The sequence below is a fragment of the Moschus berezovskii genome, chromosome Y (assembly GCF_049115385.1).
Source record: "Moschus berezovskii isolate FMDL1 chromosome Y, NW_MosBer_1.0, whole genome shotgun sequence".
Taxonomy (NCBI): Eukaryota; Metazoa; Chordata; class Mammalia; order Artiodactyla; family Moschidae; genus Moschus; species Moschus berezovskii.
The window spans coordinates 9,974,428-10,118,606 of NC_142489.1; the positions used below are offsets into that span (position 1 = coordinate 9,974,428).

The following is a 144,179-nucleotide window of genomic DNA, read 5'->3' on the forward strand; positions in this document are numbered from 1 at the left end:
GCCTCTTGAAGAAAGTGAAAGAGGAGAATGAAAAAATTGGCCCGAAACTCAGCATTCAGAAAACTAAATCATGGTGTCTGGTCCCATCACGTCATGGCACATAGATGGGGAAACAATGGAAGCAGTGACAGACTATTTTATTAGGCTCCAAAACCTCTGCAGATGGTGATTGCAGCCATGAAATTCAAAGACGCTTGCTCCTTGGAAGGAAAGTTATGACCAACCTAGACAGCATATTAAAAAGCAGAGACATTACTTTACCAACAAAGGTCCGTCTAGTCAAGACTATGGTTTTCCCAGTAGTCATGTATGGATGTAAGAGTTGAACTATAAAGAAAGCTGAGCGCTGAAGGATTGATGCTTTTGAACTGTGGTGTTGGAGAAGACTCTTGAGAGTCCCTTGGACTGCAAGGAGATCCAACCAGTCCATCCTACAGGAAATCAGTCTTGAATATTCATTGAAAGGACTGATACTGAAGCTCCAATACTTTGACCACCCGATGCCAAGAGCTGACTCATTAGAAAACACCCTGATGCTGGGAAAGATTGAAGGTGGGGGGAGAAGGGGACGACAGAGCATGAGATGGTTGGATGGCATCACCGACTCAACGGACGTGAGTTTGAGTGAGCTCCGGGAGTTGGTGATGGACAGGAAGGCCTGGCGTGCTGCAGTCCATGGGGTCACAAAGAGTCAGACAGGACTGAGGACTGAACTGAAATATATTTGTGAGGTTTCACTCAGATCTGGCCTTACTTACCGAAGCTGAAATTGGCTCAGCATCAGCAAGTGCAAGCTCCTGCGGCTTGGCCAGAGTCTTTCTGACTCAACCCTGCTTGTCTTTGGTATTATTATTTCTCTTGATGTGTCCAGATGTTCTGGTCTCATCTTGTTTTTCCCCTGACCCTGAATGACAACCAGTCATTTCGCCAAGAAGCTCTGGCCTCTTGAAAGAGGCAAAGGTACATCAGAACCGAAATCTGGGTGCTCGGAAGGGCACCGTCGACAGTCAGTTGTTCTAAGAGTTTTCACACAGTTGCAAAGTCTGTATGAAACTTGAGTGTTCATACTGAGGTATCTGTGGCCATTCTCCTACTTCTTTGCCTCTTTCATGGTTGTTTGTTTACACCCAAGAGGCAAATGACTCATCTCTTTGGTTCAGGTGCCTTCAGATCAAAAGGAGCCGCACCCAAGTAAATCCTTCTGCACCTGAAGGTTCATAGGAGACGCACTTTTGTAACTTCACCCCACCCTTGACTCTGGAATGACATGACTCTGGTGTCTTGGAAGAGAACTGAGTATCTGGAAACCAGATATAGGATGCTGGTCCCAAAGATGGGCTTTGTTAGTAGCTCAGTCATAAAGGATCTATCTGCCAGTGTAAGACATGGAGGTTCGGTCGCTGGGTCGGGAAGACCCCCTGGAGAAATAAATGGCAACCCCGCTCCAGTATGCTTGCCTGGGAAATCCCATGGACAGAGGAGCCTCGAGGAGCTACAGTCCATGGGGTCGCAAAGTGTCAGACATACCTGAGTGACCGAGGGTGCACGCATCCGGAGGTGACTTCCCGTGAACCACAGCATGGATGCCAGCCCTCACGTGGCCTCTTGCCTCCTGAACCTGGGCTCCCTGTGACCTTACTTCACCCTTGAAATGCGGCCATTCCACGCCTCAGTCTCGGGGAGGGTGACAGATGTCATGTTTGTGACACTGTAAATCCCTGAGCCTCCCATGGAACAAATCCAGCTTCCATGCTGGAGAGAAAGCAGGAGGACTCTCAGGAGGAGGCCCCGAGACTCTGTATTGGGTTGGCCACAAAAGTTCACTTGGGTTTGTCCATAAGGTTACTAAGACATCTCAGTAACATGTCATCCGCACGTTGAGTCAACACCTAAGCTCTCAGTTCTGTATTTACTGGCTCCCTAGAAATAAAGGTGAGACCTTGTATTCTCCAAGGAGGATTTAAAATGTAAACCAGGCAAAGACACGGATGCTTGGATTCACAGAACCTTAGATTAGGTGAGCATTTGGTGAGATGTTAGATATATTTTCTGGGCTTCCTTGGTGGCTCAGCTGGTAAAGAATCTCCCTGCAGTGCAGGAGACCTGGGTTCAATCCCTGGGTTGGGAAGATCCCCTGGAGCAGGGAATGGTTACCCACTCCATTATTCTGGCCTGGAGAATTCCATGGAATTCTTTTTTTTTTTTTTTAAGATATTTTCTAGACTCAAATTGGCCATCGTTTGGAAACTTGCTGTTCCGTTTCCACTACTTGTACATCCAGCTGTGTGTGAATAGTTCCAGGAATGGAGAACTTCCAGGTCCTCAAAAGGCATCATCTCAGTACCTGAAAAATAAAACTGTATACTAAGATGTGAATATTGGCATTTGCGAAAGAGGGTCTTGCCCTCCGGATTCTTGTTCACTCAGATGGTAAAACATCTGCTTGCCAGTGCGGGAGATGTGGGTTCGATGCTCCAGTGTTCAGGCCAAAATACATCAGGCCATAAATTACACGAGCTTCTTGGAAGTTCATTTAAGTTATTTGAAATTCATGATGGTTGCAAGAGGTTCAGTATTAATGCAACACCCAGTAGAGAAATTTTTCTGAAATTAAGAGTTGGAGACCTCTCAAATTCAAGCAATAAAATGATCAATAACTTGGAAAAGAAATCCCTTTGTAGGGTAGTTCACATCAAGAAAATAGACTCTAAAAATGATTATGAGAAAAATCAAGGGGCTTACCTGCTGGCTCAGGGTTTCCCTGGTGGCTGAGTTTGGAATTAAGGATCTTTGCTGTCACAGACCGATTTGCCACACGTCGAAGCTACGAAAATAGCTGTTTGGTTTTCCAATAAAATTGGAGACATTTACAAATCAGACTGTGCTGTTCTAATGGTTTATGTAAAACTTCTGTAACTTACCCACTTTTAAATTCATTTCTTGGTCTTACTTCTTTCCTGTTATTTTAGTTTCTCGAGACAAGATGAAATTCAATCCCTTTAAAAGAAATTTATGTCTAGGCCACTGCACAAACCCAGAATTCTGAAATTACTTTCCTTCTTGGCTTCCTTGGAAGAATGTGTCAAGTTCATTCTTTAATGAGAGTCCAAAAGTCCAGTCAGTATACTTGTTTTGGACCATTTCTTAGAATCTCCTGGGCCTCCTCCCTTGTGGCTCAGCTGGTAAAGAATTTGCCTGCAATGTGGGAGATCTGGGTTCGATCCCTGGTTTGGGAAGATCCCCTCAGAGAAGGAAAAGGCTACCCACTCCAGTATTCTGGCCTGGAGAATTCCATGGACTGTATGGTCCATGGGGTTGCAAAGAGTCAGACACGACTGAGTGATGTTCACTTCAGTTCAGTTCAGTTCAGTTCAGTCGCTCAGTCGTGTCCGACTCTCTGCGACCCCATGAATCACAGCACGCCAGACCTCCCTGTCCATCACCAACTTTTTTAGAACCTCCTAATACTAGATGTGACGTGTAGATGCCATCTAGAGTGGGCACTGTGTAAGCTCGTGAGACTTAACGTTTATCCAAGGCCAGAAAGAGCGTCTATAATTATTCAAATAGGTCTGTGTTGATGATGACCACTGAAGTCACACTCCTGAGAAGCTGCGACTTTATCATCAAGCGTCGTCTGTGGCTGCATGGAATTGTATTAGATGTCGCTTCCTATGTGAGTTGTGGCCTTCACAGCCGGGACGCATATAAAAACAGTATTTGGAAGAGAACAAGGCTGCTTACCAGTGAGTTCAGTGTGCCCACGTGGAGTCTTTGCTTGGTTTGAACGTCCTGGAATTGATTCGCGTCCTTCGTTAATGTTGAGCACGGTGGCCCTGGCTTCTGACCACCCCTCTTACAGAGGGTTTGAATGTATGAACACAGGCAAGAAAGAGGTTTCAAGATAGCGAAGGGGGTGTTAAGAAGTTCATTCCGCGTGACTGAATCTCCATCCTTAATGCCCTACCCCGGTTTTTTGGCCATTGTCTGTTTGGGTTGAGTTAAGGTATGCACGTTCAGTAGATTTTCCATGTGGGTATTTAATTTCCGGCCCCCACATTGGAAACTTCCCAAGAATCCATCGATAGAAAAATGAATCATCTTTCCTCTTACACATGTATACAGACCTATGTAATTTATCCTGAGCTGAAATGGTCCACGTTCAATGTTTTTGATTATCTCACTTACTCTAAAACCGTTCTTCTGTTATACATTTTTCCATGCTGGTGAATTTGTTTCTTCTTTTATATTTTCTTCCTCAGATTTATAAAATTCAGAGAATGTTGCCACTGAAGGCAATTTAAGGATTGACTCCAAACCCACCCTTTTTCAGATAATGAAACCTATTCACAGAGGTTACACCAATAATTCCTCTGTGAGTTGTTGCTTATAGCGAAAAGACACTTCACACTTTCTCTGGAGTTTGTTAAATGGCAAAAAGGTACATTAATGGCATTACTATTTTTTTCTATTACAAGATTGCGGACTTAATGGGTCTCTGTTTTGTTAATCACATCTATATGGGTTTATTTGGAGATTTTCATTACATTCAAATTACACACAACTAAAACTAGTATTTTCAGTGTCAAAAGCTCACAGCCTCTCAAATAAAATGGTTTGATCCCTGCCAAAACAAAACTAAAAATAATCAGAATTCTCACATATTAAAATCACATTCTAATGATTTTTAAAGTCGGAAAAGACTGAGCAACTTCACTTTCACTTTTTGCTTTCACACATTAGAGAAGGAAATGGCAACCCACTCCAGTGTTCTTGCCTGGAGAATCCCAGGGATGGCGGAGCCTGGTGGGCTGCCATCTGTGGGGTCACACAGAGTCGGACATGACTGAAGTGACTTAGCAGCAGCAGCAGCAGCAAGCCCTTGGACTGCAAAGATATCCAACCAGTCCATTATAAGTCCTGGAAGGACTGATGCTAAAGCTGAAACTCCAATACTTTGACCACCTCATGTGACGAGTTGACTCATTGGAAAAGACTCTGATGCTGGGAGGGATTGGGGGCAGGAGAAGAAGGGGGCGACAGAGAATGAGATGGCTGGATGGCATCACTGACTGGATGGACATGAGTTTGAGTGAACTCCGGGAGTTGGTGATGGACAGGGAGGCCTGGCGTGCTGTGATTGATGGGGTCGCAAAGAATCGGACACGACTGAGCGACTGAACTGAACCGAAGCTATATTTCTAATATTAAAAATTATCATTCAATTCAGTTGTTCAGTCGTGTCCGACTCTTTGCAACCCCATGAATCACAGCACGCCAGGCCTCACTGTCCATCACCAACTCCCGGAACTTGCTCAAACTCATGTCCATCAGATCAGTGATGCCATCCAACCATCTCATCCTCTGTCGTACCCTTCTCCTCCCACTTTCAATCTTTCCCAGCATCAGGATCTTTTCCAGTGAGTCAGTTCTTCGTATCAGGTGGCCAAAGTATGGGAGCTTCACCATCAATCCTTTCAATGAATATTCAGGACTGATCTCCTTTAGGATGGACTGGTTGGATCTCCTTGCAGTCCGAGGGACTCTCAAGAGTCTTCTCCAACACCACAGTTCAAAAGCATCAATTCTTCGGTGTTCAGCTTTCTTTATAGTCCAATCTCACATCCATACGTGACCAGTGGAAAAACCCTAGCCTTGATTAGACGGACCTTTATCAGCAAAGTATTATCTGTGTCTTTTAATATGCTTTCTAGGTTTGTCATAGCTTTTCTTCCAAGAAGCAACCATCTTTTAATTTCATGGCTGCTGTCACCATCTGCAGTGATTTTGGAGCCCAGGAAAATAGTCTGTCACTGGTTCTATTGTTTCCCCATCTGTTTTCCATGACGTGATGGGACCAGAGGCCATGATCTTAGTTTTCTGAATGTTGAGCTTTAAGCCAACTTTTTCACTCTCCTCTTTCATTTTCATCAAGAGGGTTTTTAGTTCTTCTTCACTTTCTGCCATAAGGGTGGTGTCATCTGCGTATCTCAAGTTATTGATATTTCTCCCGGCAACCTCGATTCCAGCTTGTCCTTCATCCAGCCCAGCGTTTCTCATGATGTAGTCTGCATATAAGTTAAATAAGCAGGGTGACAATATACAACCTTGACGTACTCCTTACCTATTTGGAACCAGTCTGTTGTTCCATGTCCGGTTCTAACTTTTGCTTCTTAACCTGCATTCAGAGTTCTCAGGAAGCAGGTAAGGTGGTCTGGTATTAGAAATTGTAGTTTTCATAAAATGTTTTAATCTGCTTTTTTTTTTCATTTACTAGTTTATCAGTGTCATTTTCTATAACACCAAATGCATTTCAGAATTATAAGTTAACTCTTGTCTTTTGATCAATGTACCAAACTTTACTTGCTGTTCCCTTCTGTGGGTGCTTCACAGTTTTTACCGTTATGAATATTTCCGTGCACTCGACTTTTCGATTTGTTAACAGTTTCTTTTCGATGAAGGTTTAGGTGGGAGGTTACTGGGATTACCATTTCAAGAGCGTGAGTAAAACGTTGTGATACAGGACGTGAGAGTGGATACGTAAGGAAATGCCTCACACTTGGTCCCAAGCCCTCCCTCCAGTAGTATGGTTCTCAGCGTTTCACATAACCCGCCAAGGTGTCACTTTCTTCTTCAATATGAGTGATTGTAGACACTCATCTTGAGCACAACTGCTATTAGGGCAGCTTATCAATAAAACACTTTTATTATGTCCAGTGGCGTAATACGGCAAGGGCGTTGTTAATTCGTGAGTCTTGAAATGCTCCTTTCCTAAAGGGTTGCGGCGTTTTCCTTTCCTTTACTCCCCTGGTCCGTTCCTTTGTAAAACGTCTGGCTTATGTATTGAACCTCAGACTACACATTAACTTTGCTCTGATGTCATTGTGTCTAATTGTCTCTGATTTTATCCTTCTTAAATTAATCCTGTAGGTATCACATAAGGAAAGAAAAAAGTCATCCATAAGGAGAATGTCCGTCCTGTTGATGGATTGACACTGGATAATATTTCAGTGACTACTTTTCAGTCTTCAGAGGCCCATTAGAATCCCCAGGTAATAACATATCATTTCTCGAAACATAGGAAGTAAGCATATGATGTTGATCCTAAACATATTGCAATCTAGGAAGAAGAAAAGCATGGACATTTAAAACTCCATGGATACTGTAATCTCTCTCAGAAATCTGGGTTTAAATTCCTTCACCAGTGTCTTTGAAGAAAAAGCAAGTAATTAGAGGTGTGGCTTATGGAAAAGAAAAAGATACTAAGCTCAAGCTAAGAGCTGTTGTTCAGTTGCTTACTTGTGTCCGACTCTTTGTGACCCGGTGGACTGCAGCACGCTAGGCCTGCCTGTCCTTCACTATCTCCTGGAGCGTGCTCAGATTCTTGTCCATTGAGTCGGTGGTGCCATCCGACCATCTCATCCTCTGTCGTCCCCTTCTCCTCCTGCCACCAATCTTTCCTAGCATCAGGGTCTTTTCCAGTGAGTCAGTTCTTTGCATCAGGTGGCCAAACTATTGGAGCTTCAGCATCAGCCTTTCCAATGAATATTCAGGATTGGTTTCTTTTAGGATTGAAGAGACATCCATTCAAAAAATAAAAACCATATACATCAAGATATGGGAGAATGAATGTTGTATACATTTTTAGTTTCATTTTGATTTTCTGTTTTTTAGACCTTTACTTCTGCAGACTTTTCCCATTAACCAATTAACTACCGGCATAGTAATACCCCCAAATCAATGTTTAATAAGTATTCATTAAATTAAAAAAGAAACAGAATCTGAAGAGATATTTAGCAATTCTTACTCTGTATTTGGAAAAAGTTGGAGCAGCTGTGACAAGGAGGAGACATGGTGCTGTATCCATCCCCGGAATCTGAGATCCACTGTTTGCGATGGCCATTTCAAGAGCCACAGCTCAGCTTTGTGAAGGAGCCAGTTTCACTGATTCTCAGAGCAGTGGCTGAGGCTGACGTATCCACCTGTGGCTGTACACTGCTTAAACTCAGAGTCATCCTCCCTGGTGTTTGTTTCTTATTTTTAAGTTCCTATTTTCTTTAATAGCCAAATTACGAAAACTTTGAAGCCGCATTCCATAAGCTGCAAGAAAGCCATTCTTCCTTGGGATTTGCCTCCCGCAGAGCTGTTGCACTTTCCCCGGTTGTGTGCAGCAGTTCTGATCACATAGCCCGCAGTTGGAGTCTGGCAGGTCACTCGTGCTCTGTATGACCAGTCTCTCCCGAGCATCCCTGCACAACCAGCTTCTGTCCTCAGTTCAGTTCAGTCGCTCAGTCGTGTCGGTCTCTTTGCGACCCGGTGGTTTCTCTCCTCGCAGGGAGAGAAAATAGGAAACCTATTTTCCTTAATTCTCCAAGGCGCTAGGACAATGGTTTTAAAAAGGAGCAAAGTACACTGAAGATTCAGGAATGAAAGACCAGGAAGATAGAGGACCACGGCTAGAAGCAGGTACTGTTAGAACTCTCAGCGTTACCACGGCCAGCTCACGCCCACCGTGAGAAGATCTCCAGTCGTCTCCACGCTCTGGAGTACTGACCCTGAGGATCCCTGTGGTGGAAGGATGAGTGAGGATTGTGACCTGGTGTTTCTTTTCTTTTAGACGCTATTTTTTATTGAGAGTGTTAGGTTTACGTCAACGTCGAGAGGGCGGTGCAGAGGTTTCCCATGTATTTCCTGCCTTGATATGGATACATGACTTCTCCCATTATCGACACCATGGAATGGTGCTATTTTTTTTTTAATAAAAAATGGTGCATTTTTATAAAATCAAAGATGAACCCTCATTATGACACATCATAATCACTCAAAGTCTATTGTTTAACGTAGGGTTCACTTTTCAAGTTGTCCATTCAGTGGGCTTGGACAAATGTCTAATCACGTATCCATATTATAGAATCTCACAGGGTAGTTTCTGTGCCCTGATAATCCTCTGTGCTCTGCCTCTTCATCCATGGAAGATCACCCATGCCTTCTCCGCCTTTCAGTTCAGTTCAGTTGCTCAGTTGTGTCCGACTCTTGGCGACCCCATGGACTGCAGCACGCCAGGCCTCCCTGTCCATTACCAACTCCTGGAGCTTGCTTAAACTCATGTCCGTCGAGTCGGGGGTGCCATCCAACCATCTCACCCTCTGTCGTCCCCTTCTCCTCCCACCTTCAATCTTCCCCAGCATCAGGGTCTTTTCCAATGAGTCAGCTCTTCGCATCAGGTGGCCAAAGTATTTGTGTCTGTTAATACATAGATGAAGTTCTGTCATGTCTTTTATATACATGTAAATTTTCACAAAAGGTCTTGTTTATTGAACTGTATGGCCATAGTTATTTGTGCTTGCTGGGAGCAGTAGAAAAATGACTTTCCCATTAACCGCTACTTAAATCAGTGTCTTAAAAATATAATGACAAGCGTCGTAATTATTTTCCATTGTTCTTACTTGATAGATTTTTTCTGTGAGACTATAAGGCAATTCACACATTTAACTGGAGAATATATATACACACAGTATAGGGTTTCCCTGGTGGCTCAGATGATAAAGAATCTGCCTGCAGTGTGGGAGATGTGGGTTCGATTCCTGGGTCGGGAAGATCTGCTGGAGGAGGGCATGGCAACCCGCTCCAGTATTCTTGCCTGGAGAATCCCCATGGACAGAGGAGCCTGGTGGGCTACAGTCCATGGGTTTGCACAGAGTCAGACAGGACTGAGAGACTAAGCATAGCACATACACAGTATTACACATAGTTAGTGATTTTACTCTTAAAATAATTAAGTGTAACTTGTAACCCTTTTCATGGTCTAAACCGAGAATAGTTTGTATTTTAGCAAAAAAGTATATATTTAATGCACTGTATCCTTTTCATGGAGTCATTTTGTTTTACAAAATTACAGAAACTTTACTTGTCTGTAGTCAGCTAAAGCAGGAGGAGAAGGGGACGAGAGAATGACATGGCTGGGTGGCATCATCGACTCGATGGACATGAGTTTGAGTGAACTCCGGGAGTTGGTGATGGACAGGGAGGCCTGGCGTGCTGTGATTCATGGGGTCGCAAAGAGTCGGACACGACTGAGCGACTGAACTGAACTGAACTGAAAGCAGAAAATCAGGTCAGCAATCAAATGCATAATTACGTATCTTCCCCTTCTACCTAAATGTGTACAAAAGTCTTTATGACCTTAACTTCCAATGAGAAGACATACTCTGCCTCACGATGCTGAGAAAGTGCTCATTTTTTTTTTCCTTTTTAGCAGTCCCTTTTGGATGGATACACGTTAGTGTCATCTCTTTAAAGAGTTACGTGGAAATGGCAACTGCGTGCGCCGAAAGAGGATGCCACGGAAATCGCAGAGGAAGGTTTGTAACTTGAATATCATGAACAGTGTTGCTGAACCGTGTGTTCCCCACGCACTCCGGTCTGTCCTTGGTCAGTACCGCGGTCTCAGGCGTGGAAGCTGAATGCTGTTAAGATAGGCTAGTCAACTTCAGAAGAATCTCCTCCAGTGATCCTTAGATAAGAGAATGCGAACAGGGCACATTGCCACTCCGTCTGTCACTCACTCAAAAATGTTTAAGTACTGAAGAATAACTCTTTTTTTTTTTTTTTTGCTATACAGTAACTCCTTGCTGGTTCTCCATGTTAAATCCAGCAGTGTGCCCATGTCCATCCCAAACTCCCTAACTATCCCTTCCCCCATCCTTCCCCCTGGGAGCCATAAGCTTATTACACAGGATTGAGCAGAGCTCCCTGTGCTGTCCAGCAGGTCCTTGCTGGTTCTCCATGTGAAATCCAGCAGTGTGCCCATGTCCATCCCAAACTCCCTGACTATCCCTTCCCCCATCCTTCCCCCTGGGAACCATAAGCTTATTACAGAGGATTGAGCAGAGCTCCCTGTGCTGTCCAGCAGGTCCTTGCTTGTTCTCCATGTTAAACACAGCAGTGTGTCCATGTCCATCCCAGACTCCCTAAGAATCCCTTCCCCCAGCAACTGTTACTTCATTCTTTCAGTGTGTGAATCTGTTTGTGTTTTGTGCGTGCATTCATTTGTATCATTCCTTTTTAGATTCCACGTATAGGGAATGTCATCTGATATTTCTTCTCCTCTTTCTGACTGAGTACACTCAGTATGACAATCTCTAGGTCCATCCGTCTTGCGGCAAATGGCATTATCTCGCAGAGTAACTTTTCAGGCGGAGAAGGCAATGGCAAGCCACTCCAGTACTCTTGCCTGGAAAATCCCATGGATGGAGGAGCCTGGTAGGCTGCAGTCCGTGGGGTCGCTAAGGCTCGGACACGACTGAGCAACTTCACTTTCACTTTCACACGTTGGAGAAGGAAATGGCAACCCACTCCAGTGTTCTTGCCTGGAGAATCCCAGGGATGGGGGAGACTGGTGGGCTTCTGTCTATGGGGTCACACAGGGTCGGACACGACTGAAGTGACTTAACAACAACTTTTCAGGAATCCTTTCCAGTGTAGAGGATGCGGTGGAGAAAGTAGATACATCAGCTGGAAAGGCAGTGGCTCCTTTGATCTTTTCAGGTGATGCAGGGCACTCACTTTATTAGATTGCACCTGGACCCCTAGGATCAGGAGCTTATCAGATGTCTGAAAATACGGATAATTTGGAATTGTTCCAAAGATGACAAAGATGAGAGCAAGCTGGGGGAAATCACCCAATTAAATAAGCAACGCCTGCTGGAACTTCCACATGATTCAGCACTTAAGGTGAATTTACCATGGAGAAAAATGTTCCAAAGTTCAGAACATAATTAGATCTTTGGACAGGTATGGTAAAAAATAGAGGGAAAAAATAAAATTGGGGGGAAAATTAGAATGAGCTCTATTTTTACACAGTTCTGTATTTGGGCACGCTGCCATCCATGCCACGGAGTCGGACACGACTTAGTGACGGAACAGCAGCAACATATTTTGAAGTTTGTTGGCTTGGCCGTGAAGTTCATTTGGGTTTTTCCATAAGATGTTCCAAGACTCTATACTTTGTTGTGTGACCTTTTTGATTATATCTATTCAGAAGAAGGGCCAGTTGATTTGGAAAAGTGCTTTCGGAAAGCAATTCAGTTTCATGAATCTTTAAATGGAATGAAATATATATGTATCTTTTAGTACATAAATTCTTTTTTTAATATTTATTTGTCTTTGGGAGTGTTGCATCTTTATTGCTGTGTGGGCCTTTCTCTAGATACGGTGAGCAGGGGCTTCTCATCACAGGGGCTTCTCCTGTTGCTGAGCAGGGAGGGGCTCTAGGAAGCTCAGGCTTCAGTGGTTGTGGCCCCTGGGCCTTATAGCACAGGCTCAGTACTTTTGATGCTTGGACTTGGTGACTCCATGGTGTGTGGATTCTTGGTCAGGGATTGAACCTGCATTTGCCTACACTGGCCAGTGGATGCCTTACCACTGAGCCACCAGGGAAGCCTGGAATGAAAAGTATTTTAGAACCATTGCAACACAGTTTAACTTTAACAGCTTTAATTTGTATGCCTGATTTCAGCCTGGCTATTCTTAGGAAAATTAGGAAGCTTCTTGGAGCTGAAGCTCCAGTCCTTTGTCCACGTGATGTGAAGAGCCGACTCATCGGAAAAGACCCTGATGCTGGGAAAGATTGAAGGTGGGAGGAGAAGGGGACGACAGAGGAGGAGATGGTTGGGTGGCATCACCCACTCGATAGACATGAGTTCGAGCACGTTCCGGGAGTTGGTGACGGACAGGGAAGACTGGCATGCTGCAGTCCTTGGGGTCTCAGAGTTGGACACGACTGAGCGACTGAACTGAACAGATTCTTAGGAAAGTCCAGTCTTACAATTCATAAATAGGCCCAGTATCCCATTTCTATGATTATGAATCAATTTCAAGAGTAATTTTAGAGTCAGATTTAGTAATATTTGAGAAGTCTTGATACCCTAAAAAGCATCTTGTAAGATAAATAGGTAATATCTATTCTAGCGGAGAAGGCAATGGCAAGCCACTCCAGTACTCTTGCCTAGAAAATCCCATGGACGGAGGAGCCTGGTAGGCTGCAGTCCATGGGGTCACTAAGAGTCAGGCACGACTGAGTGACTTCACTTTTCACTTTCACACATTGGAGAAGGAAATGGCAACCCACTCCAGTGTTCTTGCCTGGAGAATCACTAGGGTGAGCCTAGTGGGCTGCCATCTATGGGGTCGCACAGAGTCAGATATGACTGAAGCGACTTAGCAGCAGCAGCAGTGAGAACATTTATGGAGCCTGTAGCATGTTAAAGACAAGAAATTATATGTTAGGGACAGCTGTCGGCAGAGAGGAAGAATGAGGCGTTAGTCACTGCTAGTGTTACAGGCGTGATAAAACATGGCCAGGAAATCTCCGTATTCATTGGACAAGACGTCGCACCACGTGTAGGGTCTCAATACCGTAGTCGTTTGAAGTCATTTTTCCTTTAGCATTATGATGTGCAACCACTAGAGTTGTTTGTACAAATGTTGTTGGTGGGGCACCACGCCTATTGATTCTCACCCGGTGCCGGGGAGCGGAGGGTTGTGGAAGATGGCTCTCCGCTTCCTGAGGCCCCCACAGTTGATGCGAATACTCACCCAGCGTGGAAACTCCTGCCTGGAGTCAGAAAGAGAACTGAGCTTGGATCCTTGTCTCTATGTCTCCGTCACTTCCAATGAGATGAGTAAGACCCGGCTTCAAATATATGAGGTTTTTTTTTCAACATATTTTATTTTTCAAATATTTAAAAAAGTAATGTCTATTTATTTATGGCTGTGCGTGTAAGCTTTCTCTCGTGGTCGTGAGTGGGTTTCGCATTGTGGCGGCTTCTCTCATTGTGGAACACGGGCTCCAGAGTGCAGGCTCGGTACTTGTGGCTCCCAGGCTCCAGAACACAGGCTCAGTAGCTTTTGTGCACGGGCTTAGTTGCTCTGCAGCACGTGGGATCCTCCTGGATCGGGGATGGAGCCCACGTGTCCTGCATTGGCCGGCAGATTCTTAACCACTGGACCACCAGAGAAGTCCCCAGCATAGTTTAGAAGCAGCGATAAATGAAGATATTCCCTGAGAAGTGGAACCCGCAGTCACGGTCTAAAAAGCAAAGTTTTAGGCCACCCCCAAGTTAAATGAACAAAATGGGGTTACAGTCTCACGAAAAGGCTTGGTATTCACTTCCAGCTAAGGATGCCAGCTGGGTGCTTCTTGTTCCTTGTGAAGTGGCCGGCATGTGATCTGGGGCTGTGATGATGGGAAATTTGGGTCATATTAAGAAACCATCCTACTGCTTCGTACCAAGCCAGGAACAAAGGAATACTCAGAAGTCAGAAACAGTTTAATCAAGTGTGTTAAAGCAAATGCTGAGGGGGACATCTCTCTATTGCCTTCCCCTCGTTTAAATGAATGCATGCAGGGATAATGAAATAAGCATGCATGTTGCTGGAGAGAGCTAGGAGATACAGTATCAGCTGAAGCTGACAGTGTGTCCAGAAATGATAGATGTATGTGGCACAGAGTCCCAGCAACCCCGGGGCCTTGTGGTGGTACTCCCTCAGGCTTAAGGAGGCACCTCATGCAAATTTATTTGTAAAGTGATCTATCAATCTGTAACTGTAAGTTTTATTGGTAATCTGCAAATTTTATTGATAGATGTATCTATAAGATTTTTTCATAGATGTGTCTATAAGATTTTTTGATAGATGTGTCTGTAAGTTCTATTGATAGATCTATCTGTAAGTTTTATTGCTATATCTATTAGTTTTATTGATAGATGTATCTGTAAGATTTTTTGACAGATGTATCTATAAGTTTTATAGATAGATGTATCTGTAATTTCTATTGACAGATGTATTTGTAAGATTTTTTTGATAGATGTATCTATAAGTTTTATTGATAGCTGTATCTAAGTTTTATTGATAGATGTATCTATAAGATTTTTTAACAGATGTATCTGTAAGTTTTATTGGTAGATGTATCTGTAAGTTCAGTTGATATAGATACATCTATAAGTTCTAATGATAGATGTATCTGTAAGTTTTATTTATAGATGTATCTGTAAGATTTTTTGATAGATGTATCTATAAGTTTTATTGATAGATGTATCTATAAGATTTTTTAAAGATGTATCTGTAAGTTTTATTGATAGATGTATCTATAGGTTTTATTGATAGATATATCTGTAAGTTCAGTTGATGTATCTGTAAGTTCTAATGATAGATGTATCTAAGTTTTATTGATGCATCTGTAACTTCTATTGATAGGTGTATCTATAAGTTCTATGCATAGATTTATCCATTAGTTTTATTGATGTATCTATCAGTTTTATTGATGTATCTATAAGTTCTATTGATAGATGTACCTGTAAGTTTTATTGATGTATCTATAGGTTTTATTGATAGATGTATCTGTACATTCTATTGATAGATGTATCTATAAGTTTTATTGATAATATATCTCTAAGTTTTATCAATGTATCTATAAGTTTCATTGATAGATGTATCTGTCTTATTGATAGATACATCTCTAAGTTTTATTGATAGATCTATCTGTAGGTTTTACTGATAGATGTATCTATAAATGTGTCCCCTATACAAATTTAACTATACATTTATTTATCCACCCATCCACTTATTCAGAAAGTATATTAGCTCATTCTCATAGTAGGATTAGTTCCCTATTGCTGCTTGAGCAAATAAATACACATTTAGTAACTTAACACAGCCCACAGTTATCATCTTTCAGGTCTGCAGGTCAGAAGTTTGCAGTGGGTCTCCTTGGGCTAAAATCCAGGTATCGGCGGGGGACGAGACAGCATTCTTTCCAGAGGCTCCAGGGGGAGGATCCAGTGCTTTGCCTTTTCTAGTTTCTACAGGACACTCCCATCGCTAAGCTCGCTGCCCCTGTCTCTACCTTTGAAGCACATCCTTTAATCTCTGCTTCTTACCTTGCATCACTTTCCCACCTCTGACCATCCTGCGTCCTTCTCATAAAGAGTCCTTGGGATTCCATTGGGCCCACCAGATAAGCCAGGATAATTTTCTGTCCGAGGATCCTTAATTTCTTCCCATCTTCAGAGTCGCTGCATGGTACTATCTGCACAGGTTTCTGAGATCAGACCATGGGCATCCCGGAAGAGGGGGAGTTACTGCGTCTACTACGGTATTCTGTAGACACTTGCTAATCAGTTTCTCTGTGACAACTGTAGTTTTTACTACTTAACTTTCGAACTTTAAATCACACTCCTTGGTTAATAAGCTACATGGACTGCACGTCCCAGCACTTGTGATTGATTTACTCGATGAGAGTCTGGAGTTAGAGGAGGCCATGACTTCTCTCTCATTCCTCTTACCTTGCACCTAAAACCACATTTACAGCTTTATATTTCTAAAAGTAAGATATTCCCTTCTGTTTTCTCTTTCTGAAAAGTGTACTAGTGTTTTTAGAAAAAAAGAAAATGAAGCACTTGATTGGACAACATTTACTTTTATTCTCTTATCTCAAATTGTATATTCCTGTTATCTTTTAGTTTTATATTCTAGGTGTTCCCCTATTTTGTCTTCCATTGTTCCAATGAACTATTCCCATCCTTCTGTTTTTAATCTTCAAGTATTCTTTCTGGCTTTTTAGTTATTTTCCTTTGTACATAAATTTAATCTTTGCCAATGGATGCAGAATGACTAGAATACTGTTGAGCGTCAAGTTGGTGTGTGTTTTGCATTCTCTTCGCTAAACCGCTTCTTTTGTTTTAATTTATTTATTTTAATTGGAGGCTAATTACAGTATTGTAGTGGTCACATTGGAGAAGGAAATGGCAACCCACTCCAGTGTTCTTGCCTGGAGAATCCCAGGGACGGGGGAGCCTGATGGGCTGCCATCTATGGGGTCACACAGAGTCGGACACGACTGAAGTGACTTAGCAGCAGCAGCAGCAGCAGCAGTGGTTTTGCCATACATTGAGCTAAACCACTTCTAAACCACTAAACCCCTTCTCTTTGTTCAAACCCCATTTGAGATCAGTGTTTAATTTACCAGGCGGTTGGTGTGAGTTCCTGTCACTGCAGTTCTGTGACGTTCTGCTTCCGTCCGTTTAGTGAAAGTGAGAGCTGTCCAGGCGTTCAGTACTGATGAGCAGGCTTTGTGACCTCCAAGGTTGTGTTGAATTGCTCAATGTCACAGAGCCCCCGAATGGTACAGCAAGAATATTACTTCCTCGGGGACATCAGGACTCACCCGGTAGCCTTTCCGCTTATAAAGAGAAGAGCCCTCGGGGTTTTCCTTGTTTGCTTTCGTGCAGGCACGTGGAAGGCAGGCTGAGAAACTGTGAACTTTCCCTTGCAGGCAGCTCTGTCACGCAGCTCCGTTTCCCCCTCCACTGGCCTGTTTTTGTTTTCCAGGTCTGATCATCGTCAGAGAATGAAACACACGTTGTGGAAGGTGGGTTGGACTGTTCAGTTTCTGACCTGAACAGGCCTTCCAGGATGAGATGGTTGGATGGCATCACCGACTCGACGGGCGTGAGTTTGAGCAAGCTCCGGGAGATGGTGATGGACGGGGAGGCCTGGCGTGCTGCGGTCCACGGGGTCGCAAAGAGTCGGACACGACTGAGCGACTGAACTGAACTGAGTCCTTCCAGAAACCTATTGGAATCAGTTGTTCGGTGTTTAAGCTCGTCCACTTTTCTTTCTAGTTATAGACTCCTTCCTGGTTTTTGCTTTTCTTTTTAAGTGGGCGTCTGGGAGTGACTGAAGACCTGTGATCCTTCTCCACCTACAGTGTGGAACAAAAACACACTGAGAGCGTATGTTTAAATAGTCACATTTACAGAGATTTATGTTTCCATGAACACATTTTCGGGTATGTACAGGGCAATTTGGTCATCCACAGCTGAGACACAGAGAATGCAATTTCCAGAATAACCCCTTATTTCACTGACTCTTTTTCCTTCTCTTGTAAATGAAGAGATTGGATAAACGGTCTGTGGTGTTCCTCTGTGCTAATATCCTGTATCCTTACCCTCTGCTATAATATAGGGAAACATTCAAGACACAAATAACATATGCCATTTTTGACATTTGCTTCGCAAACCAAAACGCTGAATTACTAATGACAGCCCATTCCTAAGAACTATTTACATATCATGTGACAGTTACACTAATCACTTAAAACGTGACGTTATATTCCTGGAATTAAGGTTCACAAATAAGAATATAGCCTTCCATCTGAAAGAAGAGAACGTAAGGTATTTTTGTATAGACTTTAAGAAAAATTCTTCGATTCAGTAAATATGAAAGCACATCTCCAACACCTCCTTATCAACAGGTTTATTTTAAATATCTGTTGCTTTCACTGTTTTCTGAACTGATGGAAATAGAAGGTTCAATCCTGCCTGGTGACTTGAGGGTTGCAGAACTATAGACTGTACCCTCTCCTTTCAAATATAAGCGAAGAAAGCGCCTCCCGAGTAAGGACTCTTAAACTTTGGGTTTCACATCCATTGTACTTTCATCAGATACATTTTATATGTGACCCCTGCTGCTGCTGCTGCTAAGTCACTTCAGTCGTGTCCGACTCTGTGCGACCCCATAGACGGCAGCCCAGCAGGCTCCGCCGTCCCTGGAATTCTCCAGGCAAGAACACTGGAGTGGGTTGCCATTTCCTTCTCCAATGCATGAAAGTGAAAAGGGAAAGTGAAGTTTCTCAGTCTTGTCCGACTCTTTGTGACCCCATGGACTGCAGCCTACCAGGTTCCTCCGTCCATGGGATTTTCCAGGCAAGAGTACTATAGTGGGGTGCCATCGCCTTCTCTATTCTTATCCCTACTGTGTGCCTAAATTAGATTGGAAATTACAGAGCAGAGGATGCCCGTGGCACTGAACTGCTCATTGTTGTAAGTTTGAGAAGACAGCAGACGAGCATCAGTTGGGCGTTTTGACATACAATTCATCACATCATGCCGGGAACTGCTCGTACAAGTAGGCATAATGTGTGAAATAAAAAGACAGAAATAATGTGTGAGGTACACGCAGTATAAAAATAAGACTTTTCATATTTCATTTCTTCTTACTCATGGGCAGTCATCATTCTTAGCATTTGTTTTGTTACACAACTTGATCCAGCTTTCTTTTTTTCCCGTTTCTCCTTTCTTCTGAAAAAGAATCAAGGAAAGAAGAGCAAGCACAGAAACAAAAGCACAGATCATCTCACACAGGGTGTCCTGGAAACTGGCAGCTTTTCAGCTTTACTCATACTGTGTCTGTATTTTGAAAAGACGCTCACATCCTTCGGTATTCTTTACGTCCGGCACAAATTCGCCCTCCTGGGGACTCCTCGTATCGTAAGGCGTTAAACCGAGGGCTTCAAGGAAGACAGTGATGAATCTGGGGCAGATTTTTGCCTTTCACCTGCAGGGGCTGCCAGATGTCTTAGATCAGGCAGCATAGACTGTCCAGGGCCATGTCCCTGGGCGGTGCAAACTCACGATAGAAGACACACTGAACGCCACATGAGAGGTCCTCATGTGGCACGTCGCGTCTGGACTGAGCCGTCGAGAATGGACAGCAGCTAGGCAGAAGGCGGGAGGAGAAGGGGACGACAGAGGATGAGATGGTCAGATGGCATCACTGAGCAAACTCCGGGAGTTGGTGATGGACAGGGAGGCTGTCTGCGTGTTGCAGGAACTGCGTGCTGCAGTCCACGGGGTCGCAAAGAGTCAGACACGACTGAGCTGAACTCAACTGAGGCGGGTGTACCAGCGCCCCGCTTGTGCCAGGGCACACGTTAGCACGTGCTGCAGAAACAGCACGTTTCTGGTGCTCTTGGATGGAGGCAGAACTTCACAAAACTGCAGTGACAGGAACTCACCAGTCCAAGGCGCCGGTTTGATTGGAGTCAACACTGTGTGATGTCACAAGAATTAATGACCAAGAAGATTGGAGATGGGTCCCGGAGAACTTGACTTCCAGCGGGAGAGTGTCATGCTTACCAAAGCAGGTAATGATGGTTCATTTTGTAAAGCTGATTTTATTTATTTCTTGGCTGTGCTGGGTCTTTGCTGCTGCACAGACTCTTCTCCAGTTGGAGAAGTTGTTCTCTGTTTATGGTTCGCAGGCTTCTCATCGCAGAGCACAGTCTCTAGGGCGCACGGACTTCAGTAGTAGCTTCATGTGGGCTCAGTGGTTGTTGATTCCTGGGCTGTAGTACTCAGGCTCAGTACTTGTGATACACGGACTTAGTTGTTCTGGGGATGTGGGCTCTTCCCAGACTGAGGATCGAACTTGTGTCTCCAGTGTTGGCAGGTGGATTCTTTACCACTGAGCCACCAGGGAAGCCCCCCGTGATGATTCCTTATTTTATTTTTTTAAAGCAGCAGCATGGGCGGGTCAGTCCCCGCTCTGTTTCGGGAGGATGGATCTGGCGGTGGACGGTCAGAGGGAGCTCAGACCAGAGGCTGGAGATGGAATGAGAGAAGGAGGAGGTGCCTGCCAAAACGTAGGTGAAAGTCACCCAGCTGAGAATCCAGGAAGGGTGAATTTAAGAGACGTGTGGATGGTACAAGCAGTGTGACTTGTACAGTGCAGGAGGAAGGAGACAGGATTAACCCCCAGATGGACCTTTGTTGCCCATTTGTATCGTATGAAAGTAAAAGTCCCTCAGTCGTGTCCAACTCTCTGCGACTCCCATGGACTATACAGTCCGTAGAATTCTCCAGGCCAGAATACAGGAATGGGGAAACCCTCCCTTCTCCAGGGCATCTTCCCAACCCAGGGATGGAACCCAGGTCTCCCACATTGCAGGCGGATTCTTGACCAGCTGAGCCACCAGGGAAGCCCAAGAATACTGGAGTGGGTAGCCTGTCCCTTCTCCAGTGGATCTTCCTGACCCAGGGATCGAATCCAGGTCTCCTGCATTGCAGGCAGATTCTTGAGCAGCTGAACCACCAGGGAAGCCCTTTATTGCGCACGGTCATCTCAAAATAGCCAGTCCCAAGCTTTTGGGGCATTTTATTTGGCGTTGCTCTGATTGAAGTATAGTCAACTTTACAATATTATATTAGTCTGACTTACTTCACTCAGTATGATGGTCAGTAAGTAGGTCCATCCGTGTTGCTGCAAGTGATATTATTTCCCTCTGTATACTGACTCTGTGATATTCCATTATATATATATTTATACACACACATGCACGCACACACACGCCCAATATCTTCCTAATGCATTCCCCTGTCAGCACACATTTACACTGTTTCCGTGTCTTGGCTATTGTAAACACTACCGCAGGGGACACAAGGGTGCATAAGCAATGCTAGAAATGAACTTATTTACAAAACAGAAACAGATTATCCGAACTTGCAGGCAGAAGAATGAGGGGAAGGGATAGATAGGGAGTCTGGGATGGACATGGACACACTGCTGTGTTTAACATGGGGAACCAACAAGGACCTGCTGGACAGCACAGGGGACTCTGCTCAACACTCTGTAATGACCTTACGGTTCCCAGGGGGAAGGATGGGGGAAGGGGTAGTTAGGGAGCTTGGGATGGACATGGACACACTGCTATATTTAGCATGGAGAGCCAGCAAGGACCTGCTGGACAGCACAGGGAGGTCTGCTCCATGTCATGTGGTAGCCTGGATGGGAGGGGAGTTTGGGGGAGAATGGATATATGTGCATGTATGGCTGAGTCCCCCTGAAACCATCACAACATTGTTTATCAGCTATACACCAGTGAAAAATAAAACAGTTTAAAAAATAGTATATTAGTTTCAAGTGTACGACAAGCTAATGCAATATTTTGATAGGTTTTACTCCTTATAAAGTTATTAAATATTGACTATATACCTTGTGTTGGCCACTGCATCCTTGTAGCTTATCTTATATCCAGAAGGGTCAGAAGTTCTCATGGAAGACATTGGTATTAGTTTTCTACGACTCTGTAACAACTGACCAAAGGTGTGGGGACTTCAGACACAATCTGTTTATTAGCTCACAGGTCTTGTAGGTCAATAACGCAGCAAGGCATTGCTGAATTCTTTGCTTAGGGTCTTGGAAGACCAAAGTCACACAGTGCCCTGCAGGGTAGGCTCCTGACTGCGGGCTCTGTGGAGAAGACCCCAGATCCAAACTCCCTCCCATGGCGGAGAAGCAGCTTCTTGCAGCTTGTCGGTGCAGGCCTTTGCTTTATTGCTGGATGTCGGGTGGTGGCCATACTCTATTCCTGGACATCTCTCGCCTGTCCCTGCACGTGGTCCCCTGTCTTCCAAGTCAGCAACAATGCACTGACACACTTTTTAAAAATTATTTTTAAATTGCAGGATGATTACTTTACAGTGCTGTATTGCTTTCTGCCATTCAGTTCAGTTCAGTCGGTCAGTCGTGTCCGACTCTTTGCTACCCCATGAACCACAGCATGCCAGGCCTCCCTGTCCATCACCAACTCCCGGACTTTACCCAAACCCATGTCCATTGAATCGGTGATGCCATCCAGCCATCTCGTTCTCTGTCTTCCCCTTCTCCTCCTGCCCTCAATCTTTGCCAGCCTCAGAGTCTTTTCCAGTGAGTCAGTTCTTTGCATGAGGTGGCCAAAGTATCGGAATTTCAGCTTCAGCATCAGTCCTTCCAGTGAACACCCAGGACTGATCTCCTTTAGGATGGACTGCTTGGATATCCTTGCCACCCAAGGGACTCTCAAGAGTCTTTCCCAACCCCACAGTTCAGAAGCATCCATTCTATAAATTATAAAGAAAGCTGAGCGCCGAAGAATTGATGCTTTCTGCCGTACAGCCGTGCAAGTCAGCCATTACTATATATGTGTGTGTGTGTGGTTATGTATAGGGCTGTTACTCATATCACAGCGGAAATTTTATAACATTCCGTGTATATATATATTATAAAACAGTCTATGTATATAACAATGTTATAATTTAACATATGTTAAAATATTATAGCATTATAATGTTATAATACACACACACACACACAGAGTTATCGCCTCCTTCTTGAACCTCCCTATCTTTCAGCCATCCCACCTCTCTTTGTCATCTCTGAGCACCAGGCTTAAGCTCCCTGTGCTAGACAGCGGCTTCCCACTAGCTGTCTGGGTGACTCATGGTCGTGTGCAAGTCAGTGCAACTCAGTTCACGCCACCCTCTCCTTCCCCGGTGTGTCCACACGTCTGTTCTCTACGCCTGCATCTCCAGTCTTGTCCTGCACCATCTTCCACGTATATGTCTTAAACGTGTCTTTCTGACTTACTCCATGTGTCGGGCTCTAGGTCCGTCCACCTCAGTTCAGCTGATTCACGTTGGTCCTTCATATGCCAGGGGTCTCTCTGACTTTCCCCGTCTGCTCAACCGCCAGCGAAAAAGCTCTGCTTGTGCGGCAGAACCGGCCAAGAGGATCAGAACCTCTAAGATAGTCTCCCCTTTAACTGACTCAGACGCGAGTGATTAGGTACCCCTGTTGGCATCGTCCACAAAGCCCCTTGCCTCAGGCAGGCAGTGACGTCTGCTGTCTGTGATTCTGGGGTGCAGGGCGGAGCGTCCTGGGGTCAGGGAGACTTCCATCTTGCCAGGGCATCTCTTACGGGATTGCTGTAATGCGGGGGTGGTCGCACGTCTCTGCCACTTTCTGCTGCTCGCCGTCTGTGTGCTTGGTCGCCTTTTACGCTATGATTCAAGAAGGCAAGGCAAGGCCAGCGCACAGGTGAGCAGATAAGGAAGTGAGCTGTGCTAAGGCACCAAAAGTGTTGTCTTAAAATAGCCCTGGCTTTGGAAAGGGTGGGGTTGAGCCCAGATGCTGTGAGCGTTGCAGAACCGGGCTTGTCACGGCGGGAACATACTCAGAAGCGAAGAAATCTGTCATCACTCAGCTCGTGCCAACAGAAGCTTCAGACCCCATCCGCAGCGGGTGTATGAATTGCGCGGCGGCAGTGTGGTAAAAATAGACGATTATTACACTTGTAGATTTAGAAACTAGCCAAATCTTACAATCTGAGAATTACAGTGCTTGTTTTATGGTGACAAGATTTTTTTTTAAAAGGACAGTCATTTGCAATCTATAACAGGTGCAAGTGGAAAATTGTGAGTTTTTTTGGGTACGTGTGGCTGTGATCATGTTCTGTCTCTTAGAGACATTAAAACCCTTAGATTGTGTGTTTCCCTCCATCTGTCTGCGTCTCTGCTGACAATGCTGTGGAATCATCGCCTCCCGCTGAAGCTTCATTTGGCCTTTGAATCTGTGGCTGCTCATGTTTAGAGAAACTGTGGACGTCAGTTCTAGGATGGGATTGTCCACTTGGCTCCACTGTTAGGGCAGCAAAGTGATGGCAGAGTCAGACGTAGACTTGATATTGAATGGAAGTCAAATTTCTAATGGGACATGTTCCTCCCCTTGAGTTTTTATCTTTTACTTTAATAATATAATACCGCATTGCTGTGGCAAGTCACGGTATGATGTTGGAGCCAGTCGCTATGAGGCAACTATCTTGCCAGGCAAGGGGGCTCCCCGGGGACGTTGAGACAGATCAGAGAGGACATACCCCTTCTGTATAATTTACCTTTGTTCCCTTTCTCTGTCTTTCTACGTGCACTGCTGTGTGTATTTTGAATTTTTTAAAGTTGTTTTGATTTTACGTTTAGATTTTCTTTGAGTTTAAACACTCAGCATCTTTGGTTTTCCTCTGTCATACATTTATATCAGATATCTTGGAGTTTTTCTTTTGATCCACAGGGCTACGTTTATTCTCCTCATTTTCATTCTTCAGTTCAGTTCAGTCGCTCAGTCGTGACTGACTCTTTGCCCCCCCATGGACTGCAGCACGCCAGGCCTCCCTGTCCATCACCAACTCCCAGAGTTCACTCAAGCTCATGTCCATCAAGTTGGCGATGCATCCAGCCATCTCATCCTCTGTCATCCCCTTCTCCTCCTGCCCTCAGTGTTTCCCAGCTTTGGGGTCTTTTCCAGTGAGTCAGCTCTTCACATCAGGTGGCCAAAGGATTGGAGTTTCAGCTTCAACATCAGTCCTTCTAAGGAACACTCAGGACTGATCTCCTTTAGGATGGAGGGCTTAGGTATTTCATAGCAAACTAGAGACTTTGTGACAACTGACTGTCGTAACTTCAACAGTAATGCAACTGTGCAACTCGCTTGTTTCAGATTGGCTCAAAATGTTTGAAAATTCCAGCTGTGATATTTATAACAGACCTCTACATTCATGGGGTCGCGGAGAGTCGGACACGACTGAGCGACTGAACTGAACTGAACTGATATATAACTGCAGAGCCATTGCAGTTTACTGGAAACTAGAAGTCTATAAAGGCTGATAGGCTGGAGAAGTCATACATAGTAACATGAAAGATACTTGAGAAGTGTGTTTTTCTTCATGGCAGCACAGATTTCAGAGATGTGTGTACAATGGAGTTGCTGCTGCTGCTAAGTCACTTCAGTCGTGTCCGACTCTGTGCGACCCCACAGACGGCAGCCCACCAGGCTCCCCCGTCCCTGGGATTCTCCAGGCAAGAACCCTGGAGTTAAGTGTTCTTAAAGTACGATGTAGCCTTGTGGTTCACCCTGTGTAATATGAGAGCGTGGCATACTCAACAGAAGTAGATCCCGTTTAAAATTTAGATCACGTTGCTTGTTACTTGTCCACATCTTGTTTTAGGCATTGGATATTTAATTAAATGAGCAAAGAAGCAAATGATTGAATTCTTGATGCTTTCTGCACAACCTCTGAGCAATTCATAGATGATTGCCCCAAAGTGACATTTGCTGGAGATTATGAACATAGTACTGCACAATTGTTTCGCAGTTGATAAGAGTCTGGATTTGAAATAACATTCCGACATTGAAGTCATCCCCAGGCCGAGTTCCACAATTTGCTCTTAGCCCCTAGGAAAATCACTTTGGAACACAGTCACCTTTCTCCTTGTGGGAATGGGAAAGATATGTGCAGACTTGACTTGCCCATGTTTCCTCCAACCCTGAAACCTCTAATCCGGCCGCCAGCTAGTAGCTGTCTTCATTTTCCAGAACCGGAGCACGGCTGAATTGTGAACCTGAGCAGGCCTGTTTTCATGCCCACAGCGGAGCTGGCTCAGAAGCTCGGGAATGTCCTGATGTTCCTGCTTGAGTGCCTGTGGTTGGTAGAAGGGGCAGGGGAGTGAGAGGGAAGAAGGGACATTCCAGCCTGCAGAACAGCTAGCGTGGAACGGCAGGTCAGTAGACAATGTTGCTTGAGAGACGATTTTACCCCAGAGGAAACTTAAATATCTCTCGAGACCTGGGTTTGATCCCTGGGTTGGGAAGATCCCCTGGAGAAGGGAACGGTTACCCACTCCAGTATTCTGGCCTAGAGAATTCCGTGGACTACTGTGCAGTCCATGGAGTGTCAAAGAGTTGGACACAACTGACAACTTTCAGACTTTTCAGACATGCCGCCGAACAGCAGAATCCCATGCACAATTCTGTCGCTTCAGGGACAATTATATTTTTGTTCAAATGGCATGAAATATATCTTGGTAGAGATGAGACCCCCATGATGCTTTTTACAGTGGCTTCAAAAGTGAACGTTTTAGTTACTCAGTGGTATCCGACTCTTTGCAATGACCCCATGGACTATAGCCCGCCAGGCTCCTCTGTCCATGGGATTTCCCAGGCGAGAAGACTGGAGTAGGTTGCCATTCCCTTCTCCAGGGGATCTTCCCCACCCAAGGATCAAACCTGGTCCTCCCGCCGCCTTGCGGGCAGGCTCGTTACCATCTGAGCCATCAGGGAAGCCCGTTGTGGCTGAAAGGAGCTCATAGGTGACCTCAGAGCAAAGAAAACCATTGGCATTTGTAAACCAAACGGTGTGGGGGAGTCTGGCCATTGCACTCCGAGTCAGCACCCCAGGAGACTGGTCAGAACCCGGGTCCTCCTGTGTCCTGAAAAGATGCCGGCTCCTGAGAGGTAAGCAGACACACAGATGGTGCGTACAACCAAACAGGCATCTCTGTAGACAGAAGATCATGACGTTAGAAATTCTCAGGCACGACGCCCCTCTCCCATCCACGACTCAGTCACAGCGAACAGTCTTACACAACATTCATGGCTTCAAAACCACCTTGACTCCCAGCAATTAAAGATGACTCACAAATGTATGTGTGTGTGTGTGTGTGTGATTTCTCAATTTGGTCCTAAACATTTGAAAGCCCCACTCAAAGAGTGTGAACCATTAGACATGGCCGATGCCTCATAAAAGATGCTTAAAGTACTCAAAATTATGGGCAGACCCTGTGAGACAGATAATGGTATCTCTCAGTCAACACCACGTTTGAAAGATACTTTATGAGCTGAGTGTTTAATAGTTTGCACCTCCAGTTATAGCACTGCTATTTAAAGAGTATTTTGGGATGTGCTGGATCTTTGTGACTGTATGGGCTTCAGGGTCTCCGCTCTAGTTGCAATGCCTGGGCTTCTCATTGCAGTGACTTTTCTTGTTGTGGAGGACGTGGTGTAGGGCTCGTGGGCTTCAGTAGTTGTATCTTATCAGTCATTGTGGAGCATGGGCTCACCTGCTCCACGGCATGTGGGATCTTCCCGGACCAGGGACTGAACCCATGTCTCCTTCATCGGCAGGAGGATTCTTTACCCCTGAGCCACCAGGGAAGCCCAGCGTCACTTTTTATGGGCTTCAAGTTTAAGCTGACGATACCTCAAGTAGGTGTTCATTCTCCTCTGCCTTCCTGAGTTGTTCACCGTGAATTCGAGCTCCCCTGGAGGACTCTGACGTGACAGTGCCTGCTTTGTGCTGTTATTATCGTTACTATTTGTCCATCTCATCTCTTTACCGTTTGGAAAGGAGATAAATCCCGGTACTTCTCAGATGGAGCAAGAACGTAGGCAGAGCTGAAAAAAATGTAACAGCAGGTTATCTGAGCAGAGCTGGTGTTTCAACATCACCATGTAGTTTGCGGTTCTTGTGGTGGGAAGGAAAATTGAGGGAGAAAAGCAAACTATTGGCTCAGGATTACGTAGTGAATCCAAATTGAAGGCTTCATCCAGTTACTGCCATCTTGGGGACCACGTGAGTGTGCCTCCTTTGGACCTTACAGTTTGGGTTTGAAGCCAGCTACAGCCAGGAGCTGGAAGAGTCCTGTGAATAAAGAACAAATAAAAGAGAGATGGCAGTTGGGGTGGGGTCAGGTAGTTAAAGCTCAGAAATCCATTTATCCATTGGGCATTTAAATTAGTAATGAGAACATCAGTGTTCTTTAAAAAAATATTTTTTTTACTGGAGTATGTGTGTGTGTGTGTGTGTGTGTGTGTAAGTCACTCAGTCGTTTCTGGCTCTTTAGGACCACGAACTGCAGCCCACCAGGCTCCTCTGTCCGTGGAATTTCCCCAGCAAGAAGACTGGAGTGGGTTGCCATTCCCTTCTCCATATAGTTGGTCTATAGTGTTGAGTTTCTGCTGCACAGTGAAGTGGATCAGCTATGTGTACAAACAGAGCTTTCTAGGGAGCTCAAATGGTAAAGAATCTGCCTGCACTGCGGGAGACCTGGGTCAGGAAGATCCCCTGGAGTAGGGCATGGCAACCCACTCCAGTATTCTTGCCTGGAGAATCCCATGGACAGAGGAGCCTGGCGGGCTGCAGTCCATGGGGTCGCAAAAAGTCAAACACGACCGAGCAACTAACACACACACATTCCCACTTTTTAAGATTTCTTTTGCTTTAAGTCACCGCAGAGTAGGACTTAAATGTTCTTTAATTTTTTGCCTTAATAAACAGATATTTTTCTTCACTGTGTAATATCAGATGCCACAATAGCAGTTGCAAAGCAAAGGAAGCAAAGCTATACCTTGTAGCATCTTTGAGAAGTAACATTGAGCCACATGTGTTAATGGTGCTGATGGGTGAACACATTTGGTTCCCAGACGGGACATAGTAGGTCCATAATGGATGATACACCCTGTCTGCTTGGGTACCTGCCTTGGTTGGGGAGCCCACCTCCTGGTTGCTGACAAGCTCCTGATGCCCATAGGTTGTTGGACTGTGAGCTTCGGCGCTTTCCTGGATGTTGGTTATGGGACGCCTGCAGTCCCTTGCCCTGTGGACCGCTCCAGCGTGGCAGCCTGCCCTGCAGAAGCCTGCAGCCCTGGAGCATGACACAGACAGCATCCGCTGGTGAGACAGACGTTCTGTGTGCTGTAGGCTCATCACGGAACTCAGCTCCTAGTACCATTGAGACATGTTGTTCTTCACAAGGTCCTCTTTGTGAAGCCCTAGAATATGACACCTTGATGAGCCTCTTGATGAAAGTGGAAGAGGAGAGTGAAGAAGTCCACTTAAAACTCAGCATTCAGAAAGCTAAGCTCATGGCATCCGATCCCATTACTTCAGGTCCATAGATGGGGAAACAATGAGTGAGAATCTTTATTTTGGGGGACTCCAGAATCACTGCAGGTGGAGACTGCCGCTGTGAAATTAAGACTCCTGCTCCTTGGAAGAAAAGCTGTGGCCAACCTCGACAGGATATTAAAAAGCAGAGACATTGCTTTGCCGACCAAGGTCCATCTAGTCAAGGCTATGGTTTTTCCCGTGGTCATGTATGGATGTGAGAGTTGGACTATAAAGAAGGCTGAGCACCGAAGAATTGATGCTTTTGAACTGTGGCGTTGGAGAAGACTCTTGAGAGTCCCTTGGACTGCAAGGAGATCCATCCAGTCCATCCTGAGGGAGATCAGTCCTGAATATTCATTGGAAGGACTGATGCTGAAAGTGAAGCTCCAAAATTTGGCCACCTGATAAGAAGAACTGACTCACTGGAAAAGACCCTGATGCTGGGAAAGGTTGAGGGCAGGAGGAGAAGGGGACGACAGAGAATGAGATGGCTGGATGGCATCACCGACTCAATGGACATGAATGAGCAAACTCCAGGAGATGGGGAAGGCCAGGCAAACCTGGCGTGCTGCTGTGCGTGGGGTTGCAAAGAGTCGGACACGACTTGGCGACAGAACAAACAACCACATCAACTTCCAATGTATTGTTTATGATTCTGATTTCTCATACTCTAGCTTAAAGTTAGTGTTTTGCTTGTTTTGTATTTTTTTTTTTTTTTACTTTTGTGTTTTTCCATCCATATCACTTTTACTTTTGACACTTAAATAACTGGTGACTTTGGAGAAGAGCCCATTTCTCGGGGGTGAGAGCCCGCAGGGAATAAAGAATGCAATCAGAGACAGGGAGGAGGATACACCAGCTGTGTCCACGAGGAGGCCTTTCTCTGCATGCCCTCCTTTCCCTGTGCCTTGCGCTTGGTAATTCCATCAGAATTCGATCATCTGAGAGAGTCTCGGTCGCAAGTTGCCTAGCCCTGTGGTTACCGCGTGGGCATCTGTGAACCTCCTTGCGGAGCAAGGCTGTCTGTCATTTCTTGGCCCTTGTGCCAGATTCCTGGGCCCTTGGCCGGCTCTCTGCAAACAGCTGTCAATCAAAGTAGGCTTGGACCATGGGAACCCAGAAATAAAACTCAGTCCGATTCACTGGAGACTCCCTGGAAACCTGTGGAAAAAAACCCTGAAAATCCTCACACAACCACAGGCTGAAGGGGTGGTCCTGCTCCACATTGTACAGAAGTTTATGGAAGACTCAGATTTATTTTTAATTGACAGTTCACCCTGTTTAACATTTGTATGCACCGATTAATCTTTAACCAAGAAAATGTTTCTTGATTTTTTTTTTTTTCAAGAAGGCACGTTATCGTATGCCTGAGAAACTCAAGCAGGCATAATGTAACAAAGAAAACAGGAAGTGGTACCAGCCGTCTTTGACTTGTGTACTTTGTAAATGAAACAGAATTCCTATCACTATTTAATATTGAATTAACCTATCATTTCCATATGGTGAAAATTACCCGACATTGGAATCATTCATGTTTAAATTTTTATCTTCATACCTTTATATATCTGTTTGACTTTCAGAGCCATGCAGGCACATGTTGCTGTTTTACTAATTAAAAAGGGATGGTCTGTCTTTTCAAATCTGTTGGGAAGAGCAAAGAAAAACTGTCATATTAAAAATCCTTCCCTGTATTTGTTCAGTCATACAGACTAGGATGAAATACTGCTTTAACTTTTCAAAGGAGAAAGAGACAGAACTGTTTCATGATTTCTGTCTGTCTGGAAAAGACAATCATACGTGAGATCATGGCATAGTATGAGTCGGTGGATAATTTAGACATTATACAAGGAAATCTTGAGCATACACAACAGACGTGCCACCAGCACCCACATTAGAATTGCCATCAGTTGCTTCTTACTGAGTAAAAACGATACATCAAGTGATCGAAATCAGTATGTCGTTAACATGTAATAAACTTGACTCACACATTTTACCAGCCTACCGAGAGTGGCTTCATTTTATGGAGCCTATGTAGAGATTTGTAGGATGGGAGTCACTTTATTTCTGTACATTTTATATTTGCAAGCTGAGCCACACAACCATCAAGTTATCTCCTGTTTTCAAAAAGCTAAGTGAACCAAAGAGATAAATGTGATAGAGTATAATTTAGAACTTAAATTGGCTCAATTACTTCAGAGGAAATTTAGGGCACCAGTCCTCAATTTTCTTTGTAGACACTAGATGTTGCTGTTTTTCAGTCACTTTAGTCGTGTCTGACTCTGCGACCTCATGGACTGTAGCCCACCAGGCTCCTCTGTCCATGGGATTCTCCAGGCGAGGATACAGGAGTGGGTTGCCATTTCCTTCTCCATGGGATCTTCCCAAATGTGGGATCAAACCTGGGTCTCCTGCACTGCAGGTGGATTCTTTAGTGTGTGAGCCACAAGGGAAGCCCAGATTTTATTGATGCAGTTAACTGCTAAAAAATTAGAGGAGCTAACAGGGATGGACAGCTAACATAGTGAGATATGAGAGCAGAGTCTGGCCAGTGTGTGTGTGTTTCCAGCGTCGGCACCTGTTCTGTCTGGTATGGTAGCCGCCTGGAAGTAGGTTTGTATTATTTAGGATAAAACTTAAAAAATTCGTTCCTCAATTGCACTAGCCGCATTTGAAAATGTCATTCCCATCTGGGAAAGTACAGCTGCTGAACAGGTCCAGCACTAAAGGGATTTCTGGCACACAAACCCTGGGTTTCCTCAACTCAGATCCCCAGTGTGTTTGCAGCTAAGTGTTAAAAGGAGCATTCCCTTTCTGCCCCTCAAGTCAGCCTCCTCCACCCAGAGTCCTTTTTCTTTTTCTCTAGACTTTTGAACTGTGGTGTTGGAGAAGACTCTTGAGAGTCCCTTGGACTGCAAGGAGATCCAACCAGTCCATTCTAAAGGAGATCAGTCCTGGGTGTTCATTGGAGGGACTGATGCTAAAGCTGAAACTGCAGTACTTTGGCCACCTCATGCGACGAGTTGACTCACTGGAAAAGACTCTGATGCTGGGAAAGGTTGGGGGCGGGAGGAGAAGGGGACGACGGAGAATGAGATGGCTGGATGGCATCACCGACTCTGTGGACATGAGTTTGAGTGTACTCCGGGAGTTGGTGATGGACAGGGAGGCCTGGCGTGCTGTGATTCATGGGGTCACGGAGAGTCGGACATGACTGAGTGACTGAACTGCACTGAACTGAACTGAACTAAGACTCAGGAACGTGAACTGGTCTGAGTGATATCTGTCGACATGTGCCCATACCAGCGGGGTAGATGATCTGTTTCCTGGCGTTCAGAGGTGTGTTGAGATCCTCCCAGGGGCAGGGAGGCTGAAAATGACAGTGTCGACCTCGTCCAGTGCCTGGTGATTCCATGCTCAATTTCAGGACATGTGAAGTGTTCTTTCCACGGTTTTGCAACGCGATTTACATAACAAGTATTCACATTTTGCCCTGTGATTTCAGAGGTTTAGAAGGAGGAAAGAGAGGCATGGATAAACAAATCTTGCTAGTTCCCAGAGGACACTGTGTCTGCAGTTCCTTTGCTTGTTGGTTTTTAACTCATTTATTCAGTTAGGTTTCCTTGGCTTACCTCACTCTGAAACAATTAGCGGTTAACTTACAGAAACGGTCACAGGCTAGGGAAAATAGATACAATCCGAGTAAAGGAAAGTTAAGTTTAGGATAATAAACCCAAGCTTGAGCTGTGCTACATGTGTGCTACGTTGCTTCATTTGCATCTGACTCTCTGCGACCCTGGACTGTATAGCCCGCCAGGCTCCTGTGTCCATGGGTATTCTCCAGGCAAGAATACTGGAGTGGGTTGCCATGCCATCCTCCAAGGGATCTTCCTGACCCAGGGATCGAACCCACGTCTCCTGTGCCTCCTGAATTGCAGGTGGTCTCTTTTACTGCTGAGCCACTGGGAAAGTGAAAGAAAGTGAAGTTGCTCAGCCCTGTCCAACTCTTTGTGACCCCGTGGACTGTGGCCTACCAGGCTCCTCCATCGCTGGGATTTCCCAGGCAGGAGTACTGGAGTGGGTTGCCATTTCCTTCTCCAGGGGATCTTCCCAAGCCAGGGATCAAACCTGGATCTCCTGCATTGTAAGCAGACGCTTTACTGTCTGAACCACTGGGAAGCCTGAGCTAAAAGCTTGTTATCACAGAAACCACATTGTAGAATCCTGTTACTAAAGGCTGAAACCCGGGATGACCTCACCCCCTCCCCCAAAGTATGGAGAACTTGCATAACCTTCAAGCAATTTTCCATGAATATGAAGATCGATCCAACTGGTTTTGGTGAAACTCTGGCCACAGCAAGCGTGATGTTTTCAGTGCTAAGAAAATAGCTTGGCATCTTTTGTGTTATTAATTAAAGGCCCATCTGTATGACTTAACCTGGACACTGAGAGCCACATTGGCATGTTCTTAAGGAACTGAAATTTTGTCAACATAGAACATGATTTGTTTATCTTTTAAATCTTATTTTATATTGGGGTATAGCTGATTAATAATGTTGTGATAGATTCAGGTGAACAGCAGAGGCACTTAGTCAAATATGAACATGTATCCCTTCTCCCCCAAACTCCCCTCACATCCAGGCTGCCACGTGACACAGGGCAGAGCTCCCTGTGCTGTCCAGCAGGTCCTTGCTGGTTCTCCATGTTACATACAGCAGTGTGTCCATGTCCATTGCAGACTCCCTGACTCTCCCTACCCCCGTCCTTCTCCCTGAGAACTATAAGGTTGTTACAGAGGATTGAGCAGAGTTCCCTGTGCTGGACAGCAGGTCCTTGCTGGTTCTCCATGTCAAATACAGCAGTGTGTCCATGTCCATCCCAAACTCCCTGACTATCCCTTCCCCCATCCTTCCCCCTGGGAACCATAAGCTTATTACAGAGGATTGAGCAGAGTTCTCTGTGCTGTCCAGCAGGTCCTTGCTGGTTCTCCATGTTAAATGCAGCAGTGTGTCCTTGTCCATCGCAGACTCCCTGACTCTCCCTACCCCCGTCCTTCTCCCTGAGAACTATAAGGTTGTTACAGAGGATTGAGCAGAGTTCCCTGTGCTGTCCAGCATGTCCTTGCTGGTTCTCCATGTTAAATACAGCAGTGTGTCCATGTCCATCCCAAACTCCCTGACTGTCCCTTCTCCCATTCTTCTACCCCGGCAGCCATATGTTCAGTCTCTGAAGTCTGTGAGTCTGTTTCTGAAGACAGAACTTTAAATACATTCCTCCTTCACTGGCAGTCCAGCATGGAATCTGAACGGCCACCCTCAGATGGTGTTTACATGGGTGTGCTTAGCCGCTCAGTCGTGTCCTACTCTTTGCGACCCCGTGCACTGTAGCCCGCCAGGCTCCTCTGTCCATGCGGATTCTCTAGGCAAGAATATGAGACTGGCTTACCATGCCCTTCTCTAGGGGATCTTCTCAACCCAGGAATCGAACTGGGGCCTCCTAAATCGCAAGAGGACTTTTTACCAGCTGAGCCACCAGGCAAGCCCATGTTCCTGTGGGAGAAAATGTCATTTGTAATTGAATAATTTATAATTTGTCTCCCAGTTACCCAAAGGCATGTTATAAATCAATGTATAGTTTCCCCCAAAGACATACAGGTACATATGGAAACGTTTGCTGTGTTCCTGTGTTTAAGAAGTGTTGGAACTTTTCTGATGTTCTAGAGGGGAAGACTATGTGCTTACAATGAAGGGAACCCAATTTCGATCCTTGGTCATGGAACTAGATCCCATATGCCCCACGTACAGCCAAAAAAAAAAAAAAGCAGTAACATAATGTAGAATAGCACAATAAATAAACATTAAAAAATACACGTAATTAACGGACCTTGCTGTCCCTAAGAAGATTCTGAAACAGCTGAAATTGAAGGTGCCTTTCACGGCCATGGATCAATAATGTCAGCCACCCACCTGGGCTTGTCATGTGCCCTTGACCTTGTTAACACAGTGTCATAACTAACCTACCCAACCAGCAGCAGAAGGAAGTTAGCCCTGCTACTGTTACTCCAACTCAGTGTGTAACTTACCTCTTAGGGCAATTTACATACCAGTCAGGGCTGTCTCTTACAAACAAAGCAGTCGCTTTGATAATTTGGGTCAAATTTTATTTTCCAGTAACTCAATAATTACCTTCTTTGTTGTAAGTGGACTTCCCTTGTGGCTCAGCTGGTAAAGAATCTGCCTGCAATGCGGGAGACCTGGGTTCGATCACTGGGTTGGGAAGATCCCCTGGAGAAGGGAAAGGCTTACCCACTCCAGTATTCTGGCCTGGAGAATTCCATGGACTGTATAGTCCATGAAGTCGCAAAGAGTCGGACACGACTGAGCGACTTGCAGTTCACTTCACTTCACTGTTGTAAGTAGGCAGCGAAGCGTAGATGCTAAACTCTTGAACTGATAGATTGTAGACAACTTGCACAAAATCCTCCACTTTGTTTCTAGAGATCCTGAAGGCTAGTGCAGGAGAAGACTGCCCTGGGAGGGAATTAAGAACAGAAACTCATTTGCTGTTTTGCAAAGTCTAAAGTGACCAAATGGTGCTAGTGGTAAAGAACCTGCCTGCCAATGCAGGAGATGCAAGAGACTAGGATTCGATCCCTGGGTTGGGTAGATCCCGTGGAGGATGAAATGGCAACCCGCTCCAGTGTTCTTGCCTGGAGAATCCCATGGACAGAGGAGCCTGGCGGGCTGCAGTCCATGGGGTCGCAGAGAGTCAGACACAGCTCAAGTGCCTTAGCATGAAAAGTGACAAGAGGCCCAATAAATTAAATTTGTGTCAAGATACGACTTTTTCTTTCTCACAAGATTATTTCTGAGTTCAAATTGCAAAACCACATGATTAGAAATTTGAAGCACATCGCATTTCTAACCACGTAAGAATTCCTTAAGAAATAGAAGTGTTGCTTTCCATATAGGCATTGGCAGATTGGCCGGTAAATTTAATAAAAAGCCATTCATCATTTTAACATTCAGGAATGCTGCTTTAAAGGGCATCCAAGATAAAACTCCTGACTCAGAGGCACGCCGTATATTGGAATTATAAAATGTCACTTCTAGGATCAAGAATCTGAATTGTAAGTGAATGTGATTTTTCAAGCGAAAGGGATATTTTCCAACGAACTGTGCTATTTTAAAATGAAATTGTGGTTGAATCCAATTAAAGTGAAAGTACGAAAATGTAAGTGTTACTTGCTCAGTTGTGTCCAACTCTTTGTGACCTTATGGACTGTAGCCCACCAGGCTCCTCTGTCCCTGGGATTCTCCAGGCAAGAATCCTGGAGGGGTTTGCCATTTCCTCCTCCAGGGGATCTTCCTGACCGAGGAATCGAACCCAGGTCTCCTGCATTGCAGGCAGATTTTTTACCATCTGAGCCACTTGGGAAGCCCTTAATCCAACTACAGTATCCTTTTTTCTACTTAGGTAGAAATACATGGGTTTGAAGGCAGATTCTCCAGTTTTTGGACTAGTTTATTCATGGGTGTTGGAAATCTAGTTGACCTTTGTCTCTTGAAAAAATAAACTCATGTAATGTTTTGAAGACACTAAGCCAAAGCAGGAACTTTATAAATGTAATTACATAGCCATAAATTTTTTTTAAAAAATAGTGAAAATTAAAACAAGTTTTCCTAGCCTGTAAAGTACAGTGTGTGAGTTAATCATAAACAGTTTTATGTGTATAAATAACCCATTTTATCTTGCAGAATAAACAGCTCTCAGTACAGTTCTGGTCAGAATATTTTCATAGGCTCTCTAATTTATTTAGTTTTATATGAGCTCTTTCAGTATGGATCGTGCCAGATCACAATCATCATATGAGCTGAAATAATCTTCATTTCCATGTTGTTCCACATAGAGAGCTGGTGTTTATTTCTGCTTTGACACTGATTGCTTCATGTCTTGGGGAAAATAACGTTTGGCCTTAGTTTTGTCTGGAAAGTGAGCTCTTTGAGCTAAAAGATGTCTAAAAGTGCTTTGATTCTTAAAAACTCTGTAATTCTAAATGTTATATGGAAATCAGTGTTTAAAACAATTGCTATTAAGACTTAATAAAATCAACAATAATCTCCCCATTTATTGAGTTAACGAGTACACCAAAGTAACCCTTTCAGAGAGCAGCAAAAATAAATGTGCCCAGAAAGAAGTGGATAATAAAGTTGTTATTGCTGTTATAGACTTCCACAGGCAGTGATATTTTGGCTGAAGAAAGGGCATTTGCTGTTCAGTCTCTAAGCCATGTCTGACCCTCTGTGACCCCATGACTGCAGCACGCCAGGCTTCCCTGTCCATCGCCAACTCCTGGAGCTTGCTCAGACTCATGGCCATTGACTCAGAGATGCCATCCAACCATCTCTTCCTCTGTCGTCCATTTCTCCTCCTGCCCTCAACTGTTTCCCAGCATCAGGGTCTTTTCAAATGAGTCAGCTCTTTGCATCAGGTGGCCAAAGTACTGGAGCTTCAGCTTCAGTCTTTCCAATGAACCTTCAGGACTGATTTCCTTTAGGATGGACTGGTTGGATCTCCTTGCAGTCCAAGGGACTCTCAACTGTCTTCTCCAGCACCACAGTTCAAAAGTATCCATTCTTCGGCACTTTAGCCTTCTTTATTTTTTTTTTCCTTTCTTTTTTTTTTTTTATTGGAAGCTAATTATTTTACAATATTATATTGGTTGGTTTTGCCATACATTGACATGAATCCGCCTCGGGTGTACATGAGTTCCCCCTCCTGAACACCCCTCCCACCTCCCTCCTCCCTTTATCCTCCCCCTGGGTCATCCCCGTGCACCAGCCCCGAGCATCCTGTAACATGCATCGACCCTGAACTAGTGATTCGTTTCACGTATGACAACATACATGTTTCAATGCCATTCTCCCAAATCATCCCACCCTCACCCTCTCCCACAGAGTCCCAAAGACTGTTCTATACATCTGTGTCTCTTTTGCTGTCTCGTATACAGGGTTATCATTTGCATCTTTCTAAATTCCATATTGCATTGGTGGTTTTCTTTCTGGCTTACTTCACTCTGTATAATAGGCTCCAGTTTCATCCACCTCATTAGAACTGATTCAAATGCATTCTTTTTGATGGCTGAAAAATACTCCATTGTGTATATGTACCAAAGCTTTCTTATCCATTCGTCTGCAGATGGACATCTAGGTTGCTTCCATGTCCTGGCTATTATAAACAGTGCTGCGATGAACACTGGGGTACATGTGTCTCTTTCAATTCTGGTTTCCTCGGTGTGTACGCCCAGGAGTGCGATTGCTGGATCATATGGCAGTTCTATTTCCAGTTTTCTGAGGAATCTCCACACTGTTCTCCATAGTGGCTGTACTAGTTTGCATTCCCACCAACAGTGTAAGAGGGTTCCTTTCTCTCCACATCCTCTCCAGCATTTATTGCTTGTAGACTTTTGGATAGCAGCCATTCTGACTGGTGTGAAATGGTATCTCATTGTGGTTTTGATTTGCATTTCTCTGATTATGAGGGATGTTGAGCATTTTTTCATGTGTTTGTTAGCCATCTTTCTGTCTTCTTTGGAGAAATGTCTGTTTAGTTCTCTGGCCCATTTTTTGATTGGGTCACTTATTTTTTGGAATTGAGCTGCAGGAGCTGCTTGTATATTTTGGAGATTAATTCTTTGTCAGTTGTTTCATTTGCTATTATTTTCTCCCATTCTGAAGGCTGTCTTTTCACCTTGCTTAAAGTTTCCTTTGCTGTTCAGAAGCTTTTGATTTTAGTTAGGTCCCATTTGTTTATTTTTGCTTTTATTTCCAATATTCTGGGAGACCCACCTCTTAGCCTTCTTTAGAAAGGAGAGGTGGCTTCCAAGTTAGGGAGATTCACTTTTTTTAAAATGTTTATTTATATCGAAACTATTGGTAGATGCTTTCATAACTAGTTCTGGAGTTTTATAATTTAATTTATTTTTTTATTATTGGCGGCGTGCAAGCTTTCTCTAGTTATGGAGCGCGGGGACTGCTCCCCAGCTGCAGTGCACAGGCTTCTCCTTGCGGGGACTTCTCTTGTTGTGAGGTACAGGCTCTAGACAAGCGAGCTTCAGTAGTTGGGGTGCACAGGCTCAGTTACCCTGCGTCACGTAAAATCTTCCCAGACTGTGGATCGAACGTGGCATGCCCTTGCACTGCAAGGCAGATTCTCAACCACTGGACCAACCAGGGAAGCTGGAGATTGACTCTCCGTTGGTTTTGTGGAAGAGACAGCAAACTGGGAGCCGCATGGTGAGCAGCTTTGGATGTGGAGTTTCAGCTTCAGTCCACCTTGGTCCCTTGATGGGGACCATGTCGTGGTTAGCATGAGGCGATGAGAACCAGAGAGGCCTGTGCTTCAGGAATAGATGTAGTAGACCTGCTGAGATCGAATTGGGGCAGAGAAGGACGGAGCTGACTGCCTGGAGATACTGAACGTGAGCAGATCCTGTCCCCGGGAAGAAAGCCCAGGCTTCCTCTTGTTTCACTCTTCCCGTGACCCCACCCTCATTTGCTGCCATGATTTCTTCCCCCCCCACACCCCCCCAATTCTTCCTCTGGCTCTGCCATCTCAATTTTGTTTTCAGGATATACTTCCTTGCAAAGTTCTATAAAGAATGCTTTCACCAGAGTGGCATTCTCAGCTATATTTTTACTCTTAAGATTGTGGAAAATATTCCACGTTTGTTTGTTTGTTTTTCCTCCAGTAGTAAAAATGTCCTCCCAAGTCTCCATCATCCCCAGGAGCACATACACACTAACTGAATACCCCCACTTTTCTAACTCTGTCATTCCAAAGTTCTCTAACGCGCTCATCCTTGTACCCTAGACACTGCTGGACTAGGTCTACCAAGTCAAGTGAAGTGCAAGCCGCACAGTCGTGTCCAACTCTTTGTGACCCCATGGACTATACGGTCCATGGAATTCTCCAGGCCAGAATACTGGAGTGGGTAGCCTTTCCCTGCTCCAGGGGATGTTCCCGACCCAGGGATCAAACCCAGGTCTCCTGCATTGGAGGTGGATTCTTTACCAACTGAGCCACCAGGGAAACCCAGGTCTACCAAGGTTCCCTTGAATTGAAGAATCTCAAAATCCAGCTCAGTTACTTCCCACATGTCTATACCCATTTCCACATGCCTTTCCTCAGTTAAAAGCTCCATCTACATACTGAGTAATGCCCCGAATCTTGCCTTCTGTCCTTCCATTTAATATTTAATGAATTGAAGCATAATCACATTACAAGTCCTCACGATTCCACCTCTTATTCTCTAAGCCATCTCTTCATTCCTGCAGACACCGCTTTTTAAATGATTGCGACCGACTCCAAATGGCACCTTCCTGTCTCTTTAATCTACCTGCACACCAAATCATGCTCCGGTCAGCCGCTGGCTTGAATAGCACAAAGAAATTGATCACATAAAACCCTTCCTTCAGTTCTTTCAGTGGCTCCTTGTTGACATCGAGATGAATTCTAACTTCTTCAGCACAGTCGGAAAAGTCCTTTCATACCTCTGTCCCTGCCAATCTCTAAACTTCCAGCTGGGTCACACTGCACGTTAGCCAGGTGTTCTGGTCATTCGGAATGGCTGGTGTTTCCCCCCCTCCCTGTACTTGTCTACACCAGCTCTCAAGTCCACACTGAAATCTGACCTTCCCTGGATAGCGTTGTTAGGCAGGCAGACATCCACACGCGCACAGTATCGCCCTGCAGACACGTCCATCAGGCATTTGTACTGTTTATGGCTGTATGTCTCCTTGCCTTTCCCACCTCCACTTGCTTGCCTGCTAGAGCCTGCCCTAATATGGTGCGCCTTCTCGGCTCTCAGTGAGCACTTGTGGATGAACACACACAAATAAGAGCTTGTCCAGCAGAATGGCGTAGATGCGAAGCAGGGCGAGAACTCTAGACTGACTGACACCTGGCTGGCTGCAAGGCAAGGGAGAAAAGTCACAGCGGTGGCCATTCTCGTCTCTTTGGGGGCTAGAGTTGTTTGCTGTTCAGTCACCAGTAGAGTCTTGCTCTTTGAGACCCCATGGACTGCAGCACACCAGGCCTCCCTGTCGGTCACCGCCTCCTGAAGTTTGCCCAAGTTCATGTCCATTGCATTGGTGATGCCATCCAGCCATCTCATCCTCTGTCGTCCCCTTCTCCTCCTACCTTCAGTCTTTCCCAGCATCAGAGTCTTTTCCAGTGAGCCGGCTCTTTGTATTAGGTGGCCAAAGTGTTGGAGCTTGAGCCTCAGCATCAGTCCTTCCAATGAGTATTCAGGGTTGATTTCCTTGAGGACTGACAGGTTTGATCTCCTTGCTGTCCAAGACGCTTTCAGGAGCTTTGACCAGCACCACAGTTCAAAGGCATCAATTCTCTGGTGCTCAGCCTTCTGTTGGATCCAGCTCTCACATCCGTACAGGACCTCTGGGAAGACCATAGCCTTGACTTCAGGGACCTTCGTCTGCAGAGTAACGTCTCTGCTTTTCAGCACAATTCCTTGAGGTCTTCATTGATGCTCATAATCAAGGCATGCACCAGCAAGAATAGTACCTTTGGACATTTGAACCTGTAAATTCTCGCGCCAATAAAAATACATCTCAGTCATCTGGCACATCCACGTGGACGTGGACATGCCCAGGAGGCGGTCAGAAAGACAAACCTGAAAGGAAAACACGAGACTTAAAAGAGGAAGGTACTGTTGGGCTGGAGATGGTGCTGCGTGATGCCGCCAGGAGTTCCGAGTGAAAAGATGAGGACGGATTATGAACGCTGAATACATGTCAGCGCCGAAGGGTGTGTGGACTGGCAGCAGGGGAGAGAGGACCCAGCTGGACAGCTTTGGAAAGTGCAGTCTCAGAGAGAGACAGAAAGTTGGGAAAACTGGAGAACAGCAGAAGTCAGCAAGTGTAGTCTGTGGCTTTAAATGCTGCAAAATTGATCAGGTTAAAATCAGTTAAAAAATAAAAAAAAACCCCAAGATTATCTAGTGAAGCAAACTCTAAATACAGTTTCAGTTCTATTCTAGAGGCAGAATCTGTATTGTAAGGAGCTAGAAGTATTGCAAACGGCTTCCCCGGTGCCTCAGAGGGAAAGAATCCGCCTGCAATGCAGGAGACGCGAGTTCGATCCCTGGAAGAGCCCCTGGAAAGGGAAATGACAGCCCACTCTGGTATTCTGGCCTGGAGAATCCCATGGACAGAGGAGCCTGGTGGGCTACAGTCTGTAGGGTCACAAAAGAGTCGGCCACGACTGAGCAACTAAACAGCAATATCAACAAAATATTGGAGAGGGAGAAGATGAGGAATTATTGATGTTAGAGTACCATCTCACATTATTTTTCCCTTGATAGAAGAGCAAGTGTACCAGTTTAGGGGAAAATGGAATTGAGGGGGGTTCTCTGAATGTCGAAAAATTGAGCGTGTCTTCAACTTTGGAGGGAAGTGAGCCGCAGAAGAGCAGAAACTGCAGACAAAGGAGGGAAGTCAGGTTGTCAGTGGGGCAAAATCCCGGAGAAGATTGAAGGACCGGTGGAGGATGGACGAGGACGTTTGGTATTGATGTGGAGGAGGGCGGTGGGTTCAGCTCAGATGTGAAGGAAGGGGTCGCAATACAGGGGGCAGTGAAGATGGAAGGGGTCATAGCAGCTGACCCTGCGCTCGATGACAATTGCAGGATTAAAGCACAGATTTCAAAGTGCAAAAAATCTGTGTCTTTTGAGAGAAGATCCTGTGTGAAAAAGCATAGTCGCATGGTCACACAGAGTCGGACACGACTGAAGTGACTTAGCAGCAGCAGCAGCAGCAGCAGCAGGCATGAAAGTCAATCCAGAAGGAAACCAACCTTGAATATTGGTGGGAAGGACCGATGCTGAAGCTGAAGCTCCAATCCTTTGGCCGCCTGATGCGAAGAACTGACTCACTGGAAAAGACCCTGATGCTGGGAAAGATTGACGGCAGGAGGAGAAGGGGATGGCAGAGGATGAGATGGGTGGATGGCATCGTCGACTCGATGGATGTGAGTCTGAGCAAGCTCCGGGAGTTGGTGATGGACAGGGAGGCCTGGCGTGCTGCAGTCCACGGGGTCGCAAATAGCTGGACATGACTTAGTGACTGAACAGCAACAGGCATAAAAATGGAGTCAATTTTGTAGGCAAAGCTGAACACCGATGATTGCTATTATGTATTCATTTATTCAGTGATATAAACATTCAGTTCAGTTCATTCACTCAGTCGTGTCCGACTCTCCGCGACCCCATGAAGCACAGCACGCCAGGCCTCCCTGTCCATCATCAACTCCCGGAGTTCACTCAAACTCATGTCCATCCAGCCGGTGATGCCATCCAGCCATCTCATTCTCTGTCGTCCCCGTCTCCTCCCACCCCCAATCCCTCCCAGCATCAGAGTCTTTTCCAGTGAGTCAACTCGTTGCATGAGGTGGCCAGAGTATTGGAGTTTCAGCTTTAACATCAGTCCTTCCAATGAACACCCAGGATTGATCTCCCTTAGAATGGACTGGTTGGATGTCCTTGCAGTCCAAGGGACTCTCAAGAGTCTTCTCCAACACCACAGTTCAAAAGCATCAATTCTTCGGCGATCAGCTTTCTTCACGTTCCAACTCTCACATCCATACATGACCACGGGAAAAACCATAGCCCATTGATGCCATGAAATAAAACATAAAACAAGAAATACTCAGTTTAGTAATACAAAGAAATGCTGGTAAATATTAGATGATTTAAGAGCACGTTATTAATATATCCCACTTGATTTGACAAGAGCAAGCAAGAATAGTGGGGAAATTGACACAATATCTGTGATAAAGAGATGTTCAAACACTTGCTTTTTTTTTTTTTTTTTTGAGAAAGCAGCTCTAGGTAAAGTGACTTTGCTTTCATGTAAAAAGTGTGTTATGTTCTTAGGCATTCTGTGAATTGACAGAAGCGTATTTTGATCCAATATCACTCATTTAAAAGCATAACCACAAGTTAGGACAGTAATGAGATTCATTTCCTCACGAGAAAGGAAAGTGATAATGTCCTACGCCATCTACACCTAATATGGAAAAGGCAGTTAATAACAACACAGCCTACTGCACTGTCAGAAAAGGGCTTGTACGTGCTGGCCTTCTGAAAAGGAATGCATCCAAGTGTTGAGTTTACAGTGTGAAAAGCACAGTTTGACAGCATTTTAACACAAGGCAGTGAAACATGTTTCTCTGAGAGATCATAGGACAATACATAGGGGCCTTACTGCTATTGAGCAAGAAACTACCTGTTTCTTCTGAAAAAAAAAAAAATCTTTAAAACACCTTGGGTAATTTTATTCATCTAAAATATTCCCTCTATAGTAGCGTTCGTCCCTTAGTCGTGTCCAGCTCTTTGCGACCTCGTGAAATGTAGCCCACCAGGCTCCTCTGTCCATGGGGTCCAGGCAAGAATACTGGAGTGGGTTGCCATGCCCTCTTCCAGGGGATCTTCCCAACCCAGGGATTGAACCTGGGTCTCCTGCATTGCAGGTGGATTCTTTACCGATCTGAACTATTAACTGCATTTCCAAAAGTATCTTTGTGGAATTATGGTACAGATCGAAAACCTTAGACCTGTTTGTGGTTTCGCTCATAAGCAGAGATACGCAGTTTACTTTTCCAAATTATCAAGTCAGAGAATCCTAAAAATTTAGAAATCCCCACTGAATATGTTATTAGGCCGTATCTGCATTTTATAGATTTAGAAACTGAGGCTTGTCAAAGTGAAGGGCTTGATGTGGTAATTCAGCAAACTAGATGAAAAGACGCCGCTTCCCACGATTCTGTCTCTAGTTTTGAATTATGTTTGCTGACTGGTGTTTATTGTATCACTTGCGTCAAGCATGGAAGTGCATTCATTCAGTCTTTTTTATAATAATTCTATTTATTTGTGTTTGTTTTTTGCTCTGCCGGGTCTTCGCTCGTACACGGTCTCTTCTCTGGTTGCAGAGAGGAGGGAATACTCTCACGTTGCCGTGTGCAGGCGTCTCATTGCAGTGGCTTCTCTTGTTGCATAGCGTGAATTTGAGGGTACACAGGCATCAGTAGTTGTGGTGTGTGGGCTTAGTTTCTCCATGTGGAACCTTCCAGACCAGGGATTGAACCTGTGTCACCTGCCTTGGCAGGTGGGCTCTTTACCGACTGACCCACCAGGGAAGGAATTCACTGAATTCACTGAGGCATTGTTTTTATATTTCCTTCCGTTTAGGCATGATTTTAGGTTCACACTGTATCATGCGAGTTGGTGATGGACAGGGGGGCCTGGCGTACTGCGGTTTGTGGGGTCGCAAAGAGTCGGACATGACTGAGCAACTGAACTGAACTGTATCATGAATTGGTAGAAATACATGTCAGCGTTACCTTGAATATTTCAAATCAGGGGGATATGATTCCCTTATTAACAACTGCCTCATTAAATTTTGTAGAAAGAGTCACTGAAACTTCTAAGAACCTAACATGGGCCTTTTAATCCCATGCTTTCAAGTATGCGGTTAAATAGTATGTCTCAGTTTCACGTATCAGAAGACCGAGTCTCAAAGAAGGTGATTTATTGACCAAAGTTTCTAGCCAAGAAAAGATGAAACTAAGATGAAAAATCAAGACTGTCAGATTTCATAGCCAGTCTTCTTTCTGCTGTGCTCTTGAGATGATTAAATTTTAGCTATCCTGAAAGATGAAAGTGTATGAGATTAGAACCGTTCAGACGCCAAGAAACTGAAGGTAGTCATTAACTCCAGGCTTTATGAAGATAAACATGCAGGGTAAGTCCCATTAAAAAAGCTACTGAAATTATCGGGAAAGCACCGTGAATGATCAAGCAGGCAAGAAAAAGAGGAGAAAAAGGCAGAAAGAAGTTGCAAACAATAGTATGGTTTCAGACGTCTACATACAGTAGGGAAGAAGAAAGAAAGTGAAAGTGCAAGTCACTCAGTCGTGTCCGACTCTCTGCGACCCCATGGACTATACAGTCCATGGAATTCTCCAGGCCAGAATCCTGGAGTGAGCAGCCTTTCCCTTCTCCAGGGGAATCTTCCCAACCCAGGGATCGAACCCAGGTCTCCCACATTGCAGGCGGATTCTTTACCTGCTGATCCACCAGGGAAGCCCCATTTAAGAAGAAAGCTGTGATCAATAAAAAAGACTGCTATTTTCACAAGGTGTCCCTGTTTTATTTCATGGGAGAGTTTGACAGGTCTTAATTTTGCCTAAAAAAAAGAAACATGCAGCAGAAAACTGAATTCCAGCGATTTGAAGATCAAAGAAGCTACCTGTTCCTGTGAATTGTTTGATGTCATTAGATATTGTCAAGTATTGGAAAGCTAGTAATTGAGTTTTTTTATTTTTATTTTTTTTATTTATTTTTTTTCTTGTTTTAATTTTATTTATTTATTTATTTTTTTGCATTACAATAGTTTAATATGAACAATCAGAACTAATTAACAGTATAACAATATTTTACAACTGAAATAATTAAAATAAACTATAAAATTACTACATAAAACAGGTCTGATCTAGCTTATTTACTTTCTATAATCTCTTCAGTGCTGCAAAACCATTTATTTCTTTTTTTTTTTTCATGTTTTAATAAACACTTTGTCTTTTTGTATTGCTTTTTTTTTCATCACAATAATAGAAATATAACATCATATATCACTGTAAAACACATTTCCACATAAATGCTGATAAGCACAAAATATTTTTCATCATTTACATTTTAACTGTAATAATATATGGCAGAATTAAAGCTGCATCCATCATGTGTCTAACTCACCTTGCTGTAATGAATTTTTAAATGTAATGGTTTCTGTCGCAAAGTAAAATCGTACATAATGACTAGTGACACAGTACGCTGGTGGATGGGTGGATTTGGAAAATGGAAATGCAACTTCATTTTTAATTAGATTTATAAACTTCACCACCTCCACCTCCAGCCAGCTTCCCAACCCTCCCTCCCACCACCATTATTTATTTATTTATTTATTTTTTTTAAATGAGGCTTTTAATTAATGTTTGACAGAGCTGAAAAAAAAAAAGGCAGTGTTATTATGATGAAAATGAGCCTGATATGAAATTAGATGACTCAGGTTTTATTTTATTTTTTTACAGTTTTTATACTTTTCACTTTCTCTCTGTAATTATCCAAAAGTCTTCGGGAATGCTGCATTCTACAAACTTATATATTCTGAGAAACAGATTTTCACTAAAGTCTTGGCATGTGTGCAATATTGCTAGTAACAAAAATAAGAGATATGTGTGGTGATAAAATGAAGGTGCTGAAATTAAAATTGTTCATAAACAATTGCTTTCTGATATCTGCTGCTGCTGCTGCTAAGTCGCTTCAGATGTGTCCGACTCTATGCGGCCCCATAGACGGCAGCCCACCAGGCTCCCCCCATCCCTTGGATTCTCCAGGCAAGAACACTGGAGTGGGTTGCCATTTCCTTCTCTAATGCATGAAAGTGAAAACTGAAAGTGAAGTGGCTCAGTCGGGTCCGACTCTTAGCGACCCCATGGACTGCAGCCTACCAGGCTCCTCTGCCCATGGGGTTTTCCAAGCAAGAGTACTCAGTGGGGTGCCATTGCCTTCCCCTTCTGATATCTAGGGTTATGTAATAACTTTTGTGTGAGTTCCATTTATAGAAGACTAAAAATTTGACACATTTCAGAGGGGTACACAGTATTTTCCTTTTCAGGTTATGCTATAAATGCATCTGTCAAAGAGCAAAGAGTCGCCGTATCCATTTGGACTTTGATAGTTAAAACCCCTGCTGAAATCAGTCCTTTATAAGTCACTCCAGTTAAGTACAAATTCAGTTAAATCCATAAAGTACCTCCAGGAGAAGATGAAACTTTTCCTTTTGACTTTTACCTCTATGTATAGTTTCATTATTTAATCTCTTCAGTCAGCCCCTCAATGAGATTTGGTCCTAATAGAATGGCTACAGTTCACACCAGTACCTTTGAATGTTTATATTTCGTGAAGTATGAATTTTAGAATTAGAAACTAGTCATGGGTTCAGACATTTAATTTTTAGTTTTTACTGAAGTATAGTTGATGTACAATATTGCTAGTTTCAGGTATACAGTGGAATTATTCAGCTGTGTATATATATGCATATATCTTGACAGTGCCTGGGACTACACGGAGATCCAATCAGTCCATCTTAGAGGAAATCAGTCCTGAATATTCATTGGAAGGACTGATGTTGAAGCTGAAAACTCCAATACTTTGGTCACCTGATGCAGAGAGTTGACTCATTGGTAAAGACTCTGATGCTGGGAAGGATTGGGGGCGGGAGGAGACGGGGACGACAGAGAATGAGATGGCTGGATGGCATCACCCACTCGATGGACATGAGTTTGAGTAAGCTCCAGGAGTTGGCTATGGACAGGGAGGCCTGGCGTGCTGCGTTCCATGCGGTCGCAAAGAGTTGGACACGACTGAGCGAATGAACTGAACTGAACTGAACTAAGTACATACAGTTATATGTGAATATATATGTATATATACAGTTATATGTGTGTGCGTATATACATATATCCATCTTTTTCAGCTTCTTTTCCCATACAGATTATTATCAAATATTGAGTATACAGTTCTCTGTGCTATACTGTAGGTCCTCGTGGGTCATCTACCTTAAATATAGCAGTGGGTGTATCCGTTAATCCCAAACAACTACTTTATCCACTCCCCCTTCCCCCTTTGGTTACCAGACGTGTGTTTACTGAGTCTGTGAGTCTCTTTCTGTTTTGTAAATAAGCTCATTTATATCACCTTTTTTTTTAGATTCCACATAAAAGGGATATATGATATTTATCCCTGACTTCAATTAGCTTTATGATCTGTAGCTCCATCCGTGTTGTTGCAAATGGCATTATTTCATTCTTTTTTTAATGACTGAGTAATATTCCACTGTCTATACGTACCAGATCTGTATCCATTCATCTGCTGATGGACACTTAGGTTGTTTCCATGTCTATCGCTTGTGAGTAGCGCTGCAGTGAACATTGGGGTGCACGTATCTTTTGGAATTACGGTTTTCTCTGGATATATGCCCAGGAGTGGAATTGGGGGAACATAGGCCAGTTCTGGTTTTGAGTTTGTTAAGGCATCTCTGTGCTGTTCTCCATAATGACGGCATCAATTTACACGCCTGCCAACAGTGTGAGACGGTTCTGTTTTCTCCTTACCCTCTCCAGCATTTATTATTTGCAGACTTTTGTAGTTTTGATTTGCATTTCTCAAATAATTAGCAGTGTTGAACATCTTCCCATTTGCCTTTTGGTCATTTCTATGTCTTGTTTAGAGGAATGTCTAATTTGGTCTTCTGCCCATTTTTTGGATTGGGTTGTTTTGAGCTGTATGGGCTATTTGTGTATTTTAGAGTTTAATCTCTTTTTGGTTGCATCATTTGTAAACATTTTCTCCCATTCTGTGGGTTACTTCCCAAAAGACACTGTTGTGATTCGTGTCAAAGAGTCTCCTGCCTGTAAGAATTTAATAGTGTCTGATCTTACACTTCCTCAGTGATCAATGCAAAGAAATAGAGGAAAACAACAGAATAGGAAAAACAAGAGACCTCTTCAAGAAAATTAGAGATTCCAAGGGAACATTTCATGCAAAGATGGGCTCGATAAAGGACAGAAATGGTATGGACCTAACAGAAGCAGAAGATATTAAGAAGAGGTGGCAAGAATACACAGAAGAACTGTACAAAAAAGATCTTCATGACCAAGATAGTCACAATAACGTGATCACTGACCTAGAGCCAGACATCTTGGAATGTGAAGTCAAGTGGGCCTTAGAAAGCATCACTACAAACAAAGCTAGTGGAGATGATGGAATTCCAGTTGAGCTATTTCAAGTCTTGAAAGATGATGCTGTGAAGGTGCTGCACTCAATATGCCAGCAGATTTGGAAAACTCAGCAGTGGCTACAGGACTGGAAGAGGTCAGTTTTCATTCCAATCCCAAAGAAAGGCAATGCCAAAGAATGTTCAAACTACCGCACAATTGCACTCATCTCACATGCTAGTAAAGTCTGCTCAAAATTCTCCAAGCCAGGCTTCAGCAGTATGTAAACCGTGAACTCCCAGATGTTCAAGCAGGTTTTAGAAAGGGCAGAGGCACCAGAGATCAAATTGCCAACATCCGCTGGATCATGGAGAAAGCAAGAGAGTTTCAGAAAAACATGTATTTCTGCTTCATTGACTATGCCAAACCCTTTGACTGTGTCGATCACAATAAACTGTGGAACATTCTGAAAGAGATGGGAATCCCAGACCACCTGACCTGCCTCTTGAGAAACCTGTATGCAGGTCAGGAAGCAACTGTTAGAACTGGACATGGAACAACAGACTGGTTCCAAATAGGAAAAGGTGTACGTCAAGGTTGTATATTGTCAGCTTGCTTATTTAACTTATTTGCAGAGTACATCATGAGGAACGCTGGGCTGGAAGAAGCACAAGCTGGAATCAAGATCGCTGGGAGAAATATCAATAACCTCAGATATGCAGATGACACTACCCTTATGGCAGAAAGTGAGGAGGAACTCAAGAGCCTCTTGATGAAAGTGAAAGAGGAGAATGAAAAGGTTGGCTTGAAGCTCAACATTCAGAAAACAAAGATCATGGCATCTGGTCCCATCACTTCATGGGAAATAGATGGAAAAACAGTGGAAACAGTGTCAGACTTTATTTTTTGGGGCTCCAAAATCACTGCAGATGCTGATTGCAGCCATGAAATTAAAAGATGCTTACTCCTTGGAAGAAAAGTTATGACCAACCTTGATAGTATATTAAAAAACAGAGACATTACTTTGCCAACCAAGGTCCGTCTAGTCAAGGCAATGGTTTTTCCCGTGGTCATGTATGGATGTGAGAGTTGGACTGTGAAGAAAGCTGATCGCCGAAGAATCGATGCTTTTGAACTGTGGTGTTGGAGAAGACTCTTGAGAGTCTCTTATACTGCAAGGAGATCCAACCAGTCCATTCTAAAGGAGATCAATCCTGGGTGTTCATTGGAGGGACTGATGCTAAAGCTGAAACTGCAATACTTTGGCCACCTCATGCGACGAGTTGACTCACTGGAAAAGACTCTGATGCTGGGAAAGGTTGGGGGTGGGAGGAGAAGGGGACGACGGAGAATGAGATGGCTGGATGGCATCACTGACTCTGTGGACATGAGTTTGAGTGAACTCCGGGAGTTGGTGATGGACAGGGAGGCCTGGCGTGCTGTGATTCATGGGGTCGCGGAGAGTCGGACACGACTGAGCGATTGAACTGAACTGAACTGAACTCATCTTACACTTGGTCTTTAATACGTTTTTAGTTTACTTATGTGTGGTGTTAGAGAATGGTCCAATTTCTTTACATGTAGCTGTCCAGTTTTCCCAGCACCACTTAATGAAGAGATTCTCTTTTCTCCGTATTATCCTCTTGCCTTTTCTGTTGTAATTGAATAGTTGTGTGAGTTTCTTTCTGGGCCCTCTATTCTGTTTCATTGATCTCTGTGTGTGTTTTGTGTCAGTACCAAACTATTTTGATTACTATAGCTTTGAAGCATATTCTGAAGTCAGGGACCTTGATTGCTCCAGCTCCAGGCTTCTTTGTCAAGATTATTTTGGCTGTTTGGAGTCTTTTGTGTTTCCATGCAAAATTTTAAATTATTTGGTCTAGTTCTATGCAAAATGCCCTTGGTATTTTGATGCATTGAGCAAAGCAGAGTCATACAGAAAGAGAAAGATGTGTTGTGAAGTTCCGTGAGAGGTGTCTTCTTGCTGGAAGGGCAGGCATGCTTGCTGTATCATGGCTCTGTTGGAGAAGAGAGAAAACTGTTGTTCTCAGTGTTCAGTTCAGTCGCTCAGTCATGTCTGACTCTTTGCGACCCCGTGGAATGCAGCTCGCCAGGCCTCCCTGTCTATCACGAACTCCCAGAACTTGCTCAAACTCATGTCCATCGAGTACCATCCAACCATCCCATCCTCTGTCACCCCCTTTTCCTCCTGCCTTCAATCTTTCCCAGCATCAGGGTCTTTTCCAGTGAGTCAGTTCTTCACATCAGGTGGCCAGCGGATTGGAGCTTCAGTTTCAGCTTTAGTGCTTCCAATGATTATTTAGGACTGGTTTCCTTTAGGATGAACTGGTTGGATCTCCTTGCAGTCCAAGGGACTCTCAAGAGTGTTCTCCAGCACCACAGTTCCAAAGCATCAATTCTTTAGCGCTCATCTTTCTTTACAGTCAACTCTCACAGCCATACATTACTTCTCACTGTTACAAGAATTCTAACTGAATGGAGAGATTAGAAGCTGTCTTCCCATGAAGGTCATGGGAATGAGTCGGCAAGCTCTGAGGCTGACTATCCTTCCTGGGTCTAGGATCCTGCCAGTAGCCCACTCCCACCTTTAGACGGCAGGTGCCTGCCAGGATCTGGGTCCTATTTGTCTGGCAGAGAAAGTATACCTGTGACACTGGACTGTGTGTGCTTTCTCTCACTCTTGCCCAGCACACATCCCCGTTTCAAAACATGGAAAGCCTCTTCCGGGAAGGAAAGGCATTCCTAATGTGGATAGGTCCTTAACCCGCCCCGTTCCTAATCTCTGTCAGGGGAGTAAGAATTAGAATCAGTAAGAAGGTTTGCCCTCTCCAGACCTACCCTTTGGATGCCATGAATACCAAGCGCTAATCAGTCCGGTGTCTACAGGCAAGGTTTCCGGAATGCCATCTAGCTACGTGATGACTAGGAGAAAAAAAAGTCATGTGAGAATTTACACACACAGTTGAGTGTTTGCCTTCCAAGTGGTCCCTTGAAAGCCTACACCTGTATTCCAAAAGTGTTATTGTGATGCTAGACAGTGTTGAAACCTTTTCTGTTTTTTTTTTTAAATCGCTGTCAGAACCCAGCTCATGAGTCCTGTGAAGGGAGGTAACTGAGAAGCGTTGGAAAAAAATAGGTCCCAGATGCTGTTGAAATACTTTGATGATAGAATACCTCAGATGAAGTAAATATTATTATTTCCTATTTTCTACAAATGAGGAAATGGGTCCTGGGACTTGAAATTGTCAAGAACATCAAACCGAAATATCTCACAGCTTTGCCTTTTCTCAAGGTAATATCAAATAAAATCACTTTTCTTCATTGACCTGTGTGTCTCAATGCCCAATTAGGTTTTATTTTTTTGTTGTTGTTAATTTTGTTGACGTGTAGTTGATTTACAAGGCTGTGTTGGTTTTCAGTGTACGGCAGAGTGACTCGGTTATGAATCTGTGTATTCTTTTTCATCTTCTTTTCCGTCTTGGCTTATCACAGCACATTGAATCTACTTCTTTGTGCTGTACAATGGGACCTTCTTGTTTATGTTGTCCCTATATAGCAGTTGGCCTCTGCTAACCCCAAAGTCCCATTGCTTCCCCACTTTGATCGCCACCTTGGCAACCGTAAGTCTGTTCTCTGTATCCGTGAGTCTGGTTTTGTTTCGAAGGTACGTTGATTGGTACTGCATTTTAGACTCCACTTACAAGTGACATCATATGGTATTTGTCTTTTTCTTTCTGACTTCCTTTGCTTAGTACAATCATCCCTAGGTGCATCCATGTTCCTGCCAGTGGCAACGTTTCATTCATTTTGAATGCCCAATTAACTATAGCTCTTCTATAGTTCCAAGCTTGCCTCAAAAGATTATGACTTTCACAGATGTGATAATTAAAAAGCCTGTGCCAGATACATTTCAGTAATATGTAGCATCATCAGATAAGGTGGATTCAGAAATTAATTGCACACACTAATAATGACAAATCAGTGAGGATAAAGTCAGGAAACTCTTCTGGATGATTCCAGTGGGAATATTTATTCTCGAAGTGTTCCCTGTTCAGTCGTGTCCGACTCTTTTGTGAACCCATGGACTGTAGCCCATCAGGCTCCTCTGTCCATGGGATTTCCCAGGCAAGAACACTGGAGTGTGTTGCCATTCCCTTCTCCAGGAGGGTCTTCCCAACTCAGGGATTGAACCTAGGTCTCCCGCATGGCAAAGAGATTCTTTAGCAGCTGAGCCACCAGGGAAGCCCTGTTTATTCTTTGTTATCTGAAAATATCCTCCATTGCGTTTTATGTCTTACTATTCTAAAGAAATCACTGTGCAGTTTTATGGGAGGTTCAGGTGGCTGGATTTTACAATGACCGGGAAATGCAGTTGTCCTTTTTGGATCGTCTCCTTCTGTTTTGGTGGAAAGCGTCTTTTCGAAGGAACTTTCTGGTTATTCAAAGGCCTCCTGGCCTGTGGCACGATCTTGACTTGGCACGGACGCTAACCAAGGCAAGGACAGTGCCCTGGGCTCTCAGGTGGCTGGGCAAAGTTGGTCATGATTGAGTCTTCTGGGATCGCAGCGTTGTAGGAAGGAGCTCTTGCTGGGGCCCTGAGATTTCCTCTTTCAGAAGCTGGTACCATCTTTAATGCCGCAATTAGCTTGGCTTTGCCTGTGCTGGGAGAAGCGACCTAGTTAGTAATAACGATAAATGGTGATGTTATGTAATAAAAATGACACCCACCGTGTGATGTGATGGTGGCCAGTTGCCATAGAAACCCAAATGTGCCCTGAGTACTAGGTGTCCCTTCTCTGAACGTGGGCTTCCACCAGCGTTTTACTAAGGCCGTTTCTGGCTCTCTCTTCAATTAGTGTCTTTGACATTCAAAGACGTTGAGGGCAGCTTTCAGGCTGGTCTCTCAGATCCTCACTGATCAAGCTGGAAGTTTTCCTGGATCTCGGGCAGTGCAGTTGGAGTTTTCCCCACACATTCAGTTTAGTTCGGTCGCTCAGTCGTGTCCGACTCTTTGTGACCCCGTGGACCTGTAGCACGCCAGGCCTCCCTGTCCATCACCAGCTCCCAGAGTTCACTCAGACTCACGTCCATTGAGTCACTGATACCATCCAACCATCTCATCCTCTGTCGTCCCCTTCTCCTCCTGCCCTCAATCTTCCCCAGCATCAGGGTCTTGTCCAGTCAGTCAGCTCTCTGCATCAGGTGGCCAAAGATTGGAGTTTCAGCTTCAGCATCAGTCCTTCCAATTCAGGACTGATCTCCTTTAGGATGGACTGGTTGGATCTCCTTGCAGTACAAGGGACCCTTAAGCATCTCCTGCAACACCACAGTTCAAAAGTATCAGTTCTCCAGTGCTCAGCCTTCTTTATCGTCCAACTCTCACATTCATACATGACTACTGGAAAAACCATAGCCTTGACTAGACGGACCTTTGTCAGCAAATTGATGTCTCTGCTTTTTAATCTGCTGTCTAGATTGTTCATAACTTTTCTTCCAAGGAGCAAGCGTCTTTTAATTTCATGGCTGCAGTCACCATGTGCAGTGATTTTGGAGCCCAAGAAAAGAAAGTCAGCCACTCTTTCCCCATCTATTTACTATGAAGTGATGGGACCAGATGCTATGGTATTAGTTTTCTGAATGTAGAGCTTTAAGCCAGCCTTTTCACTCTCCTCTTTGGGTAAGGGCATTTGGCCGATACATTCTACTGAGGAGAAAATCAGTGATAGAGTAGAAGGCAGTGTGGTTGGGGAAATGGGTGGTGGTTTCACCTGCGGAGTGCTGTCCTCCACGCACTCCATCTGCCTGGGTCCTCTGGCCTCTGTGTGAACGTGCGTCCGCTTTCCCCATCTTGTGTGTCTGGTTAATGGGTCACTCTCACCCATCAGCCCTCCTCCGTGGGACACAGGTTCAGACCCAAGACACAGAAATCCATCTCCTTGGTGCCCTGAAAACATAGCTGCCTCCCTGTCTTGTCCCAGATCCCCTCAAGAAATGGACACTTGCTGTGTTTCAAAAGACATTCCCATTCATAGATTTAAAACAGCTTTTTAAACTCCCAAGGGACTCAAGGGAGAAAGAATCCCAGAAAACTAGAAAATAAGATACACTGCCATAAAAATTCTTTTCAAATAATGAGGATTATTTATTTAAATTTCCTGTTTTTTTTTTTTTCTGGAAAAAGGGCAGTTCATTTTAAAAATAATTTAAAAGACATTCAGTGGTTCTGTGATGTGAAGGGGTTGGAAAAAGTTGGTTTCCAAATTATGTAATTCTGTAGTCATTGAGTTGAAGGTTTAGAAATAGTAACGGAATATGGAATAATGTTTTTCTTTTTTTCCCTCGTGAAATATTTGTTCTGGAAATCTTTACTTTCATACATTTTTTTCCCCTAATTTTGTTGTCTTCTGAAGAAGTTTTAATGCCAGCAAATAACATTCAAACCCTTCACATGATGCCAAAAATAGTAAAATCGGAACTTTCATTCTTGATGACTGAGTGGGAAAAATGAGTAACATAAAGAATAAAAAGATTTTCAGTTTACTTAAAAGGACACCATATGGAATGATGTATTCAATCTAATTTTGTGTTAGCTTTCTTCATTAAATTCTAAATTTGCACTGCTTTAGAGACATGATTATTTAATGTTCCATTTTAAGTTGTACATTGTTAATTTCAGAGACATGCCGTTATATCAAAACCATAATATGCTGTTTTCGCTCTTATTACTAATGATATTTCCTAAGAGATACTCAGAAGATATGGAAGCTCTTTGTTTTACATACTTTTGGATAATACATGAAAGATTAGGTTTTGCAGCTCTTCCAGGGAGGTCAAGGAAAAGTAATGAACTTGCAAAAATAAGTTTTATTTTTGACTCTGTGTCTGTCAGGACATTTGTTCACACCTTTTAGATTATCCCAGCTGTTGCTGTCTTCCTTTCATGAGACAAGATATTCTAAAGTTCTTCAGATGAGAGAAGATAAGTTACTTCCGATCTAAGGGAAGTAAAATTGACCCCTAGTTTCTGGCTTTGAAAATTAATGCGATAGTCCTCTAAAATGGCAACATGCTGAGTTTTTTATGAAGTAACCTCACAGGCACAAAATTCTGTAATTTTATTGTGGACAATTTGCATATTAATGTACTCTAAAGTGGTTCGTATTCAACCTTTAGGAATGCTAGATATTTCAAAGCAAATCATCAATCTGATTTTTGCACAATGTTCCAGTTTATCGCATACTGTAATACCACTTCAAATACATACCCGACTAAGGGGGAATCTTATTAATTTGACCTGCTTTCTTTGCTTTCCAAAGAAAAGAAAACCATGCACTTAGTGATAATCTGGTTACTTAAGTGGGAAGTATGTGGCTACTGTGTAGTGTGCAGTTTTACACGGCAAGGCCAAGCATTATATGTCTTGTACTTGTTTTTTCATGTTTGTATACGTGTGAGTGTGTGTCTAATTATCACCTTTGATGTTATGGCTCGGGCCTGTGCTTTATTTCCACACGAAACCTGCACATGAATGCTTCGAGCAGCCTTATTCACAACCGCCTTAATTTAGAAGCAGCAGTGATGGCCTTCATGGTTGTATTCAGTCCCCAAGTCGTGTCTGAATCTTTGTGACCCCATGGACCACAGCACACCGGGCTTCCCTGTCCTTCGCTGTCTCCCGGAGTCTGCTCAAACTCATGTCCAATGAGTCGGTGATGCCATCCATCCATCTTAACCTCTGTCGCCCCTTCTCCTCCTGCCCTCAGTCTTTCCCAGCATCAGGGTCTTTTCCAATGAATTCGCTCTTTGCATTAGGTGGCCAAAGTATTGGAGCTTCGGCTTCAACATCAGTCCTTCCAGTGACTATTCAGGGTTGGTTTCATTGAGGATTGACTCATTTGATCTCCTTGCAGTCCAGGGGACTCTCAAGACTCTTCTCCAGGACTGCATTTTGAAAGGATCGGTTCTTCAGCGCTCAGCCTTCTTTATGGTCGAACTTTCACATCCATACATGACTCCTGGGAAAACCATAGTTTTGACTAGACGGACCCTTGTCGGCCAAGCGATGTCTCAGCCTTTTAATACACTGTTGTCTTGTTTGTAACAGCTTTCCTTCAGTAGGACATAGATAAACTGTGGCCCATCCATACAGTGGAATATTTTTCAGTGCTAAAAAGAAATGAGCTGTGAAACCACTAAGAGACATGAAAGAATGTTAGTATGCTTATTACTGGGTGAAAGAAGACTAACTGATAAGTCTGTGTTGGTTTATTCCTCCTATGACATTCTAGAAAAGGCTGATGCACAGAGACGACACAAAGATCAGTGGTGGCCAGGGCCTGGGGGTGAAGTTCAGTGTGTGTGTGTGGGAGCAGTGCAGGCACTCTGCATGATGCTAGGAGATGGACACATGTTGTCATGAGTTTGTCCCGACTTCACAGAGCATACAGCACCAAGGGTGGACCTCGGAGATCCAACCAGTCCATCCTCGAGGAAATCAGTCCTGAATATTCATTGGAAGGTCCCATGCTAAAGCTGAAACTCCAATCCTTTGGCCACCTGATGCGAAGAACTGACTCACGTGAAAAGACCCTGATGCTGGGAAAGGTTGGGGGCGGGAGGAGAAGGGGACGACAGAGGATGAGATGGCTGGATGGCATCACTGACTCGATGGACATGAGTTTGAGTAAGCTCCGGGAGTTGGTGAAGGACAGGGAGGCCTGGCATGCTGCAGTCCGTGGGGTCCCAAAGAGTCAGACACGACTGAGTGACTGAACTGAACTGAAGGCTGAACCCATCGTAAGCTGTGGACTTTGAGTGATAGTGATGTCTTAGTGGAGGTTCATCAGTGATAACAAATACACTTTGGTGGTGGACGCTGGTCGTCAGGGACGCATGAGTCAAGACATGGTATGTATGGGAAATCCCTATACTTGCTGCTCAATTTTTCTATGAATCTAAAACTACTCTAAAAATTATTTTTAAAATATATGTGTGTGTGTTTACTCACAGCAGGGCATTCTGTCCACTGTACAAATGGAGATAAAATGAGGCTTCTGCACGTGTGCCTGCTCAGTCACTCGGCTGTTTCTCTTTGGTGACCCTGTGGAGTGTAGCCTGCCAGGCCCCTCTGTCCATGTGTCCTAGTAGATGATAATCATTTGTGTGTGCATTCACCCAACCATCCATTTACCCAACCATCCATCCACCCACCCATCCATCCACCCATCCATCCACCCATCCACCCATCCATCCACCCACCCACCCACCCATCCAGCTAGCCAGCCACACACACATCCAGCCAGCCAGCCAGCCAGCCAGCCACCCACCCACCCATCCAGCCAGCCAGCCACCCACCCGCCCATCCATCCACCCACCCATCCATCCATCCACTCACCCATCCATCCATCCATCCATCCACCCACCTACCCATCCATCCACCCACCTACCCATCCATCCACTCACCCATCCATCCATCCATCTATCCATGCATCCAACCATCTATCCACCCACCGACCCACCCATCCAGCTAGCCAGCCACACACACATCCAGCCAGCCAGTCAGCCACCCACCCACCCACCCACCCATCCAGACAGCCAGTCACCCACCCACACACCCACCCACCTACCCATCCATCCACCCATCCATCCATCCACCTACCCACCCATCCACCCACCCATCCACCCACCCATCCATCCACCCACACACCCATCCACCCACCCACCCATCCATCCACCCACACACCAATCCATCCACCCACCCATCCATCCACCCATCCATCCACCCACACACCAATCCATCCACCCACCCAGCCATCCACCCACCCACCCATCCACCCACCCACCCATCCATCCATCCACCCACCCAGCCATCCATCCACCCAGCCACCCACCCACCCATCCATCCACCCATCCACCCACCCACCCACCCATCCATCCACCCAGCCATCCATCCACCCAGCCACCCACCCATCCATCCATCCACCCATCCACCCACCCACCCACCCATCCATCCACCCAGCCATCCATCCACCCAGCCACCCACCCATCCATCCATCCACCCATCCACCCACCCATCCACCCACACATCCATCCATCCACCCACGCATCTATCCATTCCCCCATTCATCCATCCACCTGGCAAAACCTAACTTGTACAGTACACTTTTCTACCTTTGACAAACATACAGAAATGAGTATAGGGTGCTGCTTGCCTTTAAAAACTGCCTGTTTCATAATTATCTTTGAGTAGTGAAATGAACAGTTGAGCACTGTGCTAATTTTGATGATGTAGCACATTTTCCACCGTGGGATTTTGCAAATCAGTGCCTGTGGCCAGTCAGTTGTTCTGTAAGTGAATACTGAAACACTCTCATCAGTAAGCGTTCAGGTAACAAGAGACATGTCTTTGATCAGTAAATTGTTGATACTTAATAATCTGACTTCATCTTGCCCAGTGCAGAATGGCTTGCCTGCAATACACAACCAGTGGAAGAGAACTCAGATGCTCTACAACCGTGGGACAGAAAGAGGGTTTTGTAATTTCATTTGGGTGATAGCTCATGACACATTTTGGGGTTATACTTGTAGCTTTTTTCTTGTGTATCTTAGTTGCTGGCATTAGTCATTTTAATTAGAAGTACCCAATTGCCAAACCACGCTTCGTATGCATGCTGAATGCAAAGTATTCTTCATTATAACTCTTAACGTTAAACAGTGTGTTTTATTTAAACTTATTTGTTGATCTCATTCTCTGAAAGCAAAGACTGCCCTATATTAAAAGTCTCCATTTTCCCTCTTTTACGGTTTTCCATTTTCGTTCCATACAGCTCTCTCAGTGAATTTTAGTTGACTCAACTGTGCATAACCAATTAGCCACAACTCCATGTAACTCTGGAATTAGCTCCTTGCTTGGAGTAAAATTGATTATTTTCATGCACCCTATTCATTCCTTCAGTTAAATCCATCCTGAGATTGATACACAATTTGAGCCATGAAAGGAAGCAGTATCTTTAATATTTGATGTCACTTGTGTTAGATTGTAAAGTTTTCCTGTTGGCTCAGCGGTAAAAAATCTGCCTGCTGATGCAGGAGACCTCGGTGTGATCCCTGGGTTGGGAAGATTTCCTGGAGAAGGAAATGGCAACCCACTCCAGTGTTATTGCCTGGAGAATCCCATGAGCAGAGGAGCATGGCAGGCTACAGTCCGTTGGCTTGCAAAGAGTCACACATAACTCAGCAACTGAGCATGCAGGCAAGTATTAGATTGAAGTGACAGACCCTTTGTAGAGATGGGTTCAGTTTCCTTGTGGGACGGTTATGGGTGAGTTAGGCTGGTAACTCGGGATTACTGCCAACATGCAACAACGGTTTCTTGCCATTTCTTAGAGCTAGAACGAATACTGAATAACTGATGTGAGTTTCAAGAAACCTGGCCCCTAGGTTTGCTCACAGTTCTGTACATGTGATAGATTTGTTTCCAAACGCGGTCATCACATCTTTGCAGGTACCAGAGTGATCATTTACTTTGACTGCTCGTTTTACAAATGGGAAGGATTACGATCTCAGAAAGTTTTTAAAAAGATAACATGGGTGTTTCCTTGGGTGGTCCAGCGGCTAAGACTTGCACTCCCAATGCAGGGGGACTAGTCTGAACTTAGATCTCACATGCTACAACTCAAGAGTTTTTGGAAGCCACAACGAGGACCCAGCTTGTTTATTTTTGGCTGTACTGTGTCTTCCTTGCTGTGTGGGCTTCTCTCCTGTCATGGCTAGTGGAGGCTACACTCTAGTTATGGGATTCAGTCTTGGCACTGCAAAGACGTCTCCTGTTGCAGCTCATGGACTTTCGAGCACTGGCTCAGTTGTTGTGGCAGGTTTTCCCGGATCAGGGATGCAACCTGTGTCTCCTGCATCGGCAGACGAATCCTTCACTGCTGATCCACCAGAAAGCCTAATACAAAAATGTGTAAGAAATACTAACAGGAGATAACATTGAGAAGGAAATAATTGTGAATAAGGCGAGGGAAAGGGACTGGTACGCTGACATGTGCTCTGCTTAGTCGCTCAGTCGTGTCCGACTCTTTGCGACCACATGGACTATAGTCCGCCCGGCTCCTCTGTCCATGGAATTCTCCAGACAAGAATACATGGAGTGGGTTGCCATGCCCTCTTCCAAGGGATCTTCCCGACCCAGGGATTGAACCCGCATCTCCCACATTGCAGGTGGATTCTTTACCAGCTGAGCCATCAGGGAAGCCCAAGAATACTGCAGTGGATAGCCTATCCCTTCTCCAGGGGAACTTCCAGACCCAGGAATCGAACCAGGGTTTTCCTGCATTGCAGGTGGATTCTTTACCAGCTGAGCTACCTAGGAAGACTCTGGTAGGGTGATATGGTTCTGTGTGATGCTTTAATGGTGGATACATGCCGCCATGTTTGCCAAATCCTGTAGAACATACAGCATTGAGAGTGAACCCTTGGAGGAGGGCATGGCAACTCACTCCAGCATTCTTGCCTGGACAATCCCCATGGCCAGAGGAGCCTGGCAGGGCTACAGTCCACGGGGTGGCAAAGAGTCACACACGACTGAGCAGCCAAAACAGAAACACTGGTTAGTGGGCATGGGATGGGAGGACTGTGGTGGAAGCTGTTGATAAAGAGGGAGCCTGTGAGCATGTGGGTGCCGGCGGCATGTGGGACCTCTGTGCTTGGTGCTCAGTTCTGCGGGGACCCGAAACCAGTCTATTAGAAGAGGGAAGTCATTCTGTGATGACTCAACCTTCGCTGCCGTTCGCTTCCGAAACAAAGTGAAGTCACTCAGTTGTGTCCCAGCTCTCTGCGACCCCATGGATTGCAGCCCGCCAGGCTCCTCTGTCCATGGGATTCTCCAGGCAGGAATACTGGAGTGGGTGGCCATTTCCTTCTCCAGGGGAATCTTCCTGACCCAGGGATCGAACGTGGACTCAGTTCCTTTGGGTCCTTTAAAGCAAAGTTGAACGGGCTAGTCACTGTGTGATGATTCGTGAGCTTCGTAACTTCCCTGGGTCTTCATTTCGCTGTCCGTACAGTGGGAACCTACCTTGAAGAGTATGTCGTGTAAATAGGAGATAATGTGCATAAAGTCATGTTGAGTGCACATGGAAGACATTGTTGAATATGTGCTATCAGAAGCCCCCCCTTTTGGATTAAATATTTGTTCTGAAGTACATGTTGCTAACTTGCCTGTCGATATCATAATTTACAAAATGATATCTAACATTTTATTCTAATGCATATGGAGGTTTTCAAATAACCAGACTTGGTTTTTTAATCATGAGGCTGCAATATATTTAATTTTTAGTATTCAGTATCTCTTACCGCTCAATACAGAATGAAAGGTGTTACACTAAATCCCTTACCTTCATTATGTTAGGGGCATGTATCTGTGTGTGGGTGTGTGGTTAATCAAGAGCTGTGTGTCCAACTTCCTCTTTAATATTAGTGATCACGGCATGTTGACACACTAATCATACCTTGTACACTGAAGAATCTACCTGCCAGTACAAGAAACACAGGAGAGCTGGGGAAGATCCCTGGGTGGGGAAGATCCCCTGGACGAGGGCATGGCTACCCACTCCAGTATTCTTGCCTGGAGAATCCCATGGACAGAGGAGCCTGGTGGGCTGCAGTCTGTGTGGCTGCAGACACGATTAAGCAACTGAACAGCAAAAACACTACTTAAGTGGGAGTGGGATGAGAGGACTGTGATGTGGTACCCAGCTTGAGCTGGAGTACTTTGACATGTGTTACTTCCATTCCCTGGATCCTTTCTTCCGGGAGAGGGGTCCTTGGGAACGCTTGAGCGCACTCTGCCTTCGTTACAAAGTGTCACGGTCAAATGATCTCCAGTTTACTGTGCCTGGAGCTCGCCTCTCAACCCACGAAATGGCATCATCTCAGAAACGGACAGTTGAGTGGGAGGCACGCAATCACCTGATGAACATTCTGTAAAGAATTATGAGCAGAAATCAGCATTTTGTACACACCTCTTTCACTGGAATATCATAGAGGAAGGGGAGAATGAAAAGATTAGGGGAAGAAAAACTCGCGAGCCAAGGGTTGAGGTTGCTGCCCCTCTGCAGAGAAGAGAATAGCAGTGCCATGCTTTTTAGCAATTGAAGGAGAGTTGATAGGCAGTGTTGTGGTAGTTTCAGGTGTAAAGCAAGGGGATTCACATCTCTGAAAAGAATCTGAAAAACGATATATATATATATATATATTTGAAAGTATGTATATATATATATATATATATATATATATTTCAGATTCTTTTCAGAATCCGAGAAAGGAGATATATGTATATATATGCATGTATATTCAGATACTTTTCAATTGCAGGTTATTACAAGATACCAAGTAGGTTCCCTGTGCTGTACTGTAGGTCCCCATGGGTTATGTGTTTTGTATATAACAGTTTGTATCTGCTAATCCCAACCTCCTATTTAGTCCCTGCCCCTACCCCTTTCCCCTTCGGGGACCGTAATTTAGCGCTCTGTGCCTGAGGGTCTATTTCTGTCTGTAAATAAGCTCATTTGTGTAGTTTTTAAAAAGATTCTGCCCACAGGTGATACCATCAGGTATTTGCCTCTCTGCTGCTGCTGCTAAGTCGCGTCAGTCGTGTCCGACTCTGTGCGACCCCATAGACAGAAGCCCACCAGGCTCCCCCGTCCCTGGGATTCTCCAGGCAAGAACACTGGAGTGGGTTGCCATTTCCTTCTCCAGTGCGTGAAATTGAAGGCGCCCAGTCGTGTCCAACTCTTCGCGACCCCGTGGACTGCAGCCTACCAGGCTCCTCCATCCATGGGAGTTTCCAGGCAAGAGTCCTGGAGTGGGGTGCCATTGCCTTCTCCCATTTGCCTCTCTAGCTCTGACTTATTATTACCTCACTTACTGTGATAATCTCTAGGTTCATCTGTGTTTATATAAATGGTGCTATTTCTTTGTTTGTTTATGACTAATGGGTGGCATCACCGACTCGATCGAGGTGAGTTTGAGGGAAGTCCGGGAGTTGGTGATGGACAGGGAGGCCTGGCGTGCTGCGATTCATGGGGTCGCAAAGAGTCGGGCACGACTGAGCGACTGAACTGAACTGAATGTCTTATTGTGTGTGTGTGTGTCTGTATGTGTGTCCGTGGGTGTGTATATACATCTTCTTTATCCATTTGTCGACGGACATTTATGTTGCTTCCACGTCTTGGCTGATGTAAATAATGCTGCAGTGAGCATCGGGGTGCCTGAAACAATGCCAACGAGACCGTCAGTGTTCGCTGTTATCGTGCATGGAGAGTTGACAGGTAGTGCCAGACTTTGGTGCTAACAACGATATTGAGGAATGCGTGCTATTCTGCTTCCTGTCATGCCTCTGAAATCTTATTCCTTTGTACCTTTCAGTACTCGGAACACTCTGTCACACTGCCAGAATAATATAATAAACAAAGTCTCGGGAGTTTTTAAAGGATAATGACATCTTAGGCACTGGTGCTGCAGGATACTTGACTATAAGAGATTTGGGTACCAGTTAAAAAAGAAAAAAGAAAACCCCACTAGATCGTGTAAGTTGGCTCTGTGTGTGCAGGTGGGTGGTGTCGTGTAGAACTCTTTGGCCTGGTCCCTAAACATGGAAACACTTTTGTCCCCGAAAGGAGAGCGTGAGGGAACTCGGTCCACTGAGGCCCTTGGACCCTACTCTGCCGGGGCAGACAACCACGCACAGAGAAGTCAAAGCAGCTGCCAAGACCTGTTGATGGATTGCGTGATCCAGAAAACCATCATCTCGGCATTATTCTAACAAATGTTTATTACAAAGAGAAAAAAGCAATAGTTCTGTGGGTTCCTGAAATAATTTTCAATAATATTAAAAAAAAAAAAACTTAAAGAGACCTCTGAAACTAATTTCTATGTGTCTTTGCTACAAGGCGGAACTGTTTAACGGGACAAATGCAGAGCCTCAATTTCTTAAAGATTTACAGGCAGGAGCTTCCAACCGCAACATTGTTAGTTTTATTTTTGAATTTCAGTGAAGAAGAGATGCTCAAATGTTATGACAGTACCTATAAATATACAAGATTATTTTTTATGTCATGCCTGTCTTTCTAAAATCCAGATGAAATAGTTCCATTACTGCCTGTCTTATTAATTTTATCTCTCCTGCACATTTTTCTTGCTCTCTTGACTAATTCATAGTATGTGGCATCTTGTGAAGACAGACCATAATAGATAGTTCGGCCATGGGCACACTGATGTATTTAACATGGAGAACCAGCAAGGACCTGCTGTCCAGCACAGGGAGCTCTGCTCAATGTCGTGTGGCAGCCTGGATGGGAGGGGAGTTTGGGGGAGAATGCATACGTGTGTATGTATCGCTGAGTCCCTTTTCTCTGCACCTGAAACTATCACAACACTATTAGTTGGCTATGAAAGTGAAAGTCACTCCGTCGTATCCGACTCTTTTCAACCCCATGGACTGTACAGTCCATGGAATTCTCCAGGCCAGAATACTGGAGTGGGGAGCCTTTCCGTTCTCCAGGGGATCCTCTTGACCTAGTATTCAAACCCAGGTCTCCTGCATTGCAGGCAGATTGTTTACCAGCTGAGCTACCAGGGAAGCCCAAGAATACTGGAGTTGGTAGACTACCTTTTCCCCAGCGGATCTTCCCGACCCAGGAATTGAACTAGGGTCTCCTGCATTGCAGGTGGATTCTTTATCAGCTGAGCTACCAGGTTGGCTATACTCTAATATAAAATAAAAAGTAAAAAAACAAAGAATGTCTAATAATAACTTATAACCTTTAGAAAAATATTAGAAATCTATTTTCTGGACATACACAAAGCTGTGTAATCCTCCTGCTTTTTGATGGAGTCTAAAATAAAGATTGTGTATTCATATTCCTCTTTGAATACTGACTTTGAAAAATAGACCAATGATTTTTTCTTTTTGCTTCTTTCTACTCTCTTAAAGAAATGATGTAATAAAAATGTCACAGGGGTCAGAAAATGCCATAGCTTATCATTGATGAGATCAGCGCATTTAGGATCCAGCCCAATTATACTATAGACATTTCTGTTGATCTTACTACTTATAAAAGGATGTTTTTCCCCTTTGTTTTCTGACCGCTGGCAGACATGGCTTAGGAATACGGGCATGGAAGAATTCTTCCAGGAGTGCCCCTGACCTCTGCCTGTCCAAGTGGAGTGGAGAGTCTCTTTCTTTAAGCCTTGACTGCAACTCAAGCATTCACAGAGCACTTGGTCTTTAATAAAGCCTGGTCACTTAAAGAGGACTCCAGCACTACTCTCAACACGGAACATGCCTCTCAGAAACCAGCCACTCTGCATGTCTGCGACTTCTGTCTCTGATCCTTACTGTCTTAACGGCCACACAAGAACCAGCCTTCCTTCCCCAGAAGCCCCGCAGCTGCCTAGGGAAGCCGTTCCTTGTGGGGCTGGCTCACTCTCCCTGGCAGCATCACCCCTAATGCATCCACACAGCTTGTCCCCTGTTCCTTCTCAAACTCACGCTCTCTAGGACCCCAGGGGAGACCTCTGAGGGGGCGTGTTAATCCAGACGGGAAGGAGGTTAGCACCCCTGGGACAGCAATGGATCCTGGAACAGCATGGGTGTGAAATGCACAGGCCCACTCATCTGTGGATTTTTTTTTTTTCTCAAAACACTCCGGTGCTACGGAATGGCCGGTTGGTTGAAAGCAGAGATGCAGGATGTCAGAGACAGGCAGGAACCGTGGATGCAGAGGTCGACTAAACTCGCGTGCAGTGTCTCCACTGCTTAGAGGTTCAGCGTCCGAAACTCCTCTGCTGTGTAGGGCCCACTGTAGATGCTCCTCCTGACGGTGAAATGCCCACAAACCTGGGTATACGGACCTCAGTCGATAGGGGAGGATGAGCCCCTTTTATCCACAGCTCTTTGCCTTCTTTACCCAGATTCCCGAGATCACCACCTACGTAAGCCAGCTGCACAAAAGGTCTTGTTTGAGGTGTCCTTTTAGGGGTAACCCAGGACAAAGGAGTGGGCAGCCCACTCCAGGATTCTTGCCTGGAGAATTCACACGGACAGAACACCTGCCGGGCTGCAGTCCACAGTTCATGGGGTCGCAAAGAGTCAGACACGACCGAGCGACTAATACACACACACACACACACACACACACACACACAAAGACTGTTTCTTTTCCTTCTTCCCTCTCTCCTTCCTTCCTTTTTTCTTCTCTCCCCTCTCTGTGTGTTTCTCTGTCTAGTCCATTATGTAATCTATTATTTGATCTAGTGTATCATCTACCATCAAGCATAAAGAGATACGGTGACTTCTAAAGAGTCACTTTCAAGGAATGTTTGTGTTTTGATGGCAACTTTGTCTGAATCTGGCTTCCCTGGTTCCTCAGTGGTTAAATATATATATATATCTGCCTACAGTGTAGGAGACTTGCGTTGGATCCCCAGGTAGGGAAGATCCCCTGGAGAAAGGAATGGCAGCCCAGTCCAGTATTCTCGCCTGGAGAATCCCACGGACACAGGAGCCTGGCAGGCCACAGTTGATGAGGTTGCAAAGAGTCGGACATGACTGAGCGACTTTGACACTTATCAGAATCAGTAACCGCAAATGATCTTCTATTCAATGATTCTTCTTTTGCTTACTACAGTTTATTGCAGACTTAAATGTTGCAGATTGAATGTGTACCCCCAGATTCTTTGTGAATCAGGAGGAGGGTCCTCATCAGAACGTGACTAGGCTGGTACTCTGAGAAGTAAACCCTTATTGTTTACAAGCTGCGCATTGCATGAGACTGTGTTCTAGCAGCCTGAGCTGTGACCCCAGAGTTCTCTGACTTTGAAGAAAGATGACACGGTGGTCATAACAGGAAAATCTGAGTAACTTCAGGAACAGACAGTAAATGACAGAGGCCACTTAAAATATGCCCGATTAGAGATATTCCATGCGCTTGCTGTTGAAAGAAATGACGCAAGTCAAGTAGGATGATTTAAAGTGTAAGCTTGGGCTTCCCTGGTGGTCCGGTGGATAAGAATCTGCCTGCCAATGCAGGGGCCACGTGTTTCCATCCCTGGTCCTGGAAGATTCCACATGCCAAGGGGCACATAAGCCCAGGAGCCACAACTCCTGAATCTCACGCACTCGAGAACCTGGGCTCAGCAATAAGAGAAGCCACCTGCTTGAGAAGCCCACACGCCACATCTAATAGCCCCCGCTCGCCACAGTTAGAGAAGCCCCATCCAGCAACAGAGACCCAGGCACGGCCCAGAAGAAAGAAATCAACTGAAATAAAAAAGTACCCTCTGTACCTCACCTCACTTGGAAATCTGATCACCAGCCTGAGTGAGGTACGAACAAACTCTTCCCCATCTCCTTAATCAAAAACCCAATGCTGCATTGTTTTCGCAACAATAGTGTGTTGTGACTTGCCTCGCTGCTGCCTTTTCCAGTCTTCCATCTTTGTGAGATAACTTTTTTCCTTGATTCTTCTTCCGATGACGAGCTGCCTGTTACATTTCGTGTAAACGTGGCCCCTCAGCCAAGGCCAGCTCCAGTTAGGTCATCCTTGGCATCTTCCTCTGTCGAGTGTTATGTCCCCAAGCTCATCAGAGAACAGCGTCCAGTTCCGTAGGATAAGCACGTGTTCCTGGCTTCGTGCTGGCCTGAGCCTTGTCACTTCCACTTAAGGGTGATTCAACAGGCAGATCTGGTACATGACATCACTGAGCAGAAGTCATGTCCAAACACTGGCCAGCAAGCCTCCTGGGAAAGAGATGGATGGAAAAGAGATTTTAGATTTGGAAATGGTTCCGCTGCACAAGCTATTGCATCAAACCACTTATTCAACCTACACCTGAGAGTCTTTGAAAGAGATTCACTCGAGTGGGCCTCGGAAGGTTGTAATCAGCTGTGGGCCGCGGTGTGTCACACTCTCTCTCAATTGGTGTGGACAGACACTAAGCAGAAGGAACACCAGAGACTGGTACAGTTTAAACATAAGTGAGTTGACGTGTTTGTGTGATTCACTGGATAATATGATATTACAGATGATTTCCAAATCCTGACTTTTAAACTCTCTCCATATGTGTGGGCAGTTACGTTCGTCCAGTATTTCAAGTAACCCTTCACTGACTCTTCTCGTAAAGCAGAACGTCACTCTGTGAAGTAAATTATCCATCTCTCTCTCTATCAATAAACTTTGGTTTTGTTCCCCTGTATTTAATTTTCTCGAGGAAGAGCCACTTCACAAATTAGCTTGATTTTATTAAGCTCGAAATTACTTCCCATGCTGGAAGGATCACAGCTTTCGTTTTTCTGCATATGGCAAAGAGGCGAAAATCTTTACTTGTGTGAAGAACTGCAATTTGAAAGATGATTACATTGATGCTGTTAGGTCGGTCATCCGGGTAATGCAGCTTGCAGATCCTACCGCGCAAGCCCTCGCTGTGGGCCCGCTGTCATGCGTCCAGCTGGAACAGATGCACGTGGATTTGCTTACATTTGCACACGATGTTATCTGTGAAAGTATACTTGGTGATTGGCGATGATCTCATAAATGCTCAGGACCTTTCCGCACAGGGTATAATACTCTCGTTGGAATTAGATGCATGGAGATACTGCCAAACAGCACGGGTTTACAGGCCCTGTCTGCTAGTCACCAATATGGTGTGCAGAACTCATATGCTTGGTTTATTCAGACCCAAAGAGGGGAAGACGCCTGAACTGGCCAGCTGGCACAAATTATACTTGGAGCAGCATTTCTCTGCCGCTCATCCAAACAAAATAGGCTCACAGCTCATTCGTTCATTGTTTTATTGTGTCCATCAAGATCTACTCTAGTAACGGAATCACTGGAGAACACCCTTCGTGACTGTCTTGAGATTTGTACGTTGCTGAATTTTTCATTCTGTCATGTTCCGAATCTCTTTAGGACTCTGCCTGAAGTTGTTCTCTTGAGTTTGATACTTCACTGTTCTTGTTTAGGATTTAAATCCTGTATAGTTTCATTGGACTGTGAAGAAAGCTGATCGCCGAAGAACGATGCTTTTGAACTGTGGTGTTGGAGAAGACTCTTGAGAGTCCCTTATACTGCAAGGAGATCCAACCAGTCCATTCTAAAGGAGATCAATCCTGGGTGTTCATTGGAGGGACTGATGCTGAAGCTGAGACTGCGATACTTTGGCCACCTCATGCGACAAGTTGACTCACTGGAAAAGACTCTGATGCTGGGAAGGGTTAGGGGCGGGAGGAGAAGGGGATGACGGAGAATGAGATGGCTGGATGGCATCACCGACTCTGTGGACATGAGTTTGAGTGAACTCCGGGAGTTGGTGATGGACAGGGAGGCCTGGCATGCTGTGATTCATGGGGTCGCGGAGAGTCGGACACGACTGAGCGACTGAACTGAACTGAACTGATAGTTTCATTGGTGGGGGGGTCACAGCTTCTCTAAGACTTTTGGCACTGATTTCAAACAGCGTAAAATCAGTTGGTTTCCAAAAACAGGCATTTGTTATTGTTGTTCGGTCCCTAAGTCGTGTCCTACTCTTCGTGACCCTATGGACCGCAGCACGCCAGGCTCCTCTGTCCTTCACCATCTCCTGGAGTTTGCTCAGATTCGTGTCCTTAGAGTTTATGGTGCTATCTGACCATCTCTTCCTCTGTCGTCCCCTTCTCCCCCTGCCTTCAATCTTCCCCAGCATCAGGGTATTTTCCAGTGAGTCAGCTCTTCGCATCAGGTGGCCAAAGGATTGGAGTTTCAGCTTCAACATCAGTGCTTCCAGTGAACACTCAGGACTGATCTCCTTTAGGATAGACTGGTTGGATCTCCTTGCAGTCCAAGGGACTCTCAAGAGTCTTTTCCAACATCTCAGTTCAAAAGCATCCATTCTTTGGCACTCAGCCTTCCTTATGGGCTTAGATTCTTGCCTGGAGAATCCCATGGACAGAGGAGCCCGGCGGGCTGCAGTCCGTAGGGTTGCAGAGAGTCGGATACGACTGAGTGACTGAGTCACGTCTGTTGGCGTTGTGTGAGTCTTGAGAATCAGGAAAGCCTGCTGTGTGGTTTCGCTTCTCCACCAGCCCTGTTCCTATCTCGTCTCCCCTTTCCTACTATATCTCATATCAGTTTCACCCACAGAATCCCAAGTACTAGATGGAAATACCATCCACCAAAAGGCTCCTGGGATGTGCTAATCAGGTTATTTCCTGTCTGTGGAATCCCGTTCCTGTTCTTTTCTTGGCGAGATCCTACGAAACACTGACGCCCAATCCCCTGACCCTGTCTAGGAGCTTCTGAGCCAAGTCACTCTCCTCTCTGATTTCCCAGAACATCTCATTCATTGACACGTCAGTGTTTCTGTTCCTCCTTATTAACAGCTGTTCACGGCAGGGCCAGAATTTCAGTCGACGTACACCTTGGGGTCTATACCTGCAGTTCTGTTGTTGTTCAGTTGCTTAGTCGTGTCAGACTCTTGTGACCCCATGGACTGTAGCCCGCCAGACTCCTCTGTCGGTGGGATTTCCCAGGCAAGAATCCTGGAGCGGGTTGATGTTTTCTCCTTCATGGAATCGTCCCGTCCCAGGGGTTGAACCCGCGTCTCCTGTATTGGCCGGCAGGTTCTTTACCGCTGAGCCACCAGGCTGCATTTCCACGGGTTTTGTGTCAAAATCGGCTGAACAATATGGTTGATTGGATGTTCCAGCTGCAAACCATACAAACTAGAAGAGAAGAGACATTGCTACGGGGTTGACCTCTCACGTGAAGTTTGCCTGCCATGAAATAAGGCCCAAATAGATCATAATCACATGTTAGAGTTGTTATACTTTAATTTCAAGTAACCCCGTATATTGCACTGTTATGCAGTTGAATGGTAATGAAATACAAAAAAGGTACATGCTTTATTATAGCTTCAGTTTTTTTAAAATACAAATATATATAAAGTTATAACTATACCCAATGTCAGGCCTCTTGCATGAGTTACAGGTCTTATCAACAACAGGCCAGTGCCGTGATCCGAGGGACCCACAGAACAGTCTCCACAAAGAATACATTTTTCCTGTGTAATGGGATCCCACCAACAGCTTTGATGCTTTCCGAGTACATACCTGGCTTCTTATAAAATTCACCCAGCCATCGTGACCTTATTAAACACAGAGTCAGAAGCTGAACGCGTGGGGTGCCACTCAGGATTTTTGGGCGAAAGAATTTTTTGTTTGTTTTTCAAAAAACTCTGGACTTAGTTGATAAACTGGCATATTACAGGAAAGCTTAAAGCAGAGAACTGTGAGAGCAGAGATGCTGGGGTTGGATTGGAAGGTCCCCTCCATCGTGAGCACGCAGGGTACCAGACAGGCGGATGGCGGTCCTTGTGGGTGGCAGCCAGCATAGCATGGCAACTCACCCGCACTCTTTTGGGTGGTCGTGGAGATGGCTCTCTGCAACCCTATGCCCACTTTGTATACAGCATGGAAAATCACCACCTGCAGACCTGCCTCTTGATTTTACCTGCAGCAGAGAGAGACTAAGGGAGTTGTCTAAGGCAGGCATTCCCAGAAAATTTTGTTTTCTGGGAGGGGGGAAGAAAATAAAATCTCACTATGTTGTGTATACAGCACAGAATAATACAGAAAATAAACAGATACAAGGATATTCGTGGTATTAGAATTTCATTTTTTTTTAAACTCTGTAACTATCCCTTCCCCCATTCTTTCCCCCTGGGAACCATAAGGTTATTACAGAGGATTGAACAGAGTTCCCTGTGCTGAACAGCAAGTCCTTGTTGATTCTCCATGTTAAATACTGCAGTGTGTCCATGTCCATCCCAAACTCCCTGACTATCCCTTCCCCCATCCTTCCCCCTGGTGACCATCAGGTTATTACAGAGGATTGAGCAGAGTTCCCTGTGCTGGACAGCAGGTCCTTGCTGGTTCTCCATGTTAAACACAGCAGTGTGTCCATGTCCATCCCAAACTCCCTGACTATTCCTTCCCCCATCCTTCCCCCTGGTGACCATCAGGTTATTACAGAGGATTGAGCAGAGTTCCCTGTGCTGTCCAGCGGGTCCTTGCTGGTTCTCCATGTTAAACACAGCAGTGTGTCCATGTCCATCCCAGACTCCCTGACTATCCCTGCTGCTGTTTCCCCAGTGTCAGTTCATTCTCTATGTCTATGAGTCTGTTTCATGAGTAAGTTCACTTATGTCATTTCTTTTCCGATTGCTCAGATAGCAGATGTCATATGATATTTCCCCTTCTCTGTCTAAACCACTTCAATCAGTATGACAATCTCCAGCTCCATCCATGTTGCTGCAGATGGCATCCTTTCCTTCTTTTTGATGGCTCAGTAATATTCCTTTGTGTGTATGCATACCACATGTTCTTTATCCATTCCTCTGTCAATGAGCATTTAGGTTACATCCATGTCCTGGCTGTTGTGAATAGTTCTGCAGTGAACATTGGGGTGTGTGTATGTTTTGAATCATGTTTCCACCCCCCTACCCCCCGGATGTATGCCCAGGAGTGGGATTGGAAGGCTATCGTCAATCATGGGGTGTTGATTAGGAAGAAAAGAAAGTTTCAGAAATCTCCTTGGAGGGTCACACTGGAAAAAAAACCTTTTCTCTGCTGGATGATATATAGCGGGGTGGGGCAAGACTTGATGGCACAGAAGGGGAGGTACAGGGAGACGGCCACCTGCTGGGAGCGATTGGACGGATGGGGAAACCAGGGAGAAGGCAGTGTGCGTGCTGGTCTCCTGGTATGAGCATGGAGCCAGTGGAGCGCGCAGTTCTGAACTAAGCTGGACAAAGATACTCGGGGTTTCTCCCGTTGCTGCCATGTGGAACCTCTCAAGGACCTTTTCCCAACCCTTGAAGACGTCTTGACCATGTTGCAAACTTCCCACACGTTTGCAGTTATGGAAACAAGTCCTCATTTTTGTGATGAAGTCTCGGTTGTCCCATATGGAAAGGTCCCGCCTGCTTTCGTGCTTGGGTGCATCCCTGAGTGTCTCTTGTTCCTGCAGCCGGTGGCCGCAGGGGAAGCAGAGCGAAGGGTGGGGGATTTCCCTCTTCTCTCTGCTTATCTTTTCCCACTCAGCCTTTTGCAGGTGGGGAACAGGGAAGAGAAAAAGGATTTTATTTATTTATTCAGTGCTTTTCATGTGGACACAGACATGTAACTGCATTAAATAAAGTATTAGCTATGAGGGGAGAAAACGTCACCATTTCAATATATAAAATTCTTTGTTCGCTCTTTTTTAATGATTTAGGCTGACTGACCTCACTATGAATTTTCAAGTCCGGTTTTTAGGAATGTTCATTTTGTTACCTGGCAGCGTTTCAGCCCATGGTTGGGGGGGGTGGCTATAGATTCTACATTACTGTAATAAAAGTGTTCAACTAGAGCCCAGCCAAGTAAACTTCTTTTAAAAATTATTTGGTCTGACACACGCATGCACGCTAAGTCGCTTCAGTCGTGTCCGACTCTCTGCGACCCCGTGGACTGTTACGCACCAGGCTCCTTTGTCCACGGGATTCTCTAGGCATCTTGCCATTTCCTTCTCTGACACATAGGGTGTGTCTTCCTCTGGGAACATAAAAATGTTCTCTGTTGTGTTGTGCAAAGGAAGTTAGGGCCCCATTCTGAACTAGCCCACCCTGCTCTACTGGGTGTGCGGAAGGTCGGGTTTGGAGTCTCCGGTCTTGGAACTCCGGTTCCATACGCTGTCCCTTCCAGCCAGCCCTTCCTTCCGAGCCCGGCTCCTCTCAGCCAGAGTCTGAGGTCTCTTCTGAGCCCTCTGCCCCAGCAGTACCCGATGTAACCCTCCCTTGTGTTACACAAAACTTGCCCTGACAACAACCTGCCCTCGCCAAGTCACCACTTACCTGCCGTTTGCCAAGCAGCCTTTAAGCTTCTTCACAGAGGGTGTTTGTATTTACTCCCAGCTTCTTTCAAAAAGCCACTGCGTTCCCAGGTTGGCAGCAGTACCTCTGAGAGGCCCCGGGTGGGCGCCTCCGCTCACTGACGGAGGACAGCTGAGCGCTGTTGTAGGCATGCAGTCAGGGAGGGGACTGGACATGGCCCCCCTGGGGGTGCTCACATCCCACCGCAGACTGGAGCTCTTCCTTTGTGGGAGCACTTGCTCCCAGAGGCACCGTTTGGGTCATCTTGTGGCTCAGCTGGTTAAGAATCCGCCTGCAACGCGGGAGACCTGGGTTCGATCTCTGGGTTGGGAAGATCCCCTGGAGCAGGGAACGGCTACCCACTCCAGTATTCTGGCCTGGAGAATTCCATGGACTGTAAAGTCCATGGGGTCGCAGAGAGTCAGACACAACTGAGTGACTTGCACTTTCACTCAGAAATAACGTACCATCAGGATCGGTAAACATTCAATTTTCTGATAACTTTTGGGAAAGAAAACGTTTTTAAAATTGTATCCCAAGCACAGGTTAAGATATAATGGAAAATCAACTTGGATTACCTACTATTTAATTTCATGAGCCTATGAGTCTTATGTTTGACACTAAATTCTAAGGTCCAGTTTAAACAGAATAAAGGTGACACTGTTGTTGGAAGAGGGAAAAGGGCAAAGTAGAGATAACTAAAGAACCATTGGAGAAGGGATAGGCTAACCACGCTAGTATTCTTGGGCTTCCCTGGTGGCTCAGCTGGTAAAGAAACTGCCTGCAATGCAGGAGTCCTGGGTTTGATCCCTGGATTGGGAAGATCCCCTGTAGAAGGGAAAGGCTACCCACTCCAGTATTGTGGCCTGGAGAATTCCATGGACTGTACAGTCCATGGGGTTGCAAAAAGTCAGACACGACCGAGCAACTTTCACTTTTCTCCTTTACCCCTTGAATGTTTTATTTCTTAACCTGACTCTAATAATTGCTTTTGTTGATTGCATAGGGTTTCGGTTTTCTTCTGTGCAGAAGCTTTTTTTTTTTTTTTAGTAGCCTGAAAGACTCTGGAAAAAATAATGGGTTGCACTTGGTCCATTGCTCAGATCTCCTCATTGCTGTAGAATAGAAGAGACTTGCTGTCAAGATTGTAGCTTTTTAAAATAAAGCGAGGCTTCCGCTGTAGATTCAGTTCTCACAGGGTGAAGCTGTGTTGTGGTTCTTTTAGATTGGAGATCTCTTTCTCTGCCGTGGAGACAGCTCGTTATCTAGGAGACAGAACAGCCTTTGGTTCCGATGGACTGTGGAAAACTGGTGTAGAATCCTTGGACACCGTGTGAGTAACTCCTCCACCGCGTCATCCATCCCACCGTCAAGGTGGAGAAATCACTCTCTCACACCTTCTCTTCACCTCTTGGCTGCAATGCAGCTGACACCAGCTAAAGTGTCCCGTAAGCTTGATCGAGTTGACACCTTCCTGGGGAGTCAGTCCATGAATCAGCAGGATGGTTTTCAGAGTTGCAGGAGCATAGGCCTTTCCCCGGCAGCTCAGCTGGTAAAGAATCCGCCTGCAGTCCAGGAGACCTGGGTTCGATTCCTGGGTCGGGAAGATCTGCTGGAGAAGGGATAGGCTACCCACTCCAGTCTTCTTGGCCTTCCCTAGTGGCTCAGATGGTAAAGAATCCGCCTGCAATACAGGAAACCTGGATTCGATCCCCTGGTTGGGAAGATCCCCATGGAGAAGGGAAAGGCTCCCCATTCTGGTATTCTGGCCTGGAGAATTCCGTGGACTGTGTAGTCCATGGGGCCGCCAAGAGTCGGACACAACTGAGACACTTTCAGCCCTTTACCAGTGAGACCCGAATCCACACAGGGAGCCTGTGAATCTCACTGGGAGAGGGGCTGGGGTAATAAGATGACGCATGTATGCTCTTTCTTTCTTCTCAGTGAGTTGTTCCATAGCAAACTCTGTTTTGTATTTCTGCAAGTAAAGACAACCTGCAAAAAACAAAAACCTGTTGATTTTGAGGAGGTAGAAATAAATTGTTACAGACGGAAAAAAGTAAAAAAGAGACATTTTCTTTAGAGAAAAAGACATTTTGCTTCCAAATAAAAAAGTGATTCTCTTTTTTCTAATGAAAAAGAAAAAAATAATGTCGACACAACAACCAAACTGCCACTCTTCACCTCACTGACCCTCGAGGAACACCTCCCAGGGCTGTGATGTGGTGGACACGGGGTGGAGACTTGTCTCTGATTACAGCAGGAGGAAGGGCTTAGCGGACCCACAGCATTCTACTCAAGAGTCCTCAGTAGTCACATCCGGTTCCTCTAAGATCATGATGTGGGAGAGGCCACGCTCAGACAGACCCGATTGGTCACCTGGTTGACAGAATAGACTGACTACAGCTTGAACGCGTTCTTAAATGCACCTGTTGAATTACACAGGTGCTGCCTGAAATTGTTCTCTTTAGCACCCTGCCAAGCTTGCCTGTTGATGGGATATAGGGGTTATCTAAGTTTCACTGAAGTGTTTCTTTCTTTAATGAGGTGTGTGTGTGTGTGTGTTTACCGTTACTCGATTTTTTAATCTCTCTGATGTTATGGCAGAGGCTATTGCCTCTGTTGAATGGCATCCCCAACTCGATGGACATGAGTTTGACGTTGGATGGCATCCCCAACTCGATGGACGTGAGGGTGAGCAAGGTCCGGGAGTTGGTGGTGGACAGTGGAAAGCTGGCGGTGCTGCAGTCCGCGGGGTCGCAAAGAGCCGGACACGACTGAGCGAGTGAACCGAACTGATTGCCTCTGTATCGCCAATCGTCCCCATTGGCAGATTGTCTGCTGATTAGCGGGTCATCTTCCAGGGGCACTGATCAAAGAGGTATAAATCTCCATTTGAAGGGACAAAATAGCTCTTCAGGGACTCTACATCAGAGACTAAGAAAACAAGAGATACAAAGTAAAAAACAAAAGAACGAGATGTAAACTATTGCGAGGCTTTGTCATTTTCCTGTTTTGCAGATATATCTGGCTCCGACAGGGTCTTCCTCCCCCCAACTCTCTGGAAAATCTCATATTCCAGGCACTTCCTCTTCGGACAAGGGTGTCTTGTGTCTTCCAGTCCAGTTGGAGAGCCTGGCAGGCAAACAGCACAGGCCATTCAGTCCCGGAGCGGCTTTACATATGCACGGCCGAAGCCAAGGCCGAAACGTGTTCATCATCCCAGATGTGCTGGTTCACAGGCAGCCTGGCGAGTTCAGACACGGCGATCAGGTCCATGAAAGGTAGGATGTGGACACGTGTTTCCCATCAGTACGTCCGCCCCTGCTCACACCAATACCTCTCTGTTGCTGTCCCATCATCCCGATGGATATTTCCTAGGATGATCTGTATTTCATCCAGCTGGAACTCGCCCCGCCGGCCAGCGGTGGCGTCACCTGCCCGGGTGGTCCCGCTGGGTTTCAGCTGGGTCCGGGGCCACTGCCAAGCTCAAAACAGACCCTCTTCGCCAACTCCCAGGCTCCCCAGGCGGCCTCCCAGACTGGCACACCTCCCCCACCCCACTCCTCCAATTGCAAAAGAAACTCTAGAACTCTGCTGTGATGGCTGGCCAGAGATTTTTCCATAGCCGTTATGCCCTGAGCGATGGCCTGTCTTCACAAGAGTTCTTTGAGACTGTAGTTAAACGTGCCCGAGAGATGCCCGTTTCAGTGGCCACGTAGATCAAGGCCACGCAGATGACGCTGATTTGAGGTGTATCGTGGGGACTGGAAACAACGTGGAGTAGAAAAGGGTGGGTGCTGAGGCTGAGTGAGTTTGGAATAACAGGTGGATTCCGATCTCTGCATTGGGGAGGATCCCCTGGAGAACGGATAGGCTACCCACGCCAGTATTCTTGGGCTTCCAGTAGTTCTTTAGTTATCTCTACTTTGGCCTTTTCCCTTGTTCCAACAACAGTGTCACCTTTATTCTCTTTACATCGCACCTTAGAATTTAGTGTCAAACATAAGACTCATAGGCTCATGAAATTAAATCGTAGGTTATCCAAGTTGATTTTCCATTATATCTTAACCTGTGCTTGGAATGCAATTTCAGATATGTTTTCTTTCCCAAAAGTTATTAGAAAATAGAATGCTTACCAATCCTGATGGTATGTTATTTATTAGTGAAAGTGTTAGTTGCTCTGTCGTGTCCAACTCTTTGGGACCCCATGGACTGTACGGTCCATAGAATTCTCCAGGCCAGAATACTGGAGTGGGTAGCTGTTCCCATCTTAAGGGGATCTTCCCAGCCCAGGAATTGGACCTGGGTCTCCCACATTGCAGGTGGATTCTTTACCAGCTGAGCCACCAGGCTGCTGCTGCTGCTGCTAAGTCACTTCAGTCGTGTCCGACTCTGTGTGACCCCATAGACGGAAGCCCACCAGGCTCCCCCGTCCCTGGGATTTTCCAGGCAAGAACATTGGAGTGGGTTGCCATTTCCTTCTCCAATGTGTGAAAGTAAAAAGTGAAAGTGAAGTCCCTCAGTCGTGTCCGACCCTTAGCGACCCCATGGACTACAGCCTACCAGGCTCCTCCATCCATGGGATTTTCTAGGCAATAGTACTGGAGTGGCTTGCCATTGCCTTCTCCAGAGCCACCAGGGAAGCCCATAAATCCTCACTGAGAAATCCTCAGCTAAACTTTGGTGACTATTGTATAGAACCTATGTAGCTGATCCACACAGAAGCACACCGACTCATGATGTCATCTGCTATGTTCACGTTTCCGTGTTGGGAGAGGTACAGATACAGTGGTTTTGCTTTCGGTTGAATTATCTGCATAAGGGGTGAAAAATCACTGCCGTGTGGCAACACCTCCGGTGCTTAGGCCTAGGTGTACTTCTGCCTTTTTTATTTTTTCTTAACATTTATTTATTTTGCTATACCAGGTCTTATTTGCAGCCCATGGGGTCTTCAGTCTTCACTATGGCATGCAAATTCTTAGTTCGGCATGTAGGGTCTAGTTCCCCAACTGGGAATGGAACCTGGCCCAACTGCATTGGGAGCACGGAGTCTCAGCCACTGGACCACTAGGGACATCCTTCGTTCTGCCCATGTTGATTCCTATCAACAGAACCAAAAGAACAAGACCGCAATTCCTAGCCAACATCTGAGTTTTTCATGGCACCAAAATCCACATGCTATACCTGCTCTGCAAGGCTTCGTACGGTTTCCGGTAAAGACTCAGGGAGGCAGTACATCAGGCCTCGTGACCTGTAGGGTCCTGATTTCAACCGCTCAGCTCTGCTGGGCTAGCACGTAAGCATTCAGAGATCTGTGACATGTAAGCAGATGTGGGTGCCTGTGTTCCAATAAAACTTTATTTATAACACTAGGTGGGGTTCCATGTATCCTTAATGGATAACCCCATGGGTATCCATTCCCTACATGATACCATAATTTTTCTCCAACGAAATGCACATTTTTGTCCCCTTTGGATCTGTCCATAAATTCCATCTTTGCATCATGCTGGTATGGTGGAGATTGGGTCTTACCCCCCGACCCCCAGTGATATTCCATATAAATCCCCAAATATGAAACTACCTTTAAAACTTTCTGCTGTCAGCATCCTTCATGGAAAGGTTAGTCTTTTTTTCTTAATTAGTTTTTAATTGGAGGATAATGGCTTTACAATGTTTTGTTGGTTTCTGCGCTACGACAAGCTGAATCAGCTGTCTTATGTCAGAAATGTATCATCCTGTTCCAAATTGCCTCCTAAATAGACTGTGTTGTGGTTTTATTCTGGGGAGGGGAGGCCTCCAGGCATGGTTCTGGGAGAGATCAGAGAACTGGAGAGCTCCTGAAAATATGTGTTTATTGCAAACGCAGGGTGAGCTAGTTAGTCATGTCCAGGATTCAGAACAGAAAGAGGCTACTGTTGGAGCAAAGATTCTGACAGGAAAAGATGAAAGAGGTTTTGTGTCTGTAGCAACTGAGAGAGAAGCCATCAGTCTTGTCTGCAGCTATCATGATGGAAAGAGTGAGGCATGCAGCTCCTTTTGATGTGAATAAACACAATTTGTAGATTTCCATAATTGAGGGAGGTGTTCGGATTGGCCCATTTTCTACTCATAGGTGGTGCATGTTGAGATTCAAGCTTCTGCAGCACGGTAAACCTCCTCCTCCTCCAGAATGACAAGAAGTGGCCAACCAGGCTCAGTGGGAAGCATGTCTGTCTGTGTATCAGTGTTGAGTCTCCTCCAAGAACAGGAGAATGTTCTTCTGCTCGATGATGCTGGAGACACCTATGATTAAACATAAAGAGACCTAATTCTGCATTTCAGATTTAGGTTTGAAATCAGAAAGTCCAGGAAGAACTAGTCCCATTACCGTTTCTGTCCAACAGTGGAATGTCTTACTGGGTTCCTAATTTTTCCTTCAGTTGATCTCTCCTGTTGCTGCTGCTAAGTCACTTCAGTCGTGTCCGAGACTCTGTGACCCCATAGACGGAAGCCCACCAGGCTCCCCCGTCCCTGGGATTCTCCAGGCAAGAACACTGGAGTGGGTTGCCATTTCCTTCTCCAATGTGTGAAAGTGAAAAGTGAAAGTAAAGTTGCTCAGTCATGTCTGACCCTTAGCGACCCCACGGACTGCAGCCTACCAGGCTCCTCCATCCATGGGATTTTCTAGGCAAGAGTACTGGAGTGGCTTGCCATTGCCTTCTCCGTGATCTCTCCTAATTGGTATCAAATAACGCTGTTATTTCTTTCAGTTTGTTCATTTAGTGTAAAGCCACTGCTGGGAACCAAGTGTTCTCTGAGGCAGCGGTAGGGAACCTTTTTGACATCAAGGTCAAAAAGGTTTTGTTGAAGACAGTTTTTTCACAGGCTGGGGAGAATAAGATGGTTTTGGTGTGATTCAAGCACGTTACATTTATTGTACCCTTTACTTGTATTATCATTACATCAGTTCCACCTCAGATCATCAGGCATTAGATCTCGGAGACTGGGGACCCGTGCTCTATGGCATACAAACACCTGTTCATTAAATTCAGTTAGGCTACAGTGACTCTTGCTGCTGTTGTTGAGTCACTAAGTCGTGTCCAACTCCTTGCGACCCCATGGACTGCAGCACACGAGGCTACTCTGTCCTTCACTATCTCCTGGAGTTTGTTCAAACTCATGTCCATTGAGTCAGTGATGTTGTCCAGCCATCTTCTGTCCCCCACCTCTCCTCCTGCCTTCAATCTTTCCCAGCATCAGGGTCTTTTCCATTGAGTCAACTCTTCGCATCTGGTGGCAAAAGATCGGAGCTTCAGCATGAATTCTTCCACTGAACATTGATTGTTGATTTCCTTTAGGATTGACTGGTTTGATCTCCTTGCCATCCAAGGGACTCTCAAGAGTCATCTCCAACACCATAGTTCAAAAGCATCATTTCTTTGGCACTCAGCCTTCTTTAGGAGAAGGCAACAGCTACCCACTCCATTATTCTTGCCTGGAATATCCCATGGATGGAGGAGCCTGGTAGGCTACAGTCCATGGGGTTGCAAAGAGTCGGACACTTTGCTTTCACTTTTCACTTTCATTCATTGGAGAAGGAAATGGCAACCCACTCCAGTATTCATTCCTGGAGAATCCCAGGGACAGAGGAGCCTGGTGGGCTGCCATCTATGGGGTCGCACAGAGTCAGACAGGACTGACATGACTTAGCAGCAGCAGCCGTCTTTATGATCCAGCTGTGAACAGTGACACTGGTGATGACTATTTTGTGAGTACTTGTTAAGTGCTGAGTGGTGCTTTGACGATATCTGCGAATGATCTCATTAAACTTCTCTGTATAAATATGGGATGGGTGCTCTGGTAACTGTTGTACAAATGATGCTGGCAAATTGCTCGTTCAGTTCAGTTCAGTTCAGTCGCCCATTCGTGTCCGACTCTTTGTGGCCCCACGGACTGCAACACCCCAGGCCTCCCTGTCCATCTCCAACTCCCGGAGTTTGCTCAAACTCACCTCCATCGAGTGGGTGGTGCCATCCAACCATCTCATCCTTTGTCTTCCTCTTCTTCTCCCGCCTTCGATCTTTCCCAGCATCGGGGTCTTTTCCAAGGACTCAGTTCTTTGCATCAGGTGGCCAAAGTATTGGAGTTTGAGCTTCAGCATCAGTCCTTCCCATGAATATTCAGGACTGATCTCCTTTAGGATGGACGGGTTGGATCTGCAGGCAGCCTCATGGTTGTGGCTTCAGAAAGAAAGCGGCTCACCCCTCTTTTGGTGAGCAGATGACAGGGGGAAAGTTGGAGTTACTGCTTCAGCCCCAGAATCGGTGGTAATTTCTTCCTCAGCAGGAGACCTCGTAGACGTAACTTCATGGGTAGAAATTAAAAGCAGTTGGTGGTGAAAATAGGAACACGTAATGGGATCTGTGTCAATGTGACTTAAACATGTAACACACATAAAAGTACAAATTTCATAAAGACGGATGAACAAATAGCACACGTGAAACATCCCACAGGGTACGAACAAGAAGAGAAAGAGAACTGGGGTGAGCAGTAGTGAGGAAAGGGGACCCGTGACGAAGAACAGAGGATATTCACATGGGCCACTGGTGATGAGCCCCCATGGTCTGCCCAGTGTGGAATATAGTTTACTCAGCCTTCCCCAACAGGGCTTCCCTGATGGCTCAAGTGGTAAAGAATCTGCCTGCAGTACAGCAGACTTCGGGTTGATTCCTGGGTCGGGAAGATCCCCTGGAGAAGGGATAGGCTACCCATGCCAGTATTCTTGAGCTTCCCTGGTGGCTCAGCTGGTAAAGAATCCACCTGCGATGCTGGAGACCTGGGTTCCATCTCTGGGTTGCAAAGATTCCCTGGAGAAGGGAAAGTCTACCCACTCCTGGATTCTAGCCTGGAGAATTCCATGGACTATTCAGTCCATGGGGTTGCAAAGAGTTGGACTATTCAGTCCATGGGGTTGCAAAGAGTTGGACACGACTGAGCAACTTTCATTTCCCCAACAGAGATTCAAAAGGGGAAAAGGGGCTGTATTTTAAAACATCAGTTCAGTTCAGTTCAGTTCAGAGGCTCAGTCATGTCTGACTCTGTGACTCCATGAATTGCAGCACGCCAGGCCTCCCTGTCCATCACCAACTCCCGGAGTTCACTCAAACTCATGCCCATCGAGTCGGTGATGCCATCCAGCCATCTTATTCTCTGTCGTCCCCTTCTCCTCCCGCCCCCAATCCCTGCCAGCATCAGAGTCTTTTCCAGTGAGTCAACTCGTCGCATGAGGTGGCCAAAGGACTGGAGTTTCAGCGTCAGCATCAGTCCCTCCAGTCAATCTTCAGGACTGGTTTCCTTTAGGGTGGACTGGTTGGATCTCCTTGCAGTCCAAGGGACTCTCAAGAGTCTTCTCAAACACCACAGTTCGAAAGTATCCATTCTTCAACGATCAGCTTTCTTTATATTCCAATTCTCACATCCATTCATGAATACTGGAAAAACCACAGCTTTGACTAGATGGACTTTTGTTGGCAAAGTAATGTCTCTGCTTTTTAATACGCTGTTTAGGTCGTCATCCAGTAATAGTTCCGAGGCCACAGAGACGCTCTAGGGTGGCCAGGAGTCAGACAGCTGTGGCTTTATCTGGCCATGCCTCTGGCTGCTGGGGACACCGGGGAACTTCATAAGCTCCTCTCAGCCCCATTTCCCTCATCTCGGACACGGGGCTGTAAAGGAGAATTCACTTAGTGTTTTACTCACTGTGGTTGGCCGCTTGCCTGGCACATGGGAGCAATCAAAGTTTTCTTCACTCATTAATAATGACGCTCCATTCCTTGCCATGAAATCTCGTTATCATCCGCTTCTCAGCGCATTTCAACTGTTTCCTCATTCTTTTGGAATCGTACCTGGTTTTTCTCTTTTTCTTACCACTACTTCCCTCTTTCTTACTACCGTGTGACTTGTGTACGTGTCCAGAATGATGATCAGAGCAAGCAGAGAGGTGGAAATGTCAAAGAAAAAGCGTGGAGAAAAGATGACGCTAGTGTCCTAAAACCCCGCAGAAAGCTAAGCCTGGTGAATAAAAACAGACCCACCGTATGCCTTGCTGTGCAGTACTGTGAAATTTCTGAGCACCGAGTGTAAACAGTACATAGCTTTAATCCTAGTCATGCATGGATTTGTATTTACACTGAAATTTACATGAAAGGCCTAGATCAGTGCTTATAGGGCTTTCATAGTCACTGGTGGACATGCCCACGGTGGTGAAAGATCTGTGTCACCCAACGCACACTTGCCCAGCTGGATCGGGCAGCACCCACTCTGCCTTCTTATTTCAGCTCCTAGTCTGTGAACACGAGCCCGCACTTATGCTGTACTTGTTGCCCTGTTTGGCATCCTGAAGTGAAGTGAAGTGAAAGTCACTCAGTCGTGTCCAACTCTTTGCGACCCCATGGACTATACAGTCCCTGGAATTCTCCAGGCCAGAATACTGGAGTGGGCAGCCTTTCCCTTCTCCAGGGGATCTTCCCAACCCAGGGAGCCAACCCAGGTCTCCCGCATTGCAGGTGGATTCTTTCCCAGCTGAGCCACCAGGGAAGCCCAAGAACACTGGATTGGATAGCCTATCCCTTCTCCAGCAGACCTTCCCGACTCTGGAATGGAACCTGGGTCTCCTGCGCTGCAGGCGGATTCTTTACCAACTGAGCTATCAGGGAAGCCCTTCGACATCCTAGTAGTTTATTTCAGTGATGTTGCTGTTTACAGGGGCCCCAAGTGAGGTGTTACAATGCTTGTGAATAACACTTATTCACACAAGTTAATAGTCTCTGTCTGAAGATAACACATCAAGAAAAATTGCTATGCACACATGCTTAGAGTTAGTAAGATAGAATCATCGGTTAATTGAAATATTGATTTTTCAGTATTGTTTATTTCTTGAAATGACATGCATAATGGTAGGTGTAGGGAAAGTGGATGGTTTTTTTTTTTTTTTTTAATCATGAGCAGGCTTATTTTACTAAGTGATTTTTTTTTAAAAGACACATCCCTGTTCCTGGTACAGCGACTGTGTTAAACACCATTAATTTCTTCAGTTTGTCAAAAATGGTGTGTAAACAAATAATTTTGTTCTGGGTTTAACCAAGTTAAAGGTTTGCTTCGCTGGACTTATGAGGCTCTTCGAAACAGTAATTATCTTTTGTGTGTGCGATCCATATCATCATACCTGCAATCGTTTGAAGGAATTAAAAGATTTATCAAAATGTACACTTTGTATCTAATGCGTGACTTGCCATGTCAGTTTTGCGGTTCTCATACTTCCATTCGTCTCAGAAGCGTAGCGTGTTTTACTCCCTGAGTGTTGAATGATGCTCTCTTCTCGTAGCTCCTCGGTGCATGTACAACTCAATAAGTGCTATAGACTCTCAGAGATGTGTTTGCTTTCAGCAGCTCCCCTGGTGGCTGAGATGCTAAAGAATCTGCCTGCAGTGAAGGAGACCTGGGTTCCATCCCTGGGTCGGGAAGATCCCCTGGAGAAGGAAATGGCAACCCACTGCAGGATTCTTGCCTGGAGAATCCCATGGACAGAGGAGCCGATGGGTTGCAGTTCAAGGGGTGTCAAAGAGTCAGACACAACTAAGTGACTAACACTTTCTGTTTCTTGTCATGCTTCCAGTAAGTTAAAAAGTCCAGTTAGAACATGCCTGTGAAAGCGATGCTGTCCAACTCCCAAGCTCTGCGCCCTGCTGGTACCTCTGGGCTCACAGAGAATTCTCTTTTGAGACCTGTTTTTTTTCTCATTTATTTTCTGAAAATATTTATTTATGTATGTATGTATTTGGGTGTACTGGCTCTTAGCTGTGGTATGCATGATCTTCAATCTTGGTTATGAAATGCAAGATCTTTCATTGTGGCTGGACCACCAGCAAAGTCTCTCTAATTTTTAAACGACGCATTAGCTAGAAATAATCTGAAATTATTAACGTGTGTGTTGATTGGGCTTCCCTGGTGGCTCAGACGGTAAAGAATCTGGAACACCCAGGTTCAATCTCTGGGTTGAAAAACTCCCCTGAAGAAGGGATAGAAAAATATATTTCATGCGAGAAAGTATGTCCTTTCGATTACATATTTAAAGAAACCTTAAAAAAAGTACCTCAATTCTTTAATTCTTTGTTCCAGATCCCAAGGGTGATCAAAGGTCTGTAGGTGGAAAAAATGTTATTTTTGACAAAAGATGAGAAGGAAAAACTGCTTTTATTTGAGACATCTTTAGGTTTTGTATGGTAATTGTTACCCTTGCTATCCATGGCCCTCCTTTTTCTGACCTAACAGTTGGTCCTGCTTTCTGACTTCTGTGTCAGCGAAATTCTGATACACTTGTAAGTGCCCCTCACCCCCAATACACACACGAGGGCCACTTGATAATTACTTTGGAGAAGAAAACCATTGTATCTGAAGCCCTATGTCATTCTTTACACACTAGGGTATCATTCCAGCGAATACGTGTTAATGATTTCTGAGGGTCTCATTTGCTCCCATTTCTGACCTTGGAAACATGTCCACTGACTTCTTGGCTTGACCTCTTGTTATCTGTGACTTAGCAGAGAAGAAAATAGATGATTTCCCCCCCACAAGATGTCCGTATTCCGTAACTGCACACTGGCGACATGAAAGTGGTTGAATTTTAACCGCAACCTCAGATTAAATGCCCACAAGCCTTGGGAATGGCCCATGCCTATCTCCTAAACTGGCCGTGTTCAGATTCCTTTCCGGTATGCGTTGTTACAGGATGTTGAATATAGTTCTCTGGGTATACAGTCCGACCTGGTTGTTTATCAAGAGGATGGCTTTTTAAGCTTGAGACTGCCAGTGAGACAAGGTCCACTTGTGAGTGATGTCTGTGGCCCTCCCCCCCAAAACAGGAAGGAGATGGTAGTGTTGGACTTGCCTCGTCTCTGATGGGTCATCAAGGAGATGCTGCTGTTGCTCTGGGGACAGTATCACCAGATGGGCATCCCTTGGGTGACCACTGCCCCCGTGGGTGGTAGGTGAAGGGCCGGAAAGGACCGTGGTCAGCAGGTTTGCACAATCTCCATCAACTCCTCCTGGCAGTCTGCTTACTGCCGCTGAGAACAGACTTGTCCATGTCTTCCCCAAGACCCATGACTCTGCAGCCACTGACATCTGAAGTCTGCACCAACATAAGTTCAGATAGTAAGGTCTGGACAGTTCTCTCCATTGGCAGCTGGCTATCTTTCCTCTTCACAGATGATAATGGTCTCCTGTGGACTGGTGAGCTAATTCACGCAGGACCGCTTGGTAAAGGGGGGAAAAAAATGTGTCACTTGGGCAACTTATTTCCCTATACTATAAGTTATTAAAACATTTTTAAAAGTCACATCTACTGATTTCAGTCATTTTCATAATGTCTTTCAGAAAGGTAAAGCAGTATGAAGCATTGCAGGCAGATTCTTTACCAGCTGAGCCACAAGGGAAACCCATTCCACTTCAAAGATCATATGAAATGTTTTTAACCAATAAACCAGAAGAGTATCTGAAGTATTCAAATTTTCTTTAGCCATTAAGATAAAATTCACTGGAAACGTTTTCCAGGAAAATGAAAGATTGTAACAAGAGGTGAGCTTGTACATTTAGGTCTGATTCTCTGTTGAGAAAATACGACCCCTAAGGTTCATTTCTATTCTGTTTTCCTTTTACCAGACTCTGGGTGAAAAATACAATGGGTTCAACAAAGCTCAGCGTAATGCTAAATGAATTTCGTGTTTTGGGAATCTTAGTCTGAAAGAGGAATTTAAGCGGAACCATTTGAGGGTAAAACACTTCAACTCTGATAAAGCAAAAGCAATTGATGAACCATCGTGATAGAAGAGATAGTTTGAAATTCCGTCAAAGTCAATGAATTTCTGTATAGAAATTCTCACATAGCACGTTTCCAGTGCTCCGGGGGTAAAAAGCCAGCATCCTTGCTAGAAAAAGCAATGATGTCCGTCTACACAGAGCCATCAGAACCTCCGGGGGGTGGGCGGGAAACACTTAAAAAGTGTTTTCCCGCTTAAACATGAAGCTTATTCTTAAAAACTTGGAGGTATTTCCTAGAAATGATTTCTCTCTCAAACTTTTGTGAAGTATTACCAAGATCAAAAGCCGATGTGACTCCTTCTCTCTTCTTTACATAAGAGAAGAGGTTCATTATTGTTAAAGCTGTATTTAAAAAAAAAAATAATAGAGTATAGGGAACAGAAGAGAAGTGTTAATTATAGGAGCTTTTTCAACTGTTATTTTTATTTTTTTTTTTACAATCTTATGAGTAATAATTTCTATATCTTTTTGGTTAGTAGAAGGGCACATAATGTTGCTTTTTCTTTCTCTTTTTTTACTAAAATGTCTCAGAACCTCCTTCCTTCCTCTGTTTTTTACCATGATCAAAACTCTATCAAAATTTTTTAAACAGCTAAAACTAAAAGATGAAAGGAAACACAGAAAAAAATAGCAAATGGCTCTTTCACAGCAATACATATAAATGAGTCCTCACCACAAGAATCATAATTTGTAACTGTGTGCTGATTAATATGAACTAGACGTATGGTGGTGGTCCTTTTTGCCATATGTACAAAGAGCACATCATGTGGTGCACCTGAAATGAATATAATGTCATATTTCAACCAAAATTAAATATAAATGAGATAAAATTAAATATAAACGAGCCCACCCACTGTGAACACAGCTTTCATTATTTTCTTTCCGTAAATGTGAACAAGCACTAGGTCTCTCTGTCCACGTCCACATGAAAAGATCTGAGGCTGTTGTTTTGTACAGACACGTAGGATTTCACTGTGCAGCTTATTAGAGTTCACTCAGCAAGTCCTGTTTAATGGAACTTATTTCCAGTCATTAAAAATAAAAGGTTATCACACTTAAAGACACACACACACAACTTATAGTGAGCAAAAACTGCAGCCACCATCATATTCCATCACAAACAATAAGATGGGAACTCAATGACAAAAAAATTATAGAAAGTAAAAAAAAAAAAAAAACAGTCACTCTGAAAATTTTAAGTAAAATATACTACAATGTGTGTCTTAACTGTTGAGTGAAAGAAAAAAATAAAAACTCAAAATACAGAATTTCTCTAGAATAAATTAGTTGTAGCTAGCTGCAACATGCCCAGAAGAAATTAAATGATTTTTAATAAACAAGGAATAGAAAATAAAACAAGTGAAGAATATTCAACTAAAGTTGTTAGAAAAAGTAACTAAAAATAAAACTAATGCATTCCCTCAGATTTGCTCTGAAAGCACCAAGTGTGAATTAAAAATTTTAAAAATATAAAACTAATAATGAAAAGAACGAAACTGAAGTTGAACATTAGAAAACAGACAAACAATAAAACATAAATCCACTGACTCTTGATGAAAACTAGTAAAATCAAGTCAGTAGATGATGAAATTTAAAAGTTGATGATACCACAAATCCAAAACTTGAAATGAAATTTTATGGTTGGACTTACAATGATCCACACCAGTATTCTTGGGCTTCCCTGGTAAAGAATACGCCTTCAATGCAGGCGACCTGGGTTCGATCCCTGGGTCGGAAGATCCCCTGGAGAAGGGAAAGGCAACCCACTCCAGTATTCTGGTCTGGAGAGTTCCACGGACTGTATAGTCCATGGGGTCGCAAAGAGGCAGACACAACTGAGCGACTTTGACTTTCACTTACAATTGAAAAAGCATGAAGCTGCAATATTCAAGGAAGCTTTTCTTAGACGTTAAGAACCCTGGAACACCATGGCTGGCCAGCCTTTAACGGGAAAGAAAATTAATGTAATGAGGGAGAAAGTGGTTTATAGAAGGTCTCACTGTCAGCCTCTCCTCTTGCCTCTATCCAGCCCAGCCCGCCCATTGTGAATACAACTTTCATTACTTTCTTTCTGTAAATGTCAACAAGCACTAGGCCTCTATGTCCACGTCCACATGAAAAGATCTGAAGCTGTTTTGTACAGACACATAGGATTTCACTGTGTAGCTTATTAGAGTTTGCTCAGCAAGTCCTGTTTAATGGAACTTATTTCCAGTCATTTGCCAATTCCAGATGTGGCTTGGATTGTAGCCATTGGATGGAATCTGACAAATCAGACACTGATGAGAGCTAGTTTGAAAAGTAACATCTGTTTTCCAGTGTCTCTAGTTAGGTGTGAGGAACTTCTCAGGTGGGGCTAGGGGTAAAGAAACCGCCTGCCAATGCAGAAGGCAGAAGAGACGAGGGTTCGATCACTGGGTCAGGAAGATCCCCTGGAGGAGGGCGTGGCAACCCTCTCCAGTATTCTTGCCTGGAGAATCCCATAGACAGAGGAGCCTGGTGGAATATAGCCCATGGGGTCGCAAAGAGTCGGACGCAACTGAAGCAACTTAGCATGCAAGCACACAGGTTAGGTGTGGGAGAGCTGTATTGTCTATCAGCAGCTTTGGATTTTAAACCCCGTGTCTGAACTTTTTTCTTCTGTTCATGAGTGCGAGCGCTCACTTCCAACTTTTCAGCATGTGTCATTTCTAACCCCGAAACCGCAGAAATAGTCGTCGAATATAAACACAAATAAAGCTACGCTGACCCATCAGTGTTTGACAGGGCGTTTGTTATTAATAAATGCCTTTGATGATTTTTAAATCCTTGCCAGCTGTTTAGAAATAATTGAGGCTGTGAAGCCTGGAACACTGTTTCCAGTTTCCAAGCAAACTGAATCTTAAGTGCTGGCGTGTAAATTTCTCCCACTGTTATTTTTAGACGCCAATATCCTGAAGCAAATTAACACATGTAGAACCATGTTAATCCACTTTAGAAACAGGAAATGTCTATAGTCCACACTTTCCATTGAAGTCTTGAGTTTCTGATTTGAACTCAGGTACGTCTTTGAATTTCTTGCGATCTGGGGCCAGATGAAGCAGCCTTAGACGTATTTAATTCCAGGGGTTTCCCGCTGACTACACCAGTGTGGGTGTGTCTGTCCTCTGCAGTTGATGTCATTCTGGTCAAGCCAGTTCCATCATGACCAGTGTATGCCCTTATCCCATATGGGTTATTGGTTATTCAGTATTTGAAGCCACTTCAACTGTTAGAACTCGTGTTTTCTGCCTGTGTTCTCATGTAAACCTTCCAAACTGGCCCAGGGACGCCCTGAGTCCAGAATAAATACCGATCTGGCAGTTCACGTTCCCGCGGGAACTGAGACAGAAAAGCGTTTTGCAAACTCAGTGACTCATCAGAGAGGTCAGCTTTCTTACACAGCGATGTCCATTTAGACCAAATGGAGAACGTTTACCATCCCACACGTGTCACTGAGTGGCTCCCATAAAACTGACTTGTGAGATACAAATCCGTTCATACCCGTTGTTAAGCCCAGACGGTTAACATCATTGGAATTAGGAAAGTCAGACTGTGACAAAGAAAGCTTTCCAGCTTGAGTATTATTCAAAACAAATGGTGCAGGTCACCGGGAAGCTTGCTCAGGGACTGTTTTTCCCTCTGCCAACCCCCTGGAAGAGCCAGATTCCCCCTGCACCCCCAACACAAGCAAGCTTTAGCTGACATTTATACTCACTCTGCCATCACGAATCTTCTTCTCAAAAGTAAGGATCCGATTTAAATGATGGATATCCTGATTCTTTTGTCATAGCCTCTAAATGTTTGTCGGCAATAAGTGCAGAAAGTCTACTCCACTTCAAAAGCTTTTCAGATATCCAAACTGGGTAGTGTGCCATCTCACCATTATATGTCAGCTCTGGAAACATCCCAGGAGCAGAGGAAATGTGCACCCCAGATAGAATCTTTAATTCTCCACTGTCTCTGTAATTTTGGGAGAAGTCCCGAAAGTTAAAGAAAAGCAGAAACAGCAATGTGTCATGGATCAATACGTGTATAATACTGCATGTCTCCGTGATCGGGAATTACTGATTCGTCCTGTCAGTCACCGCCTTCTAGTGTTTGTGGGTCCTACATAGCACGAAGTGGATGAGGCCAGACACACGTGGTGATGTTCAGGGCCGAGCCCTCCCCTTCGCCAGGTGATTGAGTTCAGGCTGGCGGTCAGACCCTGTGAGCCTTGAGTTCCTCAAGGGCACAGGAGAGACGTGTGCGGTTTGAAAATCAACATCACGCATCAAGCCTTGAACAAAGTTCAGACGCCACCCACATGCTTTCTGTTTAGACTCAGCTCTCTTGACTGCCCTAAAAATACATCATTATTTCTATTCTTGGTTCAGTTCAGTTCAGTCGCTCAGTCGTGTCCAACTCTCCGCGACCCCATGAATCACAGCACGCCAGGCCTCCCTGTCCATCACCAACTCCAGGAGTTCACCCAAACTCATGTCCACAGAGTCGATGATGCCATCCAGCCATCTCATTCTCGGTCGTCCCCTTCTCCTCCCGCCCCCAACCCTTCCCAGCATCAGAGTCTATTCCAGTGAGTCAACTCGTCGCATGAGGTGGCCAAAGTATTTCAGTTTCAGCTTTAGCATCAGTCCTTCCAATGAACACCCAGGATCGATCTCCCTTAGAATGGACTGGTTGGATCTCCTTGCGGTACAAGGGACTCTCAAGAGTCTTCTCCAAGACCACAGTTCAAAAGCATCAATTCTTTGGCGATCAGCTTTCTTCACAGTCCAACTGTCACATCCATACATTCTGACTCAAGTCTTTTTTTGTTGTTTTTTGAAATGTATCTGGAGCAACATTTAAGACACCTGGCAATGTGTGTGTATGTGTGTGTGTGACTTGTTAAGTCATGTCCGACTCTTTGCAACCTCATGGACTGCAGCCCTCTAGGCTCCTCGGTCCATGGGACTCTCTAGGCAAGAATACTGGGGTGGGTTGCCATGCCCTCCTCCAGGGGATCTTCCCAAGCCAGGGATTGAACGTGGGTCTCCCACACTGCAGACAGATTCTTTACCGTCTGAGTCGCTGGGGAAACCCACCTGGCAGCGTGCGATCCTATAGAAAGAATTTGGATAAAACCTCCACAGCAGTGAGACGAGCGTTTATAGAGATGTATAAGGTAAAAGGGAGTTACTGGAGGGCAGCTGAAGAGCTGACCTGCGCCCCACAGGATGGATGGCGAGCAGAAAGAGACATCAGGACTTGACGGTGATTGCTTTCTTATGAGATGGTGGTGCCCACTGTACGCCCCAGAAGACACCAGTGTTGTCCTGGGTCTGAGCGGTATTGATGACTCACGCTGACTTTTGGAAACAATTGATTCCGTAATTTTTGGTTGTGCTGGGTCTTGGGTGCTATGCACAGACTTTCTCTAGCTGTGGTGCACAGGGGGCTTCTTTCTAGTTGTGATGCTAGGGTTTCTCATTGTGGTGGCTTCTCTAGTTGCAGAACACGGGCTCTAGGCACGCAGGCTTCAGGAGTTGTGGGCTTCAGTTGCTCAGCAGCGTGAGCAGTCTTCCCGGACCAGGGATCGAACCAGTGTCCCCTGCACTGGCAGGCGGATTCCTCTTCACGCTACCACCAGGGCAGCCTGGCACAAACTATTGTGTAAACTGTGAAGACAAGGTTGTCAATGATAGCTTTTGGAAAAAAAAAAAAAACAGTATAGGAACTTCCTCGGTGGTCCAGTGGTTAAAACTTCACTTTCCAGTCCAGTGGCTGCAGGTTTGATCCCTGGTTGGGGACCTAAGATTCCATATACCTTGTGGTGAAAAGAACTCCAAACGTAAAACAGAAGCAATGTTGTAACAGCTTCAATAAAGACTTGAAGAATCATCCATATCAAAAAAAAATCCTATAAAAAAAGAATGACATCCCTTATTTATTGTAACAATGACATCCCTTATATGTGGAATCTAAAATGAAATGTTACAAATGAACTTAAAAAACAGAAAGAGACTGTCAGACTTAAGAGAACGAACTTATGGTTGCTAGGGGGGAAGGATGGGGGAAGGGATAGTCAGGGAGTTTGGGATGGACATGGACACACTGCTGTATTTAACATGGAGAACCAGCAAGGACCTGCTGGACAGCACAGGGAACTCTGTTGCATGTCATGTGGCAGCCTGGATGGGAGGTGCGTTTGGGAGAGCTTGGATACATGTCCATGTGTGGCTGAGACCCTTCACTGTTCACCTGAAACTATGTCAAGGTATTCCACAATATAAAATAAAAAGTGATTTTTAAAAATATTTTAGAAAGTGTAACTCTGACTCCCATTGGCCCTTGAGACAGAAAGTCTTGGTGTTGTGAGAGCTCCATGCTGGCTTAGGTTCTAAGAAGGTGACACTCTGCCCACCCACAGGGTGACTCTTCTCTTTTGCTAAGGTCTTCTCCCGTCCCTACTAGAGCTGCATCCCACCTGGGCAGCCTTGACTGTCCAGCATAAACGGGTTTACCCCCCTGAAACTACTCTCGGGTGTAAAGCAACCCTCAGTGGAATAATTCTCGGTTTTCTGAGGCTCCAGTTGCAAGATCCCCGTGGTGAGAACCTTCTTTGCCTCTTGTCCTAAGTGAACCTAACTGGTTCTCACTCCCTCAGCAAAGCTTCCCAACATCCTTTTGCAAAGAAACTACCTACCCTTAAGCCTTAGAGTCTGTGTCTCCTCTGGGAGAATCCAAACCAAGACATTTCATTAAACATAGCAGCACATTGATAAACTGTACATTTGTGAAGGGCTTTCTGCGGGGAGATGATGTAACCAGTATAGGGTAACCCGCAGCAGCTGTGTCGTGAGCCCCTCTGTTGCAGGGAGATGGTTTAGACCTTCTCAGGTCAGGAAGGGATGGTGTGTACAGTCTCCCTGCACGACGGGGTTTAATCAGGTCCGCTCACGTCAGACATTCTCAGTTCAGTAGCTCAGTCGTGTCCGACTCTTTGCGACCCCCTGGACTGCAGCGCGCCAGGCCTCCCTGTCCATCACCCACTCCCGGAGCTTGCCCAAACACATGTCTGTCGAGTCGGTGATGCCATCCAGCCATCTCATCCTCTGTCGTCCCCTTCTCCTCCCGCCCTCAATCTTTCCCAGCATCAGGGTCTTTTCCAGTGAGTCAGTTCTTCACATCAGCTGACCAAAGTAGGGGAACGAATAGAAGTTGAACAGGCTTGAGAGTGGCTGGAGGGAGGTTGGTGATTGTCACAGTTTCTCAATGCATCTCTGTCTACTTTGTGAATTTCATCTGTGAATTTACATCATTCATTCATCGTGAAATGTGAGCCTGCAATTTTCTGCATTATGTTAAACTTCAGTGAAAAAATCACCTTTCAACCCATGTTATTTAGAAAACTATCCTACCCAGAGATCAAACTCGTGTCTCCTGCACTGGCTGCTGGATTCTTTACCACCGAGCTGCCAGGGAATTCTGGTACATATGCACAGACGTTGGTATTTCCTGTCTGCAAGATCATCAGACTTTTTCCGTAGAGGTCTAGAATTCAGACATGCTGTGTTCCTCTTTTGTAAAAGAGAATAAATAATTCCCCTTCGGTAGGAGTATGTCAAGACAGCAATGATGTGAGTAGGGTTTTCAGCCCCAGATAAATACCCAAGTAGGAACTCCAACAGTAGACTGTTTGCTCCTGTGTTTCCAAGGAACATCAATCGTTTCACTAACAGGAAAGTAGGTAGCACACTGATCATTTAATGTAAAACTCAAAGACCCTAACTTACATTCTTTACCTGGCTGACGGATGCCCAGCATTATACGTAAGCTTCAGTTTGACTTAAAGGGGTCCTTGATGAAATCAGGCTTCACTGAAGGCTGGCAGAGAAAAGTTGATTCTGCAGGCAGGAAATACCAAGCTCTGTATATAGTTACCAGGCTTCCCTGGTGGCTCGGACAGTAAAGAACCCACCTGCCAATGCAGGAGACCCGGGTTCGATCCATGGGTTGGGAAGACCCCCCGCAGGAGAAAACGGCAACCCACTCCAGTATTCTTGCCTGGAAAATCCCATGGACAGAGGAGCCTGGTGGGGCTACAGTCCATGGGTTCACAAAGAGCTGGGCTTGACTGAGCAACTTTGACTCACTCACTCAAGAAAACCGAGTCTTAGCTCATTGAATTAGTGCTTCAGATTACCCAGCAAAGATGGTTGAGTTGGAACTTGAAACAAGGGACTCTCTCTCCGGCAGCCAAGGTCTCTGCTGTTGTGTAAGAGGAGATGGCCCTCTCGGAATCGAGAAGTGGGCCAAACCTGAAGACATTCGCATGCAATGCATAATTACGCAGACCTTCTCCTGGGGAGCCGTGTTCTCTGACCGTCCGTGTCTTTCTGCTTACAGGGTTTGGGGTTTTCTGTTTCAAAATGGTTTCAAACTATTCTATTTGTATGCAGTTCAGTTATTTGATGAAAGCATCTCTCATCCTGTTTTTCCCCATGAAGCAAGCAGAATTATTTTTACAGAGGTGGTCTAGATACCTGTATCTGTAAAAAAACAATAGAATTTAGTTCTCTCCCTTACTGGGATATGGTTAATTTTTTTTTTCCTACATAGACTTGTTATGGATGTGGGGAGGTGGGTGGAATCTTCCCTCCATTTTATTTATAATTATATATATATATATATATAATTTATTTGGGGCTATGCTGGATCTTGGTTGCTATGAGCAGAAATTTTCATTTCTCTGCATTGACATATGAAAGCATTTCAGGAGGACAGCAGATACATCTGCTGAAAAGGTTTTTCTCCTGTGTCTGTATTTATTTTTTTGAAGTTGAAGTGGAACTAATTTAAGAAGCTGAAGCTGATCTCCTGGCCCACCTTCCTTTAAGGAAACCAGTGGGCTTTTCTTTCTTTGAAATGAAACATCTCAATGCCAGTCTCATTGTGTGTCAGCCTTCCTTATGTGTGTCTCGGTTGCTACGAGCAGGCTTTTTTCTCTGCTTGCAGCCCGCGGCGGGGCTACTCCCGTTGCATTGTGGTGTCTTCTCTTGGGGCGCGTGGTCCTCAGGAGTTGCAGCTGCTGGATTCCAGAGCACAGGTTCAGTGGCTGTGAGGTGCGGGCTGAGTTGCTTTTGGGCACTGTGGGATCTTCCCGGACCAGGGTTCGAACCCGCAGCCCCTTGCATGGCAAGCGGGAGTTCTTAACCTCCGGCTCACCAAGGAAGCCCTTCGCTTTGTCTTCTATACACCGTTTCTCTCGGTCGCCCGAAAGGAAGAAGCCATGTCGTCTTCTCTGAGATGCCCCCCACCCCCCACCTCCCGTTACTTCCTTTTCCCCCTGAGTAGCCAAGGATTGCGTTGACCTTGAGTCGATTTGGGAAGCAAGCTTCGGCGACAGGACTGTCGTGGCAACACAAGGCAGGGAGCAGCATCCTTTTATACCAAGTCGCTGTAATTGTAAGATGTCATTTCACCTCTTGTGAAACAGTACTTCTCAGCATTTTTTTCATGTGCGTGTTTGCTCGTGGGGGGGCGGGTGGGATGTGGCCATCGTGGTGGGGATGATTCTGCATCTCAGCAACGAGTATTTTCTTGGTCCCACTCACTGTATCCTCTTAGCATCCTCCACAGTAGACTTTGAGGTCTGGCTGACTGCGGTGTGTCATTTCTGTATTCACTTTTTCTTTTGTTCGTGTATTTTTTGATGGAAAAGAATCCTAGAAACGTTCACTCACATATTTACCTCTACTCTGATTTCTCTGATGACACCTTTGGTAAAAAGCACCTCCTCCATGACGGAGTACTCATTAAACTGATAAAGAAAAGTATTTCAGTCTTCCTTATCTCTGTCAGCATCGAAAAGAACATCTCAACACAGGAAGCTTTGAAGCTGAATGCTGCTTTATGCCAGCCACATCTGAAAACACTCTTCTGGAACCTTCATGGACTTTTTTTTTTTCTTCCACATCTGTGCTATCTCAAAAGATCGGTTGATGAAGTTGGCACTTTCCCCAAGTTTTCTCCTTGCAGGTACAAAGCTGATGCTTCAGGCAGAAGCCTAATCAGGAAAGTCAAGAAGAGACAGAAGGAGAAGCCGTTCTCTGAGCTTCTGTTGGAAAGAGAAAAACTTCTCTTATAATAAGAAATCCCATTCATGCTCTGTACTTCAAAAAGCGGTGGCTGTTGTATTTGTTTAGTTGTTGGGTACACTTTCCAAGCTGGCTGGCATGTCACAGTTCAGTTCAGTTCAGTTGCTCAGTCGTGTCCGACTCTTTGCGACCCCATGAATTGCAGCACGCCAGGCCTCCCTGTCCATCACCAACTCCTGGAGTTCACTCAAACTCATGTCCATCAAGTCGGTGATGCCATCCAGCCATCTCATTCTCTGTCTTCCCCGTCTCCTCCCACCCCCAATCCTTCCTAGCATCAGACTCTTTTCCAGTGAATCAACTCGTCGCATGAGTTGGCCAAAGTATTGCAGTTTCAGCTTTAGTATTAGTCCTTCCAATGAACACCCAGGACTGATCTCCTTTAGAATGGACTGGTTGGATCTCCTTGCAGTCCAAGGGACTCTCAAGAGTCTTCTCCAACACCACAGTTCAAAAGCATCGATTCTTCAGCAATCAGCTTTCTTCACAGTCCAACTCTCACATCCATGCATGACCACGGGAAAAACCATAGCCTTGACTAGACGGACCTTGGTTGGCAAAGTAATGTCTCTGCTTTTTAATATGCTATCTAGGTTGGTCATAACTTTCCTTCCAAGGAGCAAGCGTCTTTTAATTTCATGGCTGCAATCACCATCTGCAGTGATTTTGGAGCCCAAAAAAATAAAGTCTGACACTGTTTCCACTGTTTTTCCATCTATTTCCCGTGAAGTGATGGGACCAGATGTCATGATCTTCGTTTTCTGAATGTTGAGCTTCAAGCCAACCTTTTCACTCTCCTCTTTCACTTTCATCAAGAGGCCTTTGCGTTCCTCTTCACTTTCTGCCATAAGGGTGGTGTCATCTGCATATCTGAGATTATTGATATTTCTCCCGGCAATCTTGATTCCAGCTTGTGCTTCTTCCAGCCCAGCATTGCTCATGATGTACTGTGCATATAAGTTAAATAAGCAGGGTGACAATATACAGCCTTGACGTACTCCTTCTCCTATTTGGAACCAGTCTGTTGTTCCATGTCCAGTTCTAACTGTTGCTTCCTGACCTGCATACAGGTTTCTCAAGAGGCAGGTCAGGTGGTCTGCTATTCCCATCTCTTGCAGAATTGTCTACAGTTTATTGTGATCCACACAGTCAAAGGCTTTGGCATAGTCAATGAAGCAGAAATAGATGTTTTTCTGGCATGTCACAAACACGTTAATGGTTTAACATTAATGGTTAAACCATTAATCTCCCCACGGAGTGTTGTTTAGTCACAAAGTTGTGTCCAACTATTGCGACCCCGTGGACTGCAGGACGCCAGGCCTCCCTGTCCATCACCAACTCCTGGAGTTTACTCAAACTCATATCCACTGGGTCAGAGTTACCATCCAACCATCTCATCCTCCGTCGTCCCCTCTCCTCCCACCTTCAGTCTTTCCCAGCATCAGGGTCTTTTCCGTTGAGTCAGTTCTTCACATTAGGTGGCCAAAGGATTGGAGCTGCAGCTTCCCCATCAGTCCTTCCAGTGAATATTCAGGATTGAGTTTCTTTAGGATGGACTGGTTTAATCTCCTTGCAGTCCAAGAGACTCTCAAGAGTCTTCTCCAAGACCGCAGTTCAAAAGCATCAATTCTTCGGTGCTCAGCTTTCTTTATGGTCCAACTCTCACATCCATGCATGACCACTGGAAAAACCATAGCTTTGACTAGACGGACCTTCGTTGGCAAATTGACATCTCTGCTTTTTAATATGCTGTCTGGGTTGGTCATAACTTTTATTCCAAGGAGCAAGAGTCTTTTAATTCCACAGAGAAAATTGCTTCAAAAACCAGTTTCTACCCTGGAAAGATGACTTTAAGAAAAGATGACTTTCTTAAAGATGACTTTAAGAAAATTTCCATTTTCAAACAGATTGTTGTCTATGTATAAGGGGGGGCGGTAAGAAGGTGGAGTCATGCTGAGTGTTTGAGGGAGAGCATTCCAGGTGGAGACTAGTGGCGTATTTACAGCCCGTACGTGGGCAGTACAGTGAGACTGTCATTGATACGTTTTATCTCAAAGAAAGAAAAGCCCAGTGGTTTAGTTACAGGAAACTGTGTCAGGAGACCAGCTTCAGTTTCTTCAATGACATATTTGCTCCAACTCATCCAGTCCGCACTTCTGTTTCAATTTGTATTTCTCTACATTGACATATTAAAGTGTTTCAGGAGGTCAGCGGATACATCTGCTCAAAAGGTTTTTCTCCTGTGTCTTCAATTTTTTTTTTTTGAAGTTAAAGTGGAACTAATTTTACCTTTTCTTCCACCCATAAAATTGTTCAGTGCTGGTTCCTGGTTCAATACAGTCCAACAGAGGAGGACTAATATATTTTTTTAAACTTTCTGTATGTCTGCCACAAAAATTAGTGATTTACATGGGGTTTATCAAACTAGCCTCCCAAAATAATTGTTCTTTCAAAATTAGGGTAAGCTAATGCCACCTCACGCGACGAGTTGACTCACTGGAAAAGAGTGATGCTGGGAAGGATTGGGGGCAGGAGGAGAAGGGGATGACAGAGAATGAGATGGCTGGATGGCATCACCGACTCAATGGACATGAGTTTGAGTGAACTCCGGGAGTTGGTGATGGACAGGGAGGCCTGGCGTGCTGTGATTCATGGGGTCGTGGAGAGTTGGACACGACTGAGCAACTGAACTGAACTGAACTGAACTGAATCTGTGTTTATTTAACAGAGAAGTAGTTTGTCTTAAAATACACACACGCACTCATATATATATATACATGTAATATATGCATATATACACATATGTATATACATGCTATGCATGCAAAATTTGGGAGAAGGCAGAAGGTTCATTCTTTTTTTTATTTCCCTGTGTATGAAGAATGGGCTTCCCTGGTAATAGTTATTTCAATTTGATATGCTATTTGCTACAGCAGTAAATCATGTAATGTTTAATTCCAGGCTAAATGAAGGTCCTCAGGGAATTAAGACTATGTCAGCCATAGAATACGCTTATGTTCAAATTTCTCGAAACCGTCCAATCCACCCTCCAGAATACTTCAGGCTTAGGCAGATCATCAAATTAGATTTTACACTCCTTTGGATGCATGAGATTACATGCGTGAATTTAATTTTTTTTTTTTTTTGCAAAAGCAGCTATCATTGGAATACACTCTTTTAAATGATTGATATTACATTCCTGAATTTAAGATTTTTTTTAAAAAATAAGCTATCTTTGGCATCGAGACAGCTGAAACGTTTGAGAGTCGTGATTCTACATGTTAAGCCACCTCTCCACATGTAATTCGGGTCTCTGCCTGCAGACAGACTCTGTGATAGGGGAATCACAGCACTGATTTTCACGTTGGATGAATTACCCGTGCCTTTTCGGTCATCTCTTTCATCCCTTGGTGTGGAGACAGGTCAGGGAGATCCGAAACTTTGTGCCCGGGACCTGGTAGAGGCTGCACCAACATAGCACAAAGCATGAGCGTGCCCCAAGGTTCATCCTCAGGAGGCCCGTCCATCCTGCCTGCGCACAGACAGGCTTGGTAGCTAGCTGTCGCTAGCTCAGACACAGCGGTTAGATCACAGTTTATTTATTTTTTGCATCCCCTGGGCGATGCCGGCTGTCGTTTCTTTGCACCTGCCATGTCCCTGTGGCTCAGATGGTAAACACTCTGCCTGAAGTGCAGTAGACGCAAGTTCGGCCCCTGGGCTGAGAAGATTCCCCTGGAAAAGGGAATGGCAGCCCACTCCAGTATTCTTGCCTGGAGAATCCCACGGACAGAGGAGCCTGGCAGCCTGCAGTCCTTGGGGTCGCAAAGAGTCGGACACGACTGAGCGACCAACGCTTGAAAGAATCGGACACGACTGAGCGACCAACGCTTGCACTCATTTCACCTCCGATGTGTGCAGCTCAAAGTTGGGCAACTGTAGGAGATGGTGGGAGACTCCAGGGTGCGTAATCTCTTTAGTCTCCCAAAGAAGGGAGAGGCACTGGCCATGCAAGAGTCATTCACTGCAGGATAGATTTCTGGGATGGATACCGTGTCGTGGGGGGGGAGAAACGCGAGGAGAAGGGCAGTGTGGAAACTTGTAGGCAAAACCCCCGATGAGGGTCCTGCTCCTCCAAGTGTGGCTCCCAGACCAGCAGTGTCTGTCTCCCCCAGGAGCCGCTTCAGAATATAGAACCCCAGCCCTGCCCCAGCCCAGCAAACTAGCATCTGCACCGTTGTCCCATCCCCCAGCTCACTGCAGGTGAGCCTACGGGTTGGTGATTTCAGTCATTTCAGCATCAGCTTTCAGGAAGTCCTCTGTGGAGCTGAGGAGAAGGGCTGCCTCTTATGAGTAGCCTGACAGCTTTGTGTCCATTTGCAAAGACAGCAGCATCGCCCTCCTGCAGCAGACACATCCCCGGGGAGTCCCCTGAACTCAGGGAGGCAGGCCCGGGTGGCAGCAGCGGGTGGGTGCAGGAAGCGAAACTCTGTCCTTCTGAGACACTGCCCAAGGCCCTGTGCAAAACCACCTGCTTCCTTGTCACAATCCTGTGTCCCAGGAACCCCTCAGTTTGTTGTTCATTGTTCAATCGCTAAGTCGAGCCCGACTCTTTGCGACCCCATGGACTGCAGCACGCCAGGCTTCCCTGTCCATCATCACCAACTCCCAGAGCTTGTTCAAACTCATGTCCATCGAGTCGGCGATGCCATCCAATCCTCTCATCCCCTGTTATCCCCGTCTCCTCCTGCCTTCAATCCTTCCCAGCATCAAGGTCATCTCCAGTGAGCTGGCTCTTCCCCTCAGGTGGCCAAAGGATTGGAGCTTCAGCATCAGTTGCTTAGTCACAGTGAAAGCAATTGACAGTGTGAAACACTGAATATACGCTATTTTTTTTAAAGATTTTTTTGATGTCGGCCATTTTTTTTAAGGTTTTTAAGTTTTTATTCTGTGTTGGGGTATAGCTGATTCACAATGCTGTGCTAATTTCAGGTAGATGGCAAAGGGACTCAGCCAGACATATACACGTATCCCTTCTCCCCCAAACTCCTGTCCCCTGTCCAGGCTGTGATGTGGACCATTTTAGAAGTCTTTACTGGATTTGTGACAGCATTGCTTCTGTTTTATGTTTTGGTTTTTTGGCCATGAGGCATGCGGGATCTTGGCTCCCTGACCAGGGATTGAACCCACATTCCCTGCCTTGGAAGGTGAATTGTTAACCACTGGACGACCAGGGGAGACCCAATGCAGTGACTATTTTAATACCTGAGTATTAAGAGAGAGCACGAAACCTTTTCTGAAATGCACACAGTGAATGTGAGTACCCATTAAATAACCCAAATACCAAGTGCCTCCTTTGTTCCTTCAGCTTCCTTTTACTTAAAAAAAAAAAAAGAAAGAAAGAAACCTCATAATTACCTAGTTACGTTTCCGTTGTGTCTACTAGACAGTGAAGTCTGGAAAGGCAGTGGTTGTGTCTGCTTCTTATTCCAGGTCTAGCATTGTCAGATTTAGCAAATGAAGCTACACAACTCAGCTAATAAACCTGAAGGTCAGAGAAGCAAAGATGTGATGTGGTTTTGGTACAAGTATGGCTCATGCTGTATTTGAATCAGGCTTATGTTTTTCCAAGAGATTCTGTTGGACGGCAAGGAGATCGAACCAGTGAATACTAAAGGAAATCAATCCTGGATATTCATTGAAAGGACTGATGCTGCAGCTCCAAAACTTTGGCCACCCGATGCAAAGAAATGACTTATTGGAAAAGACCCTGATACTGGGCAAGATTGAAGGCAGGAGGAGAAGGGGACGACAGAGGAGGAAATGGTTGGATGGCATCACCCACTCAGTGGACATGAGTTTGAGCAAGCTCTGGGAGTTGATGATGGACAGGGAAGCCTGGCGTGCTGCAGGCCGTGGGGTCGCAAAATGTTGGACACGACTGAGTGGCTCAACGGACTGTTTTTCAGATACTTGCTGTTTTCTCTAACCTTCAAATCTAAGTAGGTGTCTTGGACTCTATCTGGAGACAGAATCTGGACCTCAGCATTCTCATGAGTACTCAGCACCGATCGGACGATCAATAAATATTGAACACTTCTGCTACGAGGCAGAAAGCTCCATGTGGCAGTTATGTAAGGAGAGAAGGCAGGAGCGGAAAAGAACAGTGAGCCATGAGAAATCAGAGCCTGGCTTGTTGTAACCACCATGGAAAGTAGTTTATCAGGGATGGTTTATCAAGGAGAGCATCCTTGGATGAGTTCCTTCACTGAGAAGAAGGAGAAAATGCCTTCCGGGCAGATAGCTGTGACTCCGAGCTCATGGGAGGGTCTCACCTTCTCCAGGGAGCGTTCTGCCTGTGAAAACTGGAGCGAGAATTAGCCCGAGAAATGTTGGGTTTCTCCTTCGGTGACAGATGAAACTTTAATGGCCAAGTGGGAGACACCAATACTGCATACTTGTTTCTTTGGGGAGCGCAGAAATGTTAGTTTCATAATGAGGGAAAGTTGAGATATAAAAATACAACAGATAGCTCTTTTGCAAAACAAAAGTTCAGTCGTGTCCGACTCTTCACGACCCCATGGACCGCAGCACACCAGGCCTCCCTGTCCATCACCAACTCTCGGAGTTTACTCAAACCCATGTCCATTGAGTTGGTGATGCCATCCAACTATCTCATCCTCTGTCGTCCCTTCTCCTCCCGCCTTCAATTTTTCCCAGCGTCACGGTCTTTTCCAATGAGTCAGATTTCCTTCCAAGGAGCTTCCTTAGTGAGGCTGTCGCTAACCCCATGGCATAATTTATTTCTCAACAACCTTGTTCATAATTAGAAATAAAAATTAATTGGATAATTATTTGCTTATAGCCTACTTCCCAGTAAAAGTTTCTTTTTTTCTCTGCAGTAGCTATATTCTTAAACATAATACCTTTCTCATAGTAGATGCTCAGTGAATTTGTCTTTAAAGAAAACAAATGAATGCATCCTGGTGAATGAAGTAGACCTAAAGCTTGTCTTCCTGAAGTCTTGTCTCTCTATTATATTCACACATATCCTGGTTGTAGAAAGTTCTTTTATTCTAGTCCTGAGTTATGCTGATTCTTTGTCTTTTGATAGTACTATTGCTGATTGCAGCCATGAAATTAAAAGACGCTTACTCCTTGGAAGGAAAGTTATGACCAATCTAGATAGCATATTAAAAAGCAGAGACATTACTCTGCCAACCAAGGTCCGTCTAGGCAAGGCTATGGTTTTTCTAGTGGTCATGTATGGATGTGAGAGTTGGACAAGGCAATGGCAAGCCACTTCAGTACTCTTGCCTAGAAAATCCCATGGATGGAGGAGCCTGGTAGGCTGCAGTCCATGGGGTCGCTAAGGGTCGGACACGACTGAGCGACTTCACTTTCACTTTTCGCTTTCACACATTGGAGAAGGAAATGGCAACCCACTCCAGTGTTCTTGCCTGGAGAATCCTAGGGACAGGGGAGCCTGGTGGGCTTCCGTCTATGGGGTCACACAGAGTCGGACACGACTGAAGTGACTTAGCAGCAGCAGTGGTCATGTATGGATGTGAGAGTTGGACTGTGAAGAAAGGGGATCGCCGAAGAATTGATGCTTTTGAACTGTGGTGTTGGAGAAGACTCTTGAGAGTCCCTTGGACTGCAAGGAGATCCAACCAGTCCACTGTAAAGGAGATCAGTCCTGGGTGTTCATTGGAAGGACTGATGCTAAAGCTGAAACTCCAATACTTTGGCCACCTCATGCGAAGAGTTGACTCACTGGAAAAGACTCTGATGCTGGGAGGGATTGGGGGTAGGAGGAGAAGGGGACGACAGAGGATGAGATGGCTGGATGTCATTACCGACTCGATGGACATGAGTTTGAGTGAACTCTGGGAGTTGGTGATGGACAGGGAGGCCTGGCGTGCTGTGATTCATGGGGTCGCAAAGAGTCGGACACGACTGAGCGACTGAACTGAACGGATTGCTGGTTTACAGGGAGTGCTCAGTCGCTCTATTGTGTCCAACTCTTTGCAACCCTGTGAACTGTAGCCCACCAGGCTCCTCTGTTCATGGGATTATTGCATCAAGAATGCTGGAGTGGGTTGCCATTTTCTCCTCCAGCGGATCTTCCCTAGCCAGGGGTCGAACCTGTGTCTACCATGATTTCTGCAGTGGTAGGCAGATTCTTTTCCGCTGAGCCACTGGGGAAGCCTAGTTTACAGGGAAAGGTCCGCTTCCTTTCATGCTGTCACGAACTTGCTTATTTCCCTTGATAGCTGAGTCACTGTCTTTTGTTATACTTCAGTTTTTAAAGTATCCATTCAGAATGTGTATGCATTTTCACTCATTTTGCCAAGAACTCAATGGATCTGCTAGTTTGATACATATTTTATGTTCTTATGCTCAAGCAAATTTTCCTCAATTATATTTGTGATACTTCAGAGAGAAAAAGGTAGGTGACAGAAGATGCCTTGTGGCCCAGCTGGTAAAGAATCTGCCTGCAAGGCGGGAGACCTGGGTTCGATCCCTGGGTGGGGAAGATGCCCTGGAGAAGGGAAAGGCTACCCAGTCCAGCGTTCTGGCCTGGAGATTCCCATGGACTGTATTGTCCACGGGGCCGCACAGAGTCGGACACGACTGAACGACTTTCACTTTCACTTTTGACAGTTCGGATCAGTAGTAGCATCTCATGCTTTTTTGCCATTTCACGAAGTGTGTGGGAAGGTGCTTTCACATTTTCTGCTTTTCAGCACTAGTAGCTTTGCTAGTCTGTACTTTTGTTTTCCTTCTGTTTATCCTGCTTATGGATGTGAAAAGTGTTCCTTGGTTTCCTCCTGTTGTTTTCTTGTCGCATCTTGACTTTAGCCTAAATAATAACATGGTTAAAACAGCAAGATGTTCTTTTGTATTGATACAATAAAATATTGATAAAATAAAATATAAACCCTAACACTTTGCGACCCCGTGGAGTATACAGTCCATGAAATTCTCCAGGCCAGAACGCTGGAGTGGGTAGCTGTTCCCTTCTCCAGGGGATCTTCCCAATCCAGGGATTGAACCCAGGTCTCCCGCGTTGCAGGCAGATTCTTTACCAGCTGAGCCACCAGGGAAGCCCATTAATAAAATAAAGAGTCAAATAGCACAAGTGAAAGCCACAGAAGGACCAGCGATGATAGTTCTTTTGCACTAAGGAATTAATTAGCCCAGTGTGTACTCTTAAGATCCCAGATGATTTTAATCTTGTTTAGTATGCGCTTAACAAGATACCGTCTCGAATGGACACTGAAATGCTCCCTGGCTCACCTCTCAAATGTAATGTAATCATTTGCATCTCATTTGGGTTGCAGTTAGGATAAAGAGCTTGAAACCAAATTGACATAAAATGAACGGTGAATCCATTTTTATTTGAGGCACAGCTAAACATAGGCGGTAAGTGCACGCATTATGAAGACAAATAGAGCATTAGAGTAAGTGATTAGGAAGCAAACCTGTGACAGTGAAACAGCTGCATTCTGACATGAAATACAGCCTGCGTAGCCCTGTAATTCGTGCGTTCTTTTGACCTACTTTGTGTTGCTTCCATTTATCATGGGTCTTAGGGAGAGCGAGAGAAAACCATCAATACATTACTCAAAGGATGACCATGTGTACCAGCAGAGAGAGTTAATAAGTTTTAAAATCCTTCCCGGCTCCCCTTGTGGTCCAGGTTTCTGGTCTCGCCTACATCCCTTCCCAGTTTGCAGAGCCCTGACGATCAGCTGTTCCATTCGAGTCCTCATTTGTAAAATGGTCACGAGATGAGTTGTGCCCATGGTTCTAGATCTTCAGTGTGTATCCGGGGCTTGTGAAACACCGATCCCTGTAGTATCCCCACCCCCCGCCCCCCCCAACCCCGAGACTCTCTCATCTGTTGCTGTCTGGGTTCAGGCTCAGCCTTTGCATACCCGTTGGGTACCCTGGTGATGTCGATGCTGCTGACCTGGGGAGCACAGTTAGAGGAGGTAACCTCTGAGGCCTGGATGAGGAGCTCTAGTGTGGACTCTTAGCCCAGAGATTCTGGCTGCAGTGACCTCGAGGGGCTGGCATGGCGGGGATTTAACACGCTGCAGGCTGGATGGCCATCCGTCTGTATGAAGCTTTGTCGGCCTGCGAGGTGATTTCAGCTGCTCGATCCTTGTTCTCTTTCTTTGCACAGGCACTTGGTTTCATTCTCTTTTATGGCTTACTATTCTGAGTCCCTGCATGAACCCAGATTGGTCAATAGATGTTTGGTTCTTTGTTTAATGACTACATACATTTCAGCCTCAACTGATAGAATTGAAGCCTAGCTCTCTGCACAGTTTGGGCTCATGGTCTCGGGTAATGGACCGTTGTCTTTTCTTCTCAGTCCTGTTAGCTCCACAGGTCCATTTTATGAATCATTCCAGTGCTGGAGTTGGACACGAAAGAAAGTGAGGTTGCTCGGGTGTGGCGGACTCTTTGCGACCCCGTGGACCCTTGGACTGTAGCCTACCAGGCTCCTCCGTCCGTGGGATTTATCAGGCAAGAGCATGGGAGTGGATTGCCTTTTAAAGACATTCCATAGACAAAATTTCCTTAAATGAACCTTTTATGTGTGTTAGTCGCTTGCTGCTGCTGCTAAGTTGCTTCAGTCGTGTCCGACTCTGTGCGACCCCATAGATGGCAGCCTACCTGGCTCCTCCGTCCTTGGGATTCTCCAGGCAAGAATGCTGGAGTGGGTTGCCATTTCCTTCTCCAATGCATGAAAGTGAAATCGCTCAGTCGTGTCTGACTTTTTGCGACCCCGTGGACTGCAGCCTACCAGGTGCCTCCGTCCATGGGCGTTTCCAGGCAAGAGTACTGTTAGTTGCTTGCTGCTGCTGCTAAGTCACTTCAGTCGTGTCCGACTCTGTGTGACCCCATAGACGGAAGCCCACCAGGCTTCCCCGTCCCTGGGATTCTCCAGGCAAGAACACCGGAGTGGGTTGCCATTTCCTTCTCCGTTAGTCGCTTAGTTGTGTCCAATTCTTTGGGAACCCATGGACTGTAGCTCACCAGGCACCTCTGTCCATAGGATTCTCCAGGCAAGAATACTGGAGTGGATTGCCATTTCCTGCTCCAGGGGATCTTCCTGACCCAGGGATCCAACATGGGTCTCCTGCATTGCAGGCAGGCTCTACCGCTTGAACCAACAGGGGAGCAGTAGTCAACCAGAAGGCCTTTGAAAGTGGGGGGAAAAGCAAGCTTCTGAGGTCATTACTCCCTTTTGAAACTGAAAATAATTCCCCTAAAGCTGACCCAGTTCTATTCTCTTAAAATGTAAATAAATCTCCGATACAAGAATCTTTAGGGAATAAACAAAGACTTTATACTTCTTTTGACATTAAAAAAAAAAAAATTAGAGGAGCTCCCCCACCGTGCCCTTTTAAAAACTTTAAATTTTATATTGGAAGTGGGTAGCAAAGAGACTCAGCCATACATACACATGTATGGAGGAGGCCCTTTCTTGTAACTGGTAATTTATAGGAAGGGGATCTGGTTCTAAATACCGGAGAATTATTTTCAAAGATGCTCATAATGTCTTTCGAGTATTGGCATCCTTTTCTTCAATAAACCTTTGATAAATGGTAATATCTTCTTGGCCTTGTGTTAGATGTGGCTCATGAAGTTCAACAAAACTTTGACTCTGGGCTCAAAAAATGTGAACACTTGACTTGATAACAGTCATTTAGTTTTGACTATTCGGTGGGACCCTGCAATATGGAGTGTGAACAAGCTTGAATAATCTGAATGATGAGGGTGGGGGATTGACCCATGAAAGGAGACGCAACTTGGAGGTCAGCATAGATGAGCAGCTTGAAGCACCTGCTTAACTCTGGGCTGGGGTTGACCCCCTTGTTTGTAAGTCAGGAGACCTGTCACCTACGTGTCCTTCTGAGCCTGGGCCCACCTCGGCTTTCTATAAAGGTGGCATCCCGAACTCTCAAAATGATAGAATATATCCTGGAAATGTGCCCATTCTCATGTGTGACAAAGGAACACTTTTTAAACAGACGGTTTGGCCAATCCGTGAAGCATTTCTCAGGACTCGTGTGTGAATGCCGAAATGTTTTCTGAAATCTTAAAGCTCTTTCTTTCTTCAAAAGAATACAGAAGTCTGTATTTCCTGATGTTTGAATTAAGGAATCTTTTGAGGGAATATTCTGTGACTATTAACTTGATTTGGTGGCTCTTTCAAAAATTTTTTGAGTAAAATTCCAGTTCTGCAAGAGGCCAAATCAAGGGCAAAGAATTCCTGAAAAATAAAGGATTGGGTTGTACTACATGTTACACTGTCATTGATCCATTTAAAAAATGATGTATCTATATATAGATAAGATGGGGACCTCAAAAGCATTTTTTTTTATTTTAAATTTTTGAGTGCAGGTACTTTAAAGCGTTGGGTTAATTTCTGCTGTACAATGAAGTGAATGAGCTATGCTGCTGCTGCTAAGTCACTTCAGTCGTGTCCGACTCTGTGTGACCCCCTAGACGGCAGCCCACCAGGCTCCTCGTCCCTGGGATTCTCCAGGCAAGAACACTGGAGTGGGTTGCCATTTCCTTCTCCAATGCATGAAAGTGAAAGTGAGGTCGTTCAGTCGTGTCTGACTCCTAGCGACCCCATGGACTGCAGCCTACCAGGCTCCTCCATCAGTGGGATTTTCCAGGCAAGAGTACTGGGGTGGGTTGCCATTGCCTTCTCCGAATTAGCTATACATATGCATATATCCCTCTTCTGTGTTTCCTTCCCATTTAGGTCTCCACAGAGTGTTGAGAAGAGTTCCCTGGGCTATTACAGCAAGTTCCATTCCTTATTTCATACAGGGTATCAGTAATGGATCAATCCCAGTCTCCCAATTAATCCCACCCACCTCCCTGCCTTGGTCTCCACATGTTTGTCCTGTCTGCCTGTTTCTCTGTTTCTACTTTGTAAAGAAGAATCTCTGTACCCATTTTTTTGTTTTTCTTTCCGTAAATTAAACAAGTGTTAGGGTGGAAAGACGGTGGGTGGCGTTTGTCTCTTCAGAAGGCTTACGTTGCTGTTATAACAGCATCTGTGCAAGTGTTAAGACAAAACAGCCTCTGATTTCTTTAAAATCAGAGACTTGCAACCTATTTAAGTAGCTTCCCTAGAATTTGAACCCGGGGAGGGAGGGAGGCAAAGAGAGGTGAAAGACTGGTTTCCTTCACGCTTAAGTCTGTCACCACACTGCCTGTGTGCTCTTCCACAGCTTTCTCAGGAAACAAGACTAAACTGATCCAAAGGCATATGCAGTCAGGAATAGCGTAGACGCAGGGAAGGGGCAGTAGACGTGGGGAAAGACAGCGTAAAAACATCAACATCATGGGATGTCAACAGACTGAGTTTCTTCTAATATGGGGAAAATAGACTGTCTCATTCACAGAAAACTGATTGTCATTTGCTTGAGCTCTGAATTGATAGCTGGTGGTATGTGAAATGTTCTTCAGCTATGTGGGTTTTTCTTCCTTTAAATTTAAATTTTTTAATGTAAAGATTTTTTATATGTAAAATTTTTTGATTTTTTAAATATAAAAGTGTTTAATTTTTTGAAAAGTAAAAAAAAAATTTTTTTAATGTAAAAATTTTTTAATTTTTTAGTTAATCTCAAAAATATACAAGCAGCTCCTGCAGCTCAATTCCAGAAAAATAAATGACCCAATCAAAAAATGGGCCAAAGAACTAAACAGACATTTTTCCAATGAAGACATACAGATGGCTAACAAACACATGAAAAAATGCTCAACATCCCTCATAATCAGAGAAATGCAAATCAAAACCACAATGAGATACCATTTCACACCAGTCAGAATGGCTGCTCTCCAAAAGTCTACAAGCAATAAATGCTGGAGAGGGTGTAGAGAGAAGGGAACCCTCTTACACTGTTGGTGGGAATGCAAACTAGTACAGCCACTATGGAGAACAGGGTGGAGATTCCTCAGAAAACTGGAAATAGAACTGCCATACGACCCAGCAATCGCACTCCTGGGCATACACACCGAGGAAACCAGAATTGAAAGAGAAACATGTACCCCAGTGTTCATCGCAGCACTGTTTATAATAGCCAGGACATGGAAGCAACCTAGATGTCCATCCGCAGACGAATGGATAAGAAAGCTGTGGTACATTTACACAATGGAGTATTACTCAGCCATTAAAAAGAGTCAGTTCTAATGAGGTGGATGAAATTGGAGCCTATTATACAGAGTGACATAAGCCAGAAAGAAAAACACCAGTACAGTGTACTAACGTATATATATGGAATTTAGAAAGATGGTAATGATAACCCTGTATACGAGACAGCAAAAGAGAGACAGGTGTATAGAACAGTCTTTGGGACTCTGTGTAAGAGGGTGAGGGTGGGATGATTTGGGAGAATGGCATTGAAACATGTATATTATCATATGTGAAACGAATCACCAGTCCAGGTTTGAAGCATGATACAGGATGCTCAGGGCTGGTGCACGGGGATGACCCAGAGGGAAGATAAGGTGAGGAGGGAGGTGGGAGGGGGGTTCAAGAAGGGGAACTCATGTACACCCGGGGTGGATTCATGTCAATGTATGGCAAAACCAACCAATATAATATTGTAAAGTAAACAAAACAAAAAAGAACAAAACAGGTCTTGTTAGCTTTCAAAATTAAACTGCATATTTAATATTAAAAATCTGGAAGTAATATTTGAAAAAATAATGTAAAAATGTTTAATTTTTAATGTAAACATTTTAATTTTTAATGTAAATTTTATTTTAATGTAAATTAAAAAAATTTTTAAATGTAAAATTTTTAAGTTTAAAATGTAAACATGTTTAATTTTTAATGTAAAATTTTTGATATTTTAATGTAAAAATTTTTAATTTTTTAAATATTTTTTTTATTTTACAATATTATATTGGTTGGTTTTGCCATACATTGACATGAATTCGCCCCAGGTGTACATGAGTTCCCCCTCCTGAACCCCCCCTCTCACCTCCCTCCTCCCTTTAATTTAATGTAAAACTTTTTAAAATAAAGAAAATATTTATTTATTTGACTGCACCAGGTATAGCTGTGGCAGGTGAACACTTCGTTTCGGCATGTGGGATCTATTTCCCTGACCAGGGATGGAACCCGAGTCTGCTGCATTGAGAACCTGGAGTCCTGGCCAGTGGACCACCAGGGCAAGTCCCATCAGCTCCTAAATCTGTTCTGAGGTCCCAAATTATTCCTCCCAAAGCAACTTTCTCAGAGAGCGAGGGGGTGGGGGGGAAAAGGCAGAGCTTTCTATTTTAGCAATAGGACTAGGTTCTCATCGTAATTCTGACTCAAACGAAACTTTCCCAAGTGCAACCGAAATAGCTCCCATAGAGTTTCAAACGATGAGAATCAAGCCCAGATGGTCTGGACCGAAAATATTAAATCCGATGCTGTTACTATGGTCAAGTGAGATGACATGTTTGCATTTTTTTTTTTCTGATTCTATTTAAAAGTAGTCTTTTTAAGAAATCCTGCTGCTTCAAAATATGTTTTCTACTGCTCCCTTAAGTGCATGAATTTTCCTCCCTGAGTCTTGCAAGTGGGTGAAGAAATCGAGCTTTCAGAAGGCCCTTGTTGAACAATAACTGTGTCTGCAGTGTGGGCGTGATAGCATCTGAAAGTACCCAGTACTCCAGCCACATGAAGTATTCATTGGGTGGCCAGGGTGTACTGAGAGAATGGTTTGAGTCCCTTTGAATAGACCTGGGACATGAAAGCTCTCCATGTTCATAAAGACCAGTTTTCAAGGGCTAACATGTTGGCCTGGCCAAAAGTTGATTCGGGTTTTTCTATACAATGGATTTGGGAACCTAACACTGTATGGAGAAACCTGAACAAACTTTTTGGCCAAGCCAGTGATAGCTGGCTTACATGTCTCCTTCCTTCTCAGTCTCCCCTGTGTGTTTGCTCAATTGATAACTAGTACCCACTCCAGTGTTCTTGCCTGGAGAATCCCAGGGACGGCAGAGCCTGGTGGGCTGCCATCTATGGGGTCACATAGAGTCGGACACGACTGAAGTGACTTAGCAGCAGCAGCAGCAGACGCTTACTCCTTGGAAGGAAAGTTATGACCAACCTAGATAGCATATTTAAAAGCAGAGACATTACTTTGCCAAGCAAGGTCCGCATAGTCAAGGCTATGATTTTTCCCGTGGTCATGTAGGGATGTGAGAGTTGGACTGTGAAGAAAGCTGATCGCCGAAGAATGGATGCTTTTGAACTGTGGTGCTGGAGAAGACTCTTGAGAGTCGCTTGGACTGCAAGGAGATCCAACCAGTCCATTCTAAAGGAGATCAATCCTGGATGTTCATTGGAGGGACTGATGCTAAAGCTGAAACTGCAATACTTTGGCCACCTCATGCGACGAGTTGACTCACTGGAAAAGACTCTGATGCTGGGAAGGAGGGATTGGGGGTGGGAGGAGAAGGGGATGACAGAGAGTGAGATGGCTGGATGGCATCACCGACTTGATGGACATGAGTTTGAGTGAACCCCGGCAGTTGGTGATGGACAGGGAGGCCTGGCGTGCTGTGATTCGTGGGGTCGCAAAGAGTCGGACACGACTGAGCGACTGAACTGAACTGAGCCTTGTGCTGTTGGGCTTCCCCAGTGGCTCAGCTGGTAAAGAATCTGCCCGCAATGCAGATCGACCTGGGTTCGATCCCTGGGCTGGGAAGATTCCCCTGGAGAAGGGAAAGGCTACACACTCAGTATTCTTGCCTGGAGAATCCCATGGATGGAGAAGCCTAGTAGGCTGTGGTCCACGGGGTCGCAAAGAGCTGAGCGACTTCACTTTCACGACTTCACTTTCACAAATGTCTTGAGTGTCGTCATTTGAGTTCATTGAACACCTTGTCGACTCTTATAGTTCTCTGGGTGTCCTTTCATGCGTCCAGGGCAAACATAATTTCTCTCTTTCTGTGGTAGATGCTGGGGACTCAGGTGCTGGTGTGTGATTTATGAGAAGTGACGTCTTGAAACAAAGACCGCCTCCACCCGGAGCCGCACTGCTGGCTGAACCGGGCTTGGACCCACAAAACGTGATGTGAGCTGGGCGTAGCGGTGTTGTCCCGATCACAAGGGAGGGAGGCCCATCTCCCCATCGTCCCCTCCCGGGTCCCACGCTGCAGGTCACACTGACCTTTCCCCGCACATGCACGGTCTGAACCCTGGGGGTCCACCGCGGTGCTCAGTTGCAATCATGGCTGCAACGGCTTATCTGTATTCCCTTGGATCAGAACACATACGGTAAAGACGTCTCTCTGCAAAGCAGCTGTGGGGAGGCCAGAAAGGAAATGTCGGCTTTGACAAGAAAGAACCTGACTGTGGTTGGGTTGATGGATCGAGGGCTGCCCCAGAGCGGGAGGCAGGAGCTCTCCAGCCTGGGACCTGAAACTGGTACCCGTAGGCCATGTGCTCTGGGATGAACTGGTCCACCACTGGGCAGCCCAGGTCTTCTGGGTCAGATGCAGATGTATGAAGCTTTGTATCACAAGGCTGCCATGAGGCTGAAATGAAATAATCAGGGCCTGGCGTCTGGCATGACGGAGGTCCCATGTGTACACCCATCAACCTGCCAAACTCATTATTATCCTGAGGATTATTAATACTAGCCCAGCGCCAGTATTGTTCAGTTCAGTTCAGTCACTCAGTCGTGTCCGACTCTTTGCAACCCCATGAATCACAGCACCCTGGGCCTCCCTGCGTCAGAGGGAGTTTGGGAAGATGAGAAAAATAGCTGGTACCCACAGGCCACGGGCTCTGGGATGAGGTAGTCTACCACGGGGTGGCTAGTTCAGGACACCCAGTCCCACCACGGGCATCTGTCTGGAGGGAACCCATTATTTTGACAGTAGCAGCACCCTGAGGGCTCCAGCTGTGGGGAAACTCCCTAGATTGTGAACCTTCCGTCTCGTGCAGAAATGGATGAAAATATCTGTGTCAGTGGCCATGGTGTCTCTGACTCGGCAGACACGTTAGCAGTGGTAAGATAACTAAGCCCACTCCTTTCGGGGTGATTTATCTGCCTCCGTCAAAGGGAAGAGAAAAATCCCAGTTCCCTATTGAAGTGTCTGTTGCCCCTTATTAAAGAGACAGCTTGAAAATTTCCCCAGTCTTAGCCAGACCCAGGGGCCATTAAAGACATCTGCCCCACGTTAAGGGCACTTCTCTTGTGCTGTGAGACTGTTTACTCTGGAGGCAGGCTGGTCGTCCGCCCCAAGACGTGTTAAACAGCTACCTGATTTGCTAACTACGGTTAAGGCCTCCGAACTTGGCATCTTCAGCTAATGCAGGGGGCTTGAGGTGGCAGTGGGGGTTTACCCTGGTTTTGCAGTGCCATACACAGCCTGGGGCCGCATCACAATAAATTGTTAGGAAACCACTTTAATTTAACTCAGTGCACATGAGTTTGAGGAAACCTGGGGAGTTGGTGATGGACAGGGAGGCATGCTGCAGTCCATGGGGTCGCAAAGAGTTGGACACGACTGAGCGACTGAACTGAACTAACTGACCTTAGCTTAAACTGTCCCTGGTGACCTGACTTGGTTTTTGTTTTCCTTCTGGTGTTCTGGGGGACACTGCTCATTCAAGCTGTCGTAATTCTGCTTCGTTAAACCATGTGGCACACACGGGCTTTGAGCTGCTCCGAGGCACAGGGATGGAACTGCAAAGTTGTTGCTGAACCACGAAGAGACGCCAGGATTCTTGGCCTCCAGAGGAGAAGAATTCAATGCGGGGTCAGAGACAAGGCTTGATCGCCCAGAACTTTTGTGTCATAAGGTTTTATTAAAGTATAAAGGAGATAGAGAAAGCTTCTGACATAGGCATCAGAAGGGGGCAGAAAGAGTACCCCTCCTGCTAGTCTTCAGCTGGATGTTATATAGTCACTGCTGCTGCTGCTGCTGCTGCTAAGTCACTTCAGTCGTGTCCGACTCTGTGTGACCCCATAGACGGAAGCCCACCAGGCTCCCCCATCCCTGGGATTCTCCAGGCAAGAACACTGGAGTTGGTTGCCATTTCCTTCTCCAATGTGTGAAAGTGAAAGTGAAGTCGCTCAGTCGTGTCCGACCCTTAGCGACCCCAGGGACTACAGCCTACCAGGCTCCTCCATCCGTGGGATTTTCTAGGCAAGAGTATTGGAGTGGCTTGCCAAATATCTTAAAACTCAGAGAATGGCACCAGGCCCGTCATCCATAAGATGTATTTTGGAATAATCTTGGCACCAAACAAGTCATCCCAGGCCATAAAATGATTGACTTGAATCTAGTATAGAGGCTGGTTACGATACAAACAGTTTAGTTTACATAGATTAGGGGAACAATGTCTGAGTATTACACTGGTTTGTCAAGTCGTTTCTGAGCCATTAGGCGGAACCGACTTGAAGACAGAGTCTGGGGTAAATGCATAGTACATTAACAGAGCTTAAGACCAACATTTCCATAAGGAAAATGCATTGGTTAACTCAAGGTTTGAGAAAAGTTAACTTCAGGTGGAACCAGGTGTCATTATGGCAACACAGTATTTCGAGAGAAACCTTTTTTAAATTGGTATAGAGAAGGGAAAAAAAAATCACTAGTTTGTTTCCTCTTGCCACTTAAGAGAGATAAAAACTGTCTCATACTTGCAGCCTATTTCCTCCATTTGGAGACCCTTGGCCTTCCTGCCTGTTACCCTCTCAGAACCCACGTCCCCTAGCACTGGCAGGCAAGATGCTTATCCACTGAGCCACCAGGGGAGTCCTCAGCACTGCTGTTGATAATGGTGCCAGCTGACTTGTTCAATGACATCAGCGGTGTCAGGAACCACAGTCAACAAGAACCAGAGTCATGGAACGAATGGTGTTGGTCAGGAAAGCCAGAGCGTGGTCCCTGCCCTGCAAGCAGTAGGGGAGCGGGTCAGCCCTCAGCCCGGGTTGGGCTCAAAGCTCAGGGCAGAAGACTGCAGTTTCTGGGACTCGTAGACCCCGATCCCCGAGGCTGTGGTGTCGGGCTGCAGGTGCATCTTAGAAGCACAGCGCTCCTTGGTTTCCTAAGAGCAAGAAGCCTGGCTTCCCCCGCTGCTAGAAGAGGCTGCCTGACCACTTGCACACCTGCTCACGGACAGATGAGCACATGTCTGGGTGCCACGCATTAGGGCTGTCTCTGCCGTCCCTTGTCCCGTGGTGGGGAAGCTCTGACACGGAGATCTAAGGTTCTCGTCCCTCCACTGGGGGGCCGGAAGCCAGCAGATGCTAAATCGATGGTCAGTCAGGCTCATGGTCAGAAGGGGAAAGGGTCTAAGTTAAGTTAATGCGAGGTGCATCGTTCTTCTGCAGGTCCTGGAATCTTAGATGTACGTCGCTGCTCAGTGAGCAAGCTGCTGTGTGAGACAGAAAGGGATGCTGAATGCCTTCATGCCCCTTAACTCTGTCTGTCTGCTTTGTCCACGTGGGCAGATTCTGAGACATCTAATTTTATGACTTTAGAAAAAAACCCTTGCACCCGCAACTTCCTGCCCACCCCGTACTCTGACTATGCTGTGTAAAACTGTCTCCCACTCTCTCTATTCAAAATGTAATCCTCACTCCAGAAACAGCATCACTCTACTTTGGGTTAGGATGAAATTTCTTTTAAGATAAAACCCACATCTCTGGGATTCACCATCTCCTGCCTGAAAGGAAAGACTTTAAAACACAGTTACATATTTTAATACATTTTGACATGCCTGTGGTTTATATGTATTGATGTGGGGAAAAAATAAAAAGAAGTATTGTATTCATTTTAAGAATATGCCCATCAGGGAACAGAAAGTTTACTCCATTAAAAAATAGAATATTAGAGAGGATGGTAATTTTAACTAAAATAAGTCAGTTAAAAAAAAAACTGCTTTCAATGTTGCCTTTGTTTTTTGCACTGAAAATTGTTTCGTCTAGTTTCAAATAAACTGCTTCATGGTGTCGTAACTAACGTATAGGAATAGTTAAAAATGAATGAGGGTTTTTCCTCAAGCAAGCAAAGGAAATGTAAAGATTTTCATAATTAGACTCTGAACGGCAGTAAAATACGATCGTGACGTTCCAAGCGCCAAGACTAATCTCGTAGCAATCCGTCTTTATCCCGGTTCAGGCCGCTCATCGCAGCAGACTAGAGAAACCTGAACCCACGCTGCCCAGTCAACAGCTGATTATGTGATTCAGAGCAGTAATCCTCTTTATAAGGAACGCAGAACACTATTCTGTAAAGAAGTTAGCTTGCCTGTCTTAAAATAGAAGCCCTGAAGGATTCTCGTGAGAAATGTTTATTTTGAGTGGTCTACGCATTGTCAATTAAAGCAGCTTTTTCCCTCTATGATCCATACTGCTGTGACCCGCTTTAAAACAGGAGCCTATTAAGAAGACAGATGATATACTCACCGTGATCGTTAGGCTTATTGTCCCCGACTCTGTTTCTGCAAAGTTATGTACAGTTTAAAGGGCACCTTGAGCCGTGGTGGATGTTGAAAACTTTCGTCTTTCAGACTCACAGCTCGTGCGTGTGTGCCTTTAGTCATTCAGACGTTTCCGAGTCTTTGCGACCCCATGGACTGCAGCCCGCCAGGCTCCTCCATCCTTGGGATTCTCCAGGCAAGAATACTGGAGTGGGTTGCTATGCCCTCCTCCAGGGGATCTTCCAGACCCCACATCTTTTGCATTGGCAGGTGGGTTCTCTACCCCCGAGCCACCAGGGAGTCACAGCAACGTATCTCGAATCCTCCCCGTTATTAGCTGGTCTGATCTCATACGGGCTGACCATCTGATTGTAACTGGGAGCTGAGAATAGAATGATTCCGTATAAAACTGGGGTTCTCAGTTGGGAGTCGCTTAGCAGCTCTCCCTGGGGGCTGTGTAGAGAGACATATTTTCGTGAGAGGGGAGGGGGTGCCTCTGGCTTCCAGTGGGTAGTGGTCAGCCATGCTGCTCAGTGTCCTTCCTAGAGTTCCGACCCAGCCTCAGTGAATGATCCAGCCCAAAGTTGTCTGTAGTGCCGAGGATGAGAAAACCCTGGGCTCGAGGAAGGCTGTTTTATTTGTTTTTATTTTTTCTTTACCTTCTGAAGCTTTGGGTTTTGTTGTCAAGGCGCCACTCCAGTTGGGACTGGATCACTCTGCTTTTGCAGGAAAGAGCCCCGCGTGAGTCCAGACCTACCTGCTATGCAGCTTCACCGTAGCAAGGAATACCTGCCCCCGGTCCCCCTCTGGACCTGGTGTCTGATGTGATGCCAGCTTGGCACCATGAATCCGAATGGAGCGCCCCTGTACCTATGGCCACATCCCCAGACCTGCGTGCAGCAACTGTGTGTTCACTCAGGTCTTTTGCTGTCAAGCACTCGACCTTTGTAAAGCCGTTCCAAAGGATGGGAAACTACTTAGGCGCATCGGAATGAGGTTGGATCTAGTATTACTGTCTGATTTTTATAGAAAGGGACATTGCTACCAGCAAAACAAGCTTTCTTGGCAGACCGGATTTGATGACTTTTGCTTTTTTAATGAGGATGATTAATTCCAGTCCCTTGGGGCTTCTCTGGTGGCTCAGAGGTAAAGAACCCATCTGCAAGACAGGTGACACAGGAGACGTGGGTTTGATCCCTCAGTTGGGAAGATCCCCCTGGAGAAGGAAATGGCAACCCACTCCAGCATTCTTGCCTGGAGAATCCCACGGACAGAGGAGCCTGGCGTGCTACAGTCCATGGGGTCACAAAGGGTCTGACATGACGGAGCAATTCAACAACAACAACAAACAGTCATCATGCATGATCCTAGGTCTTAGAGCCTGGGGCCGGAGCTGGATCAGTAAGCAGACGGTCTCTGCGGGTGGTTTGTGGTAGACAAAAGCCTTTCTCTGGGAAGTGTCCTAGTGAGCTGAGTTTCGGAGAAGTCAGCTAGGCAGGAGAAAGCAGTGGAGGGACAGAGTCAGGAGGAGGGCTTTCAGGCTGAAGGAACATTCTGTCCACAGCTTCAGAGAGGATGCAGAGACGGAGTTTTTTGTAAACAGATCACTGGCTACACGATGAGGCGTTGGGAAAGGAACTCACACCCCAGGCTCTGGAATTTGTTGTAACAACGTTGAAAGCTGTTGGAAATGTGAAGGTTATTTGCAAGGCGTGGTGACATAGTCAAAGTCGCTCAGTCGTGTCTGACTCTTTGCAACCCCACGGACTATACAGTGCATGGAATTCTCCAGGCCAGAATACGGGAGTGAGTAGCCGTTCCCTTCTCCAGGGGAATGTTCCCGACCCCAGGGATTGAACCCAGGTCTCCCGTATTGCAGGTGAATTCTTTACCAGCTGAGCCACCAGGGAAACCCAAGAAGACTGGAGTGGGTAGCCTGTCCCTTCTCCAGCGGATCTTCCCGACCCAGGAATCGAACCAGGGTCTCCTGCATTGCAGGCGGATTCTTTACCACCTGAATCACTAGGGAAGCCCTTGCAAGGTATAGGTAGTGCATTTGTGCTCTGTTGCTCAGCCTTTTTTTACCCCAAGGGCCATAACCCACCAAGCTCCTCTGTCCATCAGATTTCCCAGTAAAGAGCACTGGAGTGGGTAATTCTTCCTTCCTCTAAGGGGATCTTCCCAGCCCAGGGATCGAACCCAAGTCTGATATGTCGACAGGCAGATTCTTTGCCATCTGAGCCACCTGGAAAGCCCAAGACACAGGCAGACTGAAACCTTCATGTGATCCTTGTGGGCACAGCTGCACAAATGAAAAAGTTTAGCATGAATAAATGGTGGGGAGTCAGGGAGGGAGCTGGGCACCCTCGGGGGAGGAGAGCCCGCAGAAGCTTGAGGGAGACAGGAAGCCACTGCTGTGTTGATGAAGAAAAATAGAAGGGGCTGGGTGCTGCGGTCAACGCAGGGAGAGAGGCCCAGAGGTCCTTCTTGGGAGGTGGACGTGATGGGACTCCTGTCCACTGGGGACTGGAGCCTCAGGGGAGCTCAGACACGCTAGCGGAGGAGGTGGGTCAGCGTGGCGAGGTGGGTCAGCGTGGCGGAATGTCAAACCTCCACTCCAGGGCTTCGGGGATCCCCGAGTGGAATTATGAAAGCGGACTGAAGAGTCGGACGCTCAGGAGGAAGGTCTGAAAGGCTGGGAAGGCACGTGTGAAAAGGCTTCGTTACGCAGAGTGTAACACACACACACACACACACATGGTCGTTACAGGGGGCGGGGAGTGTGTGCAATGCTGGAGCTGAGCCAGGGGTGACTGTACTCCTGGGGAACACGTGGTGATGTCCCGGGACATCTCTTTTCTTGATGATTGCTTTTCCATATTTATTTGCGTGGCTGTGCTGGGTGTTCTTTGTGGCACGAGGGATCTCTCTTTACACTGCACAGGCTCAGCTGTTGTGTGGTACGTGAACTTTGTTGCTCCGCAGCACGTGGTGTCCTAGTTCCCTGGCAGGGATCAAACCCGGGTCCCTTGAATCGTGGGGATTCCTAACCCCTGGGCCACTGGCAGTGTCCCACGTAGCGTATATTCACACATGTCCATGGAACCTAGAACAATAGTACAGATGAACCTGTACGCACGGCAGGAAGAGAGACCACAGGCGTGGAGAATGGACTTGTGGGCGATGCAGCGGGAAGGGGAGGGTGAGATGAAAGGAAGCAGCACTGATCTATGCACATGGCAATAGACAGCGGGTGGGAAGCTTGTGTGGAGCACATGGAGCTCAGCCCGGGGCTCTGTGTTGGCCTTGGCAGGTGGGAGGGAGGCTCAAGGTGGAGGGGACATATGTATATATACGGCTGATTCATGTTGTAGAGCAGAAACCAAGACAGCATTCTAAAGCCATTATCGTCCAGTTAATTTTTTTTAAAAAAATAGTGTGGTTAGAAATTTGAGACTCAGCTTTGCTGCTTTGTGTAACTGGCTTGCTGTCTGGACCGATTCCCTATTTCTTGTTTCACTTACTTTTTTGTTATGTGTTTATCCAGGGCTTCCGTGATAGCTCAGTTGCTAAAGAATCTGCCTGCAATGCAGGAGACCCCCGGTTCGATCCCTCGGTTGGGAAGATACGCTGGAGAAGGGAAAGGCTACCCACTCCAGTCTTCTTGGGCTTTTCTGGTGGCTCAGCTGGGAAAAGAATCCACCTACAATGCGGGAGACCTGGGTTCGATCTCTGGGTTGGGAAGATCCCCCGGAGAAGGGAAAGGCTTACCCACTCCAGTGTTCTGGCCTGGAGAATCCCATGGGCTGTATAGTCCATGGGGACTCGCAAAGAGGAGGACGGGACTCCTCAACTTTGACTTTCACTTCACTTCCAATATTTCTCTGGCTGTGTTGGCCCTTAGTTAAGGCACTTAGGACCTTCCCTGCAGCTTGTGCGATTGTTCGTTGCAGGGCACAGGCGTCCCAGGCTCAGCAGTTGTATCACACGGGCTCAGCGTCTCCGCAGCGTGTGGGATCATAGCTCCCTGACCAGAGATTGAACCCACATGCCCTGCATTGGAAAGCAGAGTCCCAACCACTGGACCTCCAGGGAAGTTCCCCCGTGCCTCCATTCCTTCTTCTGATAAGTCAACTTATAGCACCTTTTCTGTACTGGGCAAAGGAACAAGAGCAGGAGTCACCAGATGTCACACGCTGACCACCCAGCCGTGCAGAGAGAGAGGTGGACAGAGGATTCAGGGCATGGGAAGCCACGGGTAGTCACGGTGGGGTGTTTGCATCTCGTCTCAGCAAAGTGGTTCTGCCTCTGCTGACCTTGCGGACACGTGAAGAGACTCCAGCCAGACAATGCGTGTGTCGGGGCCCCCGCCGGTGCTGAAGCTTCCTAGGAAGGTGGTTAGCTACCGGGAGTCCCGGTTGTGGTAGGGGGTGCTTCCAGCTGGCCCCCGCCCCAGCAGGGCACGGGGGCTCCTCCATTGGTCTCTCGAGGGATCATCCTGATGTCTCATCTCTGACTGCCCGCCCCATAACGTCCACCTCCACATCTGAGCCACTCAAACACTCTCTAGTCCACTGGGCCTGCCTGTTGGCTAATCCTCAGGGGGTACTAGCTAAACCTGGGAGCATCCAACCTGCGCTTGGGATATTGAGAATTGGGTAGACACTGATTGCGGAGGGTCTAGATTTAGGCTTTCAGGCTTTAGGCTGGACAAGCCAGTCGTCCAAAGGGTGCATTTATAGAGGACTTTGAGGAACAAGATGGCACAGACACTTCCTGGATCGTTGACCTCTCTGCCCACCTTATCTTCTGGAGACCCCGGGTCTCAGGTATTCAATCTCCGATATTATGCAGAGTTATTCCTTTCTGTGTATGATGCTCCCTGACAGTTTTACAAGGCAGACATTTGTGCCTGAGAGGAACAAAAAAAAAAAATACTAGAGAGATGAGGTCACATTCAAGAAGAAAAAGAATGTGGTCATGGAGTTACCTATATATGGATTTGTTTCCAGCATGAAGCAGGTACGTTGCTGTTGAACGGTTGTATCCAGTGACCCTGCAGAGAGTCAGTGCGTCCTGTTTCCCTGACAGCTGACGTATTTCTTATGGTTGGAACATTAATAGCAATTACGGATCTGTTCCATGAGCTGTTCTTTCGCCATCCACATATTTTCTGTGTAGCAACACATACTGCTGCTGCTGCGTCACTTCAGTCGTATCCGACTCTGTGTGACCCCACAGATGGAAGCCCACCAGGCTCCCATGTCCCTGGGATTCTCCAGGCAAGAACACTGGAGTGGGTTGCCATTTCCTTCTCCAGTGTGTGAAAGTGAAGTCGCTCAGTCATGTCCGACCCTTAGCGACCCCATGGACTGCAGCCTACCAGGCTCCTCCATCCATGGGATTTTCCAGGCAAGAGTACTGGAGTGGCTTACCATTGCCTTCTCCGAGCAACACATGAGGGTATCTTTTTGGCACATCGGGATGACATAGTATCAGTGATGTCAAGCTCTGGAAGTTGAATCCAGATGCAACATATAAAGTCATCATATATTCATGGGCAGAGGGGAAAGGTTTTTGTTTTTTTTTTAACAGTTATTCCCTATTACTCTGTACATGACTGTTAGTAGAGTAGTCCAAGTTGCCCCAGGTTTTAGTCTCAGCGATCACCAAAGATCAAGCTTCGTCCTAAGGTCGTGTCAGCTGCTTATTTAGTTTGTATGTTAGCTCTCAACTATGATCTGAGCCCTTCCCGTCTGTGGGGTTGATTTGCACAGATGTTGGATTCACTCCGCCGGAGAGAGTCGTCTTTCTGCTCCCTGTGCTTTCTGGGGGAGGGAGCCATGAAATTACCCTGAGGTCCAGTTTAACGAAAACTTGCTCGTGACAGTTCATGGAAAGTGGAATAGAGTCACAGAGTCCATGCAGGTTGGCAGTTGGTGACCTGAGGCGCTGGGCCCTGCAGCTCCAGACAGCAAGAGTGTGGCAGCCTTCTCCCCACCTCTTCTGGAAAGACAATGCAGAAGTGTATCCTGTTTCTGCTTTTTTTTTTTTTTTTTTGGAGTTACTAATTTTTTTTTTTTTAGGCAAATCCTAAGCGCACATGTTGACCCACATGTTGAAAGGTAAAATTCTGTAAAATTTTTTTCCTGGCCATTGAGAGATGAGACTTTAGTGCAAAGATAAGAGCTGATTAGTACAGGCAGTGAAGGAAAAGGAAGAAATGGGTATCGCGGACTTTCCCGTTAATGACCAGAAAGCACGCTTTACTGTGTACCTGGGGACACAGAACAGAGAAGGCAATGGCAAGCCACTCCAGTACTATTGCCTAGAAAATCCCATGGACGGAGGAGCCTGGTGGGCTGCAGTCCGTGGGGTCGCTAGGGGTCGGACACGACTGAGCGACTTCACTTTTATTTTTCACTTTCACACATTGGAGAAGGAAATGGCAACCCACTCCAGTGTTCTTGCCTGGAGAATCCCAGGGACGGGGGAGCCTGGTGGGCTTCCATCTATGGGGTCACACAGAGTCGGACATGACTGAAGTGACTTAGCAGCAGCAACAGCAGGGACACAGAATAACTTTCCTCAGCACATATGCCCTTCACAGTTTTCATAGAGTCTTCTACTTGTGAAGTCACTTATCTTTCAAGGTAGTGATTTTTTTGGTGTTAGAATTTTTTGTCAGATTATATTATATGCATATAGTATGTGTATATGTGCAGCTCTTTGTACATATATCTATACACACAGTATATATATACATATAATACATCCAACCAGTCCATCCTAAAGGAGATCAGTCCTGGGTGTTCATTGGAGGGACTGATGCTGAAGCTGAAACTCCAATCCTTTGGCAACCTCATGCGAAGAGTTGACTCACTGGAAAACACTCTGATGCTGGGAGGGATTGCAGGCAGGAGGAGAAGGACAACAGAGAATGAGATGGCTGGATGGCATCACCAACTCGATGGACATGAGTTTGAGTGAACTCTGGGAGTTGGTGATGGACAGGGAGGCCTGGCGTGCTGCGATTCATGGGGTCGCGGAGAGTCGGACACGACTGAGCGACTGAACTGAACTGAATACATCTATCTATCTATATATATAAAATATATTATTTATATTCATGTATATTATATATATCAGTTCAGTTCAGTTCAGTCGCTTCCCTGGTGGCATACACAGTGGAAAATTGCCTGCAATGCAAGAGGCCCCAGTTCAATCCCTGGGTTGGGAAGATATATATATATATAGATGTATATAGATACATAGAGATATATGTACACACATATGGATAATGCACATGTAGATAATAATAGGTAGAGGTGTATATATATATATGTTTAGGTATATATATGTATCTACATATATTTTTGTTGCCGTTCAGTTGCTCGGTCATACCCGACTCTTTGTGACCCCGTGGACTGCAGCAAGCCAGGCTTCCCTGTCCTCCACTGTCTCCCAGAGTTTGCTCAAACTCATATCTATTCAGTAAATGATGCCATCCAACCAGCTCATCCTCTGCCACCTGCTTCACTGTTTGCCTTCAGTCTTTCCCAGCATCACGGTCTTTTCCAGTGAGTCATCTCTGTGCATCAGGTGGCCAAAGTATGCATACACATGCGTATATATTTATGTATATGTGCATACATGTCCGTGTGTGTGTGTGTGTGTGTGTGTATTTAGCATCTATATGTATAAGCACTTTCCCGGTCTCTCAGTGGTAGAGAATCTGCCTACCAATGTAGGAGGCATGGGTTAAATCCCTGGGTTGGGAAGATCCCTTGGAGAAGGAAATGACAACCCACTCCAGTATTCTTGTCTGGAGACTCTGATTAACAGAGGAGCCTGGTGGGCTACAGTCCATGGGGCCGCCAAGAGTCAGAGACAACTGGGAAACTAAATGATGACTACAACAGCTATGTACCTCGATAGAACTCTGTGTGTGTGTGTGTGTGTGTGTGTGTGTGTGTGTGACATGTATACACACAGGATAACTTTCCAAGCTTTTGGAGATGACCCCCCACCCCCCACCCCCGCCCCCGCCCCAGAGAAGGAAAAGGCAACCCACTCCAGCATTCTTGCCTGGAAAATCTCATGGTCAGAGGAGCCTGATAGGTTACAGTCCATGGGGTCGCAAAGAGTCGGACACAACTAAGCGACTTCACTTTTACGTTTTTCTTTTGGTTCACTGGGATGACCTCTCAGGACTTGTGGATTGTGAAGCCAACTGCCATGTTGCGCAGAGGCCCATGGCTTGTGAGGAGACCCGTGTAGAAAAGAACGAGACATCTCTAGCTGTACCCCCGGCCCAAGCTGAGCCCCCAGGGGTCTCAGCCAGCGCACAGCTTGCCAACATGAGCCATGACAGAGCCGCCCTAGGTTGACTTCCTGAGCTGCCAGCTGCAGTGGTTCCCAGCTGCCCACCATGTCTCGGACTTCAGGATCAGCCCCAAGTGGGACTTGTGACCATCCTTCACGTCTGGGGGGGGGGCGGTGGGGAGGAGCTTGACTGGTCTGATGACAGCTTTTTCCCCATCTTCAGCACCATGCTGTCTTATTATAGCGCTGCTGGTTACAGCACAGGGTGTTGCTGCTTTCATTTGCCCCCCCCCAAATGCTACCACCTCAAAGAAAAAAAAAATTGGGGGGGGGCTGAGGCTGATACCAGACATTTCAGAAACACAATCAGGAACATACTCTGGACATCAGGAGTTAATCTCTTTGTTTATCCTTAAAATAGAGCTTCTCCCTAGAGTAGTCATGTTCAATTATATGTCGTTTCTGTTATTTCTGGTGCAGTGAGGATTAAAGGCCGTCACGATGACTTCACAGAAAGGCCAAAGTTGCCCTCGGTAAATTTTCTCAGAATAGACATCATTCATCATGGGACAAAAAAAAAAAAAAAAATTAATAATAATAATAAAACTCTCATGAAATTATGAAAAGTACACAAGGAAAAAATTAAAGGATTATATTTTAAAGCCTCGGGACATGGAATATTACTCCTTATAAGGAGGTCCCATGGTATTGGGATTATTTCCTGGAATGCTCACAATTTATTTTACAAAGCCACCTAATGAGCAGACCGCAAACAAGCAGATAATAAGAGCTTCAGAGAAAATGTTGGTTTTTTTCCCCGCTCAGTGGGGTTTACTTGTAGCCTCCAGCACTCTTCGTTATATCAGAACCATCAGTTCAGTTCAGTTCAGTTCAGTCGCTCAGTCATGTCCGACTCTCTGCGACCCCATGAATCATCAGTTCTCAAGTAAAAGTGTCAACTGGCGATTTGTTAAAACACCGTGTGATTTTGCACAGCACGCCCAGGCAACTGTGTGAAATGGGTGCAAGGTCGTCACCTGAAATGCACGTCAAGCTCAGATGTCAAACAGAGGAAGTTCCTACAAGACCCAGCAGCGGATTCCAAAGTTTCTTCTCATGTAATTTCCCTCCTAAAAGATGCTCTTTCAAAACCAAGACTTCTGTGGGGATTCTGTGCCACTAAGGTTGTGAGCCATATTTGAGTCACCAAGCGGTCAGTGATCTTCCAACACTGCAAACTCCTCATATGTGTGTCCCAATTTGGTAGGGGCTGCACTGCCTAGAGCTTCTAAAACTTTTAGTTCAGTTCAGTCACTCAGTCGTGTCTGACTCTTTGCAACCGCAGGGACTGCAGCACACCAGGCCTCCCTGTCCATCACCAACTCCTGGAGTTTGCTCAAACTCACGTCCATGGAGTTGTTGATGCCGTCCAACCATCTCACCCTCTGTCATCCCCTTCTCCTCCCGCCTTGAATCCATCTTGAGTTGATCTTTTGCATGTGGGGTGAGAAGTCCAGTTCGATTCTTTGTCCAGGTTTCCCAACACCATTTATTGAAAAGGCTGTCTTTTCCCTGTTGTATATTCTTGCCTCCTTTGTTGTAGATTAATCGATCATATAGTGAAGGTTTTGGTTGCTCTGTCGTGTCTGACTCTTTGCCATCCCATGGACTGTAGCCCACCAGGATCCTCTGTCCATGGGATTCTCCAAGCAAGAATACTTGATCATCTAACTGTGGGTTTATTGATCATGTAAGTGTGGGTTTCTTTCTGGGCTGTCTGTTCTGTGTCATTGATCTGTGTGTCTGCTTTTGTGCTAGTACCATACTGTTTTGATGACTCTAGTTTTGAGGTATAGTTTCAAATCAGGGCCTATACCTCCAATTTGGTTCTTTCTTGAGTTTGTTTTGGTTGTTTGGTGGTGTTTGTGGTTGCATATAATTCAAAAAGTATTTGTCTTTGCTCTGTGGGATGTACCATTGATATTTTGATAGGGATTGCATTAAATCTGCAGCTCGCCTTGGGCAGTGACCTCATTTTAACTATAGTAATGTTTTCAGTTCATGAACATGGTATATCTTTCCATTGATTTGTGTGATATTCAATTTCTTTTATCAGTGTCTTAACAGTTTTCCGAGTACAATTGTTTTACTTCCTTGGTTAGATTTATTCCTAGATATATTTTATTCTTTTGATAGACTTATAAATGAGCCCCTCTTAAAATTTCTTTTTCTGATATTCATAGTTCGTTTTTAGTGTAGGGGAAAACAGCAGGTTCCTGTGTGTTAATTTTGTAGACTGCAACATTATGAAATCTTGATTTTTTTGCAGCAACACGGATGGATCTAAGGGCCTGATGCTAAGTGAAATGTTGGAGAAAGACAAATACTGCCTAATCTTACCTATAGTTCAGTTCGGTCGCTCAGTCATGTCCAACTCTTTGCGACCCCGTGAAGTGCAGCACACCAGGCCTCCCTGTCCATCACCAACTCCCGGAGTCCACCCAAACTCATGTCCATTGAGTCGGTGATGCCATCCAACCATATCATCCTCTGTCGTCCCCTTCTCCTCCCGCCTTCAATCTTTCCCAGCATCAGGATCTTTTCAAATGACTTAGCCCTCCACATCAGGTGGCCAAAGGATTGGAGTTTCAGCTTCAACATCAGTCCCTCCAATGAATACCCAGGACTGATCTCCTTTAGGATGGACTGGTTGGATCTCCATATGTGCAATCCAAAAAGCAAAACAACAAAATGGGAACAGTCACGGGTACAGAGAACAAATGAGTGGCTGTCACAGGGGAGGAAGAGGTGGATGACGTAGGTGAAGGGGATTATGGAGGACAGAGCTCCAATTAGACAGCGGATAAGCCATGGGGCCATAATTGGCAGCGTAAGGAATACAGTAAGAAATATGATGCAAACTTTGCATGGGGACAGATGGTTACTAAACTTGTGGTGTGGATCATTTCACACTGTATGCAAATGTCAGATATCTGTGTGGTATACCTGAAATTAACACAATAGCATATGTCCACTGTGAGGAATAAGAAAAAAGTGTGAACCAGAGACACAGGGCATGGAAGAGTGGATGGATTGAAATCGTCTGCCTGGTTAAAAGGGGGGAAAGGACTGACAAAATGGTGACTTTAGGGGTGGTGGGGGGGAGCAAACACTTTTGTTGAAAACGTCAAGTTTCTTCCCAGCGTGATTTGTACGGTTAGTTGGTCGCGAAGGAAGAAGAGTGTTTTTTTATTTTAAATTTGCATCAGGCAATTTGGTGATGAGTCCCACTATATCTAGACAGCATATTAAAAAGCAGAGATATTACTTTGCCAACAAAGGCCCATCTAGTCAAGGCTATGGTTTTTCCAGTAGTCATGTATGGATGTGAGAGTTGGACTGTAAAGAAAGCTGAGCTCCAAAGGATTGATGTTTTTGAACTGTGGTGTTGGAGAAGACTCTTGAGAGTCCCTTGGACTGCAAGGCAGACCCAACCAGTCCATCCTGAAGGAAATCAATCCTGAATATTCATTGGAAGGACTGATGCTGAGGCTGAAACTCCAATACTTTGGCCACCTGATGCGAAGAGCTGACTCATTTGTAAAGACCCTGATGCTGGGGGCAGGCGGAGAAGGGGACGACAGAGGATGCGATGGTTGGATGGCATGACTGACTCAATGGACATGGGTTTGGGTGGACTCCAGGAGTTGGTGATGGACAGGGAGGCCTGGCGTGCTGCAGTCCATGGAGTCGCAAAGAGTCGGACACGACTGAGTGACTGGACTGAAACTGAACCCACTATATCTTTAGAAGTAAATGGACTTAATTATTGATAATTGCAAGACGCCTGTTTGGTTTCTGTTTACCGGGATGGAGAAGAAACAAATGCATGCCGGGAAGGGGAATGGGATCCTGGCGTCTTCCTCCTGATGGATGTTTGCAGGCGGAGGCTCTTTTCTCATCTTGCATTGACTGAAGCGCGGTCCCCTGTCTAATGGCTGCTTTGTTTTCTTCACCGAAAGAGCTTCTCTACTTGTCAGCTTTGGAAGTCTGATCCCTTCCTTAAGAAAAGACCACCATTCTCAATGTTGGTTGTTACCTAGAATCACAGGATTCTAGACGTTGTCTCCTGCATTTACGCAGGATTCTGGTATATGTGACGTCGTTTCACTGGAAGGGTTGACACAGGTGTACGGGTAGCTGTGCGTGTCAACAGAATTACATCAGAACATTCACAGTTGATCGCTTCTCTTTGAAGGAGGTAAGAACATGTCCACATAGTTACTTTTTCTTTTTTTATTTATTTCTTTTTGTATTGAAGGATCACGGCTTTAAAGAATTGTGCTGTTTTCTGTCAAACCTCACCAGGAATCAGCCATAGGTATACATGTATCCCCTCCCTTTCGAACCTCCCTCCCATCTCCCTGGCCATCCCACCCCTCTAGGTTGAAACAGAGCCCCTGTTTGTGTTTCCTGAGCCATACAGCAAATTCCCCTTGGCTATCTTATTTTACATACGATAACGTAAGTTTCTCCGTACATCTCCCCCTCTCCCCACCGCCCCCCAGGTCCATAAGTCAATTCTCTTTTTTAAATTAGTTTTCTAATTTTTTTTTTTTTTTTTTGCTTGTGATGGATTTTCATGGCTTCGCTGGCTGTCTCTGCTTGTGGAGTGTGGTGTGCAGGCTTCCCATTGGCGGTGGCTTCTCTCGTTATGGAACACGGGCTGTAGGTGTTTCACGGGCTTCTGGAGTTGTGGCCCTGGGGCACAAGTTTCAGAAGCTGTGGTGCATGGGCTTAGTTGCTCTGCGGCAGGAGGAATCTTCCCAGACCAGGGTTCGAGCCAGTGTGCCCTGCATTGCCAGGCACACTGTTAACCCCTGGACCGTACATTCGCTTTAACTCTTGTAATTTCTTAACCTGTTTTAGCCCTCAAGAGACACTCTCCTGCAGAAGACTAGCGTAGCACTTCCGTGCACAAGCTTTGGTAGAAGCCATCCTCCCCTCTTACTGGCTGTGTAACCTCAGACCAGTGTCTGAGGCTCTCTGCCTGCATTCTCATTTGCAGAAGGGGGATAGCCTATCCTTTCAGTTGGGATTGCTGTGAGAACGGAACCCGTGACATGAAAGCTCGGGGGAACAGTCCATGGCCTGTGGCAAGTGGTCACAAGGGAGCGCAACTGCTGTTATTACACATGGAGACACCGACGTGTTGGCACGGAGACAATAATATGACGCGAAGACGCTGCTTCATGTTGGCGAGACCACAGCCGCGGTTTCCTGGTTTGCATGCAGGTCTGGTTCCAGGTTCCTCTGCTAAGGGCAGTGGGGAGCGTGACCCTCAGGACTTTTGCCCTGCAGTTCCTTCTCCATGCACAGGGGACCCCGTTCCTCTTATCTGATTTCCGCCTTTGTGGGTCTAGTGCAAATCCTCGCCTCCTCACAGTTCAGGCAAGAACCACATCATTTATAAGGAGCTAAAAATGACAGAGGTCTGCAAACGGTTCAGGGGTGTTAGGACTTGATGATTTTAAATGACGATTCCTCATTATGTGGATACAAGTATGTCATGGATACATTGTTCACCATCTAGGTCCTTAAATCAAGAAAATAATGGTCATGTACGGATGTGAGAGTTGGACTGTGAAGAAAGCTGAGTGCCGAAGAATTGATGCTTTTGAACTGTGTTGCTGGAGAAGACTCTTGAGAGTCCCTTGGACTGCAAGGAGATCCAACCAGTCCATTCTAAAGGAGATCAATCCTGGGTGTTCATTGGAAGGACTGATGCTGAAACTCCAATACTTTGGCCACCTCATGCGAAGAGTTGACTCACTGGAAAAGACTCTGATGCTGGGAGGGATTGGGGTTGGGAGGAGAAGGGGACGACAGAGAATGAGATGGCTGGATGGCATCATCGACTCGATGGACATGAGTCTGAGTGAACTCTGGGAGTTGGTGATGGACAGGGAGGCCTGGCGTGCTGTGGTTCATGGGTCGCAAAGAGTCGGACATGGCTGAGCGACTGAACTGAACTGAACATACCCACAGAGATGCTTCAGCATCTTTTAGCATTCAATCTAAAAGATACCGGATGAAGGTTTTTTTTCCTTTATTCCTTGCATTGTATTTTTACTGCAATTTGCATTTCTGGATTGACTTTGGTATTCTGCTTATGTTTCTATTTTGCTTGTGTTTTTCACTTTAAACTTACCGATAATAAGAACAGACATCTAGGTACATAGAAAGGGTTTTGAAGAGAAGCAGATTGGGTAAAGAAAAGAAATATGGGGCCAACATCAAAATTTCCAAGCAGGTAAAAAACATAAACCAACCCCAAATGTTGGGTGCCTAATTCGATAGATTCCTGGCGCGTGTGGCCATCTGTCTGTAAGAAATCCGGTGTGAACAATTTTGGGCCATCAAGTATCTTGTAAAAGGAACTATTTGATGTGTTGCGCAAAGGAATGAACAAGAGCCATAGAATTCAAATTTCCTGAAAATTCTCTGGAGTTCAGAGTGAAGGGAACTTTGATTTTGGCACACTGTATCTCATAGTTGGCTGAACCGAACACATTTCAAAAATAGTTTGAACTCTCAGTGGAGCCTAAAGCATTTTTTTTTTTTCCCACAAGCCTTAAAGCCATGTCTTATTTTATCTAGAAGTTTTAGTTCTTTCCGTCCCAGGGGAAAATGTAAATTTGGACACTTCTGAAATGAATGAGACCTTTTAGGTTAAGATGGATGGCCTGTCAAATACAGTCATAAACTCTAGGAGGCAGACTTCAAGATATTCACACTTAACCATCCTCTCCCTCATGGAACATGCTTGGTCGGTGTGACCAAAAGGAAGTACGACTCTTTTTTTTCATGTTTCCATGTTCTGTATCAGAGGGGAACCTGATTCCAGGCCGTGGGGACACAGGTTTCTAGATCATCCATCAGTGAATCAGGTTCCTACTTTACATTTTAAACATCGGTGACTTCATGTAGATAGCAAAGGGCAATCAGCTTTCTTGTTGCTGTTTAGTCTCTAAGTCATGTCTGACTCTTTGCTACCTCATGGACTGCAGCATGCCAGGATTCCCTGTCCTTTGGTACCTCGCAGAGTTGGCTCAAACTCAGGTCTATCGAGTCGGTGATGCCATCCAACCATCTCATTCTCTGTCACCCCCTTCTCCTCCTGCAATCAATTTTTTTACTGCCCCCCCCTTAAAATTATATTTTGCAAACCTTATTTACAAAATTTAATCTGCCTATACCTTTTGCTTCTGTTTTATAAATACTAGAGAAGGGAGCTTCCTAATATAGATGTTTCACTTTGTATCCTTCCTGTTTATTAACTAAAAAAGATATAAGGGACACATACGTAGTCAGGTAATGTTTCATTGGGAGCAAGAACTGTATTTTTTCACCTCCAAATAAATAGCGCCTGAATATCTCATAATGGTGTCTTTATTCCTTCGTTGGAAACAAGTTTTCAACAGAAATACTTCATTCGCCAGAACTTGCCTAAAAGTAGCATCAAAGTCCTAACTCATGTCTATAAACTTGCATCAGTTTTTTTTTTTTTTTTTTTGCTATGCATTTGAACATTTTGAAGTTCCTGGATGGCAACAGGATGGAAAAAGTAGCCTTTTCCCTTAAATGAGGACTTTGTAGAAATGAATATACCCATTGTTTTCTGAACTTCAAACACGTGTAGTAGTTCTTAGGTACCTTTGAAGCCGAGCTCGTTTTTGGCACGGTTTACAGCGTAGCCACTGGAAAAGCTTTCGCAGTCCCGTAGGCACACCTGGAATATTCGAAACGGTGGTTTTTCAGCAGACCTGGTTTCCTCCGAAATATGCACACGCTGACCACTTTAGCAAGTTGCTGTCTGCCTCCCCACTTGGTAGAACGTTCTGTTGATGTCAGTTCTATAATGTAACCTATGTTTTCCGTTCTTACTGTGGCAAATTACATCCATACCGCTTACTCATCATAAAAATTACATTAGAGAAAATCTCATTTGTTTAAGACAGTGAAAGGTTACATACATTAAAGGGAGCTGGCAGGAAGCATTAAACACAGAACCAGGGACAGTATTACAAGGACACTGAGTTTTACGTGCCTGGTTTATTTGCTTATTAGGTGAATAGCAAAAAGTCGCTCCTACTGAATTTTATTATCTTTGAGGGTGGAAGACTCACAGGCTCCACAGGACACCTGATTTTCAACAGTAGCAGTATCCTTCTCAGCAGGTGAAAGCAGCTCAGCTTCATGTATCCGGGTACTTTGTTTTCCCCACCAAGCAGAGAGTTTGTGTCCCGTGAGTATAAAATATGTCAACAGGGTAATTTAGCTAATAGGTGCTGGCATTGTTTTCCCACGAAGGTCTCAGTGTAGAGTCTAATAGAGGTTACCCTGCTGAAAATGAAGGCCACTCATGCCATAATACGGAAGTAAATTACATTGCTCTTTAGACCGCAGGATCCTAATTTGTGAGTTCACGGCCATCAAGTCAAACCTTGTCATGTCATGCTCCTTCGCATCTGTTGGCTTCCTGGCAGAGAAATCTCTCCTGAGAACACAGGAAGGGTCTGGCAAGGCAGATACTGACATTTTGTACGATGGTTATTTCCCAGCTGACATATTGGAGGAATAATTTTTTTTTTTAATTTTACCAGATGTGCAGTGTGATTTTTGAATATATATGCATGTGTGTGTATATATACACTCTCTCGTAAATCAATCTCTTTTTCTATTAACATCATTGGAAACAACTTTTTCACCGTCACAATGTCTGGTTGTTCACACGTTCATTAAAGGCTCTGATTGTTTCTCTGTTGGCCACAATGAACTTCAGCTTGGGAATGGGGCAGATCAAAGCGGTATAGAGCCTCTTTCAGTCTGGTCAGATGAATGGGACGACACAAATGAGACAGTACCTGGTGGCAGGTGTTAGACTCTTGTGTTTTTGGGGGGAGTTCCCCATGTCAGAGGCGCTGTAGCACAGTCCCGAAACTGTCTATGAAGCATCTCCACTACGCCGTATCCCCCAGGCTTCTCCCACATGGTCCAAGTCCACACAGCGCATCATTTCCTCACATTGGGATCCGGCCCATATTTCAGGAAGTAGAAAAGAAAGGCAGGGATTGGACTGCGCTGTTGTGTGTCCAGCGTGTGTTTGCATCCGTGTCCGATCAATAACATCACATGTAATGCACAGAGCATTATCAGAGTTGTGGCATCTTTCAAAAGGCTGTTTATTGTCATCTTCAAAGCAGGCTTTTGGCCCAGAGCTTTGTCAGCAAATTTAATTATGAGAACTGAAACTGTTCGCACAGTCGTGTCTGACTCTTTGAGACCTCCTTGGACTGCAGCCCGCCAGGCTCCTCTGTCCGTGGGATTCTCCAGGCAAGAATACTAGGGTTGGTTGCCTTTCCCTTCTCCAGGGGATCTTCCCAACCCAGGCATTGAACTCGGGTCTCCTGCTTTGCAGGTAGATTCTTTACCATCTGAGCCACCAGGGAAGCCCCAAATTTAATTATATTAACGTTTAAGATCACCCCTTATAAAGTGTTATGCTACGTGCTAAGCTGCTTCAGTCGTGTCCACCTCTTTGTCACCCTAAGGACTATAGCCCACCAACTTTTCTGTCCGTGGGGTTCTCCAGGCAAGGATACTGGAGTGGGTTGCCATGCCCTCCTCCAGGGGATCACGATGTCAAGTGTTAGATAACAGCTGTTTTCCAGGCATTGCTGTTCCCGTTGCAGACCTGTCCCGGAATAGAGACCACGTGATGTGACTTCACTCACCATGGGCAGTCCCCACCCAGCACTCGGTTCCTGCCGTTTTTCTGGCAAAACCAGTCTTAGAAAATGAAAGATCGGTTGGTAAAGAGAAGTTTTCTCTTGAACTTCATCTTGTGAAAGAGATTGCTTTGAGCCCCAAAATGCAAACACTACCCTTAACCCCTGTTTCTTATCTTTCTACACTCCACCTCTATTCACGCCAACAAACGGCCCAGAAACTATGACCACTCACTTATCTTTTACCCCAAACTAAAAGCATCTGCTCCTGCTAGTTCCAGCGTCATCTGTGACTCTTGAGCAAGAAGGAAGCCCCTTGTTGAACAGAGAAGCCATGGAACAGACCTTGTCCCCACTTTACTGAAACTGCAAGAACTTGGACTTGACCTCTTATATATATGTGAGTTTTGTTGAGACTTTCGCAAAGCCTGGAGATGTTGAAACCCATGCTAGGACACACGGCTGTTCCCTGAGGCCTGCTCAGAAATCATCGGACGCAGAGGAAAAGAAAATGAAAGTAGAGAAGCCACCGAAAGAATCTCTGGGTTGCAGCATGCAAAACAGAACCTAGCGTTCTGTTTCACATAATTCATGAATCTGGACCAAACGGAAAGTTTGAAGTTTATCCAGATGTGCCGCGCTTGTCGACCTGTTTGGATCTCTTTGTCCTCCTGGCGACCGAACCAGGAAGGCCAGAGAAGAAGGGAGTGGCCAAAGGTCTGCCTGTGTGACAGCAACTGGGATCGCGGGCGGCAGAGCGGCCGTGGAGAGGGTGACAGGATGATTTTATTGATGCAAATGAGCGCTGGAGCGGCAGTTTCAGGATGCTTCTATGAAATCATCAACCGTTTTAGAACTCTTGACTTTTCTGGATGTGACCCTGAGATATCATGGGAAACTTTTAATGAAAAAGCTAGTGGACAGGATGTACAGCACAAGGCACTCTGCTAAATATTCTGTAATAACCTAAATGGGAAAAGGATCTGGGTGGGGAAGATCCTCTGGAGGAGGGCACGGCAGCCCACTCCAGTATTCTTGCCTGGAGAATCCCATGGACAGAGGAGCCTGGTGGGCTAAATCCATAGGGTCACAGAGGGTCAGACAAGACTGAGCGACTTTCACTTTCACTGTCAATCCCACTGTCCCAGTTTATCCCTCTGCTCTTTATCCCTGGTAACCCTAAGTTTGTTTCCTGTGTCTGTGACTCATTTCTGTTTAGTTACTGAGTTCTTTTGTACCCTTTATTAAGATTCTACGTCCATGTGATATCGTATGATGTTTGTCTTTGACTGATTCACTTTGACTGATTTGTCTTTGACCGATATCATATGACGTTTGTCTTTGACTGATTTCGTATGACAGTCTCTGGGTCCATCCTTGTTTCTGCAAATGGGATTATTTCGTTCTTTTTTTTTTTATGGCTGGGGAAACAGGAGAAATAATTTACCCTTCAAAAGTCTACACTGCCATGTTTTTTAGTCTGGTTTTAAAGTTGTATGTCTGTTCTGTTCAGTTCAGTCACTCAATCATGTCCAACTCTTTGTGACCCCATGGACTGCAGGCCTCCCTGTCCATCACCAACTCCCGGAGTTGACTCAGACTCATGTCCATTGAGGTGGTGATGCCATCCGATCATCTCATCCTCAGTGGCTAATACAGTAAAGAATCTGCCTGCAATGTGGAAGACCTGGGTTCGATCACTGGGTCGGGAAGATCCCCGGGTCGGGAAGATCCTCTGGAGGAGGACATGGCAGCCCACTCCAGTATTCTTGTCTGGAGAATTCCATGGATAGAGGAGCCTGGCAGGCTACAATCTGTGGGGTCAGAGTCGGACACGAATGGGGGACTAAGCATATAAAACAAAGGGGAACTTGGTCTCTGAACCTTTGACAAAAGTGATGCCTTCCTAAACCATCTCAAAATGGAGCCTTGGACCTAAATGTAAAGTGCAAAACTCTAACCGTGCTATAAAATCACATAGGATAAAAATCTAGATAACCACTGGCTTGGGAATCAGGTTCTACATACACTCAAAAAAGAATGACCCATCAAAGAAAGAAAATAAGAGTTCCTTAAAATAAGGAACTGCATTATTAGAAGAATCGGAAATATATGACAGAGACAAGAAGGAAGTATTTGCAAAACACATATGAAGGAACTGTGTCCACATATAGAAAGAACTCTTAAAAGCCAACAACAGCACAGACAACTCAAGTAAAAATTAGAAAGAAAAGAAAAAACTTACCACCAGGTTCATTAACAAAATAATATATAGGTGCCAGATAAACACTGAAAAGGATAGTAAATGCATTTTTTAAAAAGGGAATTAAAAATTAAAATTATGAGTTATTTCCACACCATTAGAATAGTTAAAACAAAACAGAATAAATTCTGCCCGCCACCAAAGAAAAACACCACCACCAGTTGCTGGAGACTATGTGGAGAAATAAGAATTTTCATTCACTGACGGGGAGCAGATGCAAAATGCATTTTGAAACACACTTGGGCAGTTTCTGAGAAAGCTAAACATTGGCCACCAGTCCAGTCTGGCAGTCAAGCTCCTGAATACATGCCCCACTGTCCTGAAAACTCGGTCCACACAAAGACTTGCATACAAATGTGTGTATCAGCTTTGCTTTCAATTCACCCACAGCTGGAAATGATCACGGTGTGGACAGTGAAGAACTGTGGTGGAAACGTTCAGCATGGATGTAATTCAGTTCAGTTCAGTCGCTCAGTCATGTCCAACTCTTTGTGACCCCATGGACTGCAGCACGCCAGGCTTCCCTGTCCATCACCAACTCCCAGAGTTTGCTCAAACTCATGTCCATTGAGTCGGTGATGCCATCCAACCGTCTCATCCTCTGTCGTCCCCTTCTCCTCCCGCCTTTAATCTTTCCAACATCAGGGTCTTTTCAAATAGTGAGTTGTTTGAATCAGGTGGCCAAAGGATTGGAGTTTCAGCTTCAGCATCAGTCCTTCCAATGAATATTCAGGACTGATTTCCTTTAGGAGGGACTGGTTGGAATATGACTCAGTAACATGAAAACAGAGTAAGTGAGCAGATCACAAAAGAAGTGGAGAAATCTTAAATGCATATTGCTGTGTGATTCCATTTGTGTGGCATTCTGGAGAAGGGATGGTTAGGGGTTGTCGAGCATTTCTGCTCTACAGGTTGGGCTGGGGGATGCAGACTGATTAGTTAGGTGATGTCCAAGCCTTTTACGGGGCTTCCCTGATGGCTCAGTTGGTAAAGAATCCACCTGCAGTGCAGGAGACCCCGGTTCGATTCCTGGGTCAGGAAGAAGGAGAAGGGATAGGCTACCCATTCCAATATTCTTGGGCTTCCCTGGTGGCTCAGCTGATAAAGAATCTGCCTGCAATGCGGGAGACCTGGGTTCGATCCCTGGTTTGGGAAGATCCCCTTGAGAAGGGAACAGCTTACCCACTCCAGCATTCTGGTCTAGAGAATTCCAAAAGGGGTTGCCGAAGGTTGGACACAACTGAGCGGCTTTCACTTTCAAGCCCTTTACATGCGGTGAAAGAGCCTCGGATGATACATGGCACAAGGTGTTTGCAAAATCTCTCGAACTTTACAGCACCTATAACAACCTTTAACATAGGCAGTACTTTTCAGAGTCACCCAAGTTAGAAGACTGCGGATAGAATGCAGAGTGTGGTGAAACAGTCGGGGTTGCAAACATTGAGCATGAAATAACTGGGTGGGGGGCTGCAGAAGGAGAGAGCTGAGCTCAGTAACCTCGGGAATGAGCAGAGACTCTGAATAAAGACAGAAGCAGCCTTATGGGCACAGGTCACTCAAGGTGTAGCCCACACTGTGAGTGGCGAATGGTCTGTTGCTGAGATCAGGCAGTATGTGTATACTGGACCTCAGCAGTAACTATAGAGGTAGTGGGGCTGCCCCGGTGGCTCAGTGGTAAAGAATCTGCCTGCCAAAGCAGGAGACGTTGGAGATATGGGTTCCGTCCCTGGGTCGGGAAGATCCTGCCCCTGGAGGAGGAAATGGCACCCCACTCCAGTATTCTTGCCTGGAGAATCCCACAGACAGAGGAGCCCCGAGGGCTACAGTCCATGGGGTCGCACAGCGTCAGACATGGTGTATCCACTAAATAACGACAAAAGGGTAAGTGGGTGGTAGGGGCCGGCTTTCTCAGTGTCTGCGGGGATGGTTGCCAAGTGCCAGTCAGGAGGTACATGGGTGCGTGTGGTCATGGATTAGGTGGGAGGCATACGCATACATTCGTGTGTGGGCTTATATAAATCCAGATGTTTACATGCAGGAATATTTTTTAGATGTCTGGCTATACATGGGTTACTGTGCTTTGGAAATATTTGTGCAAAATTTAAAA

The 144,179-nt window shown here is 45.4% G+C and overlaps 1 long non-coding RNA gene across 1 annotated transcript; it reads left to right on the plus strand.

Moving 5' to 3' along the window:
- Positions 1-9,951: 9,951 nt before the first annotated feature.
- LOC129564343 (uncharacterized) lies at positions 9,952-79,460 on the plus strand. Its single transcript, XR_016037002.1, has 5 exons — positions 9,952-10,114; positions 10,256-10,361; positions 17,389-19,984; positions 77,418-77,525; positions 79,214-79,460. It is a non-coding gene; the product is annotated as an uncharacterized LOC129564343 (long non-coding RNA).
- Positions 79,461-144,179: the final 64,719 nt, after the last annotated feature.